At 29.9% G+C, this 133951-nt stretch overlaps 13 protein-coding genes and 2 non-coding genes across 24 annotated transcripts in view; 10 read left to right on the top strand and 5 right to left on the bottom strand.

Annotated features, from left to right (window-relative positions):
* The first annotated feature begins 17828 nt into the window (after positions 1–17828).
* On the top strand, positions 17829–27191 carry LOC114179052 (thiol protease aleurain-like). The gene is made up of 7 exons (XM_028065252.1): positions 17829–18162; positions 18273–18388; positions 19961–20034; positions 20123–20387; positions 20496–20627; positions 26219–26354; positions 26876–27191. Exons 1-7 carry the CDS (start codon positions 17868–17870, stop codon positions 26911–26913), a joined length of 1056 nt encoding a protein of 351 aa, XP_027921053.1. The 5' UTR covers positions 17829–17867; the 3' UTR covers positions 26914–27191.
* Positions 27192–38048: 10857 nt separating this feature from the next.
* On the top strand, positions 38049–40374 carry LOC114175560 (the record flags this gene model as incomplete). The annotated part of the gene is made up of 2 exons (XM_028060313.1): positions 38049–38419; positions 39773–40374. Coding segments are annotated over 2 exons (819 nt in total), but the record flags the coding sequence as incomplete, so codon positions are not given.
* A 5872-nt stretch (positions 40375–46246) lies between these two features.
* LOC114175826 lies at positions 46247–47246 on the top strand. The gene has a single exon (XM_028060643.1). The coding sequence runs from the start codon at positions 46313–46315 to the stop codon at positions 47228–47230; it is 918 nt and encodes a 305-aa protein (XP_027916444.1). The 5' UTR covers positions 46247–46312; the 3' UTR covers positions 47231–47246.
* Positions 47247–54133: 6887 nt separating this feature from the next.
* Positions 54134–57027, top strand: LOC114179413. Of its 2 annotated transcripts, none has more exons than XM_028065753.1 (6): positions 54134–54324; positions 54408–54563; positions 55480–55632; positions 55838–56013; positions 56220–56349; positions 56732–57027. In XM_028065753.1, exons 2-5 carry the CDS (start codon positions 54432–54434, stop codon positions 56320–56322), a joined length of 564 nt encoding a protein of 187 aa, XP_027921554.1. In that variant the 5' UTR covers positions 54134–54324; positions 54408–54431; the 3' UTR covers positions 56323–56349; positions 56732–57027. The 2 variants fall into 2 exon arrangements, with proteins under 2 accessions (XP_027921554.1, XP_027921553.1); XM_028065752.1 differs by having other exon boundaries at positions 56723–57027.
* Positions 57028–57506: 479 nt separating this feature from the next.
* On the top strand, positions 57507–58469 carry LOC114179412. Its single transcript, XM_028065751.1, has one exon. The coding sequence runs from the start codon at positions 57570–57572 to the stop codon at positions 58194–58196; it is 627 nt and encodes a 208-aa protein (XP_027921552.1). The 5' UTR covers positions 57507–57569; the 3' UTR covers positions 58197–58469.
* A 1901-nt stretch (positions 58470–60370) lies between these two features.
* On the bottom strand, positions 60371–64768 carry LOC114178997. Of its 2 annotated transcripts, XM_028065172.1 has the most exons (6): positions 63393–64767; positions 62701–63134; positions 62250–62411; positions 61626–61701; positions 60934–61089; positions 60371–60771 (listed from the first exon to the last, which is right to left on the bottom strand). In XM_028065172.1, the coding sequence occupies exons 1-6, from the start codon at positions 64536–64538 to the stop codon at positions 60619–60621; spliced, it is 2127 nt and encodes a 708-aa protein (XP_027920973.1). In that variant the 5' UTR covers positions 64539–64767; the 3' UTR covers positions 60371–60618. The 2 variants fall into 2 exon arrangements, 1 of the variants encoding a protein (XP_027920973.1); XR_003603418.1 differs by lacking the exon at positions 61626–61701 and having other exon boundaries at positions 63393–64768.
* Positions 64769–76523: 11755 nt separating this feature from the next.
* On the top strand, positions 76524–83216 carry LOC114177767 (O-fucosyltransferase 35). The gene is made up of 9 exons (XM_028063282.1): positions 76524–77001; positions 77899–78042; positions 78199–78271; positions 78369–78439; positions 78526–78614; positions 79227–79359; positions 79635–79867; positions 81896–82372; positions 82498–83216. Exons 1-9 carry the CDS (start codon positions 76567–76569, stop codon positions 82688–82690), a joined length of 1848 nt encoding a protein of 615 aa, XP_027919083.1. The 5' UTR covers positions 76524–76566; the 3' UTR covers positions 82691–83216.
* A 159-nt stretch (positions 83217–83375) lies between these two features.
* On the bottom strand, positions 83376–84334 carry LOC114177769 (auxin-binding protein ABP19a-like). The gene has a single exon (XM_028063283.1). It carries the CDS (start codon positions 84255–84257, stop codon positions 83631–83633), a length of 627 nt encoding a protein of 208 aa, XP_027919084.1. The 5' UTR covers positions 84258–84334; the 3' UTR covers positions 83376–83630.
* Positions 84335–87436: 3102 nt separating this feature from the next.
* TRNAS-GCU lies at positions 87437–87518 on the top strand. Its single transcript has one exon. It is a non-coding gene; the product is annotated as a tRNA-Ser (tRNA).
* A 3649-nt stretch (positions 87519–91167) lies between these two features.
* TRNAS-GCU lies at positions 91168–91249 on the top strand. The gene has a single exon. It is a non-coding gene; the product is annotated as a tRNA-Ser (tRNA).
* Positions 91250–91349: 100 nt separating this feature from the next.
* Positions 91350–93335, bottom strand: LOC114176568 (12-oxophytodienoate reductase 3-like). The gene is made up of 5 exons (XM_028061648.1): positions 93229–93335; positions 92995–93135; positions 92665–92795; positions 92219–92401; positions 91350–92096 (listed from the first exon to the last, which is right to left on the bottom strand). Exons 1-5 carry the CDS (start codon positions 93294–93296, stop codon positions 91462–91464), a joined length of 1158 nt encoding a protein of 385 aa, XP_027917449.1. The 5' UTR covers positions 93297–93335; the 3' UTR covers positions 91350–91461.
* A 10114-nt stretch (positions 93336–103449) lies between these two features.
* On the bottom strand, positions 103450–105824 carry LOC114177571. The gene is made up of 3 exons (XM_028062968.1): positions 104941–105824; positions 103928–104860; positions 103450–103850 (listed from the first exon to the last, which is right to left on the bottom strand). The coding sequence occupies exons 1-3, from the start codon at positions 105670–105672 to the stop codon at positions 103647–103649; spliced, it is 1869 nt and encodes a 622-aa protein (XP_027918769.1). The 5' UTR covers positions 105673–105824; the 3' UTR covers positions 103450–103646.
* Positions 105825–107655: 1831 nt separating this feature from the next.
* On the bottom strand, positions 107656–111535 carry LOC114178749 (12-oxophytodienoate reductase 3-like). The gene is made up of 5 exons (XM_028064818.1): positions 111135–111535; positions 110889–111029; positions 110032–110162; positions 109395–109577; positions 107656–108679 (listed from the first exon to the last, which is right to left on the bottom strand). Exons 1-5 carry the CDS (start codon positions 111194–111196, stop codon positions 108018–108020), a joined length of 1179 nt encoding a protein of 392 aa, XP_027920619.1. The 5' UTR covers positions 111197–111535; the 3' UTR covers positions 107656–108017.
* A 4761-nt stretch (positions 111536–116296) lies between these two features.
* LOC114178094 (pentatricopeptide repeat-containing protein At2g06000) lies at positions 116297–119720 on the top strand. 6 transcript variants are annotated; one of them, XM_028063805.1, is made up of 4 exons: positions 116297–116517; positions 116666–118189; positions 118860–119346; positions 119477–119720. In XM_028063805.1, exons 1-2 carry the CDS (start codon positions 116445–116447, stop codon positions 118012–118014), a joined length of 1422 nt encoding a protein of 473 aa, XP_027919606.1. In that variant the 5' UTR covers positions 116297–116444; the 3' UTR covers positions 118015–118189; positions 118860–119346; positions 119477–119720. The 6 variants fall into 6 exon arrangements, with proteins under 6 accessions (XP_027919606.1, XP_027919604.1, XP_027919603.1 ...); XM_028063803.1 differs by having other exon boundaries at positions 116297–118043; positions 118137–118185; XM_028063802.1 differs by having other exon boundaries at positions 116297–118043; positions 118137–118189.
* An 8690-nt stretch (positions 119721–128410) lies between these two features.
* The window catches only part of LOC114177775, a 14578-nt gene continuing 9037 nt past the window's right edge, over positions 128411–133951 (top strand). Inside the window, exons 1-7 of one of the 3 annotated variants that reach the window (XM_028063292.1) lie at positions 128411–128883; positions 129786–130073; positions 130390–130578; positions 130693–130776; positions 131307–131366; positions 132927–132971; positions 133806–133951. The exon at positions 133806–133951 is cut by the window's right edge and continues 54 nt beyond it. In XM_028063292.1, coding sequence (XP_027919093.1) covers positions 129786–130073; positions 130390–130578; positions 130693–130776; positions 131307–131366; positions 132927–132971; positions 133806–133951 — 812 coding nt within the window. In that variant the 5' untranslated portion in view covers positions 128411–128883. Of the gene's footprint in view, positions 128884–129779; positions 130074–130389; positions 130579–130692; positions 130777–131306; positions 131367–132926; positions 132972–133805 lie in introns of those variants that run through there. The other 2 variants (XM_028063293.1, XM_028063291.1) reach the window with 2 other exon arrangements.

Raw genomic sequence — 133951 nt, 5'->3', positions numbered from 1 at the left:
CTGTTTGACACATTTTTGCTTCAATGTTAACTTAAATACTATCATGAAATGCGCTTGAAACATCAGATAAACTTAACAAAATTTGATTAAAAGGACTAAATTCACACATTTTGAAAGATGAAGGACTAAATTGGTATAAAGTTTTGATGAGAAACTAATTCCAAAATTCACTGAAACTTGAGGGACCAAAAACATATTTAACCTATGGAAAATGCTAACCAATGTCTTAAGGGTATTAGCTAAAGAATAATTAATGTGTATTGGTATCATCACTTTTACATTAAAAGTTAAAATAATTAAGTATAATAACTAAAATAGTATAAATGCATATAATAGATTTTATAAAGACAAAAATACCATTTGAAATGTTTAAACAGTAACTTACTGATACAAAACAAGGACATTAAAAATTTTAAGGTCCATACTAAAAATAAAAATAAAAATCTCTTTGATACTTCAAGAGTCTCTCCCTGAAGACTTCAAATGTGAAGGCTTGAAATGTTTAAAAGGTATGTCTTTAAGTTTTGCAAAGGTATGCCTATACTACTCCTTCCATTTATTTATTTAAAAAAACATTTTTAGATCTTTAACATTTTTTTTTGTTGGTTTTTCTTTTAATTTAAATTTTCTTATGTTTAATTATATTTAATTTTTAGCAACATTTAAATATAGTTATTTTATCATTTAATTGTTTTTTAACTTTTATTTGTGAACATTAAATAAAATATTAAACACACTTGTACAACATTTATAGATATTTTGTCATTTAAATAAAATAAAATTACATCTAAACAATATATAATTTGTATGATTTAATATAATTAACACGCATTGAAATCTACAAAAGTTCATATTTAATTATAATATTAAATGACATCTGACCTAATTGATGCAGTTTTATTTTATTTAAAAGATAAGAATACCCATAAGTATTATACAATTGTTATAGTATTTTATTTAATGTTTACAAAAAATAATTAAATAAAAAAATAAATATATTTTAATGTTATTAAAAGTTAAAATATAATTAAACATAAAAAAAATTAAATTAACAAAAAAACCATCAAAAAGTAGTATTAAACATCTAAAAAATTTACAAAAATTAAAATAAAATTTAAAGTATCAATTTGAGATTTAATTGAGTTTCCAAAAAAGCTTATTTTTATTGTTTAAAGGATATTTGTATCTTTATAAAATTAGTTATATGCATTTATATTATTTAAATTAATAGAATTAATTATTCTAACCGTCACTGTAAAAATGATGAAATCAATATGCATTTATTATTCCGTGTCCTAAGAGCACATGTTAGCATTATTCTTATTTTATTATCAATTACAAATGTATAAAATTTATGAACATTGTTGTCTGTAAATTAAATATAATTCCATTGATAATTCTTGAAGTCATAATTCATTTAATGACATAGTTAACTATCAATTTTATGCTTATTAATCATGGAGAATGCTAACCAATGCCCTAAGTGCACTGGTTAAGGAATCATTAATGCGCATTGATATTATTATTTTTACATTAAAACCTGAAATAATTAAATACATTAATTAAAATAGTATAAATGCATATTACAAATTTTAAAAGACAAAAATACCCTTCTTATTTTTAGACAATAATTTTTTGATACAAAACAAAGACTTTGGAATTTTTAAAGTCTTTACTCAAATTGATACTTTAATTGTTTCTTTTTATATAATTTTAGATGTTCATCACTATTTTTTTTCTTGTTTTTTCTGTTAATTTAAACTTTCTTATGTTTAATTGTATTTAATTTTTAGCAACATTAAAATATATTTAATTTGTTTTTAATTTTTATTGATGACTATTAAATAAAATATTAAACACACATGTAAAACATTATGGCCATTTTTGTCCTTTAATTAAAATAAAATTGCATTAATAGTTTTTAAGTTAGATATTAGTTAATATCACACTTAACTATGTACTTTTGTAGGATTTCATGTATATTAAATATCTTTAACCAAGGTCCTTAGAGCACTAGTTAACAAGACCCATTAATTATACCTTAACCAAACCAGTGTGTAGGAGCATTGATTAACATTCTCCTTAAACAAAACACTAAGTGGAATGGTGAAACTAAATTTAAATGCATACATACATATAAATGAAAGAAGGTCTTCTAGAGCACTGGTTAAGGTAATTAATATGCATTGAATTCTATAAGAAATACGTAGATAAGTGTAATATTAAATTAAATCTACCTAATCACCATTAATGTAATTTTATTTTATTTAAAAGACAGAAGTGCCCATAATTGTTATACATGTATGTTTCATATTTTATTTAACTTCATCAATAAAAGTTAAAAAATAATTAAATAATTATATTATTTAATTATTTTTTAATTTTATTGATGAGTATTAAATAAAATATTAAACACACATGTAAAACATTATGGCCATTTTTGTCCTTTAATTAAAATTAAAATTGCATTAATAGTTGTTAAGTTAGATTTTAGTTAATATCACACTTAACTATGTATTTTTGTAGGATTCTGTGTATATTAAATATCTTTAACCAGTGTCCTTTAGGCACTGGTTAGCAAGACCCATTAATTATACCTTAACCAGTGCATAAAAGCATTGATTAACATTCTCCTTAAACAAAACACTAAGTGGAATGGTCAAACTAAATTTAAATGCATACATATAAATGAAAAAGGGTCTTGCTAACCAATGCCCCTGTGGCCCTGGGTAAGGTAATTAATACACATTGAATTCTATAAGAAATACATAGGTAAGTGTAATATTAAATTAAACCTACCTAATCACCATTAATGTTATTTTATTTTATTTAAAAGACAGAAGTGTCCATAATTGTTATACATGTGTGTTTCATATTTTATTTAACTTCATTAATAAAAGTTAAAAAATAATTAAATAATAAAATAACTATATTTTAATGTTGTTAAAAATTACATATAAAGAAGTTTAAATTAACAGTACAACCATAAAAAAATAGTGTTAAATATCTACAAAATTTATAAAAAAAAACAAAAATAAAATGTTTTAGTAGAAACCTTAAAAGTTTCAAAGTCATTATTCTGTATCAATAGGTTATTGTCTAAAACTTTAAAAGGATATTTTTATCTTTATAAAATTTGTTATATACATTTATACTATCTTAATTAATATATTTAATTATTTCAACTTTTAATATAAAAATGAAGGAACCAATGCAAATTAATTATCCTTAACCAGTGCCCTTAGGGCACTGGTTAGCATTCTCCAATGAAAAACACTCTTGTTTCATTTAAGGTAGATTAAAATATTTGTCATAGAAAATCACAAATTTCATAACCATAATATAATATGACACCACATGTAAATTTTAACCTATTATAAAAAAAAAGTTTCATTAAAATAAAGACCTAAAAAATTATGATTATCAATTACCTGGATTTGATAAAAAAACATAGTTGTTTTGGTATAGATCGATTGAGTACTACCAATTCATGGATTGTTTGTCCTGCGCCACTCCTATCTTTTGTCTGTTCAGTCTTCAAGGTCTCTCATTCGTCTAAGACTATTTGGGTGGTACCTTTTTGTTCGCCTAATTGTGTTCCAATCATACCTTAATCATCATTAGTTGGTTGGTTGATGGTTATCATTAACTAAAGTGTTAATCTAATATTTATTTTTCCATGATTTGTCTTGCCAAGGTGATTACAAGGGTATTAAATGTAGTGATGCACGTGAGTGAAGAATCATACCTTAAATTTTTATTTATAGTAATTATTATGGACTTTTATTTTTTTATTGACCTAATTGCAGTTCAATCATACCTTAATCAATAGTATTTTTTGACTGAATAATTTGATTAATCGTTTAAAAAATAATATTATAACACACTTAATCATTTAAATTATAAATTACAAAATTAACTTCTCCTTGTTGATTTTTCGTTATAAAAAGGAAAAATAATTAAGAAATTCATATTGATATCTCTCTTGTTTTAAACCATTGGTGTTTGGATAAATGTTTTTTGAAAAAAGTATTTGGAAAATAAAAACACTAAACACTAATTTTCTTATAACTTACCACTAGGCCCACTAGAAATTGAACTCGTAACATTGGTTCTAATACCAATTATTAGGATCAAGCACTTATGATTAGGTCAAAAGCTATAGCTCACCGTTAGAGCGCAACTCTTTTTACTTAAGAGTATCACAGTCCAAATGCCACGATTCTATTGTGACTCCGTGAATTTGGATTATCTGCTGGATTTTTTTTGTGATGTTCTTCTATTGTGTCTCTATAATACATTGATTACCACTAATTTTGACGTTTTAAAATATATTCAAAATATATTTAAAGTACCAATGTAGTGTATTTTTAATGCTCAACAGATGACAACATCCACAAAATCAATAAAAAATATTGGACTTGTTACTCGTTCTACTTGACTTCCATTACAGGACGATTGATGCCACTACAACCTAATGTGTATCCAAACTTCTTAGACAAAAAAGAAAAAAAAAAGAGGATACATTATCATATTCATCTACTATAAATATATAAAAAAAAATATCAGAAAATTTATCCTACTATTCATATTTATCATTCGAAATTATTACTTTACCTCACCCATATACATTTTGTTGTTACATGTTCCCAGAAAATTAATTTATTATTCTACTTATTTGTTTTGCTTTCAAAATGAGAATGATACAAAAATAAAAATATATTAATCTCTATATACTCTTTGAAAATGTAACTTTTTTTTTTTAATTTTTTGAATGACACTAAAAAAACATTATTACATACCAATAATTTAAATACAGTGAACAAGTTGTTATTGGAGACTGAAAAAGAATCTAATTTGATCGATAAAAATAACGTGCTGAAAAACATACCCATGGTTTCGTTTAGGTCGCTGTCACTTCACTTGAGGGTGGATGTACAAAAAGAATCGCAGGGACTTCCATTGCATCGTTGATCCGTTCTTGCGCGTGGTGACCTGTCTGTAACACACTAACCATCTCATTAATTGATTTGATCAAACCAAGGTAAACCAACTCGGTCTCGTCAACGTCCTCCATGCAGTGGGAACACCAATGCCGTTCCAGTTGTCTTTCTTGGACCACACAAACACAATTATCAAATACATTAATCCCAATTCCTATGACCAAATCGCCATTCAACGGAGTTACATATTTTAAATTATGCATAATAAGCTTTGCCTCTGGGTGTTATGAAACTTCAACACCACTATTTTTTTTATGAAGTCCTCTTCGCAAAATGGGATCCACCAACATCATGGTCAACCCAATCTTTGTTAACTCTAATTAATTGGATGTAAACCAAATATGTTCAAGTGTTGCTGCAAAACTTATAAGTGGACAAGGTTGACCACTTTCTCATAATAAGTAATTAATCTGGTTGATTAACATGTTAAGCATGTTGAAATGCATGGAGATCACAGACAGACCCCAACGAGGGTTTTCATGTCAGATAAAGATTGCCAGCAAAATTTCAACAATAATGGAGAAGTATGAAAGGTGTTACATTTTTTTAATACTCCCACCCTCATCGTTTCTTCTGATATTTTTCCTCAAGCACACAAGTCTTAAACCTCAACAATGTATGCAAACCCCTTTTCACTTAAGTCTCCGACCAATATATGTTGGTAAACACCTAACTTCCTTTAAAACGCATATTTTTTATCTGGTTTATTTTAGCTTGATGTTGTAGTAGTAGTTTCTGTCAACAAAGTGCATGAATTTATTGGTCTTAGAGAGACATAAATTATAGTTTTTGTCAATTTATTATCTCACTTGATTCATGCATTTTCTCCATCGTAAAATTGAACAGTACTGCATGCGTGTTTTTCTTTTACAAAGTATACGTGCAGTATTTGTCATCGTGATATCACCTTTGTAGGGCCCTGTGGTTGTTTGAAGGGAATGGAATTACTGCGGAACCTTAGCTACATACAGATGATTATTCATCTTATATATTTAATAAAACAAGCCATTTTGACCGGGTACATTTGTCACTAGATTTTCTCCTTCTTGATTGATGTTCTCTCTTATTGAACTTTCAAAATTAACTAATTTTAATGTTGTAAAATATATTAAAAATTTTATTAATATACCAAAATCTATATATTTAAAAAATACAATAAAAAGTCGGTACTACGAAGAAGGGTGATTTAGTTATGATCTTGTAAATATTATGATAAGTTTATGTTTGGATTGAAGAATGAATTTGAGAGAGTAAAAATGAGTGAATTTGAAGGAGAAGAGGTAAAATTAGAGGAAATTATCATGAAAGTTTATTAATGGTTTAATGAGTGAGGGATCTTAGAGTATGTATATCTGGGTTGTCAGGCCAGTTCAGGTGCTCGAGCCCGTTCAGGTTGTTAAGCCCGTCTGGGTTCGTTGGATCTGTCTAGGTCATCGGACTTATCCAGATCGTCAAGCTCGTCAGACTCGTCCGGGTTGTCGAGATCGTCCATGCCGTCGGATCGGTCCAAGTCACATGGGCTCGTCTAGGTTGTTAGGCCCGCTCGACCAATTCAGATCATCAGGTACATCTAAGTCGCTGAAAAATTTAATAATATATTTTAAAAAATAATATATTTTTTATGTTTAAGAAAAAAGTCCACAAGCTCAGCTTAACCCACAAGACTATTGTGGGATTTTGGCCCTATGGGCTTATTTGATGGAGACTATTTTTCAATGTGGACTTATTTGTCCCTAGCCCACATAGCTCAGGGCCAAGCTCTATGGGCTGAACCAAATTTATATTTCTAGTTCTAACCAAACGCAAGCTAAATGATATTTGCATTATACTAAATTTTAAAACAAATATTATTTTTTCTTAATTTTTTGTGAAATGATATTGACGTATTTTTTTTAACTTTGAAGAACATTTTTTTAATGGTTGTTTTCATATATTGGTGATAGAGTAATATTCAATTTCCTTATTTTATTTTGAAATATTATATAATGAATAAAATTTAAATAAAAATATAAAAATTAAATAATTTTTTCAAACCAATTAATATTTATAAATAAAATAAGGAGGATAAGTGTTATTTATAAAATAAAGAAACATACATTTATTTAATTTTTTTTTAAACGAAAGTTGTAAATGTCTATTTTGGAATTACAAGATATATAAGTGGTATTTAGTGTAATAAACAGATACAAGTACTTGGTTATAATAATCATAAATATAATGGAAATCCTTTCCCTTAATATAAAGAGCTTAAATAAAGTAAAAAAGTGCGGTTGGTTGGTTATAGATGTTAGACAAGACTCACTCTGATTAATATGAGATGTATTAGTGTTAATATAAGAAATGCAAGCACGCATGTTTACACATATCGTAGGTAGGTACTATAATTAATAAGATTCCATTCCAAAGTGTCCCCTATAGTCCCACATCTAATGGATTAAAAAGGCAACATGAGTTGCAAAAGGCAAAAGTGGTTTGACAGTGGGTAAAGGGTGTGATGAGCTTCTAGACAGGAGACGCGTCTTTTCTTCTGCTCTTTCCTCATTCTCTTCTCTCATAATTATGCAGAAATCTCGGACTGAATTACCAAATGTCAAATTCAGACAAAAAAAATTATATATATACACGAAAGCGACAGAGGTTTTGTCGAATCTTTGCAATTTACGTTTGAATTCTCATCTATTCTCGAATTATGTCAAACTTTTTGTTTCAGAGATTTCAGAATACTTAGCAGTGTACATATGCAGGAATGTCATTTTCTATGATTCATGAATATAGATCATTTGTAAAAATTCTTAAATTGTCTACAATAAACTCCATTTCCAGTCTCCCTCGATTCTGCAAGTAAAGACTGTTTCCAGCTTCTCAACGACCAACTAAAAATTTTAGTTTCAGCGTGAGTGTGAACATAATAAAACGGAGGAAACGAGTTTCTATATTCTAAAATATATTTGACTTAATTAAAATATGAAAAAAAAAATGAAAAATATATAAAGGAAGAATTTTCTTTGTCAAATAATTATTCACATTTTTTAAAATCTTACATCGACTAAATAAGATAATTTCATAATATATAAATGGAGTGCACATTTATAAAAATCGATTTTGTAAAATTGAGTTAAGTTTAAAATTAAAAAAAATATCTTTTTTATCTCTGGTCGAAACTTGATTACTCTTTGGTCCCTATACTTTCAAAATCATTATTTTTAGTCTCTATTTTTGAACGGCGTTAGAAATAATAAAGGGCATGCCACATATTATTTAATTTTTTTATAAAAAGAAAGCTAGCGTCCGCCTAGTCGACTTTTTGCAAAAACTGGAAAAAGTATGTTTTTGATCCCTGAAATTTGAACTTAATTTGAAAATGGTTCTTGATTTAAACTTGGTCACTATTTGGTTTCTACACATGCAAAATCATTATTAAAATATAATAATACTACTACTATTAATAATAATAACATTATATAATAAAAATATATTATTATTATATAATTGTTAATAATAATATTATCATATATTAATAATAATTAATAATATTAATATATCAATAATAATATTAATAATACTATTAATAATTATATATCAGTACTATAATTATATTTTTAATAATATTAATATTATTATTATTATATAATCTTATTAATTACTAATATATATAATATTAAAAATATTAATAATAAATAATAATAATATTAATAATATATAATAATTATTATTATATACTAATAATATTATTATTAATTATTATTAATATTATTATTGATATATTATTATTATTATGTAATATTATTGTTATTATTATTATAGTACTATTATTATATAATTATTATTTAATGTGTAGGGACTAAATCGTGACCAAGTTTCAACCATTTTTAAATTAAGTTTAAACTTCAGAGACCAAAAATATATTTTTTTCAGTTTTTGTGAAAAGCGTCGGCCTAGCCGACGCTACTTTTTTCTTATAAAAAAAATAAATAACATGTGGCATGCCGTTTGTTATTTTTAACGCCATCAAAAAATAGGGACTAAAAACAATGATTTTGAAAGTACAGGGACCAAACAGTTACCAAGTTTTGACCAGGGACTATTTTCAAATTTGGGTCAAACTTGAAGAACCAAAAACATATTTTTTCCTTTAAAATTTACTTTTCTTAACACACATAATATATACTATCATTACATTTCTGGATTTAATAGATTGATTTCCTTCTTTATAAAATATTAATTTTTCATTCTTATTTAATATGAAATTTAAACTTATGAAATTTAAACATGAGATTTGAATTCTTAACTATAGGTATGGAGTTGATTGAGTTATGAAATAATTTGATTGGAATGAAAAAAGGAAGAGATAGGATGAATGGATATGCAGTTGAATTTTGATTTATTGTAGGGTAAAGGAATCTATTTACTAAAAAAAGTATTAAAATTTCTGTAATAGTATAAATCATATAAATTAAATATATTAAAATAATTATATAAAATTTTCAATATGAATAAACTTAGGGGAAGCATGAATTGATAAATGACAGTCTAAAAGAGAAAAATACTAGTAAAAAGTATAAAATTTATTAGTAAAATTAGAATTTTATTTATGGTATCATACGTGACATCCTTTTATAATCTCTCTTTTACGCCTTCTCATTTTTGTGCTTTCACTCTTCTTAGTCTTCTTAGTCTACAGAATAAATTTATGACTAATAATGTAATAAAGGTCGGATGAAAGAAAATAGAAAATTAAAACAAATATAATATATATATATAATTATAATTATATAATAATTCCTTTTTTAAAAAAACACAAATTTTAATTATATAATAAAACTTGTATAATTATAACTTTTATATATTTTACATTTATCAAGTAATTTATTAAATATATGTAACCAAATACTTTAATAATGAATTCAAAATTTATAAGTTAAAAATTCACTACCTATCAATTTGTTTATCTTCTAGAAAATAATTTATCAATTAAAAATAATTTTGGTGAACATATTCTAAATACACGTCAGACAATTTATAATCGGCCGTGTTAATTCTCTTGATACTGCAGTGACTGGTTGAAAGGGGAAATGGCGTTTGGTAAACAAAATGGTTTTTGTCGTTTATTTTATAATTTACTCTAACTTTTTATTTCTAGATAGTTCCATTATTGTGATTAATTTTTAGTCTAAAGTGCCTCGGCAATGCCACTTTACATAAAAATACCTGTCTGTTGGACTGCTTTTCTTTTTCTGAGAGATTATTAACATATTTTAGTCAAAAAAGACAAATAAGATTGATATTTGTCCATAAAAAATATACTTAATTTAATAAAATAATACTATTTTTAATCATTTAATTTTATTCATTTCAAAAAGCACTGTGATATTTTAGAAATGTGTACTCTTATACAGATTATTTCGACCTAACCATCAAGCTGATATATTTTCAAAGCCTATTCATAACTTCTGCTATATGTAGACTAGGTGTATAATAAATTGGAGTTAGTTTAAATATTTTTTCTGTAAAGTCTACAAAGAATTATATAAACAAAAAATAGTTAAATAGTTTATTCATTTAATCTTTTTTTCCAAAATCCAGTTGTTTGTTTAATTCCTTCTTGGTGCATACAAATCCATAAATGTGTTAATTTATGATGAGATTAAGAATTAAATATTTATATTGGTAAAAGAAATACTCTCACTTACTAGGAATTAATATAAAAAGAGTGAAATGAAAAAAACACGTTACTAATATTTAATGTAAGAATAAAAAAATAACAGTTAAAGTAATTTTATAAATATGCTTAATTATTTTATTATTAAAAGGTCCAAGAGTAAAAGATAAATAAATAACTAATATTCTAACGTATTTGACTCTCTTTCAGATGCTGTGAGAATTGATCATATCATAGGAGTTAAGGATTTAGTTCCCAACGTATATGACTCTGTCTAAACGTAAGTAATATCATGAATGAAAAATCTTTAAATTTATTTACTACACCAATCTTCCAAAAATAAAATCAAATATATATGTTATTTATTTAAACCAATTAGACTATTAGTAAAATTGAATGATATGAGTTGTTATTTATAAACATTTGATGTTATGAATAAATATTTGTGATGATAAAAGATTTTTTGATGTTTTACAAACCACTTACTTATCCTTTCTCGTATGGTTTTAACTAATTTTTTTTAATAGCTCAAAAGGCTTAAGTACATTTTTAGAATAATGTTTTTATTAAGTCTTTCCGCAATTAACACTTTAGGTGGATGGATTGGTTTAATTGCAGATGATTATTAAATACATGATGGAGGGATTAGTTTATGGTCTATTTTAAAAAAAATATCTTTTAGATTTGGTTATATTATATTTGTATTATCAAAACATCATAAAAAAAAGTTGTATTATAAGCTATAAGGGTAAAAGTATTTAATGTACTTTATTTTAGGATGTGAAACAATAATAAAATTATCCATATAACAATAATTGTAATGTTATGAATTAAAGCGAATACCATAGATAATGACAACGGATAATAGAGAAGAGAAGAAACAAGAGAGAATAGAGAATGAGAGAATAAGGAGCAACTCATCTGTGTATTATTATTGATAGGAAAAGTCCTATTTATAGATATACTATGTAATCCATAAAGGAAACAAATCAACTTAGTTAATACAAATATTTACCATAAAGAATAATGAATCATATGAGTAAATGTATCAAATCAATGGACAATCATTAATTTATAACACTCCCCCTTGAGTGTCCATTGATAAAGAGTGTGCCTCGTTAAAACCTTACTAGGAAAAATCTTTTGGGATAAAAAAAAAACCTAAAAAAAACCTAGTGAAGGAAAAAGAGTACAACATTCTGTATTCTTTAATACAATATTGTTCATCACATATTCTATTTCTCCCCCTCATGTAAACTTACATCATTAAGGTGACAGAGTCCAAATTTGTGAGTCATTTGCTCAAAAGTTCTTCTTGGCAAAAACTTTCCAAATAGACTTGTCATATTTTCAGATGAATGAATTTTTGGATGTCTATATCATCTTTTCAATTGATATAGACATAGATAATGACGACGGATAATAGAGAAGAGAAGAAACAAGAGAGAATAGAGAATGAGAGAATAGGGAGCAACTCATCTGTGTATTATTATTGATAGGAAAAGTCCTATTTATAGATACAATATGTAATCCATCAAGGAAACAAATCAACTTAGTTAATACAAATATTTACCATAAAGAATAATGAATCATATGAGTAAATGTATCAAATTAATGGACAATCATTAATTTATAACATGTAATAAATTTTAAAAATATATTTAACAATCTAATTGGGATTGATTTAGATCTAATAAAAATAATTAAGGACAAGAGAAAACATTATAAATTCATATTTAATAAGAGCAAAGTTATCATTTTAAGTGGGTAGACGAATAAAAGACAATAAATAATCTTAATAATTAAATAAATATCTGGATCTTTTTAGTTCCTCATTAGAAAAATTTATATATTTACAAAATTATGACATAATCTTAATAATTAAATAAATATCTGGATTTTTTTTGTTCCTTATTAAAAAAATTTATACATTTACAAAATTATGACCTAAGAAAAAAACCTATTAGGTATATATAAAAACATTTTAATTTTAGCAGTTTAAGACTTAATAAGATATAATATTTTATTATAGTGTTCAAAACAAATCATCTAATTGTACAAAGTATATTAGTGGAGTCTTAAAAAAGATATGATTATAAAAATATATCATTTATATATTCTCAAGTTACAAAACTATATAAAAGTGTTATTAGCTTCCCTTCATTGTATCCTACTTAAACAGTTCTAAAAATATCGAAACACTTATGACTTCATAGGATGTTCTATCTACACATAGAAACATCACAAGAACGATCAAGACATAGTGTTATGATTACTAATCAGAAGTGAGTCATACTGATAATTAAAAAGGCACATGCAAGTGAAAGAACTCTCGTGTAACGATAAACATAAAGAGATCAAGAAAAATGGCTGAAACTCAACTTACACGAATGGAGAAACTGATCGGTCCAATCTGAAGAATTTGCTACAAATTTTACATTCTCAAATCTTCAATCAGGCGAACAGAGAACAAAAATTCTTAAAGAAGTTAAAAACTCTAAAACAATTGTTTTTAGAGAGAAAGAAATAAAATTCGTTTATAACAACTTTATTAATACTAAAACTTTTAATATTAAAATAATTGAATGTTATTATTTTTAAATCATTATCACTTTTAAAATGTCATTTATTTTATATAAGATCTTACATGTATAAGATAATAGCCTAACAAATACTAGTATTTATATAAAGTTTTCACTTATACTAATTTGATTGATTTCATAACATTGATCGAACATCATGATTTTAAATTATTTAAATTGACATGTTTTTAAAAAGTTAGTTTGCAGCATATTAATTCTTTTATGTTATAACATGGATTAATAACTACAATTTCAAATGGTAAATAAGAATATTTTAGGGTAAATATATTATTATTTTAATAATATTAAATTTATTTAAACATTGTGCAATAGCAGTAATATCTTAAGTTTAAAACGGAATGAGTTCATTCTTATGACCAAAGATACAAAAATATATTTGAAAGACAAAAGAATCCAAAAATCAAAAAGCCTAAGATACAAAAGTTCATTCTTATGACCTGAAGGTACAAAGTTAAAAATAAATTTGGGTCAAACCCACCACTTCATTAGACTGAGGCCCACTCAATGCACCACAAAAACCCAAAACACCTACAACCCGATTGACGGCTAATTCTTCTTGCCCCTCCTTTTCTTCTAACTGCACCATTATAACCCTAGTGAAATAACCATTTTATACCCTCCTCCTTCCCCTCTATACAGCCATGTTCGGCCTATGCAATTAACCATTGACGAATTCTACAATTCATGTGCATTACGAATTCTTCAATCAGGTAATTTTATATTATATATTGACTATTCAATTTTATATTATGGAGTGTACAATTCAAAATATAATTTTGTCTTATAGATTATAAAATTAAAAATATCTACAAATTACACAATCCAAAATTATAATTACAATAAAAATATAATTGGAGTTTTAAAAAATATGAGGTGAGGAAGAAAACATGAGAGTGTAAGAAGAAATTCCCTCGATAGACATCTTCAAAGGAAAAGTTGTATATTTTTAATCAAACTTTAGCATTTTATAAATAATAAAACTTCAGATAAAGAATCAATTGATTAGAAAGAAGAAATGACAGATAAAATAGAAAGAAAAAAAAAGCTTAGACATTAGTAAAATGGTTGATAGATAGCCATTTTCAAGAATAGAATGATGAAATAATAAAATAAAATAGAAAGAAGAAAATTTTTAAGTTTAGAGATTAGTGAGTGATAATATTATTTTCTACCTTTCATTGGTGTTAAGTTTCGTGAGTAAAATTAATTTTTTAATAGTTTTTATCTTGTTTAATTCACAAGTATATGTTATTCTTTCATTATTTTGTATTTTAGTTATTATATGTTTTTTTACTTCTAATCTCTACGAGTGTGTGAAATAAGTCAATAGGAAGCAATTTTGGTGAAGGAAAACAAACCGAAACTCAAGAAAATATGATTGCACAAGAAAGATTGATTTTTAGACAAATACTCATGTCGGGGGCACCAAAATCATGTCCAACATTGCAAACATGGAGAAAAAACTCACCTATAGGTATATACTCTTAGATAATCCCTCGAAGGCCAAAAAATCACCATTGAGCACCAAACTGACTCGTTGGGCGAGTTGGTGGCTCCCTGGGTGAAAATGACAGCACAAAACTATAATATTCAAGTCACTGGATGAAAATATGACTCATCTAGCGAGTTGCAAGTTAGAAAACATCAATTTTAGGCCTCGTTGGGTGAGAATGAAGTTGTTGGGCAAAAATGTCGACCTTGATATGTAAATATGGTTATTTAATCATGTTTCTACAAGAGATTTAGGGACATTCCTCGTTTTGCATGAATAGAAACATCTTGGATGTCTGAGAGAGGCTCTTGGAGACTACTAGGAGTGTTGGGAAACTCTCCCTTCTCCTTCTTGGGTCGCCTTCTTCATCCATGGAGATTTTACCCCTTTTGGGTTTGAGAGAATGATGGGCTATGAAATTGGAGGTAGAGATGCGAATAAAAGGCATACTTGGAGCATGAAATAGTTGTCAAGAACCTTGTGAGAGAGATTGCTTCTATGTTATGGTTCCAATTTTTTCTCTATTCTTCAATCTTGTAAAACCCTAGGTATATGTTGTTAAAATATATATGCTTTTTTAATTCAAGTTAGTGTTTGATTTCCATGCTTCATGCTTGATGTGGATTGTTTCTATACTTGATTTATGATTCTTGAGGTGTGGGGAAATATCTTTAGAATCTAGACTTGAAATTGAATACCTAATGGATGCTTGTATCAAGGAATATAACTTGGTTCATTAGTAATCTTAGAGTCTTGAGATTAATACATGATTTCACTTGTTGAGGATTCAATGGATTGAAACTTGATGAGTGATCATAGGTTCAAAGACTTTAGGTATTGGGTATCTAAGTATGAGTTTAAGTCTCACATTGAGTCAAAGTCTTTATGCAACCAGTGCACATGCTATGTTGATTTTTCACTAACAGTAAGATGGTTAGTATGGTTAGTTGATAAACATTCTCGAGAGGAAATATATATTTCTATTAATTTTTGGACAATTTATAAATATAATATTAAATTAGAAAACAAACATATTTAATATGTTTTAAATAAAGATATCTAAACTTTACTATTCAAATATTTAGAGGAGGACCTACGTTTAAAGATATATGTGTATGTCAACGAGTTAAGAGAAATGTCAAGTACAACAAAGTTTAAACATATATAATGATGTATTAACAAATAAAACATTCTATAAAAAATATGTTTTTATACGTAAAAGTTAAAAAACTTATTATCTTTATATTTTGGTATGCTAGGTAGATAAATATCACACAAACTACAAGTTGTTGCATAAATAAGATCTAAGTGAAGTACAGATCTTAACTCGTGATTGCATCAAAATTTAGTAGGAGTGTTTTTAACTTATCAGATGACTTTTACGTTGCTTAATTCATTAAATTAATTGTCAAAACAAAATTATAATTTAAAAATACTAAATATATAACTTGTAATTAAAAATATAATAATTTTGAGGGTTTAGGGTAAAGATATCAATACTGTTTTGAGTTTGTATATTATAAAAAAGAATTTAACTATTCATAAAATTATTATAAGTTTGTACATTATAAAAAATAATTTAGGGTAAAGATATCAAGATAACTTATGACGAAGAATATCAATATTATTATAAGTTTGTACATTATAAAAAAAAATTTAACTATTCATAAAATTATTTTTCATAATCTATAGATAATTTATATTTATAGATGAATATATTATGTGGGTAAATCACATGTATAAATCCTTCAATTCTAAAAAAAACATTTTTCACAGGATTACAAATTGGTAGGCAATGAGTAAATTCCTATAGGTTGTAGTATAACATTCTCCTCTAAATATAAATTTGGTGCAAAATTTAAATTAACTAAATGTGATTGAAAAAGATAAAACACTCTTCCTCGGGTACTTATTTCATTTTGAATGTTTTAACACTTTTATTGCACACAAGAAAAATATATATTTAAAAAAGCTCATGATTTACTTCCTCAAAATAATTGGGTACTTTAATCTTCATATACTAAAAAAAAAAAGGAAAATTCATCGAAACATTACAAATTTTATCATTAGTCAATCCTTTCACATTAACAGAAAAATAAAAATAAAAATTAACTTTTAAAAGTTTTTATTTTAAAAGATTTGGTATTCACTTTCTTTGGCCTAACCCTATGAGGTTTTCTTGTAATTTGAACAGGTTCATCATCCTCTCTCGTATTAGAATATTCTCCCTTATTAAACATATTAGTCAATTTTAGAAGTTATTTTCAATTCTTCTGCAAAACGAGCCTATTAGGTATCAAAAAAGTTTAAACTCTTGTTAAAGTACTATGAGTTGGATCTAATTATTGTAAACCTTGTAAATCATTGACAATGATAATGACATAATTCAAAAAAGGTATGTTAGTCAATAAATCAGATTCTACTGACACACTACCATAAATATTCTTAACAAAAACAAATATTCATAATACAAATATTATCATGATTAATCATTACTGACTGAATTACAAACTCCAACACAAGCTTAACTACTTAAGTTAAAGAACTCTTAGTCTGATTCTGTGCACAAACCACTTCAGAGACGATAATATTATATTTGTATGTCAACTCTTTTCTCTCCGCTACTTAGGTATCACTTATAGGATTGTCTCTTTACTTGCTTTTATGATTTTGGACTCAGATTTATAAAGACCATTATGCTACATTTTCCCATTTACTAATCGCATGACAAAGTTTGTTCTATACATTTGATATAAAATTATATATTGAATCATATCATTTAACTGAAAAACTACAAGTTCAATCAGTTATCCTCAGACTTTGTATATTATTTATCGAATTAATGACATCAATTATGAGAGAAAATTTGAGTACACATCTCCTCACAGTTTCTTCACATTTAAATATCAGTGAATCCATTTTAATAATTACGCATTCAACTCAACTACAATAAAAATATGTCACACGAAAAAGATGTAAAATAATTTAAAGTAAGTGAAGGACAATTTGGTCATTCGCATACCAGTTGTGTCCAATCCCTGGTTTCTTTAAAATCCAGTCAATAGCGACAGCTAAAAAGAACAGAAAAACCCATACTTTGTGGGATATAGATGGCGCGGTTGTTGCTACTGGTTTTCGCATTCTGCGCCGTTGTCATCGCCGCCGCAGGCTCCACCTTCGATGAGTCAAACCCTATCCGGCTGGCGTCGGACTTGGAGTCGCGCGTGCTCGACGTGATCGGACAGAGCCGCAGCGCTCTCTCCTTCGCGCGCTTCGCTCTCCGCCACGGCAAGAACTACCACTCCGCCGACGAGATCCGGCAGCGGTTTCGGATCTTCTCCGATAATGTCAGACTCATCAGATCCACTAACAAGAGGCCTCTCACTTACAAGCTCGGCGTAAATCGTATGTGCTCGCTAACTGATGATTCACTATTTCACTCTCTTATCTTTCTTCCTTTTCTCACTTCGATTACAAGTTGAAGTGATGAGATTGTAAAATATATGAACTCGCAGATTTCGCTGACTGGACTTGGGAGGAGTTCACTAGACACAGACTCGGCGCTGCTCAGAACTGCTCCGCCACGCTCAAAGGCAACTACAGGCTCACGGATGCTGCTCCTCCTGAAGAGGTAGTTTCGCCAACCCGTAAATGTTCTTGAGTTTAACTTCATTTCGTGAAATTAATGAACGAATTAATCATCATATGAAATTAATATAGTGCATACTAAATGATGCGAATATCTAATCATATAACTGAGTATACAGATTCTGTGTATATTGGAGAATGTGGCATAGTTTATCTGTTAGAAATTGTTGCCTTCATTGATGCTTTGTTTGGATTGGGAGGGTATGATGAAAAATTAGGAGAAGAGAAAAGAAGTGGGAAATATAAAAAAGAGAAAGTGATAACATATAATAAATTATATAATCTCATAATGAATTATATAACTTTTGTGAAATGATTTTGACTAATTACATAATCTCACAATCAATTATATAACTTCTGTGATTTTGACGTAATATATAATAAAAATAACATAGTTATATTATGGTATTTAGATTTTAACTAAATTCATTTTATATTTACATTAAAAATATATCACATCACATTTATTTTTTCAACTTTCCACTTCCTTCCATAAAAAAGTAACAAGTGACACCCTTTCACCAAGATTTATATACAAGTTTATTCCGAAAACAACTAAAAGGCTTCTATTATTTACATTAATTATTTTTTTAAGAAATATTCACGTTAATTATATTAGTAGCAAAAATTTCATTTTTTAATAAATCATTTTATTTCTTACAGATATAAATATCAATGTAATTTTTTAAAATAAGTTAAAAAATTCAAAACTTCATTGTATCATTATTTTGGGATAAAAAAAAAGGACTACCATCATTATGATAAGGGGAGAAGTATGATTAAAATACCACTTTCGCTATTTAAAATTTCACTTCACTCTTTTTCCTTTGATGAAGTTATTCATGGAGATCATCCTCGTTAGTTTGGTTCATTTGTGTAAACTTTTTTTTAAAGCATTTCTAAGATAAGTAAATAAATATAAAATAAATTGCTTTTTATAGAGTTTATTTATAACTTGTAAGAACATTTTATTTAGCTTCCAAAACTGTTATATTAATTTGTATAATAATTCATTTTAATTTATAAAAAAAAGTTAAACTTATTGTATATGTATACTTTTTTCTTGTAAGTATTTATGAAAAATTATCCGACATTAGTAAAAGAAATAAATATTGCAAATAAAAAAAAAGATTATTTGTTCAGAGATAAGGTATTAGTAAAGTTATTAAATATGAACTATAAGTTTAAAATTAATTTATATATCAATTAAAAATAAGAATTTAGAACATGTTTGAATCAACTTCTTGGTAAAGTTGTATAGAAAAGAATAACAAGAAAAAAAAATAATTTAACTTTTTCATAAACTAAATAGTTTATATACAAATTAAAAATAAAAAGTTAGATTAATTTATGAAGAAATTTATTTTATATTTATTTATTTTTGAAACGTTGGATAGATTCATCGAAAAAACATTATCAAAATAAACTATTAATTAGTATTAGGTATTAGAGTGAGTGAAAGTGTACATCTTGGTTCATGTCCTTGGTTTTATTTATTTATTTTTTTGGTAAAAACCTTGCGTTCTGATTCCGAAGAGCCTTTGTGTGCGTGCAGAAAGATTGGAGAAAAGAAGGTATAGTGAGCGAAGTTAAAGATCAAGGTCACTGCGGATCTTGCTGGACATTCAGGTTGCATTGTGATCCCAAGAAACTGTTTGGAATGAGTAAAATGTTGTAATTTATGACTCCTCTAACCGCAAAAACTTGTCATATGCAGCACAACTGGTTCCTTGGAGGCAGCTTACGCACAGGCCTTTGGGAAGAATATCAGTCTCTCTGAGCAGCAGCTAGTAGATTGTGCCGGCGCTTTCAACAACTTTGGCTGTGCAGGTGGATTGCCGTCCCAAGCATTTGAATACATTAAATACAATGGTGGCCTTGACACTGAGGAAGCATATCCCTACACCGGACAAGATGGTGTCTGCAAATTTACATCTGAAAACGTCGCTGTTCGAGTCATTGACTCTATTAATATCACTTTGGTAATTAAACGGAATGATAGGTTTCTGCTTCATGAGTCTGGATAATTCTTACTTCCAGTACTTTTTATACGTGATATTCAAATGGTTTTAGTTTTGTCTCTGATGTAGGGTGCTGAGGATGAATTGAAACATGCTGTTGCTTTCGCTCGGCCAGTTAGTGTGGCATATGAGGTGGTGGACGACTTCCGATTCTACAAAAAAGGAGTTTACACTAGTAACACTTGTGGCAGCACGCCCATGGTGAGTGTCAAATATGTAGTCAACAACTCTATTTTTGTGAAAAAACTTTATTGTTTTTCATTCATATAATTCACAGTACAACAATTTATAGATCAATTTTCTGTCCATTGTACTCACAACGGTTATAAACGGTTAGGACACTACAATGACTAGTACACTAACTACCCATAACGGTTAGTACATTAACTACCCATAACGGCTAATTTATTAATTACTATTAAGACTCCAACGACTAATACACTTAAGTTTATTCTAAACCCAACAAAACTTTCCCATAAACTTAAATGTTTCTCTTATCCTTCACACTATGCTTGTCCCTTTCATGAATAGCTAAGTTCTTCGCTTTCTTCATGGACGACTCATCTTTCACTATAATTTGCTTGTTCTCGACTCTCTCCGTACGCGACTTGATCTTTTCTTTGGCTGACTTGTTTCTCTTTTTGGCCAAATTGTTACTTATTGGGTTCCTTGTTATCTTAGTGTTGTAGTAGCTGATAGAATCACGAACAAAAAGACTTCCCGAGACGTGTAGATTCACTGTCTTTGAGGATTTATCCGTGGTGTATTGCACAAGCCTCCCAGAATACAACAAGAATTTCTCGAAATTTTCTAGGACCTCAGAACTACCAAGATAACTCTTAAAAAGAGTAAATAAATAAACCCAGGATAAAAGAAGAGATATAATAGATAAAGGAGGATGAGAGAACGAAAGAGAATGAATGAGAGTATGGAAGTGTGTGTTTGATGGAGAAGTATGGTGCTCTATTTATAGATGGTGGATGGGGGTAGAGATGGGCCAAAGTCCATGGTCTGCGAAAGAAAATCTAGAACAAACAAAGATTCATGTGGTGTGCGGAAGGGAAACAAACCCAACGTTTAAAAAAATGGTTGCAACGCCTGCACCACATTCGCATCCGAAAAAGAAGGGAGAAAATCTCGCGTGTGTACAATTTTGCAATACAAGCGGTATTTAAATAAGACTTAGTAGCCAGTTTGTTCTTAACGAGATTCTTGTCAATAGGTTGACCTCCTTTTGAGGGATCAGAAAATTTCCACATATTGTCACGCTCAATCGCATCAATCACCTCATCCATTGTCAGTCGCCACTCCTCATCTTGAACTCCAATGCAGCTCTCAAATCCATCTCTACTAGCAAGTGTTCTTGCAAACTGGAAACATCTTGTTCAAGTTCCAAACACCGCTTTTGCAATGTCTGCTTCCTACTCTCTAAGCTTGCTTCTAGAATTGAATTGTCTCTAACCTTCTTTTCAATTCTTTGTTGCAAATCTCTTTTTGCAATCTCTAACCTTTGAATTACAAGATTTTCTTCTTCAAATTTTGAGCTACTCGAGCTTTTCACATGCTTCATTGACCTATCTGAGTATTCCACTTGCTCCATTGGCTTAATTGAGCTATGTAAGCACCCCACCAAGCTAACCGAGCTGGCCTCATGCTCCACCACCCTGTCCGGACTATCTGCATGTCTCGACTATCTTGTTGAGTTACCAAAGATACTTACCCTTCTCGCTGAATTTTCCATGTTACTTGGTCTTCTTGTCGAGTTCTCCACTCGCTTATGCTCGGCCCCCGAGCTACGCGTCATCATCAACAACGTCACTTCTTCTTTAACTTCTTTTATGAGCTTTATGGTCTCTTCATTTCCACTCTTAGACCGACAATCTTTGGAAAAATCTTCGACCTTACCACAACTGAAATACTTGTCTAAGTAATAGTCCTTTGCATAATGGCCATATTTGCCACACTTAAAGCACTAAACATTTGAGTTTCTTGACTCACCTCCTCTCCATAGACCCTGTCCTCTTCCGTGCCAATTTTCTTGACTGGACTGTTCTTTCTCTTCTTGTCCTCGGCTTCTACCACCAGCACCTCTTCCTCTACCTCATCGTTATTTTTCTATGCCTTAAGTGTTCTAAGTCCCTCCCTTCATTTGGAGTAGTTGATCAAGTGGCTTTGCCGCCTTCTTTTTTTCGTTGCTCCTGTGCCTTAAGGAACCCAAAAGGTCTTCAACTGTAAGCGTTGATAGGTCCTTGGACTCCTCAATTGCACACACCACATTCTCAAAGTCATCTATTAATGACCTCAAGATCTTCTCCACAACCAATGTTGTGAAGATCGCGATCTAGATCGCAAACTCGTACGATCATGCGAGTTTTTGCCCTCCAAACAAGCTGACGCGGACGTCAGATCAGAGTAATCGTCCGAGTTTGGTCACCGAATCGGAGGATTGTTCCCGCATCGATCTTGTATCGATATTCCATGGACGACGTTTTATGATTCTGTTATGAGAGTTGTGATTGGGGCGGCTAGGTTAGGTTTGATGATTTTTCCTAATATTAAAAATGGGCTGCTCCATGACTTACTAAAGCTAACACCCAACCCAATTTAAAACCCAACACTTTCCCCCCCTTTTAGATAGGTTATTTTCGTACCTCGTGAGAAGACCCACGAAGACTCACGAACATCACTCACGTTGGCGCCAACTGCATTGTCTTGTCACTGACGCATGTTTCACCCTTCCTGACGCTGTCGCCACCCTTCCTAACGCTGTCGTCTTCTTCTCCACCCTCGTCGTTCTCTGTTCTACTCAATTATACTCAATGTTTCTACTCCGTTTTCCCCCCTCACGACACTTGCATTTATTTTCTATTTGAAGAAAAAAATGGCATCAAGTGGAAGAGGGAGTGGATTTGGGTTGAGGACAAATCCTGCATGGAGTCATTGTATTTCTACTGATGGAAAAGCAAGAAATCTGAAATGTAAATATTGTGAAAAGGTATTGACAGATGGAATTTATCGACTCAAGCATCATTTAGCAGAAACTTCAAAGGATGTTGGAGCATGTACCTGCAGTTCCGGAAGATGTTAAAAATCAATGTTATGTGTGGTTTCTCTGTTGCAGCAAAATTTGGTTTAAAAATCAATATTTAGAGAATTTGAAAGCGATGGTGGCATGGGTGAATCAGAATCTGCTAGAAAAAGACCAAGTGAAGAACAAACTGATGAGTCATCAAATATTTTTAAGAGCAGGAATATTCAAACTACTATCAATTCCATTTTTAAGAAAAGTGAGAGGGAGGATGCCTGTCAAGAAATTGCTTTATTTTTCTACAACATTGCAATTCCATTTAGTGTGGCACATAGTGAAGAGTTTAGGAGGATGCTTGAGTTAGTTGCAATGGGGCTAGATTTAAGCCACCATCCTACCATGAGATTAGGTGAAATATTTGAAGCAACAAGTTGAAAACACTAATCTATTTTTGGAAGAGCATAAACTATTTTAGAAGAAAATGGATGCACAATAATGACGAATGGATGGACTAATAGGAGGAGAAGGACTATACTTAATTTTTTGGTTAATAGCCCAATGGGGGACTGCCTTTTTGAAGTCTATTGATGCACCTGACATTTGCAAGACAACTGAAAAAATTTATAAGATGATGGATGATGTTGTTGAGGAGATTGGGGAAGACAGTGTGATCCAAATTGTAACTGACAATGCAACAAATTAGGAGGCAGCTGGAGACTCTTTAATGCAAAAGAGACAAAAGCTATATTGGACACCTTGTGCAGCCCATTGCATTGATTTGATGTTGGAAGATTTTGAGAAGAAAATTCCACTTTATCATGATACAATAGCTAATGGTAAGAAAATCACAACCTACATTTATTCAAGAACGAGTTTTATTTCCTTGTTGCACAAATTTACTAAGGGGATAAATTTGATAAGACCCGCAAATACTCGTTTTGTCACTTCTTATTTGACTTTGGGATGCTTGAATGAAAATAAAGGGTCATTGATGAGGATGTTCACATCAAATGAGTGGCAATCTAGTCAATTGGTAAAGACTAGAGATGGAAGACTTGTGGAAAATTTGATATTGCATAAGGGATTTTGAAAAAATATTTTGAATTGCTTGAGAGGTGCTTTTCCCCTAATTAAGGTGTTGCAAATGGTGGATTCAAATGAAAAACCAGCCATGAGATTTATCTATGAAGGATATTGCTAAAGAAAAGATGCAAAGTCTTTTCAATGGAGTTAGTAAGAGGTAATAATAATAACTAATTTCCTTACACTAATATTTAATTTTCTAATTTATTTGTTTTTGGAGATTAATTCATTTATTTTTATCTTACATAGCTACACCCCTCTTTGGGAAATCATCGATCATAGATGGGACATCGATGAAAATGAAGATGCTATGGAGAACAATGATGATTATCCTACTTTTTATATGAAAGAATTCCTTAGATAGTTTGTATTAAACATTGAATAATTTATTAGATGTTTTATGCTTGGCCATACTTATGAAACTGTTTTAATTTTTATGGACTCATTTTATGAATTATGTATGAGTTGTTTTTGTCATTTATATTATTTTAAATGATGCACCTATTTATGAATATAATTTTTTATCTACTCGTAACTCTTACGAGTCAAGTTACGATCCTTGAGTTACGAGTTTTCATTCCCTTTCCGATCCTCTTATGATCAGTTTAACAACATTGTCCAGAACTCGGCTAGCGGGTAACATTTCTCTGTTTTTAGCAAGTTGGTTTGCAATGGTTCTACTCGAGTAATGTACTCAGCTACTCCTTCAGTCTCATTCATCCTCATGCTCTCTAGCTCTCCCTGAGTGTATGAAGGTGGAGATGTTTCACTCGGTCATCCCTCTTATATGCCTTCTCCAAAATATCATATACTTCTTTTGAGATTTGGCATTTGCAATCTTCTCAAAACCGGACTCATCCACAGCTTGGTATAGGATGTACAAAGTTGCCTTGTCCTTCTTTCAAGGCTTTCAAGTAGGCATTTGACCAATTTGTGGTGTTGGTTGGTTCTTTAAAATCATCTTCAACCACCTTCCAATTTTCTTGGGAGCCAAGAAGAGCTTTCATTTTGAGACTCCAATGATCATAGTTGGGTCTACACTACTTGTAAGATTGACCATCTCACCTTTTTTTTCTCAAAGACTCAAACCCTTAAGCTGTCTAGCTCTCTTTTTTTTTCAAACACTCAAGCTCTTTAGCTCTCTCTTTTTCATTCAAACACTCAAGCTAACTGTCTTTGATATCACTTTGTAGATAACAACTCTCTATTCTTGAGAAAAAACTTCATTCAACTCGCTCTAATACCACTTTGTAGACAACAACTCTCTATTCTTGTGAAAAAAACTTTGTTCAACCCTTGTTGTTCATTCATATAATTCACAATACAATGACTATAGACGGCTAGTAGACTAACTACCTACAACGACTAGTACATTTATTATCCACAACAGCTAACTCATTAATAATCTACAACGACTAACTCATTAACTACTATTAAGACTCCAATGGATAATTCATTTAAATTTATTGTAAAAACAACAAAATCTAGTGTCTCATTCAATTTTCAGAACAAAATGTGTAGCTACAAGTTCAATGCATCGTTGTTTATGTCAAATTTATGGTATCTCGAAACACAGTTGTTATTCTGGATGCATGTTTATAACTGTCGGCATTTATGACACATCTTTATAACTAAGACGGTCATTCATTGGACATTAATGGAATATGAATTTTGGTGGCAGGATGTAAATCATGCCGTTCTTGCTGTTGGGTATGGAGTTGAAGATGGGGTTCCATATTGGATCATAAAAAATTCGTGGGGAAGCAACTGGGGTGACAATGGCTACTTCAAGATGGAGTTGGGAAAGAATATGTGCGGTAAGGTTCCACCGGATCCAAATTCTTAAACAATAGTTAAAAGCTCATTGGCTATTTTTCTGTGCATTTCTAATGTTTGAAGGACACTAGTCTTAAACAAGGGGTAGCAAACTTTTTTTTTAATCAGAAAATGCATCTTGTCCTTTTTTTGTGCTGAGTTTTTACTTTATCAAACCTTTTTTTGTTTATCAGCACTTATCAAACCTTATCCATTGCAACAGAACTCTACCATTTTCTGAAGTATCATTCTCTCTGTTCTTCATTTGTTTTCTGTATACCTGGGATTGTTGTTAGAAGAACGTGTTAAATCACGGGTTAATGAATCCAGAGGAGACGTGGACAACCAACATTTTTCCTATGTTCTTAAACAAAAGTGGACCCCTAAAGTCTTTTTCTGTCTATGTGAAAGGAGAGATGTGGCAAAGGCCTTGTTGAAATTAATGATATAATTCTGAATTTGTCAATCTGAGATTAGTCATTTTTTACTACTAATTTTTACACCCACTTTGATTTAATTTCAGGTGTTGCAACTTGTGCATCGTATCCTGTTGTGGCTTAAATTGTACGGGGAGAGGTACGGTGCCCAGATTGGCCAATGTAACTGTACCTTGCACCTCATGCTTCCTATTTTCCATCAAGGTGAACTGTGATGATAATTTGTATTATATGTTAAATAAGTTTGGAATTGGATTTCCCATTCTCATTTAGCTGAATCACGCAACAAAATGGTACTGTAAATCATAGAAATGGTACTCTACTGAAATTTAAGGATCGCATGCAGTGTGAAATCTTGGTTCACGAACTTATCATCTGTGTCAATGGACTAAACTTTGCTTAGTTTCTCCGTCTTGTTCTCAACCCAAGGCAACTGCTTCCTCACCTAATCAAATTTTGTTCTCCCACCCAGCTTCCAGAAAATGTTTTTCCTTAGAAGATGTTTGACTTCCAGAATAAAAATTCCAAAATTATTTATTGTGATCAGGAAAATAAATTCTGGAAATGAGGGGTGGAGGAAGTAATTGCCTCAACCCAAATAAAAACTGACTCTGGAATTGGATTTCATTTTATATGGACCACAACAGCTGAGAATGAGCAGATTTATGAGCAGAATATGGCAGACCATCCGATAGATACCAAAATTTATTGTGTGGCTTAAGTTAGTCATGGTTTCAACTAATAAAACTATGACATGTGGCATGTCATATATATATATATATAAAAGGATAAAAACATCATTCCTTTTCCATCTTAATCAATCAAGTTCAATTAAAAGTCAAGTAATTCATAATTTTTATATCTAGTTAAAGTTTCATTAATTTTTTATTCATTAAATAAAAATTTTATAATTTTAAATTGAGTCTTTACTATATATTTAGCTTTTGTTATTATAATTATATTCTGTTATTTTACTTTTTTTGTTTTTACTTATTAATAAATATTAAATTTCTGTGTTTAATATAAAATAATATTATGAAATTTTAAAATTTAATTAAAAAAATAACAATTAATATTTTTATATCTTTATATTTGTCATTTCAATTCACGATAATGTATTAAATTTTCCTTAAGTTCTACACTATATTTCTTTTTCCATTGAATAACTAATTGCAGCTATCATAAAGTTTTACTGAGTATATATAATTTTTTATAATTTAAAACTATATATATTAAAACAATATTTCTCTCTTAAACTTAAATATTAATATTTAATTTTTATAAATATTCCATTTATGAACTCATTTTTCTAAAATGTTTTCTATATATATATATATTACATAAATAGGTCTTTATTCATAAACTTATTTTAAGTATCAAAAGCTAAAGTCAAAATTTTAAAATTTAAAAGGTCTGACCAAATATAAAGTGTAATTTAGTTCAATTTTGTAGGTTTGATTTTTATTCAAACTTCACCTATCAAAATCATTTTAAAAGGTTAATTGTTTATTGGAATTTTAATGCTTTAAGATATTTGTCTCATGAGAAATGTATTTTAAAGATTATATATTAACTATAAATAAAATCAATTTATAATATATGAATAATGTAAATATTTTTTTATAAATCTAATATAAATTGTTTCTCACGTCTATTTCTTTTCTTTTCCTTAAAATTTGATTAAACTATACTTTAGTAACAATATACTAAAAATTATGATAATTTTGGGTTAAGAATTGATTTTAGTCATTATACTAAAAAGTTGATAAGTGGGTCAAAATTACATATAAAATCCTGGGTCGAATAAATGAAACTTAGACAATAAATCAATTTCTTTTTAGTCTCGTAAAATTTTTCCAGTCTCATTTATATCAAAATTTGAAAAGAAGCAAATAATTCAACACATGCTCTTCACCATGACAACAATTTTAGTTGAATCAAACTTGAAAATCAACATCTAATTAAAATTCGTAGTTTAAAGATCAAAACTTATATATTAATGAGAAGGTTTGGATAGGACTACCATTATGATCTATACAGTTCTGTCTTGTAAAAATGTAGAGGTACATAAATAAATGTTAATTTGTGAAAAAACATGATTCATTATACCTTAGTTACTTTTCTTTTCTGCAAAGTACTCGCTAAAAATATTTGCTACACTGCCTTTATAATTATAATATCTAATCAACTTTTTAAAAGCAAAATGAAAGATTAAGAGGAAGTACAATGAAAAGCTAAAGCTCATGAATGAAATCTCATTCAACTTGACAAATCTTATCTCATTGTCAACATTTGTGTTAGGTTTAGGGTTGTATATATATAGCATGACACCTGCCACTCCAGGTTATACGCATGGAACGTGTAACATGAGAAGTACCTAACTTTGGACCTACAAAAATAATTTGAATTCTACTTTCTTATTAACAAAAAAAAAAAATATTAAGGGAGGAGGGATACAGATACAAATAAATAAGGAACACAAAACATGCAATGCAGCATGATCTACCAGAGGCGCCCCTACAGAAGGCATTGGGCAGAACGCCACAATTTATGATTTATTCCAAGGATTTTCCAATGCAGAACTGTATGGCTCTTAATCCAATTCACCTGATCCTCTAATCAGATTCTCTTATTTAGTGCACAATGTGAAGAAATGTAACATTTAGACTAAATAAGTTTCTTGTTTGCACGCGGTGAACATGATAACAAGAGAAGTAACAAAGAAATGAGTTATGGAGAGATCTGTTTATTTTATTTCTATTAAAATACTTTCAAGGTATAACCAGAGAAAAGTTTCACCCAGTTAAAAAATATTTCTTCAAAAGTCTAAACTAAAATAATGTTGAAGAATTTTAAAAAACAGTCACCTCGTGTAGTAAGTATCTTACGATTCACGATATGATTCTACTGTATAAAACGATTTAAGTCTCTGATGATACGAATCTACTATTTTACTATACAAAACGATTCAAGCCTATGATAATATGAATCGTGAGTTGTATTGTTTTTAGTTTTGTATCGTACTCATATCGTAGATACATGCAAATCATGATTCGATTCACCATACGAATTTACCTCCAATTTGAAATCCTAATTCTTTTCCTTATAGATTAACCTCCACTTTAAACCCTAAATTTATCCCTAAATTGAAATCCTAATTTTTCTTCCTTTCTTTTTTCGCACATTGAAACTTACTAACAATACTTTATTTGAGAACACATCTTGCATTCCATAATAGAATATTTTTAATGTTGTTTAGAATACAAGGAGCAACAACACTTTTTTTTGGATGGCTATAATGCATAATTTGTTTAGTAGGATATAGCCATAGTTAAAGGAATCTTATGCATCAATCACATTGTTTGTTGAAGGTTGTGTTGTTGAAATTGTGAAAGTATGTGGTATACACACATAGATACAACCTCTCTATTTGACTATGAGATTGTTTTATTATTAATTATCTCTTTGCATATTTATATATCTCATATATTTAAGTATAAACTGCATTTTTTAATGTTTATAAATCGTACAATTCACGATACAATTCATTATTCAAAATTTAAGCTCTACGATACACGATACTATTCATGATTCAACTATACCATGATCACCTCTATCTAGTATGCTACCAACCTTCATTATTTTCTTATCTGTGATTTTATGTTGTCTAAGATATTAATGAATGCATTACTATAATATGGTGTGATTGATGGTATGGTGAGGTATTTCAAGAAGGAAATCCACTTGTTGTAATTAGTATTATGCATTGATGTAAGGAGTCAGTGCTAGAGGTTATCATGATACTCTAACGCTCATTCAAGAATCATATAGAGTGAAATTGGTGACGCGATGAGAGGGACATGAGGTCCTGTCATTAAGAACATGTCTCAGGATTCTTATGACAGTTAAAGGGACTAACCTTATAGGTAGTATTATGAAAACCATTAGCACTGACTCTACAGGTAATAGATGCCACCCAAGTGCAAAAACTTCTAAGAATCATATGTCAATGACTAAATCCAAATAATTGAGTTTAGAAAGGTTTTACGTGTTTTATGTTTGATAAATTACTTGATATTGTTTGGTTTGGTATATTAAGACAACTTGATTTGAAATTCTATTGAGTGATATATGTATGTATATATTTATATGTGTGAACATTCTTTTGAAATTAGCTTACCCTTTTATGTGTTTGTATTTTTTTTTTTACTATAATTACCATTATTTGGTGTAAGCAGATAAAAAAGTAGATATTGGTCCAGAAAGAGATAGTGATGATGTTCCAACCCTTTAAATCTTAGCATCTCATTACTTGTTTCCTGTATATGATTTCAACTTTGATTGCTATATTACCTTTCTAGAGACTTTAAATGAAGAAATTTATATATTCTTAGTTTGCATGGGTAACAAATATTATAATATTTTTAATTTTACACTTTTGTGTGTGTGTGTTACCTTTAGAAATATATATATATATATATATATATATATATATATATATATATATATATATGTTTTTTTTATGAGTAAGTAGAGAAAAGAAATAATTTAAGAAAATAGTAATAGTTTGAAAGGAATAAGTAGCAGGAAAAAAATATTGGCCAGATATACTTTAAAATATGTGTATTTTAAAATATTTATTTATTCACATATTTATTAATCTAAACACATATATTTCATTCATTTTTTTAATAATATATATTTTCACTATCATTAATTCAATTATATCACATACATTTCATTACTTTTTTTCCTTTTACAAAATATTTAATTTTTCACAATTTTTTTCTTTATAAATTTTGCTAATTTAAATTTCTTTAAGATATACGTATTTCTAAATATTTATTTATCTAGTTCTCATATCAAATTTTCTAGATATTTATTTATATATAATATTTTAAGAACAAAAACGTATTTACATTTATTTTTATTAATGTTATCATTATTATTAATATTATTTAATTTCTAAAAGAAAACCTTATCTCTAACATTGGGAAAATAACATCTTATAAACATTTAGAAGGATGATTATAGGAAAAAACAATTTTTGATATACTTACATTTAAGTTGGAATGTTCAGAATAATTTTCTGTAACATTAAATATTGTGTGTATTTATTTATATAAAAAGAAACTATTCAAAATCCAATTTTACTTTGATTTTTTTATATCAACTTAATTTACTTCTCTATCAGAAGAAAATCATACCATTCCTCTATTGTTTAGCATACCGTGATAATATAGTTACATCTTCCCTTCTCACATCATGTGATGTAATTTGATTTATATTAACAAATTATTAATTTCTAAAATTTTTAGATGTAATTATAATTGAACTAGGTATTAGATTAGTATTTTGTAAATTGGTTAAACTCTTCTATTTTTATAATATCCAACAGATTTTGGATAGGTTAAATAAAACTAGTATAATAGGAGAAGATCCTACAAAATTTTGGGATCGTGATCCTGTTACTTGTAAATTAAACATAATCAACCCTGATTTAATTATAAAGACTAAAGATATAGAGTTTAATAATTAGGAGCAGGAAGAATGTCGAATGCATATTGACCACCTTCTGAAACTAAAAGTAATATCTCCAAGTGAAAGTCTTCACAGGAGTCCTGCTTTCATAGTAAATAAATCTTCCGAACAAAAAAGAGGTAGATCTAGAATGGTTTACAATTATAAACGTTTAAACGATAATACAGTTGAAGACGGATATACAATTCCGTCTAAAGAAATTCTTATAAATCGTATTCAAAATGCAAAATGGTTTTCAAAATTTGATCTCAAAAGTGGATTCCATCAAGTAAAAATGGAACCAGAATCTATTAAATGGACAGCCTTCTCCTGTTCTGAAGGGTTATACGAATGGCATGTGATGCCTTTTGGTCTTAAAAATGCTCCTGCAATTTTTCAAAGAAAAATGGATAACATTTTCAATGACTGCAAAACTTTTACATGTGTCTATATAGACGACATACTAGTTTTTTCCAAAACAAAAGAAGATCATTACCTCCACCTAAAACAAGTATTATACAAACTTGAAAAATATGGCTTAATTATATCAAAAGGAAAAATGGTAAAAATTTCATAGAATTCCTTGGAACAGAAATAGGTAATGGAACCATAAAACTCCAACCTCACATTTCTAAGAAAATTCAAGACTTTCCTGATAAAATGGAAGACATAAAAACCCTAAGATCTTTTTTAGGACTTTTAAATTATGCCAGGAGTTTTATCCCAGATTTGGGAAAATACACTGCCCCTTTATATAATAAAACTTCTCTAAAAGGAGAAAGAAAGTTTAATTCTGAAGATATAAAATTGGTTCAAAATATAAAACAAAAGGTAAATAAATTACCTACCTTACAATTACCATTAGATTCAGATTATTTAGTACTTGAATGTGATGGATGTGAAACAAGATGGGGAGCTATCCTAAAAAGGAAGAAAAATAAATATCTGTCAAAAGATAATGAACAAATATGCAGATATGCTTCTGGAAAATATACTGTGAAACCACAAGTTTATCAGACCAGCACTGATTATGAGGTCAATGCAATTATACACGCCTTAGAAGCATTTAAATTATTTTTAATAAATAAACCAGAAATAACCATTAGAACTGATTGTGAAGCAATCGTTTCCTATGGGAAAAACCAAATAAATAATGACAAAAAACCTCACAAACGATGGTTACTTTTTAGAGATTACATAAATTCTGGAAAAATAATAAATTTTGAACATATCAAAGCATCTGACAATATGTTTGCTGATATCCTTTCCAGGTACATCATACAAAAGTAAGACTCAAAGAATTTTCTATACAATCATATACATGAATATGTTACACATCGAAGATCCTGAAATCCCTCCTGGATTCCAGGTCAGGATCAGAATACAACCATTACAGCCAAGAGGGATTAGTCCTGTCTTTAGTCCTAGTCCTGCCATCAAAATATCTAGACAAATAAAAAGGTTTAAAAGAAAGTTAGCCAAACTAAGGCAAAGAAGAAATGAACTATTCCCACACAATCCTTTCCAATATGCTTTTACACTTGCCTCGTACAAGGGCAACATCATGGTTTTAGAACAACACCTACAAAGGCTCAGACATTTTATTGCTTAACCCATTTGCTTCTATATTGCAGGTACAAATATTCCAAAATGGAATTTATACAAAGCACAAAGAAAGGATTTTTTAGGTCCTAAACCAGTCAAGTCCCCCTTTGTGGTGGAACAATACACAAAGTATGGCAAACAAGAATTGCCAATACTCACAAATACCTACCATTTTCCTGGTAGAGATAACACAAATGTCAAATTAAATGTTTTAATTGACAACATATGGAATATTCCAAAATACACAGTTCAAAATGAACACCAAGTCACTAAGGTGAAACAAAGCATCATTAGTGCACTATACAATTTCTGCAATGCAGATAACAAAGGAGTTCTGTTAACTTCACCAGCCTCTCCCTCTGGGAAAGGATTTACACATTATGCCCTAATTACAGGGCCAAACAAAGGAGTTTATACTTCTTTCAAAGACCTTTCTGAGGCAAAACAAGACCAATTTTGGTCTACTTACAAAGGCTTTAATTCTTTAGAAGAAGCCTAAATGACTTTAAAGCTGGGAACTATTGATGAAGAAAAAATAAAAATAGGGTTGACATTTGAACCAAGAACCCAAACACACACCTATGCTGCCTCTTGTAGCTTCGCACCACAAATGAACCTAAACATTTTCCTTGCAAAATTCGAAGTCATACAAGAGTTCTTGTTTGAAGTTCATTCAGAAACACAAAATTACAATGGATTATTTGTAAAACCCAGACTTATTTTGACACAAAAACACCATGCCAAGAGTCTTCAGACTATTGCAAAACAGTAACCACAAAATGCACATGCCAAATAAAATTCATTTTTAGAAAGGCTCAAATTGATTTAAAAACCTTTAAAAATCAATTATATAGAGACATAGTCATATGTCCTTCACTATTATTAGAGGCAGGATGTCTCCAAACACTTCTTATCCCACCTACCGAAAAATTCAACTCTCTAACCCAGGAGATAAACTCGGTAGTAAATGAAATACAGGCAGAATATATGACCAATATCTGTTTACAAATCACCTCTTCCCCAAAAAGCGCCACAACCCCTGATAGTGTGGCAACACATGTCATAAAATTATTCACAGAATCAAATCTAGAGGCCCATGTCCATCTAGAACACGATCTCTTGAAAGGTTTATCACTCAACAAAGAAAAGCTATACCAGTACCAACTGTGGAAAGCTTACGTAGAAGGGTCAAATTGGAATTTCTCCAGAAAGGATAATACCGAATATATCCTTTTAAAAGAAACTATAAACACCAAAATATACTGGAAAAAGTTTATGGGAAACAAATTTCATCCTTTCCCTATAGAAGCCAGTCCAGTACTGGTTAAAAGATTTGAAAAAGAAAGGATATATAGAGAAATTTATGAAGAAACAGGAAGCCACGAACAAGGAACTCCTGGATCTTCTTTCCCTTCTGACAATGAAGACACAGACCAAATACTTGAGGAAGATCCCGAAGACATGATTTCTACGGTAGTCTCCAAAAGAGGACAGTAAAGTGTTCTTACCTGTGACACAGTAATTTTACTCATAACTGGGTAATAGACTGAAGGGTAAAAACACACAACATTCAAACACAGACCACGTCACCAGATGACTTAGACTATAGGTAACCGGTCACTTGAAAACCGGTTCAACAAGTTACAGGTTTCAAAGTTTTTCTATAAAAGAGTCTTTAAGTCCCTTATGCTGGGCAAAAACTCTGAACCCCCCTCTCTCTCTTAAAACCTTCTCTCTCTCTACTCCTGCTTGTCTCTCATCACCTTTCCTCTCTTGTATACTCTGCTTTCAACCATAAATAAACGAGGAATTTCAGATATCTCTCTCCTCCCTCTAGAATCGAAGTAAATTTTTATGGAGTAGTTTCTCTCTAGACATCTACGGATGCCTTGAGTAATATTTATTAAAAGATGCGATAATCATTTAAAGGCTTAAGAACATTTTATGTACATAATTTAATCTTCCTATGCACAGAATTTTATCCTCCTGTTTATCTTTCTTTTTTTTATTTATTAGATGTAAACTTATGAGAGAATATCTAACCGGCTCTGCCAGATTTGTATTCTAAAAAATTTACATGTTTTATTTCTCTATACTTGTCTCCAACACTTCTCTTTTAAACTTCTTTCTTCTTTCAATGGTATCAGATTAGTATTTTGTAAATTGGTTAAACTCTTCTATTTTTGATTTTATTATTTTACTCATAAAAATATTTTTACTTTATGTTAAAAGTAAATACATTCAATTAATTGACCTATTACTGTAACAGGTGCAGCCCAAAAGCAAATCCATAAAAGACATGCAGAGGGACACAACACCCCCAAGTTGAGTACCTCAGTTTTTATCAATAAAATGACCCGACACGATTTAATTATATTATTATATAAAGATATTTTGTTTTTTTAGACCACATTTGTTTTTTATTTTATTATTTATATAATAATCTTTTTAAACTAAATTTATTATTTTTTAGTTTAATACTTTTTAAATTTAATCATTTTTTAAACAAAAATATTATAACAAAATTTTTAGGAAATAAACAAAATTTACTAACAATAAAAATATAAAATTATTTTCATAATTACAATAAAATAGTATTTTTTATTATCATAAAAAAAATAAACACGTAGACATAACACATATATTTTCACATTAAAAATATAAAATTCATATATATTCAGTTTTCTAAAATTTGTATATGTTTTATGAATATTTTCCTAATTATTTACTGTATTAGAAAACTAAAATTAAGATAAATTAAATGAAAAAATAAGAAGATAAAGTTACTATTTAATTTAAATAAATTAAGAATGAAAGTCTAATCTAATATATTTCAGTAACATTTAAATTGTTTAAATTAATTTCATGGAATCAATTATAATTGCATAACTTAATAACTGCACAAAAGAGAAAAAGAAAAAAAGTAGGTGAAATATGAAACACGCAAATTGTGCCGCCATAACACAGGATGGAGAGAGAAGAGAGGATGTCACACTAGTACCGTAGAATGAAGTAGTTGCAGGCCTTATCTAGATTGAGTTTCTGAGACACGTGGCCAAATCCCTCTTTCTACTATACACGTGGCATAATCTTTGTGTCTCTGCTCTAGGGACAAGTTCCCGCCGGCCACTCTCTGTCAGCAACGTGCCACCCTCCTCGTTGTTGATGTTTCTGTATCATACAAAATTTAAATCAATAAAATAAATAAATAATTTTATATTTATAATTTATTGTTTGGTATCAATTTAATAAATAATGACAAAAACTACATCACACTATTATTCAGGACCACAAAAAAAATAGACGCCTTTTGAATTTTAAAGAAACGAAAACTAAAATATATTTTTGTAAGCTCTTTCTATATTGTAGACTAACCCATTGTGTCATTGGTGGTGAGAATGTTAGTTACAGAATCCTTAGGGTTAATAGAAATAGAACTTTCATTTGAATATATATTAAAAAAAAAAGTAGTGGGATAAAGTTGGATGAGTTGACGGAGATTCTTGATTTCTTAACATTTAAATAAGTTAAAATTTGTTTGTTTTGTGGGAGAACCAATATTTATAATCAGTAAGAAAGGGGTAAATGGCTAAAGAGAATATATTCTATAATTACTCATTATTAATTAAATATTAAACAAAAGGTAAAGCAGAAAGGAAGGAATAAACACAAAATGGTGGGTGAGAGATGTGGGATCCACCTGATCCATTCTCAAGATTATATCCATTTGCTAATCAGACCTAATCAGACGGTTCACAGTCAACCATTTCTCTGTCCTCACCAGAAACATCCAATTAAAAACAAACCACAAAGAGAATAATAATGTATAAAGGTTATTATTTTTCAAAGGATAATTTTCTATCTTTTCTGCAGTAAAAATGATGACAACAAATTATAAATATTATTTTGTAATTTTATATTTGAAGGTGTGGTCTGAAGAGACTTGTTTTGTAGGGCATGTTATTATTGTTCAACCCAATGAGGATAAAATGTCACCGTCCTCTGTTAGTCTTATTTATTTTCTACGATAATTGATAATTCTTATCAATTAAATTGAAAACTTTAGATTAAAAAAATATTTATCAATCACTGTTCTCTTTTATGTGCCATCGACTATGGAAAAAAAAAATCTGATACCCATGTGCACACACCAGCCATTTATATATTTATACCTCACAACTCATCGCACGCCTCTCTCTGCTTTCATTTCATTTCATTTCACACCCAACCATTTCTCAAGTTTCTGTCAAAACGATGACGTTCGCTCTGCAAAATAACGGAGGAGTTAGCATCGGACTGTCCTCCTTAGCCCACTGCGTCGCGATCTACGATCAGGATTTTCCGGCTGAGGATTCTGACTCCAGCTCCGACTCCTCCATCGGGAGGAACAGCGTCTCGTCGGAAGATTCCTCTGACCACGAAGACGCCACCGAGGTTGAGGTTCAGAGCTCCTTGAAAGGCCCTTTGGATACCATGAACGATCTAGAGGAAGATTTACCAGTCAAGTAAGTTTTTTTATGTGTTTTTCTGAACTGGGTGTTCATCAAGCTTCAATATTTTCATGTGGGTAATAGAGCGTGCTGATTTGGGCTCTTGGGGTTAGGTTCTATTCTGTTTCTTAGTTTCTGTTAAGAGTAAAGAGCAGGGGAAGATTTGTTTTGTTTTATTTTTAGCAGATTTAGAAATTTACTGTTTTGACCTTGAGGGGTTTGGTTTGTTACCAGTGTTGGTGTTGAGTGATGGTGTGCTTATTTATCTCGAGTGACCTAACCACTATGGAAAGTAGCATCTTTAGAAAAATTCCATACAGTTGTATACTATTTTCTTTTAATCAGATAATCCATTAATTTATTCAGTGATCTGCTTTTGTGGTTGGGGTAAGTGGGTTACAGAATACATCTGGTTCCAGTCCTTTACTTAAAGGATTGTTGAAATTGATTGGCATAATGGATCTCCACCACCAAAACCAAAAGAAGATTGGTGAGTGGAGACATGGCATCTTTCTATGATGTCCCTGGGTTAAGGGAAAAAATGCCTAGTCCGTGTTTAGTATTACACAATTATAGGGTACAGGGTGAGCTTGTTCCTTATGAAAACAAATTATACAACATTGATGTCTTAATATGCAGAGTGGATCATGAAATTTACAGCATGATATATTGGCTTCTAAGTGATGGCAAGTAGATCGACTTGCATGAATTTTGGATTTAAAAACAATTCTTGGATAAAAATAGACCACTAATGCATTTAGAGTTCATTCCTAAAAAGGGAAATATTAATGCATGAATGAATGAACTTTTTCCCTTGTACTTTTAGACGAAGAAAATAAATAGTTAAAATCTACTTACGCTAGATAATTCAATTTATTTTATCTTTTTTTATTTTCTTCTCAGTGCTCAGTGCTCATATTAAGAGTTTTTCCAAACAACACCTAAACTATTTATCGCACTCACAACGCTAGACCCCTAAATCGATGCATGGAAAGTTTCCCTTGTCCAACGATATTCCATTCTTCTGCAATACACCCTCCCCTCGAATTTTGAAAAAACAAATGTTTCTATTTAAGTTGTCATTTTCAAAGTTTAAGAGATTCTCAAGATTGAAAACAACATTAATCACTATTTAATGAACAATGGTAAATCTGAAAATTTCTATTAAAATCAAGGTAATTTATTATATTTTTTGGATTCCTGTAAGAACCTTATACAGCACTTGAGAACTCTAAACAACACTAAAGAAGAAGTCTAGAGAGTGTATGCTTACGGACTCAAGAAGAAGCAATGATGCAAAATTTAAAAAATTGCAGACATAGAAAGACCTTTGTATTAACCTGTGTGATTCTGTTCTGTGTAATTCAGGAAAGGCATATCGAAGTTTTATAGTGGGAAATCAAAGTCATTCACAAGCTTAGCAGATGCTGCAGCTGCAAGTTGTATGGAAGAGATAGTGAAGCCAGAGGACCCTTATGCGAAGAAACGCAAGAATGTAATAGCTCGCAATGCATCGATTGAGAGGAGTCGCAGTTGTGCAAGTAACATTGGTGGAATATTAAAGCGAGCATCAAACATTGGTAGAGGAACATCGTGTCTGAATCTGCACAGTAGTGAAGAGGGTAGCAGCTCCTCATCCATATCTCCTCCATGCCCCCTTCCTCCTGTTCATCCACGTGCCAACAATAGGTCATCACTGCCTCAACCATCTTCTGTCACACGAAGTTCTCCTTGGAGGTCTTATTCTTGGTCTGATCTAAACGCTATCGCTGAGTCTCATGATATATCTGGTTTGGCTATTTGTAGTGGCAACTAAATTTTTGACACTAAAATGTAACCTTTTAGTTTAGTTCACATTCGAGTTTGTTTGTAATGCCACATTACTTTGTCTGTCGTCGTATGTATACCAAACTGACTAGAGTGTTGTATATTATATCTCAGTTTTTACTTATTATTCACTCCTGCCTCAACCCTACTTATCAGGTTTTGAATAATTTCAAATTTGTAGATAACATGCTTAGCAATCTCAGATAATCTCAAGATTCCATTGTTGGAGATGTGTTTTTCTTAGGTACATATAATTGGATTTGTCAGCAATCCACACTAGAAAACCAACAAGGATTTCGAAGATGGAAATGCACTGTGTGGATGAGTTGTTTTCTGGGTTGAAAGATATCTAATGTTTCATGAATGTTCACTAAACACTGGCTTATAAGGTTCAATCCTCAACATACGAAAATTTAAATGGAAATTACACATAATCATTATCCTAGAAGTGTAAGTGAATCTAATTATTTTTAAATTATTTATGTTTGGTTTGGTAATTAATTATTTATTCAATTTCGTTATTTAAGTTGATAAATGCATTTAAATTTTTACTTATGATTGATTATTTAAATAATTATTCAAATTTTAATTGGAATAAATAATTTTAAGCTTTTAATTATATTTGATTACTTAAATGATTTAATTCAGTTTTAAAAACTTCACATTAAACATATGAGCGTGTATATATATATAAAATATATAAAGGAAAAGATAAATTAGTTTATGTTTTATGGTATATTTATGAAGTTCATGTTCTATTAACTAATATTGAGTTGTATTTGTACAAAGTAATAATAATTTTTTAATACATGAATATTTTCTAAGAAAAAAGTTTATGCATATATTTTATTAGTATATAAATTAAAAAAAAATCAAATATATGAGTTAAAGTAGAATAATTAATTATTTTAGCAGTCAAATTCAAATTGAAGAATATATATATATATATATATATATATATATATATATATATATATATATATATATCTCGTAATACACCAAATTATTAAATAGTTATACAATTTTAATCTCAAGATATAAAGATATAATGCATGATAATGTAATTGGTATTATTAGTAAAATTTAGATATTTCATAATTATAGTATATTCATAGAAGATTGTTTTACCTTGTTGTTATTATTATGTCATATTATCCCATAATTCTCATCTCATTCAAAAATAAGTTGTTTGTTCATTACATTTTACAAATACTTATCACCAAATACAATCAATATTCCATGAAATAAGTGTTTAAAATATATAATACAACATGGACTAGGATTGAAACAAGTACAACACATGCTCTAATGAACAAAGAAATATTTTTTAAAATAAAATCTCATTGCTTAATTGATATTTTCTAATAAATCTACACTTATTTTTAATAATAAACTCTTTCAAACTATAAATAATTGCATAAGTGAGATATTCATTGTTGTGAAGCTTTAAAGATAAAATCTTACTATGAGAACTAAATATAGTTTGAAGACTATATACAAAACAAAAATTCAACCAACATATTACATTTGGAAAAACTAAAGGCTTTCATTTATAATTTTACCACATACACATTTAATTACCTCACAATCATAATCATATCTCAAATTCTTCAAAAAAAATACCATTAGGAAAAAGTATCACCAACTTTCGAACCATAATATTAAGAAATCCTTAAATAAAAGTCATAATGATTAAGTTGTTGTTTTTGAATAAGTCCTTAATAAAAGTATTACTTTGTCAAAGAAGATTATTTTATTATGCCAATACCTACACGCAAAGAATGATTTAGAATAGATAAATCTTAATAAGATATGAATATGTGTCTAAATATGTTGTGAATATTGGCCGTATATTTTTTAACAGGATCACGGTTTATAATTTTAAGAATAAGACAATTGCATCCAAATCTATACTTATATTTTATTGTTTGATTATATGACAATTTTCATCAAGCTAACCCTAAATCATTTGAAATACTAAAATTCAATTAAAATAAAATTTCAATTTAATATGTTATTGTCCACATATCTAGAAATCGAAAAATTATCAAGGAATGAACTTTTAGTCTAATTTAATCCTATAAAATCAGTGAAATTTGCACTCATTTATATATTATAAATTTATTTTTAATCGATATAAAATTTTCAACATCCTCTCTCTTCATGTACATATCAAACATGATATTAAATATTTGTGGATGATTCAATAACGAATAACATAATAGATCCAATAAATAATCAATTTTACTAAGTTAGGCTCTAAACAAATATGATAATATCATATTAAAAAGAATAATTTAAGTTTAATTCTACTCTATAAAATCAATTTATAAAATAAAATTTATATTTATTTATATACTATAAATTAGTTTTATATGGTTGAAGTGAAATCTACAACAAAATAGTCTATTCATTTCATATAATTTTTCAAATAGTTTAGAACATTAACCGTCTACTTTTATGTAAAAAAGAATCAACTTAATGCATCAACTGAATTTCAAATTTCAAGAATAAAACTAAATTAATATATCAATAATCTTACAAGTTCCAAAATTTAAAAATATTTGCATAGTAACTCAAAGTAACATTGAAAGTTAACTATTCTATAGTTGATATAAGGAATATAAAAGTTAAAGAAGATAGTTAGGTAAAATGTGACCAACAGTTCTTTAAATGAGTCGGCCTAAACCCTAACCCTTCATCATCACTAAAATAAGTTAGAAGTCACCAAAATTGTATTTCTCTTAACAATCCATATACATGCATGATTGAGTTAAAAGGATAAATGATAAATGAGAAATCCAAAATCATAACTCCAATATATGATGCTTTACAAAGGTTCTTGACTAACTTTATGGTTTGATTTCACAAAGAATTAGAAAGGAAAATTTAGAGTTATCTTTACGTAGAAGGAAGAGAAAAGCTTGAAGAAAACAAAGGAATGGAGTGCTAAAGTATTTTCTTTTGAGATAGATGAAATTTCTAACTCATATTTGTATAACTTATTTTGAAAGTATAACAGAAATAAAAGTAATTTTCATATCTTATCTCCTTTCTTGATAAAGTCCAATACAACAATCCATATTTTTTTTTATTTTCAAACACACCTCCCTTAATTACTTTTCTGACATCAAACCTAAGGATGACAATACATTTTGACCCGGCCTGTTTAGGCCTGGTCTGCACACTGTGGGTCGGATTGGCCTGCTTTGCATAGAAGTTACTAGTTTAAAAATGTGATCGGTCCTGCATACTTCTGGATCAGCTGCATATTTAGGCATCTTTATTTAAAAAGAAAAAATAAGTCTTAGACATCATAATTTTAATATTTAAAGTATCAAAACAATCCAATGAACTTGGAGGATGAAAAATGTCCAATTTAACAAATCAAAAACAATCCATACCTTCAAAACATTCAAATAAAACAAGTCCTAAAGCATTAAAATAAGTCCAATAAACAACATCATAACAGTCCAATAAAAAAAGTCTTAGACCATAAAAAAAGAAATATACAACATCAAAACATGAACTTGTTACTAAGTAGGGTGAGAGGTGTTAAGTTATGCAGGCTGCGATCCAACCTGTGTGGGCCGCGAGCAAGCCCATACAGATCACGACTTATACGGGTCAAACTTTGACATACTTGTGGGTTCAATCTCTCAATCCGCCTCACATATTTTGTACAGGCCGGAGGACCGGTCTGTTGAACCAAGTTCACATTGTTACCCTTAATCAAACCATACCTTAAACACATAATTAATTAAATATAATAAAGATTTAAATATTTTTGTTAATTTAATTATCACTTGTAAATTAATTCACTCATTTATATTAAGGCATAAAAAGAAATTCTAACAACTATATAAAGAAAGAGGGCCAGTTTACCTCCATTGATTATATCCGGAAAAAGAGTTATACAGTGAACAAGTAATAATTAGAAAAATTGTTATAATAAGCTATCTGTGACGTGTCAATTAATTGATTAGGCAAATACACATAATTATTTATTATTTTTTATTCATGTACATTATTGACCATTGTTTTAAAGTTGAAGGAAATTAAGTAAATTTTGGTCAATCATTGTTTTTAACAAAACTCAAGTAATATTCAATAATTTCTACTTTAAATTCGATACATTCACCTCTTATTTAAAGTTTACAGATATTAGAACGACACGACTTTTCAATGATTTCTATTTAAGTTCATTACATTCATCTCTTATCTCAAGAATTACAAATATCATAACAACATTACAGATATCGGAACAACGCAACTTTTCCTTCTCTGTTTATACTTTAAGGAAGAAATATAATTTTTTGTGTCTTACACAATTTTTAATATTTCTTGCCTTGCTTGATGTTACCAAACAAAAGAAATATAGTAATTACTAGTATCGTTCACTGTATTTTAATTTCTATATTTCTATCAGAAACACAAAATGTGGTATTCAATCAGAAAACCACCTTATCATTGTTTGGTTCTAAGTTAACAAGGTTTTTGAAGTTGTGCTTTTCAATTTAATTTAATCTTTTGATAAGGCTTCCTATCCCAATTGTGTTCAATGTTTAGGACAAACATAATCAGTCTATAATGTCATTTGGTAGGGAGGAAGAATATGAAAAAAATTATATAAAATGTAAATTTAATGAGATATTTGTTATTATAGAATTATTTTATTACTTAATAAATGATATATAAACTAAATGTTTAAATATATAAATGTTCAGCAATTTATATTATATTGTTAAGTTTCTTAAAATCATTAATTTTATCATCAAAAATATAAATTTTAGATTAATTTAACACTAAAATTAGAGACAATCTTATCTGATAATATCTAGAGTTGAATTTGTATTTTAAATCGAATTTTTCATTGTTTTTATAACTAAATTCATGTAACCTCTCTCTATATATTTTAGGCGATTATTTGGTGATTTGTTCTGTCATTGTCCTATTACAATTTGTAGATGTTACCACGAATTTCACTTAGAAGTACATCATTTGCAAAACACAAGTCTTTCAACTTATACTTTCTCATAATTAATGTTATTTTTTTTTCTGTTTCTGTTTAAGAAATTGTTTTATATTTGTTAATTATATTTTTTTATCAAGACCAATTGTTACTTATGTTAATAGTTGTTTACAAATATACGTTTAATTATCTTGTCTTTGAATAATAAATGTTTATATAAATTATTTCTTTCTCTCTTGGAAGATTAAAAAATTAAAGAGTTTATTTTTAAAAAGTTCAAACTTCATTAATGTTATTAACTCTTTGTCATTAATTAATTATTTAATATTACTTTTGGAAAAATGTTATAAATTTAATATTACCAACTAATAAGAGTGGATTAGTTATACACGTCTTGTATTTACATACAGAGAATACAACGGCCATTCTAGCTGTAGAAGCGCGTAGTTTTAAAAATAATCTCATTTTTCTACCATAATTTCCTTAATAGCTATTTCTGCAATTAATAATTCTATCTTTATCAATTTTAAAAAGTTAAAGAAATATGTTGTAGGATTTGCAGACTCAGAAAAAACTGGTATAGTTACCATGTTTAGAGTTAAAATGTTCTTATTCAGTGGATTGATCTAATAAACTAATGTAATAATCTGCTTTGTAACTTAACCTTGAAACTAATATGGAAGAAGTTTTGTAACTGATTATTTCCTGAGCATGCACTGGCATTAAAAGTTTAATTCATTGTTTAACACCAAAAAATTATCTTATCACCCTGTAAGCTCTATAATACCATCAGTTTTTGGTTCATGTTTCTTTGTTCTATCATACCTCACATTCTTCTCACTATCCATTGCAGAGAATCTGAGTTGGCCTATTTGCTCTTCTTGAAACTGATGACAGTAAATAGAAACGAGTTTTATTGTCGTAACTCTCAAACTCCCCCACCAAACATGCATGTCGACACGTCCTTTGCGTTCAATGGTTGTACCGTTTCATTTCAAGGGGCTTGATTTACATTCACAGTATTTATATTGGGGTTGGCCAACTTAGTGCTGAGAACTGAGACACTCAAACAATTGATTTACTTAGGAACATTATAGTATTTGTTTTTTATGGATTTGGATGGTTCTTCTTTCTTCGTCACCCAGGAGGAGTTCAATCTGTTCCACAGAATAGACAGAGAACTCTACAAGATCCTTGTGATGATTCTGTTCCGTGAACCAGCCGAATGCATGCAGGTCCATGCCTTGTGGCTGTGGCTGGAGAGGGTGGGGTTTCGCAACGTGGTGAAGAGGGTGTTGGCCTTACCCAACATCTTGATCAATGAAGTTGCAGACGAAACCGTTATGTGTCTGAACTGCATTAACAACAGTAGTTTCATAGCACCTCCTTCTTCTTTCGAGAACAGTGAAATCCCCCTTCTGCAGAGTCTAGTGGACAAGGAAATCTCGCTTCAATTCTTGTATGAAAATCGCGTGAGCGCACTCCAAGGTGTGGCAAAAGTGATGCAAGATGTGTGCGTGAGGGCTTTCACCGACATTATGCAGCAAGCCATCATAAGGAACTCTAATGATAGAGTGGTGGAAGCTCAAAAGGTGGTGATGAAACCGAGTTCAGAGAATCAGAATCAGAACCAAAGCAACCCTTTGTGGTTTGGCTCAATTGGACCATCGAATTCAAGGGTTGAAGTTCCGGCCGATGATAGAACTCTGTTTGTGACGTTCTCGAAAGGGTATCGCGTGGAGGAGTGGGAAGTCAGAGAGTTCTTTACCATAGCCTATGGAGATTGTATCGAAGCACTGTACATGCAGGAAGTGCAGTCAAATGAACAAGCACTATTTGCTCGTATTGTTTTTCGCATTGCTTCCACCATTGACATGATTCTGAGAGGAGCGATCAAAGCCAAATTCACCATCAATGGGAAGCATGTGTGGGCTCGAAAGTTCGTGCCCAAACGAATTGCTGCAAGGAGTATGCTGACAACAACGCTCGGCCACTTTTCCGGTGAAGCCTCCAACACAAGATCCTAGACAAAGTTGCTTTCATCATGCGGTAGTGATTGTTGTTTTCATTTTCCATGTTTTTTTCAGTTTTGTAAGTTATGTTGGAATGTTTTAATGAATTTTCTTCAAGGTTTTACATCAAATTATTTTTAAATTCGAGGTATACCTCAGGACGGAAACAACTGTGTCAAATAGTTATTAATAATTAATAATATATATTAATATGATAATATATATTAATATGTTAAGTTAAAAATAATTAATGAAAATATTAATACATTAATTATTAACTAGATAATATTTATGAAATGACAAAATATCATCATTATAATAATAATAAATCATTTATCATATAAGTTATCGTATTATATTATACTTTATTCATTAGGGTGCATTCATGTTCACATTCATAGAAACAAAAAATGCATAAATTAAAACTACATAGATAAAAATAATAATTTTAAAAGAGTGATATGACAAGATTTCACAAGGAAAAAAATAATTTTTTATTATTTATGTCCAAAATACATTTTTGTAGATCAGTTGTATCTTTTATGAATTTAATTCATGTATCTTTTCAAATAAAAGGTTGATACAAATGTTTCTAAGCTCTTAAACTTCTTAGAGATGAGGGAGGAGAACAAAATAAATTAGGCTAATTAAACCTAATATGTTTATAAAATTGAATTCTTTCAATTTTTATCTATAACCATTATTAATGAAATTAAATTTTTAATTTATTTTTCTCTACACTTTTTATCTCTTTTATTTTATATTTTATATAAAAAATTAACCGTAAAAATTGGAAATATTTTTATTATATAATTATAATAATAATTTATAATTAAAAATTAAAAATTTTTCTAACTATTTTTTATATATTTAATTATAATTATATTTTATATTTTGATGAAAATATATAAGTATTCATATATTATACAACTATAACATTATAAAAATTAATAAAATAATTATGATTATTATATATAATTTAAAATAAATCGTAGTAATGTTTCTCACTACATTTTTAATTTCACTTTTATTTTATAATCATAAAAATAGGCATTCTGTAAAATATAATTATATTCCATTTTAATTATTATTTGTATTAAATTGTTGTTGTAAATAATTGAAAATAATGTTTTCTCTCTCTCTAAAATATACTTATTTAATATCAGCAAATAAAAAAAATAATTTTTTCAGAAAATATAACGTGGTTCCACCAAAATATCAAAATGTACATTTCATGTTATCAGTGCAGAGAGTATTTGTTATTTTCTTCACAGCAATCATTTATTAAGTTTGTAAGGATAGAGAGGATAAAATTATAAAGTCAAGTCATACACGTCTCCTGAAGTCAGTTTTACGTTCTTTAATAAATAGGATTATGTGAGATAAAATGTTACTTATTTTTAAATAATGGATAAAATATTTATGTATTCTTAATGATATTATGAGAAATGTGAGTGGTGTTTTAATTTTTGATTGTTTTAGATGAGATCTACTTATTACCTTGAGATATATGTTTTGCTTATTGATACATTAGGCGTTGAAAAAAAAAAAATATATATATATATATATATATATATATATATATATATATAATATAATATCTTATTTTAGCAGTTTAAAATTAATAAAATAGAATATTTTATTATAATATTCAAAACAATTAATTCAGTATAGTTCAATGTATAAAGTATATTAATATAATTTTATAAAAAAATAGGATTATAAACATATATCATTTATACAAACCAACTAAACCAAGAAGTTCTATACATAAAATAACCAATATTAAAGTTCCTCAAAACCTTTACCTACTCTAATCGATAACATCTTATTTTAGCAGTTTAAAACTAATAAAATAGGTCACTTAATTATAATATTCGAAACAGGAACAGGTAATCCAATATATAAAGTATATGAATCTTGCAAAAGATAGAATATAAAAATATATCATTTATACAAACCAACTAAACCAACAAGTTCTATATATAAACTAACCATTATTAAAGCCCCTCAAAACCTTTACCTACTCTAAATGATAACTCTTCATCTTTCAGAGGTGCCTCTAAACCAACAACTTCATTTATTTCCACCAGAATAGTGATCATCGCAAAAGAAGAAAACAACACAAGATCAAAAAGTGCAAAGGTAAGCTAGCTATATAAGAAAATCATAACTCACAAACAACCGATTTTATTACAAATATCATAAACGATCAAGATCACACATATGTATTTTATCAAACTTTCTATAACTCAATTTATCCAGGTAAGTGAAACTTGAGTAGAACTAAGGACACTATGCACTTGTGGTGGTGGAACAACTCGCCTACTCGAGCGACCACACACAAGGTAAATCATTTTTACTGTCATAGAATCATGTGACTGTTCTCATGACAGGACCTTCTGTCATTCTCACTACCTAATCATTCTCATCTACATGCTTTACATGAGTATGAATGACTAGTAAAGTTTCAGGATTAGCTCTCCCAGTTCTATCCTCAGTTCACACCCTAAATATTTAAGCATTCAATGGAATTCCCTCCTTAGGAATACCCTCACATTATCACCAATTACAATTATGGTAACAAAAACTTCACAAGATCCTCATACCCACAATCATACATCAACATACCTTATCATATACATTCTTAATCTCATTTTCGTATTCACATATCAATAATTCCATCTCAATCAATTGCAATCTCAAACATATACATACACAAAGTACATCAAAATGGTGAAAATCATTTATCTAACCGCAGACTTCAAAACAAAGATTCCATCTGTAAAAAGGAATATTCACGTGTCTATAATCACTTGTCAAAATTTCAACTCAATCCAATGGTTAACGAAGCGAGAATCTTCATTTTACAAGAGGACCCAGACCAAACAAATAGGGTGACATTCGACACTGGAAAAGTGGCGCTTGTTGCCTAGCCCCTGGAACGCACTAACTTCTAGCGCCCTGTCGTCCAAAAATGGCGCCCGACAACACCAAGTCAGTGGCCTAGCGTCCAACGACACTGTAACAACGCCCAATAGTGTATTAGAAACAATAATTTGGGGGAAAGTTGATCATGAGTACTTGACTAATTGGGTACCTTACCTTTTAGTGTTTTTATTCCAAATGGTTTTAGAGAGTTCAAAACTGATACCCAATCACTCAAAACACAAATTCAAACCTTTCCCCAAATCAAAAACCAAACACATATAAAATATCAAACAGTTAGACATACAACTCATCAATTCAACAAATCACATCACAATTAACTATCAAGATGATCAATTCAACAAAAAACTAATTTCCCTTACCTAACAAAGCGGCTCGACAAACCTAAACAACTCTAAGAACACCAAACGCTTCTAACTTTGTAGGATGTTCTATCTACACATAGAAACATCATAAGAAGGACCGAGACATACCGTTATGATCACTGATCAGCAGAGATTCATATAAAAGATGAAAACCTCACATGCAAGCAGAACAAATCTCACATGCAACAAGAAAAAAAGAAGACCAAGAAGAATAGTTGGAACTCAACTTAAGCAGACGAAGAAACTGATCGTTCCAAATTGAAGAGTTCGTTGTGAGGAATATTCCTATAGTCTGAAATCTTCAAGTGATCATAGGAGTAGAACCCTTAGACCCTTAAACCCTTAAAGAGAAGTCAAAGAATTGTAGAGAAGTGATTTCTAGAGAGATAATGTGTTTTAATATACTAAAACTCATTTATAATAATTCTATTTATAATAAAACATTTAATATTAAAATAATTGAGTATTACTATTTTAAAACTATTATCACTTCTAAAACAATATTTTTTAGAATTTTACAAAATATATATATATATATATATATATATATATATATATATATATATATATATATATATATATATATATATATATATATAAGTATTGAGTTAAAAGAATATTAGTTAAGTGAAATAAGATAACATTAGAACATGTTAAAATTGATGAGTCAATATTTTACAATCAAGAGGATGTGAATTGGTTTTTCCAAAATTTGGTTTGTTCTTTAACTTTAAAACAATTTTTAAAAAATCTTTAATCAACTTATATGATGTATACACGAATGCCTAGTTTTGAACTTTTACAATTGACAAAATGCTAAAAGATGATGAAGGAAAAGCACAAGACACACCAAATTTTATACTTTAAAAGAATCTACTTCTAGTCTCTAACATTTGAAAAACAGTGAAGAAAAATGCAAATTTTCTCCAAGAACTAGTATTCTTTCTCTGATTTGTGGTTGCTAAAAAAAATGGTACTTTAAAACTAAGTTGAGGTCTAATTTGTAAACAAGATACGTTTCTAATTGATTAGGTTAATATCCTAACCAATTAATAATAACCTCTCTTCATACTTAATCTAATTGATTAGGTTAATAGTCTAATCAATTAATATGACAATTTTAACCCTTTTAGCACTCATTATATTTGAAAATAATCCAATTCATTTCATAATTGATTATATTGTGGTTATATTGATTCTAAAGATAATCTAGTTTGATTCACAACATATTTAGACAAATATTTATATCCTATTAAGACATACCTAAAACCATTATTTTTGCATGTGAACATCATAAAAAACATCTTAAACTTCTTTGACATAGTAACAGCATAACCAACGATATAATTTTTGATGGAATAGTCATCCACAATAATAGACAAACTTTACCTTCAATTCAGGTCAATGACATGGAGAATTTATGTATACAACAACAAAAAAATATTGGTATTATTATTTAGTCCCTCCTAATTCAAATTACAAGGACATTTTTTAAAACAAATTTATCTTTTTAATGATATCTAGAAATACTTCTGCTCACCAAGATTAAGTTTTATTTATATTTGTTGTTTATTTTTTTACTTTTTGTTTATATATATATATATATATATATATATATATGTATTGAAAAGTATTAATATTTCAACACACAATAAAAAATATTTTCAACAAATTTTAAAATTTATAATCATATTTCCCAAGATACTTCTAGCAATGTTAAGATTTTAATAGTTTTAGAAAGTACTTTTGAAACCTATCTTCAATAATACCGTTTTTTCTTTAAGTTGCTGTATATTTATTATGCATTAATATATATACTTTCTTTATTACATTTTTTAACAATGAAACCTAAAAAAATCCTTAAAGTAATTACAGAAATAATGTTTTGTTTTTTTAGCGAAAATAATTTGTTCAATTCTTTATAAAAAAAGTCTTGAAAAGGTGAGAAATTACTTAAATATTAATCTTTCTAATATGGTTTCCAATCTTAAAATCTTAATAAATTTTGTACTGTCATAACTCATTTTAAAACATTCATCCCAATAATATTCAATATATTACTAAATTCAAAAACAATTGAAAAGAAAAAAGAAGCGAGTTATAGTTTCTTTTCGGGAAGTGTGATTCAAAAAAAAAATTAAATGAATTTCATATTTATTATCTGATGAAATTTATTCATCATAAAAATCATTTTATGATATTTCATACTCACTGCAATTGTTACCGTAGAGATAGATTTATAATTAAATAAATGAATTAGTAGGTGAAAGATTTTTATGTTGTGATTGTTTTTAAGTTGTGAAGGTTGATATGAGAGAGTGAGAATGAATTTGAATGAAAGTAAGTCATAAATAAAGTTTCTGAAAATTTGTTTGAATTATTTGATTGAAGTGATGATGATAAGAGATAATTTTAATTAGAAAAACATAAGATTACTAAATTATTCTTCACGTTGAAAATAGTATAAAATTATATTTATATAAGTTAGATTTATTTTATAAAAAATATTCAAATATATTTTAATAATAAATATAAAAAAATATAATATATTTACTTTTTTAATTTTTTTTATAAATAATTTAGAAATTTGAAATATTAATTATTATTCTAAATATAATTTTAAAAGTCATAATTTTACATTATTATCAAAACATTAAAAATAAATTATCGTAAATTAAAAAAATAAAAAATGAATCGAAAGCATAAGGATAATTTTTCATAAATCATCTCACATGAGAAAAGGTGTGAGAAAATCTATCTCTTATTTTCTTTTCCTCTCTCTCAATTTTCTAGTGAAGATATGATTCATTATAAAAGTATAATTCTGCAATCTCTTTTAACATTAAACTCTTTCAAGTGAACATAACATTAGGTCTCAATTTTTTTGTTTGACTAGAGTTGATTTGTGCAGATGAATTTGAACAAATTATTAACAAATTTTTACAAATTTTATCTTAAAATTTATTTACTTCCGCCTCTCTATTCTTTCTTCGAAACAAATAACCTCGTTTTCTTTAATATATCTCCTTTTATTTATTCACTCACTCTCCCTCATTTTCATTTTTGAAATCAAACACAACATTAATAACTTTAGGAATCAATTATTACATTATTAAAAAAATTAAAGATAAAAGATTATAAAATTATTATAATTTATGTAGTTTATTAAAATGGCTGTTATTTAATTGTAAATTATTACATAAAATAAAATTGTTTTTAGAATAATTATTTTAAAGTCATATTTAAAATAATTTTTTAGTGTTTTTTTACTGAAATCATTTTTATATTATTATTCATTTACAATTTTCTTTTCACCAATAACTTTGTAAAAGGCATTGGTATTTCTGATTAAAAAAAATACATGATTATTATGGATTAACCATTATATATATATATATATATATATATATATATATATATATATATATATATCATTTTGACAAAAAATTGAGCAATAATTTATTACACTGTGGAAGAAAACTATTCAGAGAATTAACATTAAAAATAGGGAACAGGAGAATTACATATATTAAAATATACTATTTTTTTTTAATTTAACATTTAAATCAGTAATCACAGAATGTTTTAGCTAAAGTGTTTAGTATCAAAATTTAAGGATTGAGTTGAGCAGCAGAAGGGTTTTGGGTGCTGTTAGGGTGAGTGAGTGAGTGAGTGAAAATGGTAGAAACAATAACAAAGCCAATTACCAATACTTAAAGAAAATAGCAGTGGGAGTTTCAGAGTCCTTTGTGAAATTGCTTCTCTTCCATCTCCGTGCAGTGCAGGTTTTGGGGGGTAAACCGCTTTTTGATAATCAGAATTACAACATTATTATTGATTATCGATTATTGATGGATGACGTTATTTATACATTGAAGTGAGTTTTGCAAATTTCTCCAAAAATGGAATCGGTGCCAAACGCGGAGGAACCCACTTCGTGGGATGAGCTATACAACATCAATTTGATGCCTTCCGAGTTGTTCTTCAAGTTCCGAAAAGAACTCCAGGGCATTCGAGTTGGTCTCAATATGGAGGTTCTTTTCTGTTTACCTTATCGCTACTCATTTTTTCCATACCCAAATTCATTTATAGCTCTATTTCTATCATTTAACATTTTCTTCATATGTTTCATGTAAGTTAAGTTTTCGTTCCGACTAAACTGTCATTTTTGTGTTCCTAAGTTTGTGGGACTGTTATCTTAGTCTTTGAATAGAAGGAAATGAAAAAAAATTAAATTCCTTAGAAGTGTAGGTGGACAGTCAGTCGCATTAGTTCAAAGTTCACAAAACTTGTGACTAAGGTGATAATATTAAGATGTATTTAGATGAGAGTAATCAGTTAAATTTGGGGATTTATTTAACATCTAAGGGACTTATTTAACATACTAAGTTTTCCACTTTAGGGACTAAGGTTAGTCTTTACTTTTTCCATACATATAAGTAAAATGGAGAGATACATGCTGTGATGTTGTTTTATTAATCATTTTTCATGAAGGATAATTTGGACAGAAAAAAACTACAGGTGGTTATATATACTTATATGCAAAGGCTAGTAAAGAAAAGCTTAATTGATGTCACTTTTAAACCACAGGGAGAAAAACCTATTGTTATTTGTATGATTCCAAACCTTGTGGTTTGTTTTAGTAGCAGTTAGATGTTTTTTTTATCAAGATATTATTCTTTGTTGCTTAATTCTGCAGCTGTTGACTATTGCTTTTTATCCTGTATACGTGGTTAAAACCATCTGTTGCAAGCATGCAATAAGTGTCAAAAAGAACACTAAAATTTGTTGGGAGTAATGCTCTATGAAGTTTAACTGTCTATATACATATATATGATGACTACAAGCCAACTAGAAGGTTAATGTTGTGGAGTTTTTGTGTATCAATCAATTATTTACATATGATGACTAGTTCTACTTATTCAGGTGATCCTTTTTTCTTGAGTGCAGTTCTACAATGCCCCAGTCAATGAATATCAAGCCAAGCTGGTATTGAAGCCTTTAACACCTGAATGGAAGTGGAAGATAATTTATGAACCCCTTCATCATGACGTTCGAGTTCTCTCAAAAAAGATCCCCATCACCAAATTTCTTAATCTTCAGGTTTGGTGGTGTCTATTCTTCATGGAAAAACAATTTATTGTGATAGTTACTGAAAATGTTTGAAAATAGTATTAGTTTGCGACATTTTTCATGTGCTTGTGTTTGTATATGTTGACCCCATTGTTTTCCATGCCATGATAAGTTCTTGTCCCACTTCGTGTAAAATTTCATTTGAAAATTATTCAAACTGACATAAACAGTGCAGGTTGGTATAGGACACAATTTTCAAATGCATGCTACTGGTTGGAAATGGAAGCTTACCACATGTTTGGGTGGAGATGGTGTATCCCGGATCCGAAATAAGACATCAGTTGGCTTGTTTCCTGGTTTTGACTTACGGTTTGGATGGAGAGCGGATTATGTTCTTCCTGAAATTACTGGGCAAGTTTTTGTGATTTTGTCAGAATAATAGCTTTGAAACTAAAAAATACTTTTATCAGTGTTTAGAAAGTATACCACCCTGATAAATTATTTTGGGATGAGATGTGGTATTACATTTTTTTTTTTATTTCTTATTCATTTAGTTACTTGTTATCTATGTTTTGTTTCCTGAATAACTGATTAATTTATATTTTAAACCTTAACAGGGCTCTGGGTACTGATGAACCATTGTTTAACATGCACTCGGGACGACTACAAGCCTCACTAGATAGAGTTGAAGCCATCTTAACCCACAGTGATGATGCATGATTTGGTATAGAAGATAATGTTAATGAGGTATAGTATGATCGACCCCATTCCCTTTTGAAAGAAGTTCCAAGTAGTGGTTAAACGATGTTTTATGTGCATTTGCATAATTTATGCATTATTTTATACTCTGGACCTTGAATCTAAAGATTGTAGTTCAAAGGAAAAAAAGAAATACATATTGTTATTAAGAATCAGACCTCTTTTCCAAGATTCTGCAGATCATGCTGTTGCTGCACTCTTTTCTTTAGAACACATTAATATAAAATTGCACAGAACACTCCTTTTGTAATGAAAAATTGAATTGGTTGTTTTGATATAACCAAAATTTAGTAGCCTCATGATAATTAGCTCAACACTTAGTTGTTATGTGAGATTGACAGCTTTCCTGATCCGAGTACAGTTTCTGCAGTGTGCAAGTCCAATTTTGAAATATTGCCTACGTGCTCGTAATGCATACAAGTCTCAAAAGTGGAGTCAAGATGATGCTGAGAAAGTTTTTTGTAAATCGTGACATGGCCCCCATTTAAAAGTTATGGAGCGTCTGATACTCTGAGTAAAACTACTCATGTACTCAAAGGGGCTATTTTTGCCTTGTGCATACATTATTTTTACTTGCTGTGCCATTGCAATAATTTGTACATGTGCCTGTAATTTGTACCTGATTCGGACCCAAATTTAAGATGTTTCAAATTTCTTGATTGCTCCCCCAAATATCTATCCCTGTTCTACCAGAGAGAAGAAGAATGTGGAAATTTGAGTGTAGAATATTCTAACCTCAGTCGCCAAAGAACCTGGTTTAACAATATTGAAAATCTAATACTCGGGTACATGGAAAAGCGAATACTGTATAATAAGATCATCAGTATATTATCACGAGACCATCGATTTTACTGTTGTAAAGGGGTACTTTCCGTGATACTGATCCGCATCAGCGGGTATCTGCAATGTCTACGTTATTGTCACATTCATACGGTACTACTACACTATAGTTACTTTTTGTAACGTAGCTCCATCAATGATTCATAATCATAGGTTTTTCTAATTCAAGACAGGTTTGAATGCCTGTGGAGGGAATATAACACTGTCCAAGAACCAGTAAAAAAAAAGTGGGGTCTCCCTTGTGCTAGCCGTTATACCAATCCTTAACGGCACCTTTCACCCCCCTTATAAATTCAAATCCTCCTCCACCCTCTTCAAAAACCAAAGCAAACAAACAAGTCTCAAGAAATCAACCAACCAAAGCAAAAATGGGTTCCTCCAAGCTCAGAAAGACATGTTCCTTCACAAGCCTTCTCCTTAGCTTTTTGAATTTCTCTCTCTTTATCCTCTCAGCATCCTCATTTGCACCCACAATTCTCCTCAAGATGCCCCCAACCTCCTTTGGCCTGGCTCTTCTTATGGTCTCTGGCATCTCAGTTCTCTCATCTTTTGTGGGCTTCTACTCCCAGCTCACACACTTCTGTTTCCTCACCCACATTTCACTTCTACTAGCCTCCTTAATAGGACAAGTGCTGAGTATATTGGCATTGTTCACCAAAGAGAGAGCAAGCATGTCCCTGTTGAAGTCACCAAGGGACCCCAAAGAAGCCAAACTTTTGGTGAGGCTGGAATGTGGGGCCTTGATGGCAATGTGCATGTTGCAGTGTGTGGTTTTGATGCTGAGTTGTGCAGTGCATAATTGTTGGGTGAAGGATTATGAGGAACTGAACGCAGAGAAAGAGGCCTCGGCAAGGAAGAGGAGTAGAAGGATCGCTGAAGTGCAAGAGGAGTCCATGGCTAATGCAACCAAGATGGCAGAAATGAAAGCTAAAGAATTGGATGAGAAAATGAAACACAAGTATGGGAAATGGGTGAAGACTGATTTTGAACCCTGAGACTGAGGTTTTTCAACCTTTTGCTCTGTCTTCCTTCTACCTCGTACTAGTAGTGCAGATATTTGCATTATCGTTTGTTTTTTTTTTGTTGGTGTTGGTTGTTTAGGGTCACTATGAGGGTGGCCATTGAATTTGAATGTTGTGAGCATTCAAGGTAGGAGTAATCTTTTTTACTGAACTAGTGTATTTATGTGTGCCTCGCACTTTTTTTGTAGACAATGTAATGTTATATTTAGAACATGGTTAAATTATCATATTTTATATTAGAAGAGTGATAAAAAGTCTAAGTATAACTTAGAAGATAAAGAAAGAATTACGACGTAATTATATTAGCACAATTTGCTGAAGTGATGTAAAATCACAGTATTGATTCTGACATTCAAAGCGAAATTAAACGGATTTAGAGATTATTTGACGCAGTTATTTTAACAAAGGACCCCATATATTTCATTCTTAGTCAAGTGACGAAAAAAAATTCTTCAGCCCTCAATGACAATTTTTTATTTATGTTAATTTTATTTGAATTCTTTAAATAATAAATATAATTGAATACATATATTTATTAAAGAAAAAATGAAATTAATATGTAATTAACATTGAAGAGACTAATTATAGTATCTGTAACAACACATAGTATAGCAAAGGTTCTTCATATTTGGTGAGAACAGGTTGCAAAATATAGAAAAAGTGTTTCAAAATAAAACATCAGACCATTATAACATAGTAAAAGCGTGTATAATTGGGTTTAGGAAGAGAGGCCTTTATTAATGAAGAGTATTGGGTAAGTTATTTCTTTTTAACTTTTCTTTCTCTTCTTTTATTCTTTTTTGTTCTTGTTTTAGCAAGAACTTTGTCTCTGTTTACGAGTATTTAGTTTTTTGCTGGTACGAGATAGCAGGGTGGCTAAGGGCAGAGCATAACTGGGAGTTTGGTCTTTTTTTACTTTATCTACCATTATCAACGGTAATGTAGTAATAGAGATGTTCTTCATCGCCTTCACTTTTTTACAGCTACTTGAATTGTAAACCCCTTCATGTAAAGGACTAAAGATATTTTACAATTTTATATTTTCTTAAACACTTGCATCTCTATTCATCACAGTTTCAACAACAATTACCTTTCATTTAACGATCATAAAGATTAGAAGATTCAAACTGAGACTGTCATTTGTGATTAATATAAATACATATACATATAATATAAACTAGTACACACATGCGCGACAGCGCATGTATCGCGAGTGATATTATATTAGTAGGTGATCATATAATGTTATTAAAGTTATTAAATTAATATATATATATATATATATATATATATATATATATAATAAAATTATATTCATTAAAAATAAAGTGAAATATATATTAGAAAATATGAGAAAATAACTATTTATAAATAGAGGAAAAGAGAAGAATAGAGGTAGACGATTTTATAAAAATGTTTAAGTAACGGTCAATTTTCAAAAAATTAATAAATAATTATATTTTAAAGGGTAAAATTAGTATTTTGAAATGTGAACACAAAAGAAGAAATCATCTTTATATATTGTTATAGATGTATCTACACTATGTAACAAAACTTTCTAATTTTTATCATTTACTTCTTTACGAATCACCTATAATTTGTTTTTATTGTTAAATGTTGTTTACTATAATTTCAAAGTTTTGTTATTATATTTTTATTTAATTAAAAAAAGAAAAATTTATTATCTGATATTTAAATGTATAATACTTCAAAAATGCATATTAAATTAATAAATTAAATAAAATAGTATTATTATTTAATAAATTATATCTCAAGTTCATATTAAGGAACTTGTCACTTAATCCATAAATTTGAATTGGATTAAATTTAATTTAGTTGAAAAACACAGAACTCAATATATTTGAGTTGGATTGAGGTGGACATAGAAAAATAAATTAGAATTTTGTTTATCCTTAAAATTTTAATCTAAATTTGATATGGAAATTTAAAATCCAGATCTAAGATGATTTCAAGAATAAAAACAATTTTTCATTACACAACTATTTTTGCTAGTCATGATTCTTTCAAGTGTATGATTGCAAATTTAAAAAAAAAAACGAGGAAATTGTCACCTGACTGCAAAATTGTGATCCCGTACTGAAATCTAATTTATTTTTAATCTCTATTACGTAAAAAACATTGTAGTGTAGACAAACTGGGTTGAAATTTTCTTCCTTTCAGGAAAAAAAAAATATTATTACCTGTCGCAGTCAAATTTACATATCCACTGTACATAATGAATATGAATTGTCTGTATGTTTGGGATTGAATCCTTGCAACAACAATGGCATCAGTAAAACTAAATGTAATCGGGCAACATGTCTTCTTGCCTCCGGTTAGCACCAAAGTTATGTCTGCTTTTACTAGAAATAACAATATGTTCCATTTTTAATTGTCATTTATACATCAAATCTGCCGAGACTGATGAATAACGTAAAGGAGCTTCACAGGTATCAGGCATTCTGACATTTTGCAATAAAGGAGACATCTTCAATCCTAGGATCTGAATCTCTGGGTTTGAGTGCCCATTGAGAAAAACATCTGTTACCTACAAAAAATATGTAATTTTTTAAACCTTTTTCCTACAAAATAATCAAATTTCTTCATGTAAAGACTTCTGATACGATAATGTTATTGATATATATTTCTATGATCAGCAGAAATTCATCACAGAAATGCCTTTTAAGTTCAGTTAAATAAACATATTTACCAGTGAGCATCCAAAAAGTTTAAGCAACCTCAGTGAGAAGCAGCTATCTACTATCAAACCCAACTCATTGTCTGTCAAATTTCGGCACCAAGACAGATCTAGAGTATGCAAATTTTTTGAATGACTAGCAAGAGATAAGGCCGTATGGTGCCCAACCTGAAATAAACCAAATGTGTCAAACAGTCAGAAAATAAAACATTATAAATAAGGTTTTGTCGGTCATCACAGCCAATATGCTAATTGAAAATCAAATAGAATATTAGCAACGACCTTAATTCGTTAAGTAATATCCAAGAGTGAGTTGAATATACGTCGGGAGAGATTGTTTCATATGATTCCGTAAACCAGAAATATAATATGCCCGATCATTTCACGGCAAGGAACTTTCATATTTTGTTCATAATTGTCATGATTTGTTAGTTATAAAATTCAATTTTGATGAAAAAAAAAAATGAAGTACACATTACATGTTGAAGTGTCTGCTTGAGTAAAACTATGACCAGTCATAGAATAGATTGCACTCTGAACACATAATTGCCTAATTGTTTTAGGCTATACTGATAATAAATTAATTAATCATTTTACGGGCACAGAGAAGTTTTTATCAGGTTACTGATACAAGGGCCCCGGTGTTTTAAGCGTGTAAGATGAGTCAATCGAGGGAAAGTCAACAAGTAAATATACCAACGCACCTTCTTAATATTATTAAGTGAAAGTTCTGTTAAGGACCCTCCAGCAATCTCCAAAAATGCAGCAATTGCTTCATCACTAGTGTAGAAAAAAATGTGTTAAATTTCTTCATAGACAAGAATTTATGAGATATCTTGATCACCATCCCAGTTACACACCAATTGTATCATGCATAAATGGTGATATTATCAGATGCATACAAGAATTTTCTCAAATCTCTCTTGATGACAAGGAACGTGTCAATTAGACCCATAAAAGAAAATACTCCTGAATTCCAAATGCTACAATCATTACCAATACATGTGATTAAAGTGCTTAAATTAAACACTTTTGAAATCAACCGTTTGAAATATAACTCAGGTCTCGAAAGCCATCAAAGCAATATCCAAAAACAAATTGGAAATTATAGTTATTAATTAACCACTCCTACATAGAATTCATATTACCGCAGGAACAAAGATAATCATCTTATTTAAAAGCTGTAACCTCCTCTGAAAGAGTCTATCTTGCAAAAGACCAGACAGATTACAGTACACTTATAATGAGACAGAAAATATCAGAAACTAGCAAAAGCAATGTACAAATGTATAAAGAGAAAGAGAAAATAGCAGAAAACAAAAAAGCACCTGAATGGATTACGGCAGAGCTTCAATGTATGGAGTACTCGACAGTTATTCGTAAGATATCCCATGGATAAATCCGTCAAGTTGTCCAAATACATAAGATCGAGTGCACACAACCCGGGACAGTGCTCGGCAATGACTTTTATTGATGCATTGGTTAATTTTCTGCACATTAAGAAACATAAATAAACAAGAGTGAAAAATAATATTTTGCAAAAAAAAATAGCAAGGAGATCACAATTTGAGATTTCCTAGCAAACCTAATTCCCAGTTAGAAAGAACTAAAAATTTTTTGAAGAATGACGTTCTCAAAGAGTGACTAACACTTAACCAAAAGTCAGAAATTGTGATTAGTCAATGACAATGTTCAAAAAGTGGTGAATGGTTAATCAAACTTCAACTGATTCAAGTACAAATCTCAGCATATTCAGTAAAGAGTTCACGCAGCACTTACCTACAGTCCTTTAAAACAAGCTCCTTCATGTTCTGACCACGTGCGGTGATGTAATCCCCGATAAATTCATCAGAGACAGTTTGAATTCCAGCCAATGATAACACTTCTAAATGTTCGAGTTTCTTCAATGCTGGCACAATTTGTGCAGCATCAATGGTTAGGCAATCATCAAGATATAACTCTTTCAGTAGGGATCCCAACGATTGCGCCAAAATATTGACACTGACAGATGAGAGAAGGGAGCACTGGCTTAAATTAATTGATCTTAGTGATGGAGCAGAAGAAACTAGCACATGCAACCCCTTGTCTGAAAGACGGCATGCACCACTGAGGGACAGATTAACTAATCTCGGCAACCACCATGGTGACGGTCTCAGAGGACCAAATAATGCATAATCAGGTATACACCTTCCACACTGGTCAAGTTGCAGCACCTACGCAACAAGTAGATGTATAAACAGAATTCAGATCTACCATGGAAGAAGTTGCGCGTCAAATACATAGAAAACAAGTAGAGCATGCAAATAAAAACTCAAACAAGGACCAACAGAATGTAAAAATATACACACATAAAAATTAATACACAAAAATATAAACCATCCTGTTAAAAAAACTAACATGCTAAACACAACTCAACATTCTATGTTAAAATTGACATATGCCTATCAAAATGATCTGAACAACATACACACCTCCAATCTTCCAGTGTCACACGAATGAAAACATTCGGCAAACTGTTCCACCGTCAACCACGAGCAATCTCTCAGGCGAATCTCCGTGGGAGAGCCGCTGAGAAGAAGTTCAAGAAAGTGACTATTCATCTTTCTCGAGTCACAGAGCAGTTTGCAAAGCTTGTGCCTCAACTCATCCGGTACACCCTCAAGGGAAACCATGGCATCAGCATTGTCCGCGAGAGTTCTGAGACACAGTTCTTGCAATGAGGGAACACAGACCCTCTTCTCCCTCTTTTGACTCTTCGCAACCCACGTCTCACGCCCCTTCTTTTTCGTCGCTCCCTCTTTGATAGCCTTCATCGAGATCGAAAACGGAGATGTGGAATCGTCAATTCCCTGAGGCGCAGCAGAAGACGACGGCCTTTCATCTGCGCTGTCCTCTGACGTGAACCGAGCATAGTGAGTCGCGCTTTCCTTGGCTATCTGTCGGAAACGCTCCATGTTCCGAATCCTCCTATAATCACTCAGCGATACATAAGGTGCACTAAAATCTGCAGGTTCCACGTCAAAGTTATCGTCGTTATCGTCTGAATTCTGCGGAAAGACGGATTCAGCTTCAGCTTCACGGAGAGCCCTGGACAGGAAATCGGAGTCAAAAACCGGACGCTTCCCCTGCCCTTCCACAGCTTGAGTGTCTCCATTGGTAGCAGCGGCATGCGACAGGGACTGGGAGAGAGGAAGAGGAGAAGGAATAGGGTTTTGAATTTGAATGACGGCATGGAGATCGGCGCGGTGGAAGAAGACATTGTCAATACGACCGCGTTTGAGGGGAATTGGTGCCTGGGAAGAATCATCCCCGGTGTCTAATCCTCTCTTGAGAGATGATTCCTTGGCGTCGGAGGTGGATCCTTGGAGGTGATCGAGAGAGGGGAATTGGGGATTAGGTTCGAAGAAAGCATTGATGAGAGCGTCAATATCAGAATCGGAATCCCCTTCGAGGTTTGGAGGATTAGAGTCTAGAATTGGATTGGTGTTGGTCATGGTTTGAGCAGTGGAAGAAGAAGAGGAAGGTGGTGGTGGTGACGGTGGTTGGTGGTGGTGGTTGGGTGAGGGAGTGGGATTGAGGGGTTTAGGAGTTAGGGTAGTTTGGTTGAATGGTAGCATTGCGCACTTTGGTGAATGGAGAGAAAGAGGGTGGGGAATATAAAGGGTTGGTTGGTGGGCCTTTCCTTTGCATCAAATTGTGCAAAAAGAAAGAGAAGAGAGAGATTGAGAGATTAATAATATTGTATCCATTGTTATGTCGGGGAAGGAGAGAGAATAGAAACTTCTCTCGTACTTCTCCATGCTTTCTTCATTTCTTTCCCGCCACACTTCACCTCGTTTTTTCTTCGCTTCCACACACTCAGCTCACCTTCTCCATCTCCTGTGCAAAATTCACACTCTCCTGTCCTCATTTCTCAGCAATCATAATCTTACTTATCCAACTCTAAAATAATTGAATTCCATAAATATAATCAATTAAGATAATAGAAATAATTTCCTATTAACATGTATCACCGATATTAAATTGATCATCTTAAATAGTTTAATTATACAGAGGTGACAGAGAACAAACTCCAATCAAGTTATCAATTACTATGTTTTTAATTTAACACAAGTTTTTTTTTATAATCCACTTTTTTACTATAATTTAAAAAATTATGGTTAAATATAAACTATATATATATATATAGAAGAGTCATATTTTATTAATTTTATAATATTTATACTTGTTAATTAAAATAAAGTTAAGGTGAGTGTTAGATTGATAAAATTATTACATATACGAGTACAAATGTAAACAAAAAAATATGCACATAAAAGAATCTAGAAAACACAATACTATGAATTTTTGTGTACATAGAAAGGACACACGACATACAAATTACAATATACACATACACATATCTCTTATGGATAATTATATATAATGAGAATTACTTCATTTTGAATTGTTATTTTATTTTTAGTTATATCTTTCAATTAAAATTTTATATAAATTTTGCATGTAATATTATTGCATACATATTAATAAGAAACTATACTACTATAATACTCTCTTAATAATATAATACATTTCGGATCAGTCGCTATTATTTATCCTTTAGTAGACCAGTACTCTTTTCTCTTAAAATATAAGATACGAAATACCTCTTTTTTGTAAATATAATTTTTATACAAATTTAATAAACTTTATTCATATTTTATGATTTATATTAAAATAATATTGTATCGGCAAAGATTCCTTTTTTAAATTTCATTGAAAGTAATTTTGATATCACGTATAAAATATATTAAAATATTATTAGTATGACCTAAAAATTATTATGATAAATTTCTGGAGAACCATATATAATTAAAAGTACAACCAGAAAAATCACTCAATAAATACAAAGTTTAGTAGTAAAAATTTTCATTAAATCTTTTATACATGTAATTTTCATGAAGTGAGTTAGTGGATAATAATGGATAAGCTTAGCAAGCAATAGCATTTCTATCTGCACCTTTTTTCTTCCTGCACCCTTGATTTTTGAAATTCCAAGATTGAAATTCCAAGTTTGAAATTTCCAATGTTTCTTTGCCCCAGCCATCTTGTGAAGTCACTCCACCCCATCAACTTGCATCCATTTCTGCAGTTGTGGCCTTCGTTGCACTTATATCTTTCTGTTGTTGTGGAGTGCTGAAAAAGATTGAAGGAGTAGGAAGACGATGAACCACTTATGTCGTTTTCGTTTAGTGAAGAAGAATAGGTACATCGAATAATGGTTGGAAGTTATATTTTTCTTGTTTTTAAGGAGAAAATGGCCGTCAATGACAAGAATGAAAGAAGAAAAAATGCAATGAAAACTGAACTTTCTAATTCGTTATTCACTACCAGATTAGTCAATCCGGTTTGCAATGCATTTTTTATTTCTTTGGGTTTGTTGATTTTAAAGTTTAGGGTTGAGTGTTTTAGTTTTAAGTTGTTTTAGGTATATGAGAAAGCTAGTTCTTTTATGTTATAATTATTTTGGTTTGTTGTTATAATTGTTTTTCATGTGTTGTTTTTTATATGATTATTTCCATTTAGTGAAATGACAGGGATAAGAAGTGTTGGTTTTACTCACATTGGAATTAGCAGAGATAGTACAAGACAAAGACTTACAAAATCTGTTTATAGGAGGAATCGTGGTAAACCTTTAGATGTTAACCTGCTTGTTGCAGCTCAAATGGTTGGTAATGGTGAAGAGCATGAAAAAGACTTTCTTGGAAGCCGATCAGACACATATTTGCTAATAAACTATGTTGATCACGTGATTTTCAAATTTGGGTGAGGTAAGTAAACAAGATTTAGGTTGTTTTTAATTTGTCTATGAATTGGTAATTTATATAATGTGATAACAATATTGAATGTGTAGGACCAAGAAGAGTTGTTGCAAATCAGATTTGTATTTTCTATATTTACCACTCATTTCATATTTTAACAAAACATATGTCTTTTTTCCAGATTGTTCATTAGTTTTGTTAGATATGAGAGTAACAACCACACAATCGAAACCAAAAGCAATTCATCGCACCCATTCAAGTAGATCATCACGCATAGCAAATATATCATTTGTCGTAAAATGTCCACTATTATCTCCTCTTCCAACATCATCTTTACTCATGAACATATCAAATTCCTCCATGCACAAACTTTTGTCAACTTTTTTTGATACTTTACTAAAAAGAACCATTCATGTCTCAAACACGTTAAACACCTTAAAAAAGAACAAACATATTAGATAAACGAAAAACTATACATTGATTTTAAGTATATTGCATAATTATGCAGAAAGCATCCAACATACAATGCTAGATTTGAGACATCATACTTGATTACTCAATCCGGTTTACAAAAATGTGTACTAAATTAGAATTACGTAATCTAGTATGCATTTCCAGATCGATCAGTGTATATCGAATTGGCCAATCCTATTAGTGAAACAATTTATTTGATTAGGTAATTGAGTATGCATAATCAGATATAGAAAAACACACCAAATTACGTAATCCGATACATATTTATGCAAATCAGATTAAGTAATTTGATATAATCTCCCGGATGTAAATATGCATACTAGATTGTCTAATATGGTATTTTACCAACTTCACACTTTTGACTTTTGTAATCTGATTCGTATTCCAATTTCTAGTAATTAATATTGAACTACCTAATGAGGAAAAATAAAAAATAAGTCAGCTATCACACACCACACCCTTGTGGCACCCCTACCATTACCGGAGAAACTACTAAAGTTATTAAAAGACGCATACCTCTTTTTGTTGTTAAGATGAACAACGTCTTGGTTCATTAGGACTTGTTACATGCGCAAAGGAGGAAACACGGAAGGAAAACCAAGAACTTGTGACGAGATGTAGTGGAGAAGAAGAAGATGGCACCGCGGGAAGAAAATTATAATAACATTTAAGAAGCGCATATGTGGGCTTTCAAGATTTAAAGGGTGCAGGAAGAAAAAACGGGGTGCAATAAATGTTCAGCAAGTCCACCAGTAGGTAAATTCGGCCCAACATAATCTCTGTTTCTAAAGCCGAATTGATATGAGCCGCTTTGTGGGTTTGTTTAAATTGTATTTTAGTATATATCTTTTGAAAAAAGGTGGAGCATGCATTGTAAAATGGAATGCTTTTAAACCCACTAGTATAGTAAACAATACAAAAGAGTTATCCAAGCAAGCAAATACAATTTTTTTAAAACTTATTTACAATTGATATAATATTTTGATATCACCAACTACTTCTTCAGACATTACGCAACTTTTTCTCATTTCTTGGGTATTCAAACTACCACCAACAGCATGTTCTTCAATCTTCACATTGCCACCAAGCTCTTCTTCATTCTTCACATGCTTCCAAAGGTTTTCTTCAATCACTACAGTGCTTGCAGAACCCCCTTCTCCCATCCTGTACTGATCAAACCAATTGAAGTAATTGCACCCACCACACTCTTCACTTCCACTCTGATGCAAATATACCCTTAACGTCAGATTTTATCACAAAACACAAAAAATAAGACAAAAACAAAACACAAAATACAAACAACATTACCTTGAAGTTTGGACAGCCCCAAAACCTTTTTCCTTTGTTCTTGGCTGTTCTCGCGGTTCTCAACACAGCCTTAGCACCACAATAACAACTGGGCGTCACATTGGAGCTTCTACACCCACCTTCATTGCAATTGACGCTGCTCTTCTGCTTTCCTCCAACATCTGAACTTGAACAAGACCCACAAGACACACAACTGGCTAGATTCATCACAGAAGAAGGGAGAAGATGACAACAAAATTAGGGATTCTACATTGCAATGCTGGTGGCTTAAATAAATAAACATTTCCACACCAACACACATGTATTTGACACGTTTCAGTAATAGAAAGCCACATCAGCAACCACAAACGCCATTTGTCCAGACTTGACGGAAAGGACAAAAGTGAGACTTTTAAAGTTAAAAGGGGACCATTTTGAGATTTCCAAAAATACAAGTACCAATTTGAGATTTCGAGTCCAAAATGGAGACCAAAAGCATAATTAAACCTAAAAAGAAAATGTCATGCTGCTACAAATCGAAACAAAGATTTATCTATTGTTGTCTCTAATGCTACAAAGTTTGGAGTTCATGATATTTTGAGAGGTAATTATCAAATATCATTTATGACCTCTATTAATTACTCTTTCCCTATTTTATTACAAATCAAAATTAACAATTAAATATTCATTTTGTAACATCAGTGAAATCAAATTCATCCTGTGTGTTCCAAATTACTTTAATTCTCTCCCTCATTCTCTATAAGCCTTTAATTTTTCCTGGTAATTTCACCATTAAAGTGAAATTATTTTTTCTCTTTTAGTTTTACTGTGAAACATTAAAACATTATAATAAAAAAAAATTGATGTATATTATTAAGAAAATATTACTCTTTTCATAACAACGAGAAAATAAGTAGGAAAAAAAAAGTTTTGATACGGAATTCGTGGTTGGTGTCTTGTGTGTCATATTCTTGCACCACTTTCTCCACCTCCATTGGAAGGCTTCGCTGGAACACCATTGTTATGTCACTCACCTACCTTCTCTCCTTGCACCCCGTTCCATTATTCTTTACAAGTTAATATAGTTTTTTCTCTTTTAATATATATTCAAATTTGATACTGAATCTTGTTAAAGACTTTCCCCAAACCATTAATTATAAAATATTTTCTACACCAATTCAAATTGACATATTAAATGTTCTGTAATCATATATTGCTTACACAATGATAATAGATGTATATATTTGTTATAACTCTGAGAATAAAACATATCATTAATGCACTGTATTAGATTAAGATTTCACAATTTTTTTTTTAAAGTCTATATTATTTAATGATATAAACAAGTCTCCTATATTCAATTGAAATGATATTTGTAAGGAGCACAAAAAACAATTGTACTGGTAATTTACATATTTAATAACTTATAACAAGTTTATTGGTATTGAAAGAATATATTACTTTTTATTTTGATGAATTGCTTCTTTAAGGTGAATTTCCCACCCCCTATCAGTAGAATGTAATCATGTTCATCAAACAATTCTAATCGGGCCTTTCATATTTTCTTAAATTCTTTCATTTAAATTTAATTCTAAAAGGGATTTTTTAAATTTTCTTAAATGAATTTACATATGGTAATGTACAGCAAACATAAAAAGAAACATTTTTACATTTTATTTCGACATGTCATATATAAAAAGATGTAAATTTATGTATGACATACACAAATTAAATATAAAAAAAAAATATGTTTGGTGTGCGCAAATTATATGTAAGTATAATTCAATTAATACTAATTTTACGTCAGATATAAATTTGACGACGTGAAAGATAGTTTTTGTGTAAATGTATAAAATTTTGATGGTAACATAGACATGTAAACAACGTGATTAGTTTATTCATACAAAATATAAAAAACTTAATCGTTGATAAAAAGCATATCATTGCTAAAAATTAGAATTAATTATAAAAAAGAAAAAGATTTTTCAAATTGATATAGAATTTATTAGTGTAAGAGTTAATTAGTAATTTGAATTAGTTATACTTTGTTATCATATATTATTGTATTATTTTTTATTATATAAAATTTGTTAAAATCATAATCATGTATTAATGTAAAAGTTAGTTATTTGAATTAGTTATATTTTCTTAACATATATTACTGTAATATATTTTATTGTATAACATTTGTTAAAAATCAAAGAATTAAGTTCGTTTAAACCTTTTTAATGCATCTCCATAAATTTATTATACTTGTTAAAAATTTAACCGATAAAAATAGTGAATTAAAAAAAAAATTAGAAAGTTACTGCCATTGGTTCATTCATAAAATTTATAACCTGAAAAGTATGATATTGACTTTTAATTTATCTCGAAATCCAAACAAGTTGAAATTACACATGTTTTTAAATATTAATAAGGTCTTAAAATTCATTCCAAACCAACTAAACAGAAATAAAATTAAGAATAACATTTATTATTATTGTCATCCAGAGTTAACATTAATAAATGTGAAAAACAGTAGGACTACACTTTATTAGCCCATTTTTTATATACTGTAGTTTTCTATTTTTTTTTGTTATTTAATTTATCTACTCAATCTTTACAAATAACTATAAGACATTTTTATGATACAAAATATGATCGGTGATATAGATATATTCTTGTTCATGGACATAATACACTGGGTCTAGGATGCTTGATCCCCTGGATTCTATTTTGAAATAAGATAATGATATATTTTCACAAGCAGATTTAAATGTATATCTATACTTATATATAAAAAAATATTTTATATATTTTCTTTTCTTCTAATTATATTCTTTAAGTATACGTCATTTATTTTAAATTTATTATATTTTTATTTTACTCTTTCAACGATGGTAAATTCCTAATTTAATTATTTTATAAATGCTGTGACTAAAAACAAAATGCAAGGTCGAACAATTACGATAGTTTAAATATAGTAGTTATTAATAAAATCGTAAAACTAACTAGAGTAACTATAGATAATCCACAGCTGTTTGAATCACATTTTTAACACCTCCACTTGATTCAAAAGTTTACAAACGAAAATCAACAACATTCTAAGACTTTTTCAGCTCCTTAAATCTTTCAATCTTCAAAGCTTTAGTCATAATATCATCCAATTGCACTTTTATTTTGCAATATCTTAGTTGGATCCTACCTTTGCTGACTTGATCGCTGAGAAAATGAAACTTTGTGTCTATGTGCTTACTTCTACCACGAGACACTAGATTCTTTGTTAAGTTTATGGTTGATTTACTCGTCCACCAATAAGTCTATAGTATTATTAGCATATATCTTCAATTCACTAAGTAGTGAGCACAATCAAGATGCTTGACAAGCAGCTGAATAGGTTGCAAAATATTATGCTTCACACATTGACAGTGCCACCATTGTTTGCTTCTTTGAGCTCCAAGATATAGGGGACCCAAACAGTTGAAAAACTTGTCCCATTGTGCTTTTCTTATAAATCAAGTCACCACACCAACCAAAATCAGAATAGGCTACAAGATGTAGATGATTATCTTCTTTGGCCTAATGAGAGAAAATAATTCTATATGACAATGTCCCTTTCAGATATATCATGATTCTCTTTGCAGCTCTAAGATGTGATTGTCTATGATCACTCATGAATCTACTCACAAGTTCAAAGCTGAATGCAATTTCTGGTCTGCTGTGACAAATAAATCTCAAATTGCCAACAATTTGTCTGAACAAAGTTCCATTAACTAAACCTTCATTCTCACTCTTGCCAAGTTTCACATTTACCTCAGTTCAAGTTTCTGCAGGATTACACTCCAACATATTAAATTTATTTAGTACCTCTGAAATATACTTCTTTTGGTGCATAAAAATTCTCTTTATAGGTAAACTCAAATCCTTAAAAATATGATAGGATTCCTAAATTTGTCATTTCAAATTCCTTCTTTAAACTTTGCTTAAGTAATTCAATGTTGACGACTGGATTGCTACTTGTAATAAGTAAATCATCCATATATAAGCAAATAACAATAACTTAAGTGACATTTACAATATGAAAATACACTTCATGTTCAAGTGAAGATTTCTAAAATCCAACACTTTGGAGAACAATATCAATCCTTTTGTGCTAAACCCTTAGTGCCTGTTTGAGGCCATAAAGAGTCTTCTTTAATTTTAAAACTTTTTGTTCATTACCTTTACTTATGAACCCAAGGGTTGTGTAATGAAGACCTTTTCGTAGTTCTCCATTGATTAAGGAAAATTTAATATCAAACTACCATAACATCCAGTTCTTCCAACTAGCCAAAGCAACAATCAACCTTACAGTTTTCAAATCTAGCCATTGGGGTAAAAACCTTTGAGTAATCTAACCCATCCTTTTGCATGAACCCTCTAGCCACCAATCTAGCTTTATGCTTAGCCACATACCCATCTGGTTTGAGTTTTAACTTTGAAAATCTATTTGACACTAATAGGAACTTTATTTTGAGGTAATTCTACCATTTGCCTGGTTTTGTTCTTCTCAAGGCTCCTCAATTCCTCTTTTATACTCAATTTCCATACTTTGCTAGAGAGTGCTTCTTTAAAACTAGCGGGTTCTACATCCGTCAAGAGCGCTAAGTGCTGTACCAGATGACCATCATCTAAAATTACATTATCAAAATTAACAAACCAATCATGACAACCTGTCATATGGTTTAAGCACCCAGGGTCTAAATACTAACTTTCATTGTTGCGTAAATCTAGGTTGGTGACCATCATCAACAACAAAGGTTCTTTAAGATTGTTGTTATCAACCTTTTCTTCTTTAACCATGTGTGCTTCGTGTGATGGACTTCCCTTATGATCTGTATGACTTGGTGCAACCATGCATTTTTGTAGAGAAATGACCAATGCAATTATAGTTAAAGCATTTATTTCTCTTTCTACCAACCACCTTCTTTCCACAGTGCCAATTATTGGAACTCCCTTTCTTATTTATACTTTCAAATTGATCTATATCAATCTTTTCTTGGTCTCGACTATTTCTGCCATAGTCACCTCTTGATTGTCTACCACGACCTCTAAAATTGCCTCTGTAGGCTCCTTTTCCTGAAAATTGTGCCTATAGTGTTTGATGATTACTAGGCTTCTCTCATCCTCTTTCAAATAGTCTTTCTTCATATGCCTCAAGAAAACCTTTAAGTTCTTCTACCTTTAAATCTTTGAGGAGCCTCTTAGATTATTCAATTGCTACAATAATTCATCAAACTTGGGAATGAGAGTTCTCAGGATCTTTTTACAATGGTTTGATTTGAAATCTTCTCTCCACAATTTTTCATAACATTAGTGTGTGTAATGATTCTTTTGAAGAATTCAACGACCTTCTCATTATCCTCCATTTGCATCAATTCATATTGACGTCTCATTGTTTGTAACTCCACTTTCTTTAATTGTTCAACACCTCTCATTGCATTTTTCCAATATTTTTCACGCCTCTTGTGATGTTGCAGCCCCTACAATATTTTCAAAATGCACCTCATCAACACATTGATGAATTAAGAAGGTTGTTTTGGAATCTTTCTTCTTATGTTCTTTGTAAAGTGCTTTCTGTATGTGAAATCTTTCTTGAACTTTGGATACCCTTCTTCGACAATTTCTGCAATATGCTGGTAACCAAAGTTTGTACTTTTATCTGTACACGTTACCGATCGCAATTCTTTCCATTAAGAACATGAAGATTACCGATGGAAAAATTTGCACCAATTGACCCATAAAACCTTGCTTTGGATACCAATTTGTTAAAACTTAAAAAAGAAAAAAAGAGAATGCAAGAGAGGTTGAATATAAGAAAGAAACTTGTTTGTTTGATGTACAACAATGCTTGCATCACATAGCAGTTACAATATTTTAAATAAATAGTAGTTATTAGTAAAATTGTAATATTAACTAGAGTAACTATACATGACACACAACCCTTTGAATCACATTTTTAACGATAAATAAATTAAAATAATTATTTAAAATAAAAAATTATACAAACTATTTATTTTTATAATCATTTTTAATAACAATTATTTTATAATTTAATAATTTTTTACTACAATAAATTAGTGTATATATATATATATATTACTACTAAAAATATTTTTTTAAATAAATTTTGTTACAATGCATCACTCTCATTTTACAAACCCTAAACCCTAAAATCACAAAATCAAAATTATTTTACAAGTTATAAGCGACTTAACTCAATGAGTATGTACAATTAATATACCATATATTATTAGATAAACTGGCTCATCACATGTAATAGTTAAATGAGTACGCTAAATGGTAGGACACTTATGATTTGTCCAATGTGAATGTGAATGGGAATGATGGATGCTGTTCACTGACAAGGTTTGACAAAACTAAGAAGGACTTTGAGAAAAGTGAGCATGTTTTTTTTTTTTTTACTACTGAATATGAAAGTGATAAGGTGGTTCAATATTTAAATAATGCATACCAAAATTCCTTTTAGAATCTTGGTCATCGCACGTTTACACTGTTGTTTTGTGGTGGAATGAGAAAGTAAAATAAAATAAAAATGGAGCACACTGTAAGTGTAAAAATTGGGTGCGAAATTTGAATTGGATGACCTAATTAAGTGAATATTTGTTGTTAGTCAAAAAACATGTTCAATGTCTATTATCCAGCTTGCGTGTGTGAAAGGTTTATCCAGCTAACACATAATTTCGCAATCAAATTAACAAATGCATTAATGGTTGTCAATTACAGGCTGCAATTATATGCTGTTAGTTTCACTTAATCTTTTATTTTATATTCTTCAATATTCATTTTCTCACCGACACTATTAAATGTCCATTTTCTAAAAGCACACCAAAAATTATTAAAAAATGTAGGATTTAACAAGCTCCATTAAACATATGATATAGTATATAATAAATATGTCGTTCAATATTACTAGTTTCAAACTTTAAACATGATTAAATTCATCACTGTATGTATTTCGAGTTTTTATTTTTCATATTATTAATCTCAGTTCTGCGAACATTTTACTGTAAGTTTACTTGTAATATATTTTTAAGAAAATTATAGACAGTTGACTTTGAAGTTCATCGTGATTGAGACAAATTTTACAAATTTAAATAATACTTTCAGAATACTTTTTTTGTTTCTATACAAATTTTTTTAAGGGGTATTTTGTCCTCTTTTTATTACTTTTTTAAATTATACAGTGCACTACTTATCTTTTCCCACAATATCATTATTACTTAGTCACAGTTTTATATAAAAGTAACACATATTATATAATTAATGATAAAACATAATTTTCTCTTGTTATATTAATTAATTATGAGACATAAACAAATAAATAATGATTAATTTTTAACTATTTTTTCCACGTTAAAATTAGTTGAAAGGGATCAAAGAGGGAGTAGCTTTTTTTTTTCTTTTATCGAGTATAGGAAATAGTCACATATCTGTAACTATTTAGAAGTTTAATTTTGTTACAAATTAGAATAAGTCAAATTATTATTAGCTCATTCTGAATTAATTACAACTAAAAACAAACACAGAACAGAACACAGAACCAATACCTTTCCTTAAATATAGAAGCAGTCGTATCAATGATTAGGAACAGGAATCATTACCCTCCATAAATTAAGATTTTTTTATTTTATTTTCTTTCCCAAGAAGAAGAGAAAAGACTAAGAACAACCTTTGAAGCAGTGCATATGTCCCGAGTTCAGGACGCGTAATAAAGGAGAGAGAGAAAAAAAATGAATCATTATTAAGAAAAATCAACTATTTGTTACGTGTGGAATAAATTTTAAATATTATAATTTTAATGGATCTGAGTTAGTTAGTTAAGGAAAGATTAATAAATCTGAGTTAGTTTATAATTTTAATAAATTTTAAATATTGTAATTTTATGATAAAATATTTATTAATTTATTACTGAATTGGTCTTTGAAATGATATTTTAATAATAAAAAATAACCAAATTAACTAATCATCATCATTATTATTAGAAGTATAGCACTACAAGTACAAATACAAGCGCAGAAAAAGCTTCGGTGTAACTCTAATGGCGATATTCTCCGAATCGAATCACCATCACAACGCTTCCGATGGGGTGTCCCAGCGAGTCAACAGCCCGCGTTTCTCCGGCCCAATGACTCGCCGCGCCCACTCCTTCAAGCGCAACACTGACAGTGCCAACTCCAACGGCGGCTCCGGTGAGGTTGAGCTCCAAATCAACTCGCCCAGATCGGAAGAGGGGTCGGAGGGTGTTCCAGTGGGGAGGCACAGTCACAATCACGTGACCCAGAGAGTGCACGTGAGGGGGCTGCTGAAGAAGCCCCTTGCTTCCATCGTTGAGGATTTGGGGTTTAGGGAAAAGAAGAAAATTGGGCACTTGATGTTCTTGGTGTTCTGTGGGGTGTGCATCTTCATTGGTGTTCTCAAGATATGTGCCACTGGCTGGCTTGGATCTGCCATTGAAAGAGCTCAATCAGATAAGGTAGTGTTAGTTGGCATCATATTTTGCTCTGCTACTGCCTCCCGTCAATTGACATTCTTTGATCATGTTATTTTAAATTTCTTACTGTGATGAAAGTTCTTCAAGTTTTAGGAAGACTGGTGTCAAAATTTAACTTTGGAAAGGAGCTGAGTTTTATAGTTTTTATTAGTTTGTCTTTGAGTGGAGACTTTGTTTATTTATTATGCTTATTCCGGATCTATTTTGTTGCTGCAGAAGGTTCGAGTTAATTACTTAAATTAGATTTTCTTTCATCCGATCTAGAACTGAGGTTGATATTTTTGAATTTGAAATTTTGGTGTGATTAATACGAAATCTTGTGTTTCAGGTGCAAAAAAGTATAATTTCCTTTAATTTCTGGGATTTGTTATTCAACCTTTCCATTTGCAACTTGTTCTGAAACTGGGCAATTGTGCTTTTTTCTTTGCGTCCTTTTGTGGGTACTAGTAATTTACTTTTGTGTTTGGAACTATCTGATTTTATGTGAGCTACTGGGTTGTTTGGAATAGCAGCGGGAGCCCCACTTTCTTAAGTGTTACATAATATTTTATCATCTTAACACTAAAAGTGAAGTGGAAAACCCAATTGAATTTAGTTTTGGTTTTTTATGCGCTGCACTTTATCCACTTTGTGGGAGCTTCGTCTTGTTCTCTGGGTTGTGAATTTATGGCTGTTAACCAAAGACAGCTAATCTTATTGTACCCCATTGTGAAAATAATCTATGTAGAGAATAAGAAGTAGGTAGATATATCATGATCCGATTTCCGACTAGGTGCTTTTATCCTTTTGTGTTACTATATTATTATTTGTGGGGTGTGGGGTGGGGTGGTGTTTGCATTTCTTATCTTACATAGTACATTATTTTACCATTTTTATCAGGAACTGCCTGACTCCATTGCTAGTCTAAATCTAATGGACAAAAGCTCCCTTGGTTATGCATATAGGGGAGGAGCAAGTGATGTTGAACGAACATTAAAAACATTAGCAACTGGAGTAGGTGGCAGCCATTCTGCCATGGCTGAAGTAAGTCTCAAATCTGTATCTCAACTTTATTGACTGAATTTTGTTTGGTTCTCAAATAATCCAAGGAAGTACATGAAATGAAAAAAAGGGTAATTTATAGGCCTATTCAAACATGTCTTTGCCTTTTCGTGTATAAAAGTCTGCTTTTTTATTTAGGATTCAGGGATCTGGTCTAAGCCCAACAGTGACAATTTCACCCAATGCATAGATCTTCCAAGTAATCGAAAAAGTATGAAGTTACATTATCAAGTATACTTCTTTCTCTTGTCATGCAATATGTTATTCCAAGATTTTTCTCTTCTCACTTTGACATTTTCTTTTGCCAGAACTTGATGCAAAGATCAATGGCTACATTCTAGTAAATGCAAATGGTGGTCTGAATCAGATGAGATTTGGGGTCTGGCTTTGTTGATTTCTGATGGTACATGATAGAAAGTTTGGCTGCAATAACCTGATTTCTTCTCAATATACATTTGATTGCAGATATGTGATATGGTTGCTGTTGCTAAGATTATGAAGGCCACGCTTGTTCTTCCTTCTCTTGATCACACCTCCTATTGGGCTGATAATAGGTTTTTTTCTTTCCCTTTCCTACTATGCAGTTAGATATGTCATTGTTTCTTGCAAGCCTAAAGCAATATTCAGTTTAAATCAATGCTAATTATATGTATGAATTGATATATGATTCAGATTACGTGTGTAAGCAAATTACTCACAAACCCACCCAACCCAACCCCAATTACATTTTTGTGTATTAGTTGAGTATTTTCTAGTGCAACCAATTAGAATTGGTTTGGATTATGGGTCCATGACCGAACCCAACTACTTGGAGTCTTATTTTTGTTCAAATCATGCAGCTGCTTGGAACTGCAGATGATTAATTATGTCCAAGAGATGTGGGAATACAGCTTTATTCCTTTAGTACTTTGGCAACACTTTTTTAGAAGTATGCAATTCATTGCTGTAATACAATCAGCATCTTTTGTAGACAATTATCACAAGTTTGTCTTTAATAGAAAGGGTGTTTTTGGCAGAAAGATCTAACTGGTTTTCCTAATCTCTCCTTCATGTATTCTCCCTTTCGCAATAATTTTTCAAATTATCACTGTTATTAAGTGATGAGTTTCCATTCTCCTGTTAAATACTTTCTGGTCTTCATCTTAATTTGTTTAATATATTTGCAGTGGCTTCAAGGATTTGTTTGATTGGAAGTATTTTATTCATATGCTGAAGGATGATGTACACGTAGTTGAGAAATTACCTCCTGCTTATGCTGGAATTGAGCCTTTCCCGAAAACTCCCATATCTTGGTCCAAGGTCCACAAAACTTTTCAACTCAAATTACTTCTTTTTCAAATCTGGAATAGAATGTCTGATTAATTGATTCTTGCTTTCTTATTGAAGTTGGTCATCCGTCCACATGGTCTTTTTGGTAGCCAGTTCAGTTTTTAAGAACATGAAAATATCACTATGAACTCTCATTATGAATGGCATTCATAACGTTTGAATTTTATTCACACAATACCATTGTGTTCCTTTTTCATTACATTCTAATAACCATCGTTAAATATATACATAATGTTTATGTACAGGTTTCTTACTATAAGACTGAGGTTCTTCCCCTCCTAAAACAGCACAAAGTGATCTATTTCACTCATACCGATTCCAGACTCGCTAATAATGACATTCCACATTCCATACAGAAACTAAGATGCCGTGTAAATTACAGAGCACTGAAATATTCAGCTCCAGTTGAGGAATTTGGAAACACGCTGGTATCTAGAATGCAACAGAATGGAAGTTCGTATCTTGCCCTTCATTTGAGGCAAGTCACAATTTAATATTCTGATACAAATGTATGCTGGATCTTTTTTCTTCTTCTCTCTTCTACTTTTTGTTGTTATGCATTCATATGAAGGGTTGGGGTGGGAATCAAATGTATCACATCAATCAAATCACTCATTCACTTTCACACACTTTACTTCTAAATCCATTCACTCTCACCTCCAAATCTCTTCAAAAGAACAACACAAACTTCACTTTCTAATCCACTCAAATTCATGATCTCCCTCTCTCCCAAATCAATCTTCACAAATAAACACATTCTTAGTTTCAAAATGATGGTTGAAATTAGAGGTTAAACCGTTAAGTCTAGCCATGTCGAACCCTTGAAGCTTGGGTTTGACTTGTAAAAATAAAAATTAGATGCGGTTCATTTATTTAAACGAGCCTAATTGAAAGCTTGAACTTGTGAAAGAAACACAGTTTGAGCTTAGCTTGTTTAGTTCATTTATATTTAATTAATATGATTTTATGAAGATTTTTATTGAGTTATTTTTAACTTTATTAATATAATATTTAATAGCTATATTAACACTAGATAACTATCTATTAATAGGAAAATGGGTTTGACATATGATATGTGAAATTAGGTTTTAGACTATTACATTTTCATAATTTTTTAAATAAAAAAGGGTAAAGTGTGTTTTTGCATTTCAAATGTATTAAATATGTTTTCCAAAAACTTTTGGTATTATTTTTATCCCTTGTCCATCAAAATTTATACATACTACTATATAGGTATTTGTTTTTGTTAGTAATAGTAATGATACCAAAAAATTATCGTGAACACGATATTGACCTTTTAATTTTACAATTAAAAGTATTTTTTCTTAAATTTATAATAAACACCATATATAATTTCTGAGAAACTTATGGAATATGTTTAAATTTTAGAGGGAGGAAATTAATATGAATATTTTAAAGATGTATTTAATATTTTAAGAACTTTTCCGGCATACAAAATGTATTTTGTCCTAAAAAAATTATAACTTATTTCATAAGCAATATATAAATAACAAAGATCAATAAAATATATCAAACTTTTTTGTTGGAAAATAATGTTTAATACTAAGTAGCACTCAATATATATATATATATATATATATATATATATATATATATATATATATATATATATATATATATATATATATATATATATATATAAGATCATGTTTAAAGAGCTATTTCTTATCCTAACCTTTTATTTCCTTCTAATCTAACTTTATGTGATTAAGGAGCTTTAGAAAGTTTAATCTCAATCTTGAGTTTGTTTGTTTGACTAAATAAATGAGTTTGAAGTAATTAACTAGTTGATTTCGTTAACTCATTAGTAGTGCAACTCAATTATACCCAAGTCCATATAGCAATGTTTGCCTAGGAATAGTGATAAGGTTAGTGGCATGATATCAGGATCCTATTGTGCAGTTTACTAGGCCTGGGCTTTCAGATTTGCCAAGGCTGGCTTCTGTTGTGTGATTTTCCCTAGGTTGTTTTAGCGACAAGAACATATAATATTATTTCCTTGGAAACTGATCTCTCATTTGAACCTACAAGGATTTATAACAAGATCAATGTAAAATAGCATGCTTCTTGGTGAAGGACCCATTGACATGAAAGTTTTCCTCGGCCATTTTGATCTGGAAATTTTGGACTCAGCCAGATTTTTGTGCAAGTTTAGAGTTGCTTCCGTATTGAATTTCTCTTTTAATGAAGTCAAAGATTTGGACTCTACAGTTGTTGGCTGTATAATTAAATTGTCATCAATGTCCATTTCAAATTGAGTCAGATGTTAAACCTGCTTCCATATTTTTGGAAAAAAAAGCTTAGAGTTTAATTAACTGGTACACTGAATCAGAGTCCTTAAGTTGTCTCACGGAATAAGGATCCGAAGCATTACCCTAGTTTTGGACTCCTTTGATGATCTCAACTGAGAAGATGCTTGTATTTTTGTCAAGAAGTTTAAATAAATATCATGCTTCTGACCTTACACTATTGCAATTTGTTATAGATATGAGAAGGATATGCTTGCATTTACAGGATGCAGTCATAATTTGACTGCAGAAGAAGACGAAGAACTGAGACAGATGCGATATGAAGTAAGTCACTGGAAAGAGAAGGAGATTAATGGGACCGAGAGGAGATTGCTAGGAGGTTGTCCATTAACTCCAAGGGAAACTTCCCTATTACTTAAAGCATTGGGTTTTCCATCACACACCAGGATTTATCTGGTAGCTGGAGAAGCATTTGGAAGAGGGAGTATGAAATATCTCAAGGATGATTACCCCAACATTTTCTCTCATTCCTCTCTGTCCTCTGAAGAAGAGTTGAATCCTTTCAAGAATCATCAGAACATGTTGGCCGGTATAGACTATGTTGTCGCCCTAAAGAGCGATGTTTTTCTTTACACTTATGATGGAAATATGGCAAAGGCGGTACAAGGTCATAGGCGCTTTGAAAACTTCAAGAAGACCATCAATCCAGACAAGTAATATATTCCTAACCTGTTTCTTCTTTATTATTTGGAACATGATGATTTGGTGATATGCATTTTAGATCTGTGTTAACTGATTCTTCTTCATTCTCACTAGTTTATTTCAATGGTTGATGCAGGATGAATTTTGTTAATCTTGTTGATCAATTGGATGAAGGAAAAATTTCATGGAAAAAGTTTAGCTCCAAGGTCAGAAAACTGCATGAAGACCGAATTGGTGCTCCATACCCAAGGGAACCTGGAGAATTTCCAAAGCTGGAGGAAAGTTTTTATGCAAACCCTCTGCCAGGATGCATTTGTGAAAGAAGATAGCAGTAGAGACGCCCTTCAAGGTTTGTCTGTCTTATGATGTCATGGCAGAGCTGCAATCAAAAGACACAGACTGTCTTGATATTTGAGGAAATAGCAATGTGCTGGGCTGTCTGGTAAGGTGCTATTGATTTCCTGGCTGTTGGGATAAGATTATTAATAGCCAAAGTGGGGGATAAGAAACTGAGATTCCTAGCAGCAGTATTAAATTTAAGGATCAAGCACGGGCAGGCCAGAGTATACACTGTCAATACACGCAATAGAAATTAAACACCATACCTTTTTAAGCAGACCTCATCTCTAACCACACTTATTGAATGCTTTTTCTTTCTTTCTAGATTATATTTTATTCATTGCTTGTACTAATAGCAGGAGAAGGGGGTGGGACTGAATAAGTTGTATTCTTGTTGTACAATAAGATTAATAGAAATCTAGTTTCATCGATTTTTTAAACTGTTTCTTTAGAAAAGTAATACTACGAATGTACTCTTCTAATATATTTCTTCTAATAAATTGTTTATTATTGTGAGAAACTCATGGAGTCCACTAAATGAAGCTGAAGTCTTTATGTGAAAGTTTTGGCTTAGAGTACTTTGAAAAAGCTAAGTTTAAATTTTTATATTGTTGGATTGCAAGTGCAAGTCAAAGTTTTACCCTCATTATTCATAAAAATACACACGACAAAAGGTCACATATTAAACTCATAGCTCAGTTTTCTCAAATACGAAATCATCTGCCTTCAACTGAAACTTGATAACAATAAAAATCACAACAACAACCAAATCGTCTCAAGTTTTATTCCAACTACAAAGCTTGCTGAAAGAAGAGTCCTACCTACACACGCATACTAAAAATCCAAATGTAGACCAAGGCAATAAACAAACTCAAACATGAGATACAACGTGATTGAGTTCAGTCTCTTTCATGGATAACTACCCATGGTTTAGCCTGAACCTCCAAGAACAGCCTTAAGCTTCTTCACCAGAGCAGCATCAAGGAAGGTGGTTTCCACTATCAGTGGTGTGGGGAAATTACTTTTGAACAAAGCAAAGTCCAGAATTTGCAGACCAGGGTTGGAGCTACTGAAGGTAACAATAGCCAGGGCTGAAGAACCACCTGCATTGATTTGGAAGTGCAGCAAGCCTTGAGGGAATACCATAACATCTCCCTTATTAAGTTTTTTTATGTAGACAGTGTTGGAAGATGAAATGAATCCTGCCAAGATGCTTCCTTGTATTACAACAAGTAATTCTGAAGCTCCGGGATGAGTATGAAGTGGTATAACTCCACCTCCTGCCAAGTCCAAGCGGGCTGCGGATATGCCAAGGCCATTGAGACCAGGAAACTGAGCATCAAATGCAGGTGTCACTGCAGCTTTGATAATGTTTGAGGTGTTACCAGCAATGCCAAGGCCACTGTAAGCAAAATCATCTGCTGTGACCTTTGAAGGCTTCTTGCAGGAGTATCCTGCAGGGCCAATAGGACCTGCAAGATCTCCCACGCAGAAATCTAGAACAGAAGCATGGGAGAAGGAGAAAAGAGAAAGAACGAAGGAGATAATGAGAATCATCGCTTATTGTAGGTTGGAATGCTCTCACCTTAACTCTGATGAAGTATTAGTAACGTGTTTGGTTGGTTACACTATATATAATTTGAGGGGAGGGTACGGGCCTCTTTTTACCATGGCCATTGAATTGTTTCAATATGGTTTGATATGGATAGATTTTTCTCACCGATGGCCTTAAACGACATAGTTTGAGCATGGATTGGTGCATGTGAATTTCAAACTTTTTCGTAGATAACAAGGACCTACTTTTTGTTTGAATGTAAAGGAACACAGGCATCTTTCGAGTATCTTCTTTTACTCTGCAAGATATTATTTCAAGTGCTCTATTTTGCATTCGTGATTATTGGCAATGACCTAAACTAAGATCACTTTCTGGTGATGCTGTTCTTTATAGTTCTGCTTCAATCTGTCTTAAGTGAACATTGAACAACCATGCTCATGGTGGTATTGATATTATGCAGAATTTAGTAATGAAGGAACAGGGATGACGGTAAAAGAAAGCACTGGGGTTTAAGGTAAAATGATGATGTCAAGAAATTGTAAATATTGTTCCTACTCATATGCATGAAGATTCTTTTATGTTTCTTTTTTTCTTGTAACCCTTCAAATGGTGGATATGGATTCAAGGCATCAAAGTGTAGAATTTGTCAAGGACTAAACAAATAGTGTCTATCAAAATTATCATTTAGACACTTTAATTCTTGAATTTAGTGTTTGCTTTAGGATTTTGGGTGAACTCGTTCACTTTATCTTACTATTTAAAACAACCAGCGTACTTGCCACAATTAGCTTCTACTATCTAAATTTGGAGTCTGAACAACATTTTCTCTTCTAGCATATTCTCAGCATGATCTGCAAGAGTGAAGCTGTTTCTGTACACTTACTATAATGTTATCCAAATAGACATACATTTTTTTACTTTTCTACTTATAGAAATTCAGAGTGTAAATCTAACGTTCATTCCCAGAAACAATAAGAAAATCTGAAACTGAAAAACATGTGGTCCTCCACCATAGCAAAAGGAAGAAATGAAGGGCATAACAAGACATTTTGACAGCTACCCTTTCTGCAAGTCTTGTTTGTGCGTTAGTGTGGACATTAAGCAAGCACATGTATATGAATGAGGTTGCCTTACATTCCCCATCTTCTAGGGAACCTGGAAAAAAGTCAACTTGGTGTTTCCCTGACAAGCAATGCAACTAAGAATGAATAATGAAGATCTTCATTCAATTTAATCATCTTAGCAATTACCATTCTTTCGGTCAGTGGTACCTACTCTAACATATTACAAATCTTCTACAGAGATGCCATGTTTGTTGGATGCTCAAAGTACTGATAAGGATAAGCATGTCATTGAGAAATCAACAGTGGTCATTCACTTCTTACCAAATTCAAGAAAAGGGTGGCATTGGTATCACTTTCACAGTCATATTTGAATGTCCTTATTGTTAGGTTTTTGAGAGATAATCATAGAGAGATATAACACCGATAAGACATGAGTTTAATCTATATATAAGAGATTGATACTATTCTCAATCCAAAATCTTTGAGGTTATAAATTTATACATCTTCATCTTTATGGTGTTCAAATTTTTCATTTTTACTCGATATAAAACTTAAACCGAGACTTAAATTCTATACTTATTGTATCTATTGTGTCTGTGAGATGTTGCCAAGAGAACCGTTGCAGCACACTGCCATACTTTCAGAGATATTTGAACCCGAAATAGACGTTTGAACAAAAAGGTGAACGTTTCTCATATCTGTACAAATTACTGATGAGCTGCCATGCACGTACCTTACCCATGTCTTCCAATTTTTTCAAATTGTGTTGAGTTCATTTTTTTTAATGATTCTAGGTTTTTCCAGAATGTTAAAATCATTTATACATGAATCAGTTTATAAAAATTCATGCTTTATCTAAATTTTTATGTTTTTGAAATAAAATACTTTTAATATTTATGAAAAATTTTACTTCGCTTTGTTTTTTAAGAAAAATGTTTATTAAGAAAATTCCTTAAATTAATTTATATGTAAATTTGTTTGTATTAATAAACCGAACTCGTTTTAGAATTTAGAAAAAAGGAATTGAAGAATTGTAAATGAAAAAAATAATATATATATATATATATATATATATATATATATATATATATATATATGATAGAAAAAAGGCCAAAAAAAAGTGTTGGGATTAGTCACGAGTGTTTTTTAAACATTAGTGGACAAACCGAGGGTCACATGCTAGTGTAGCTATGGTCCTTGCTATAAAATCAAGAATTTTTTATCTTCCTTCTTGGGAAAACCCTAAAATAATTCATATACTATTACAGTAACAATTAGGCATTTATTGATAGATAGATAGGTTACTAAAATCTGTATGACACATTATATGATCTAAATATTAAATAATTTTTAATATTAATTCAATTATGATTAAACTATTAAATTTTGAACCACCGATGATTTAATGATCAGTATAGTCTTAAAAATATTGAGTTTTATGATTCTTTTGTATTTCAAAATGAAATAAAAGAAAACATTAAATATTTTTGTTATATCTTTAATAATTTATTAGAGGTAATTTTTTTTTAAATATAAATAAGAAAAATATGATTAAAGAAAAGATAGTCAATATGTTTTAGAATTAGAAAAATATTTTATGTCATATATAAAATATTAATTATATATAATAAGCCGGTACAATATGTATAATTTTTAATTTTTTTTAAATATTTATAAAAATATTAGACACCTCTATCTAAAAGAGGATAAATGCGTGAGGTTACTTACACTTTCAACCAGAAAAATAATAACTAATACTTTTCCCAACATGATTTTATGAGAAAAATGTTTTACACTGTTGCAATTTGCAAATATTCTTTGTATTCTATCTTTTATCGTAATCAACAACCCAAGTTTTTTTTTTTTCTTCCATCTCTTTAAATATAATTTGAATTTTCTACAAGTTGCGAACAAAAAAGTAAACCATATACACTATTGATTATTCAAGTAAGCTCACTGATAAATAATAGTCTAAATGCTTGCAAAATATTACAAAGTTTACACAGAACGTTATATATAAATTCTGAAGCATTCTGTTTCATTGTTTTGAACCTTTTTTACTTGCAAAAGAAACACTTATATTATATATACCATGTATAGCTTTTAGCTTTCAAGAAGTCGCTTTGGCCGAGTGGTTAAGGCGTGTGCCTGCTAAGTACATGGGGTTTCCCCGCGAGAGTTCGAATCTCTCAGGCGACGTTTCTATTTTATTTTATTTTTGGATTATTCTTTTAAAAACATATTGTTTCTGAAGTCTTCACTAAACACTCTTCTATAAATATTGTTCCACAATACGATAGTAAAAAAATCATTTTTTATGTCACTATTTCAAAATCAAACAAATTCAGTACTGCAGATTAGGGAATTTTGAGCATTTTATAAGATCAGAAAGTAACATTAGTAAAAAAATATTATTTAAGTACGATGATTAGTATAAAATACTAATTATTATTTAAAATAATATAACTTTCGCCATTAGAATTTATAATTTATGAGATTTTCGTTTTTCTCACTTTATGATTTTGTAAAAAAGTTTTTTTTTTTTTTAAGTACAGTTCACATACCATTTATGTAATTATGTACATTTCTATGAACTATTTCAAAATAGTTATCTTTATCGTTAAATTAAATTAAATTTTAAATTATTAATTTTCATAAAAATAGACTAAATCAAGTTTTAAATCCCTCACTTCTCAATTGAAACATATCATTTTTTTTTTAATTAACATGGTTATTTTTTTTATCGTCTTCTTTAATTTATTTTGAATGTTAAAAAATGTCAGATTTTATGATTAATATAAAATAAATATGTAGTTAATGTAAAACAAGGAGTGTTGAACAATGAGATCTTAATGTTTTCCGATAGTTTCCATGTCATCATTTACAGTGACCAAAGATGCAAGCGACCATGCTGGATGATTAATTTCCACCTTATCACCTACAAAGATCAAGAAATTATCATCATTGCCATGTTAGTGATAATGTCCGAAAACTTTCATGTCATCGTCTATAACAACTAAGGAATTATTGTTATTATCACTATTAATAATAGTGATATTTATTTGGTTTAAATATTTTATTAGTTTCAAATTTTGTAAGTTTGTTTCGTTTGATTCTTGTCTTTTCAAAATATTTAAAATGATTTTAATTTTTGTAAATTATGGTAAATTTAGTCCTTTTTACATACGTCGTCTAAATCGTTAATGGAAGGTGAACACTAATTGTCACGTGTCACTTCGTGGGTTCCCTAATTATAATGAATAGTGAAGTACATTTATAAAATAAATAAATTGATTGTTAAAATTATATTAGTTGACCACTCAATTCATATCATAGAAACAAAAGTATACTTTAGGTCTCCGAAAAAATAAGACCTACAAACAAAATTAGTAGTAATATTTCTTTTTGTTTAAGAAAAAAAAACTCAAAATTATTTTCAATACTAATATACCTCTATTAATTAATTATAGAATTATGTTTAAGATAAAAAAAAAACTTAACAAATTTTGATACTAAATATATCTCTATTAAATTAATTATAAGTTTATGTTTCAGAATAAAATTTAATTAAATTATTATTAGTGTCTTTTAATTTTTATTTGCATTGAAAATGATATTTAATGAATTAAAATATTTTTTCAATAAATTATAATTTTGTTTAGGAAAAGAATAATTATTTTTATTCTCACTTTATTTCTTCTTTTATGTCTATGAGACTTCAATTTGATTCAATTTTTTCTTTATCTCCATGTGACTTTAATCTTGATTTTATTTTTTTTATTTCTATGTGACTTTTGATTCTTTTCTTTTTTATCTTTATGTGACTTAATTTTTTATATTTTCTTCTTTTTTATCTCTTTGTGACTTCAATTTTGATTTTATTTTATTCTTTTATCTTCTTGTGACTTCTCATATGCAAATTTCACTCCTTACATTTTCTTGCTTTCTTCTATTATAAAGTTATTCTTTTAAGAGTTTTGACGAATTTCATTCCTTGAATATTATATTGCTTGTGTGTACCAATTTTTTTATTTTCATTTCTGGTTCGTATGTTTTTCTTTCTATTTGGATTGATGTTGTTTTTATTCTATATATTGAATTTGTATTAGGATTATAAATGTGTTTCTTTGACGTTGTTTAGGAATTAGGGTTATAGTTTGAGAAAAACAATAATTTTTTAATTATTTTTATTAATGATTAATCTCAAAATAAACATTGCAAGTTTATGAAAAACTTGAGACTTGAGAAAAATATTTGAAACTTTAAGATACTACAAATTTACAATTGAGTTTACTTCCTTGACAACCAAAATGAGATTCTAGTTTTTTAACTCATCTTTTTATATACTTAATTTTAGTATTGTTTTATATATTATAATTTTTTATTTCATATAAAAATATAGATATGTCAACTAGAAAATTAAAATTATGTTATTAAAAAATCCAGAAAAAAAAAAAAGACGAGGCTTTAATTGCATCACAAAAAGGGGCTATGAATAAATTTATAAAAATAGATAAGAAATTGAAATAGAAAATAATGGGTGCTTTTTGAATGAACGATTAACAACATATATATTAGTGAGAACAACAAGAAGCAGAAAGAAGTAATTAGTTATTAGGATTACCACTAGGCCAAAAATTATAGTCATTAATCAGGGTGCAACTTTACTCTTTTTACTTAAGAGTGTAACACCCCAAGTGTCACGATTCGATTGTAACCTAGTCCACTTGGTCTCCACCTCATCAATATCGAACGCTTATCACTAGGCCAAAAGCTAGAATCATTAGTCAGGATACAACTCTTTTTACTTAAGAGTGTAATAGCCCAAGCGTCACCATTCGATTGTGACCAGACCCACTTGACCTTCGTCACAGGACAATTGATGTCACATACAACATTAGTAATGAGGATAAGTCTCTATTGCAAACTCATGATAACGTTTAAAAACAAATTAACTTTAGTCTCTATTAAAAAAATATTAAATAAAATTAATTTTGATATTAATATATAATTTTTCTTAAAAAATAACTCGATAAATAAATTTTAAATAGAATACCTCATTTTTAAATTTGTTTTAAGTTTGCAAAATATTCAACCATCTCTACATCATCTATAGTGACGACAGGACTATTGTCACAAATATTAATGCAAGTGGCCTTGCTCGTGATTAATTTCCACACCATCACTTAAAATGACTACAAATCATCATAACCATGCAGGTGATGAGGTTCGATAACTTTTATTTCATCACCTATAATATCTAAGGAACTATTATCATTAACACCATTGATAATGTGATAACAATGATTTATTTAATATTATTTTCAATGAAAACAATTAACTTGTCATTTTATATTAATAATAATATGGTATTAATCACAGTATCTTATATTTCTTAACAGAATATCAATCATGTCACTTAATTAGTTAAAAAAGTAAATAATAAATTATTAAGTCTAAAAAAATGTTATATTACAATTTGAAGTCTTTAATATAAATTTAAAATGTAACGATAACAATTTTATTTAACATTAAATCATCAATTTAATATTTAAAAACGAGTCTTTGAATGATAAAATAAAAATATCCTAAAATTACCCATCATCAATTACTTTTTCCCGTAAAATTATAATGAATAGTGAAATAGATCTGTAAAATAAATAAATTGATTGTTAAAATTATAATAGTTATTAAACTGATAATAGTTTACCGATCAATTAATGATCATAAAAACAAAAGTACCCTTAAAAAGTCTTTATAATTGGGTGCTTGAATAGCAATAAGACTGTGCCTGTGCGAATATAAAGGTTTGAGTGTTGTTAGAGCTACAGTTCTGACCTAACACCTAGTCGCTTTGGCCGAGTGGTTAAGGCGTGTGCCTGCTAAGTACATGGGGTTTCCCCGCGAGAGTTCGAATCTCTCAGGCGACGCTTCCTTTTTTGTTTGCTCATCATAACTTTGAAAGAAAAATGCAGTTTTGCAGAAGAAATAAAGTATGCAGTTAAAAACTATATGAAAGAAAAATGAATGTAGAATGTAAAGGACATATAATTCATTAAAACATTTTTTTTTTCAAATTACAGAAAATAAAGGAGATTGACTCTAATCTAGAAACTAAAAGCAATCATATCCTTAGGTATACTCAATTCATATGAGTTTGTTTGTGCAGGAAAGGATAATCTGTGTAACCTATGACAGGATCGGAAGTGTAAAAGGTGTTCCTGTTGTAGTTGGTGAGAGGTGCATTAAGCTTCAGCTTTGAAACCAAGTCTGGATTAGAGATGAAAAGACGACCAAAGGAAACCAAGTCAGCAAGGCCTTGAGCCACAGCTTTCATCCCTGAGTCCCTAGTAAAGCCACCACTGCACATCAATGTTCCCTCATAACCCTTTCTCCACTTCTGCATCAGATCAACACTATCCTCTTCCCTATCTTGAACGGTTCTCTCAAGAAGTGTGAATCGGGGTTGAGTAACATGAAGGTAAGCCAGTTTTGTGCCCTTTTCTTTCTGCAATTTGTTCAGTCTCTCAATCACTGCTAAGCCTAACCCAAGTGGGTCAGAGTCAAAGGCATCCATGTGATCAATTGCTGGTGAAATTCGGACAGCAACTCTTTCTGCCCCAATGGCAGAAACAACAGCTTCAACCACCTGCATCAGGAACCTGCACCGGTTTTCTAGTGATCCACCATATTCATCTGTTCGATCGTTGATTGCGTCCTTCAAGAATTGATCGATGAGATACCCATGTGCCCCATGAATCTCGATTCCATCAAAACCTGTGCTAGTGTATATAAAGTATGTCAAATTTCATCATCATCATATAACTTAGATATATCCGAATTTGAAAAGGTAGATGTTATACTATGTTAGCGAAGTAATAAAGTACAATTTAATTAACCTGCTCGAATTGCATTAATTGCTGATTGACGATAATGCTCCACTACTTCAGATATTTCAGCAGTGGTAAGTGCATGAGGCACTGAGAACACGCCACGGGACCCATCTGGCATGAAAACCTTCCACTTCTCTGATATGGGTTTGCTGGTGGACGATATAGGTGCAGCCCCACCAGGCTGATACACTGTTTCACATCAGCTCAAGGTGCTAAATGAGTGGACAATTCAACAAAATAGACAGTAATTGAAAAGTCATATAAAAAAGACATAATTAAGGATGGAATGGAATTAATCATGATGCTGTGTGAAGAGTTAAGAGTTATTCTTTCAAACATGTATGCTTCAATGCAAAATATGAGAAATTTGTGTTGTTATAAGCTGTTAAAATCGATGAATTAATTAAGTCAAAGGATAGAACATGAACAGTAAAGGAGCATATGCATGTTACCTGGGTTTGATGCACGGCCAACATGCCAAAGTTGACAGAAGATGATGCTGCCTTTGGCGTGCACGGCATCCACAACACTTCTCCATGCTTCCACTTGTTCATCAGTGTAGATTCCAGGCACGTGAGGAAACCTGCATCAACATCACCACTTACAAATATATTAGTTTCATGATGGTTTCATGAATTGATCTAATTCAATCCTCAAGTACCCCTAAACATCATTTTGATCACAAACAAAAAGATTAAAGGATAATTGTTTGGCTGTTTATCCCTAAATTAAACAACAGTATAAAGAGATAATAATAGTGAGAATAGACAAGTAGAATGTACCCAGAAGAAGTGGGAGAGATGGAAGTGCCTTCAGTGATGAGAAATCCAGCTGGAGTTGATCTCTGAGCGTAGTACTCTGTATGCGCTGCGTTAGGAATCCCATTCAACGCTCTGCATCTTGTCATGGGAGCCAACACCACCCTGCACAAAACTTAAGTCAAACAGTTAGTGTTCAATTCATAGATTTTGTGGGAATAGATTCATGAAGAAGGCAATGAGAAGTGGGTGAGTGACCTGTGAGAGAGGTTGAATTTTCCCATATTGTAAGGAGAAAAAAGGGTGGAGATTTCTGAATCTGCCATTGTTGAGAGAAGAGGAAGTGATGAAGGTGGCAATAATCAGACAATGTTGAATGTTGCAAAGCCAGTGGTTGATTTTATAAGGTGCGGAGAGGGGTCACGGCCCCACCCCTATTTATTTTTAATTATATATATATTTAAAAGTTTTTAAATTTTTAAATTTTTTTAAATTATTGAGAATATATAATTTAAGGACTAAATTAAAACATAAAAAACTTAACATTTTTAATTTTTTATAAAATAACACTCATTTCTCACTTTCATATTTAAAAATAATAATAATATATTCATTATTTACAAATGATAATAAAATAGATATGAGTTAAAATAAAAATAAAATATTTTTTTTAAAATATATTAATGATTCAATTAATAATTTAATTATTCGATAAAAAAAATTATTTTTAAAATACTGTATTAATGATCAATCCAATTTAATAATAAAAAATTATATTATTTTAACCTCTCAAAATATTTGTTCATGGCAAAACGAATTTGGGTACTATATATTAAATCTCTGTTCTGCTGCATATGTTTCACACGGTTTGACTTCCACGTGATTTATATTCTCTTTGTGGTCGGTACCACATGTTCAAACAACTTGAAAAATCGAATATGAATACCTTTTATTTTCTTCAAAAGTGATAAAAATAAATAAAGTTTTTGTATTTTTTTTTATTTCGGCTGCACTGGCCCTGCCATTTCTTCACCATGAAGAATGTAGAATTTTATTCATAGACTTTGACTGTGAAACGACACACATATAATTTTTCTTTTTTACAGATAGATAACATCTTCAAATTCTGATAAATTCTATTCATACAATAAGTTAGCATCTACTTTTTCTTTTCTTACAGTTACACAAATATACTTTTTGTGATTGTATTACTTTTACAAATATATAGTTAAAAAATTATTTTTTTATAAAAAGAAAAAAGGTATTTTGATAACGACCTGTATAGAATATCAGATAAAACTCCTTTTAATAATAAAACATTAAATTAAGATATTTAATAAATAATAATAGTTTTAATTGGTTATATAAAATTATATGGTTTTCAATTTATCATTATTCTTTATTCAAATATAAAAAACATAATTATTCTTGTTTTATTTAAATTATATAAAATGGTTTTTCGATATCTTTTATTCTGAAAAAAAAAAGGTATTATAGTGTTTCGTTAACTTTTATGTTCATATAAAAGAGCAGGAATGTGTAATGTTTATTTTGCAGCTTACCCTATTTTATTTTTAATTATTTAAAATTTAAAATGTATTCTTAAAGACATTGAAAGCTAACAAAACACATTTTTAGATATATTATCAAAGAATAACATTTCTAATAATTGTAATATTATTAAAAAGTTTTTGAAAATGTAACATATCGTAAAATAAAATTTATTTAAAACTTTATTTATAAGGGATTTATTATCTCTACTCAAACTAATTCCTTGTTGGTTATGTAAAAATAAAATAAAATTAAGAAGAAAATTGAAAAAAAAAAGATTGCGTAACTTCATATGTAATATATATATATATATATATATATATATATATATATATATATATATATATATATTACCTTCAGGGTTGGTCAAAGATGGGAACTCATGTCAAATGTTTGGAACACTTTTTATAAAAAGAAAATAATTTTTATTTGAATCAAGAAATTGACTTCTTTGTAATATTTTTTTTTCCTCGGATGTACAATTCTTACAACTTAATATAGATATTATACTCTATGATTAAACATTTTTACGTAATCATGATTAAACATTATTATTGAATATATTAATTATTGATTATAACTTATAATTGATTTATACGATTTATTTCTATTTTTTATTAATTAATCAATTAATTCTATTAATTATTTTTTATTTTTTAATTATGAGTGATTTTTTCCTTTATTGTATATGTTTTGAAATCTTTTAAATTTGTATATAACAGCATATAATGTAACAAGATTTTATCATTTATACTAATACTAAATTTAGTAATTGATCGTGCTCATATGTAAATCTTTTATACAATCAAATTGATTTATACAATCAATCATGATTATTTTTTAAATCTTTTCATTTGACTAATTAATTCGTTTAATTGTTTTTAATTTTTAATTATGAGTGAATTTTTTTTTTCCATACGTTTGGAAATTTTTTAAATTTATACATTTATAATTAATAATTGCACGATTAATTTCTAAAAAGTTATTATCAATTAGTTTATTTTATTAATAATTTCAAATTTGTTTAATTGTGAACGAAGTTATAATCGGTAATTAATAATACTATTATAATTACTATTGTTTTTGTTATTATTATTTGAATCAATAAATATATTTTATTTTAAATTATTTCTTTAATTATTACTCAAAAATCTTAATCAATATTTATTAAATATATATATTACATTTCACCATTTTCATTTACAATGTTAGTTTTAGTATTACTTTATTTTTATAAATACCGTATAGATAAACTATTTTAATCATAGTTATTAGTTGATTATGGAAAAAAAATTCAAGAATCAATTCACGTCGTCTTTCTTAATTTATAATCTATTTATTAATAATTATTATTCATTTTAATACTTTTTCTCAATTATTAATGTTACTTTTACTATTATTTTTTGTTATTATAAATATAATCAATTGTTATATTTTATTTTAATTTATTTCTTTATTTGTCAATTTATTAATGTTATAATTTTAACCCTCAATGAAGATTGAATTTATATTTATTGAAAATTAATAAATTTATTACACTTTATTATTTTCATATTTACAATGTTAGTAGAAAAAAAAACTATTTTCAATGATTGGACTTGGTTGAGTGCACAATTACATGATTAACCTTAAATTTGATTGAACAGGTGCTAAATAAATATATCATTAAGTCCATGTTTTATCTCTATTGTAATTATGTGACATTAAACACAATAAAACTTTATATTTAAAATCTTTGTAACAAATATTTATCCATTACATTTATTTAAAGAAATTAATATTCAAATATTATTATTATTTTTTAATTAATTTGTCACTAAATAATAAATACCCATAATTAATGTTTTAGGTTTTTTATCATCAAACTCTCTTTTAAAATATTATTTTATAACTATATATAATTATAAACTTAAATATAAATTAAAAAGAAAAAACAAAAGAAACATCGACCCCCATGCACATCTAACTTTTTTTTTTTAAATTTCATTTGGCTAATTGTTTTTAATTATTGTTATAAACTCAATTTAAACCTTTTGTTGTATTTATTTTGTATCTGATATGTAATGTATAATATTTCTACATTTTATTTTAATAATGATCGTGAATATATATTTCATTTTAATATAATATATAGTATATAACTAAAATTTTAATCATACAACAATGTTATTTTACTATACATAATTAGTAATATATTAATATTATTAGTGTTAAAGTGATTAGTATTTAATGAATATTTAACAATATTACTATTATTCTACTATTACTATTGCTATTATTATTATTTTGTACGAGATATATAATTCCAGACTATTCTATTATTATTATTATTATTTTAATTAATATTATTAGTATTAATAATATTTAATATTGTTATTTTGTATTATTATTATTATTATTTTGTACGGATCTATAATACATCATATATATATATATATATATATTTATATATATATATATATATATATATTTATATATATATATATATTACTTTTTATTATAATAATTTATATTTAGCTTCACAATTTTTATAATTTCATATCACCAATTCACTTTAAATATTAGTCTAAGTTTATGTTTTTTTTAACAAATTTTAACATCAATTTTATTTTTATATTTATTTTATACAGGATATATAATGCAAAATGTACCTACATTTTATGCATTTCATATTATTGTTATTACATCTCACACAATATTAAACTTATTTAATTTAGAAAACAAATATATATTAAGCAACTATAATATTATTATTTATAAAGCATGAATTGTTCCATCTATAGTTTTTGTTCTTAATAATAATAAATTCTAAAACTTATATTTTAGTTTGCTAAATATATAAATAATTATTAAATTTATTGTATTATAACCTCTTTTTTATTTATATTTTAATTAGTTAAAACTACACATAATTATTAAATTAATTATATTATAACCAAAATAGGGATGACAACGGGACGGGACGGGGACGGGTTTCACTATCCCATATCCATCCCCGTAAAAAAAGTTCATCCCCATCCCCATACCCAAATCCAACGGGTATCAAACTTCTATCCCATCCCCATCCCCACCGGGTAACGGGTATAATCTTGTACCCATACCCGTACCCGTTTTCTTACTACTTTAATATTAATTTTAATTAATTTTTATAAAATAATAAAAAATTACGATAAAGGAAACATAATATTATCAAATATTCAATATTAGGAGTATGGTTATTTTTTCGATATCAAATACTTTGAAATAAATTATAATTGTTTACATTTTTATATTAGAATACCAAATAAAATTTAATGAGAACCAAAACATTTATTAAATTTGCAAACATTAATGAAACCTAGTTGATAAATTTTAAAAATATTTTTTAAAAAATATAAAAGGAAAAAAAATTCTTAAAAAAATATAAAAGGAAAAAAATATTTAAATTAAAATATATTTTAAATGTTTGTTTACTTCAGTTTTTTAAATTATAATGAATCTATTTCTTATACACTAATAAAAGTTATGATACAACACTTGATTAAAATAACGAAAAGAACAAATAATAAATATAATAATAAAATTTTAACATAAATCTTGTATCTTTTAAACCACAATATATGTTGGATGGTGGTAAAAAAATATTCATGACAATTAAATTAAATTTTTATATTTTAGTAAATAAAAATTATTTATACAATTATAGTGAAAAAATTAAAGTATGATTGTAATGAGTTAGAAAATAAAAAATAATTAGATAAAATTTATCGAAATAGTATTCTACATGATGAAAATAAACAAAAAATAAAAATATAAAAAAATTAACAAATGTGTGTCTTATAAACAATTTGAAGACTATTGGAAGGAATCACACAAATGAAAACAAATATATAATTAAAGGTATGATAAGATGAAAAACATCTTAGAGATCTAAGAAAACTTTTCAAATATCAACATATATACTCAATGTTTGATAAAAAAATGACGCAAAGAACAAATAATAAACATAATAAAATTTTATCATAGATTTGGTATTTTTTAAACTCCAATATATGTTGGATGGTGATAAAAAAATATTCATGACAATTACATTAAATTTTTATATTGTAGTAAATAAAAATTATTTATACAATTATATTGAAAATATTAAAGTATGATTGTAATGAGTTAGAAAATAAAAAATAATTAGATAAAATTTATCGAAATAATATTCTATATGATGAAAATAAACAAAAACAAAAATAAACAAAAATAAAAATATTAAAAAATTAACAAATGTGTGTCTTATAAATAATTTGAAGATTATCGGAAGGAATTGCACAAAGAAAAACAAATGTATAATTAAGGGTATGATAAGACGAAAAACATCTCAGAGATCTAAGAAAACTTTTCAAATATCAACATATATACTCAATGGTTGAGAAATAACAAAAATTGTTTTAGCGAAACAAAAGAGTTCTTCAAATGAAACAAAAATTAATAATAATAAGTAAAGATTTTTTTTTATATTACCTAGTAAATGAAATGTTTATGCTATTAAACACTTAAATTGAGAGTATTAAATATTCTCATGTGAAAGGAAAATATACAATAAAAAAAATATTAAAAAATAATAGAAATATTCAAATGTTAGACATAATTTTTTTTTTAATTGACATACATCATTTTAACATAATTACATAAAGGTTGTGATAAAATAAAAAATATATTGGAGATGCGAAATGAGTTTCATGACAAACCAAATATTTATATATTATAGGGTTACTTAATTAATTGTAAATATTTTAATAATTTAAATGAGGATGAGGATATGGCGGGGACGAGTATTATGGCGGGGATATATTCATCCACATCCCCATCCCCATACCCAATTGAAAAAATCGGGGATTCTCCATACCCATACCCATACCCAGTTAATACGGGGATTCCCCGTCAAACCGAGGACGGGTTCGGATAATACCCACGGGGACGGGTTTATTTGCCATCTCTAAACCAAAACCTTATTTTAAATATATTGTTATTGTAAAACATACTATAACCCTAAACATTCTTTCGTGATACTAAGATATTAAATTTGTTTTTTTAGAATAAATAAATTTGCTTTTTATCCTTTCTGATAAATTATAATATTGAAATGTGAATTCAATGCATATCAATGTCTAATCTCTCAGAAATTGTGAAATATAGTACAATAACATTTTTTATAATTAAAAAAATACTTACAATAATAACAATATTATCAATAATATATATATATATATATTAATATTTTCATGCAGCTAGCTCCATCTTTTTTAGGTTTATGCATTGTCCTTGATATATACTTTTTAGATCACTCATCACCTTTGATTTTTCAGACTAATATTCAAATTTCTAATTTATAAAATATAATAACAACCAAAGTATCGTTAGTTAATTGACCAGAGAAATTTTCTTATGACCATTTGCACATACTTTAGATACAAAGGAGTTAACTTTAATTTATCTAATCTAATCATAAAATATTATATAGATCATATAAATATACTTTTAAAAATAATTTCATAAGTTCAGACATATAATTAAATTACAAATTATATACGTGTAAGTGTGCGTACAACTAACATTAATTCTTTGATTATATATTAGTAAAAAAAATATCATATTATTTATAATTATATTAATTTTCTTAATATAATTTAAAAAAAAAAAATAACCCTAAACACATGCGTATGTTTCAATACCAGCCACTACTTTTTATTATTATTTGTATTACATTAGTATTATTATTAAAAAAATTATTATTATTCTGAAATAAATATTATTTATTACTAAGAATACCAATGATTAGTTATTTAATTATTTTTATACGGATATTCTTTTTCACAAAATCCATAATATTATTATTATTTAAATTATTTGAATTATTATTATTAGTATTTTTAATATCAGTGTTAATATTAGTATTACTAAATATTCAGTATTATTATTACTTTTATTATTAATATTAATGTTATTAATAATAATACTATTATTTTGTATTAGTATTATAATAATTATCATTATTGTGATGGTTATTCTTCTCATTATTATTTTGTTCGGGATTTTTAAAATATCTTATGTTTATATTTTATATTGAAAAGTGTAAACTCCACTTCAACCTTTTATATGGTTTAATTACACATCATTAATCAATTTTATAATTTAAAGCAAATAAATGTACATTTAAATATTATCAAATTATTTATTTAGATATTATATATAATTATACATCATTATAACACTTAAATATAATTTTTCTATTTAAATATAACAATAATTATATAAATATTGAATTAACGGTCATCTTTCTATCCAATGCATTTTTATATTATATACAAACAAACTTATTTTTTCAGGATGAAAACAAGGTAACAAATTTTGGAATTATTTAGTGCACAATCTTCTTATACATTCATGAAACCTAAGGTTAAACTTTTTATTTGAAAGCAAACAAATCCACCAAACAGTTTTTTTCCCTCTTAAAACATCATTTTCCATCTATCACTTTCAATGTTTGTAATTTTGTATTCCAATATATTAAAGAAAACAATTCCTCACTTTTTGCAACTATATTAAAACTTTTAATTAATATATCCCTCTAAAGATTATAATAACCAATAATCATGTGACATTTTAATACATAAATATCACAATAATAATAATAACCATAATATTATTTGTAACCAATTTATTTATTAGTAAGCAATTAAAAAACATAATATTTTATTATTCCATCTAACAAAATATCTCTGATTATTTGTAAGTAATTTTAGAGTAATCTATTAAAAATATAATATATTTTTATTCCAAATAATTAACAAAATATCTAAAATGATTTGTAATCAATTTTAAATTACTTCATTAAAAATTATAACGATCAAAATTAAAGTAACATTTATCCATCCTAATTCTAATAATATATAACTCTAATATTCATTATTATTATTTGTGTAAACAACAATATTGTATAATAACATATATAAAATAATTATTTACTGTAAATATAACTAATATTTTTTTATTTTACAAATACAAAATTAAAAAAAAAAAAACACAGCACCCGTGCGTACGCACGGATATAGCACTAGTAAATTATTGAAAACATGATTTTATATCTTAAAAAATCGTGTCCATTAATATAAAGATTGTTAATAAATAATTCATTCTGTCCATATTATAATATTTACATTATTAGAATTATTTATTGATTTGTTATTTAACTATAATGTCTATGCATTAAATATTTTTTATTAATTTTTTAATTATAAGTCTTCTTCTTTCTAAATCCTAGAAAATGGTAGATGACACGTTCATTTTATATTTTTTGTAGGTCTAACTTTATGCTGTCCAAAAAGTATTTAGAATTAGGTATCAAGGGTTATTCGCAAGAAAAATTACTCACCACCAGACCCATTTTATTTTAGTCTGTTAAGCTGATTCTGCATACTTCATAATGTGTATGGATTACAGCGTTGACCCATCTCAAAATATTTTAGAGTTAATTATGTTTTTAGTCTCTCTACTATTATCGTTTTTTGGAATTGGTCCCTCTCTCAAAAGTTAAACCATTTTGGTCCTCATGATTTTGGAACTACTGACTTTAGTCCCTAATTTGTGAACGGCGTTAAGTCTGTGACTGCATGGCAAACGGCGTTCCACCTAGACTGGTCATCTGATGACACGTGTCTACTCAGATGCTGACACGTGTTAAATTAATATTTATAATTCATAAATTAAATTTTTTTTCTTCATTTTGAGCACGTGCAGTTGGCCTTTTAAAGTGTGGAACCGTTAGGTTTGTGGAGGTCTGTGAATCCATCGAAAGCCATTACCACGCCATCGAAGAGAAAGAGTTTGGAAGAAAGATGTGGATGTTGAAATCTGAAGGAACGGAAATAGAAAGCCACCACGCCATCATAGAATATTGAAGTGCTCAAGATTTGTGGGTCAACATAAAGGTATGTTGATTTGATTAATTGGGAATTTTTTGTGTTTTAGGGTTTGTAAATGAAGAGGAGTGTTGGGTCGAAGGGTTGTCCATTGTCTTCGTCTTCTTCTGCGCAAGTGGGATCTTCTTATTTTGGAAGAAAAAGTTTGTGGTTGTGGCGACCAATTACTGCTTCTGAAAGCAACTACTACAAAGAATAATGGCAGATTTTTCTTCAGGTGTCGAAATTGGGCTGTACGTATGTGTTGTTATGGTGTGTGTTTTGGTGAATTTGTTTGTGGGCATGTCTCAGTTTTCTAAAATTTCTTACTTTGTTTTGTAGACTGAATCACATTGTAACTATTTTCGATGGGCTGATGCGGTGGAAGGTGAAGTCGAACGAAAGCCTGAATGTGACGAACGAAAGCCTGAATGTGAAGAAGGAGAGAATGAAAATTTAAGTGGCAGTGATACAGTGATACTTCAGTTGTTGCAGAAGAATGCCAAACTAAAGAAGAAATTATCGGTGGAGAGAAAAATGAGAGAAATAAAGTTATTTTTGTTCATTTTATCTTGGGGTTTTACTGTCATACTTTGTGTTCTGTTTCTGTTAAAGACGAATTGTAAGGAATAAGGTTGAATTTAAGTGCAGATTCTGGAATGGAATGTTGAATTTAAGTTTGTTAAAGCTGGTTATTTAGATTAGATTCTGGAATGGAATGTTGAATTTAAGGTTGTTAAAAAATTTTATTGATTTGGATTAATATTGGGAGCAGTAATGACATGAATGGTTGGGAGCAGTAAGTGCAAGAATTTTTCGCATTGCTTCCCTGATTTGTAATTGGCACCATTAACCCAGATTTGTACACATGCTTTTGTTCACTTTAATAACCCAATTGGCACCATTAACGACCATTTATATTTGGCACCATTAACCCAAATTTGTACACTTTAATAATCCAATTTAGAAAATGGAGCATCAATTTAGAACCTGCCCATGATTGATAAAGGACGAAGCAAAAAATAAATGTTAACAGTGCATGACATATACTATTGAAAACAATAATCCAAGTGGTCCTAGATGTCTGCTAAAGCTAAAACAACAACAGCTGGAACTCTGCATCACAGCTAACAAAAAATACATTTACTTCAAAATATCCATGTGACCATCACTACAAAACACAACTCCCAATATTGTTCACATGGGTTGTCCGCTAGGTGGGTTGCTTGAACTTGCTTGTGAACCTAAAGTTGGTGCGCCGCTTGGGAGCTTCCATGACCTTCCTCCCTTCCTATTAAATTTCCTGCTTGTGGTGATAGCAGATCTTAAAGTGGTGTTCCTCCCGGATGCCTTGCCAGTAGCAGCTGCAGTTTTTGCAGACTTCTTCCTTTTCTGTTTTCCCTGCAAAGACCGCACAGTCATTAGTTTCAACTTCATAATTACATCGTACTTCATTTGATTATGATAGACAGATTTACCTTGTTAGTTTTTCCCTGCTTGCAGCTTCTGATGTTGTGATCAAACTGGCCACAGTTACTGCACTTCATTCTAAGATGCTTCTTCCCCAACCTAGAGTGGCTGACATCTTCATCAGGTTCTCTTCTTCTTAATTTTCGTGCCCTCCCAGGAGGAGTCTTAAATATTGGGGGTAGGATTTGTGGTCCATTACTTTTAGGCCACAGTTGTTGGCCATTAATGGGTGAAATTGGTGACCCATAACAAGCTTCATAAGCCTCCCTTTTGTAATAAGCATGCACATAATCAGAGGGCTGTTCTACCCTGTAATTGATTGCAGCCACGACATGTCTACATGGTATGCCAACTAAGTCCCAAAAATAACATGTGCAGCTGTGGTTTGTGAGGTCAACTATGAATTTATCCATGGTGAATCCTTGTGTAACTTCAAACTTACCATCTCCAGTCCAAACAGCAAACCAGTTTCCACTTTTCTCTATTTCCCTATCTAGCCTTTTGTTAGGTTTAGGCATTACAACACCAGTAAATGCAGTTAATTTTTCCCGCAAATGTGCAAACCTACTCATCAAGTATGTCCTAATCCACTCCATCATTGTTATAATTGGTTTATCCCTAGCTAACAATATAGTGCTATTAAATGACTCTGATAAGTTGTTCATGAGGACATCACACCTAGAATATGCACTAAATGCATGTTTACACCAAGACTTACGTGGAATTGCATATAACCATTCAGCAGCTTCTTGATTGACCTTCTTGAGCTCTTCCATACTTGCTTCCCAGCCTTGGTAGTATGTGGCTTTAGCAGCAGCCATCATGAGATTCCTAATCACTATACCACCACCAAATCTCTTCTTGTAGTTGCTGTACAGATGCCTTAGACAAAATCGATGCTCCACTCCATGCAATAGTTCATCAAATACTTGCATCAGTCCCTGTAAAATGTACATATACAATAAGTCAATCATACATATAATTTAATTGGTGACACTTAAGTACATGAATTTGAATTTACCTCCTGCTGGTCCGAAATAAATACCCATCGATTACTTTGAACGTCTCCAATGTCCTCTAACAATAATGTTAGGAACCACCTCCAAGTCTCCTTGCACTCATTCTCTACAACAGCAAATGCCAGTGGAAAGTACTGGTCATTTAGATCCCTTGCCACAGCAACTAAAAGTTGGCCTCCATAGGTAGTCTTCAAATGACATCCATCAACACCTATGAATGGTCTACAGCCATTCACGAACCCTTTCTTGCACCCATCTAGACACAAATAGAAAGAACCAAACCGTGGCTGCAATGTGGGCTGAGGTTGATTAATTTTTATCTTAACTGTTGTTTCAATAGACACTCTCCTTAGCTCTGCAGCATAATCATATAGCATATTGTATTGCTTTTGCCCATCTCCTTCAAGAATGTCCATTGCAATCTCTTTTGCTCTACAAGCCCTCCAGGGGGTTATTGCAACACTGTACGACCTTCGGACATCATCAATTATTTCATTGGCTGTCATTCTCCCAACATTTCTAAACTTATCAACTACAATTTTGGAAACCCATTCCTTGTTTGCATTCTTGTTAACAAAAACTCTGCCACAATTATGACCATCAATCAAGGTCTTCACCCTAAAAGTTTGACTTCCTCCAACTTTGCTGCATAAAATCAAAAATCCACACTTCCTTTTGCAAATAGCCCTCACTCGGACATCATCATTCTTCACAAATTTAACTTTCTCTGCCATTCAACACAGAATGCTCTATCAAAGCTTGCTTGAATTGTTTCAAGGAAGAAAACTCCATCCCAAGTTTGAATTTGAATTCCTTGCACATGTCTTCGCCCCTGAATATTGGGTATTTCCTCCCACCATCCCCATAAGCAATGTCAACATCACTATCTAGCTCATCAGTGCTGTAATGCGCATCTATTTCATGATCAGCAGTACTCTGTTGTGTGGTAAAAGTACCCACACCTTCACTTTGGTTTCCTTCAGCTGTAGGTATAGCAGTTGTTCTTGACCTCTTCCTATTTTTCCACTCTTGTTTGAATTTTTTCCACCTGTCTAAAACTTGAGAAAAATGCCTGCGTGGAATATCTTCCAACCCAAAACAGTCATCATCATCTCTATGTCTTTCTTCCTCACTCTCATCCAATTCATCACCTTGATCATCACCTGAAACAACACCAGATTCATCACCAGATTCAGCACCAGCGTTTGATTCTTCTTCATTTGGCCCAGCAGCAGCAACGTTTGCCTCTTTTTCATTCACCTCACCACCATTATGAACAGCGTTTGATTCTTCTTCATTTGGCCCAGCAGCAGCAGCGTTTGCCTCTTCTTCATTCACCTCACCACCATTATGAACAGCAGTTGATTCTTCTTCATTTGGCCCAGCAGCAGCAGCGTTTACCTCTTCTTCATTCACCTCACCACCATTATGATCAACAGTTTCTTCTTCTTCATTTGGCCCAGCAGCAGCACCCTGTTCTTCAAGTATCACACCAACATTAACAGCAGCAACAACCTCCTCATTTGTCCCAACAGCAGCCCCTTCAATAAGTTCAACAACTTGAGCAGAACTAACCACATGCTCCACATAAATCTCAACCTCCTCGTTTTTATTTTCTGCATATTCGGCCAACTCCAAAGCATGTCTATCGTCACATAATGGCCTTAGATCTCTATCCATTCTCCCCTTCTTCGGCTTCCACCACATATAAAGTTCTCCATCATACTTGAAATCCTTCTTCAGAATACCCAATGCTTCGAAGTACGACCACATATCTGGATCCAGTTCACAAACTACATGCTCCTCTCCACCTTCGTAACGCAGCATCCTTCCCCTAAATCTTTCAAACTTCTCCATGTGCCGGAAAACCACTGAAAAAACCATTTGTATAACAACCAAAACACAACCCTAAACCCATCAAACCCAACCACAAATCGAACCCACACTAACACAGCCGCTGCAAATTGGACCTCCAAATGCGTAATAGATTTCCCTCCAAATGAAAACCACTGAAACCCTAAATCAGAGTGACAAAGGAAAGAACTTACCTCTGCTTCCAACCAATGCTCTGCTCTTGCAACCTCGTCGAGAAAGCCAGTCACCAGCTACGCCAACAACTTCAAACAACCTCGCCCAGAACGGAATCTCGACGTTTGGTTTTCCACTCTCACCGGCACAGCAAATGAGCTTTCGCGGAGAAAATCTTTCTCCCTAACTTAGGAACCACAGAATGACGCTGCTAATTCATAATGCCAAGCACGTGCTCAAATTCACGGTTTTAAAATTTGTATTATAAAATAATTATTAAACGACTTAATGAAGAAAAAAAATTTAATTTATGAATTATAAATATTAATTTAACACGTGTCAGCATCTGAGTAGACACGTGTCATCAGATGACCAGCCTAGGTGGAACGCCGTTTGCCACGCAGTCACAGACTTAACGCCGTTCACAAATTAGGGACTAAAGTCAGTAGTTCCAAAATCACGAGGACCAAAATGGTTTAACTTTTGGGAGAGTGACCAATTCCAAAAAACGATAATAGTAGAGGGACTAAAAACATAATTAACCCAATATTTTAATAGTTCATGATGTGTTTCACTTGTGTACTTAATTAATTAGTTTGTTATTAATTAATTTTTCATCAATTTTAAGTTTTGTTTGACAATTTACTTATTTGAAATTATTATTGTTATATACATATGCTAGGATCCACTGCATTGTAATCCCTATTTAATATTATACAAAGTAATTCAGTAATAAATACAGAGATGCAACTTTCAGGCAATATAGATGGCCATACAGGCCAAAGAAATTGTGTCAGCCAAATTTTCAGAACAAAGACATTCACTTGAGATTCAGAGATTCCAATAATAAATATGACTTATCTAACGGCTATTATATTTTTTGATAATTTTCTTTTACAATTTTATGTCATCTTTTAAAAGGTTTTTAATTTTTTTTTCATTCTCAATATTTCAAAACCAGTTAAAAGATGACACATCGTGTTGTAAGAAAAAATTGTCAAAATTTAATAGTCAAAATATCATTATCTTATAAAAGCCAAAAACATTACAGTTAAAGGCGTGCCCTTGGATCCTTCACCTCACTTTCTTTGCTCATGAAAGGATAATCTGTGTATCCTATAACAGGATCCTGAGTGTAAAACGTCTTCCTGTTATACCTGGTTAGAGGTGCATTAAGCTTCAGCCTTAAAACCAAGTCTGGATTGGAAATGAAAAGACGACCATAGGATACTAAGTCAGCATGTCCTTCAGCCACAGCTTCCATTCCTAACTTCCTAGTAAAACCACCACTGCACATGAATGTTCCCTCATAAGCCTTTCTCAAGTTCTGCATCAAATGAGCTTCTTCCTCTTCACTGCCAGGTCTACCTGACTCAGTTTGGCCATAAGCTGTGTATCGAGGCTGAGTAACATGAAGATAAGTGAGTTTTCTGCCCAGCTCTTTCTGGAAACTGTTCAGTTTCTCAACCACTGCTAAACCTAGCCCAAGTGGGTCAGAGTCAATGGCATCAAGGTGATCAATTGCAGGTGAAATTCTGACAGCAACTCTTTCTGCCCCAATGCCAGAAACAACAGCTTCAACCACCTGCAGTAGGAACCTGCACCGGTTTGCTAGTGATCCTCCATATTCATCGGTTCGATCATTGATTCCATCCTTTAAGAATTGATCAATGAGATATCCATGTGCACCGTGAATCTCAATTCCATCAAAACCTGCACACATGTCACATTTCATCATATACCTTGATAACCGTGTCCTATATAACAAACCCACATGCAAAAACTAAAAATGTAAAGAATTCAAAGCAACAGATCAAGAGTAATTAATCTCCATCCAGCTGCATTGAAACTGACGTAGAAATTTAAAGAAAACATTATCTTACTAGAAACAGTGGGCATTATTTCACACTATCCACACAACTTATTACAAGGGCCAAACCCCTCTAAGAAGTATCAAAAAAGCTGATCAACACCTCAGTTTTCTGGCGTAGAAATCTGCAATCTTGTAGGTTTTGAAGTGTGGTACAGTTATTTCTCCTTATTGCTAAGCTCGTTAAAACAGTGTGTAACATTTTCTACCTGTAACATAACATTGAGACGCATCCACAGGCTAACTTTAACCCATTAGAGTCAACTTTACTTTTCATTAACTTGGAATTGAAATCTATTATTGAAAATTGAATTAAAATGCAGCATATCATCCCCACCATTATCTCTTCTTTTTTTTTTCTTCAGAGTTACAAGAAAAATAGATCAGATAAGGGAAACAGATGGTGTGTATACATGTACACAATGTCGTCATTAATGACAGCTAAATACTGCAGAGACACTTCACTTGAACACATACATTAGCATACTGAATATCTTAATTGAGATGACTACATTTAGTATCAAAAACCATTATTTTTGCTGATTTTAAGAAACCAACCTGCTCGAATTGCATTAATTGCTGCTTGGCGATAATGCTGCACGATTTCAGGTATCTCAGAAGTATTAAGTGCACGAGGCTCTGGGTAAACGCCATAGGACCCATCGGGAAGGAGAATCCTCCACCTGGCCGATAGGGGCTTGGAGGTGGACGAAATGGGTGGAGCCCCACCAGGCTGATACACTGTTTCACAGACACAAAATGAGTGAACAACTCAACAAACAGATAACTGAAGAGTAAATGTAACAGGAGAAAATAACAAATCATAACTTTCCCTGCACTTCAGTAGAATCAGTTAAGTCAAAATCTGAAAATATTAACTATTTGTCATGCATGGAGCGAGTTAAGTACATAACAAAATTGTATGCATTACATTAAAAATAAACTCAGATGATCCAAGCAAAACTCTAATCACAGTTCACACCAAAAACTTCTAAAAAACTCGCTTAAGTTTTGTCTTTAGATAAGAGTAGTGACCATAAACGTTGAGTCTAGGATATATGCAATACAAATTATTGTAATCTCATTATCAGAGGGAACCTAATGAATAATTTAAAGGCCAATCGATGTCCCTAAAGAATTAGGACCCAAAATGAGAACTAATTAAATTGGTGGATGAGAATGAGGTTCACTTTACCTGGATGAGACGCACGGCCAACATGCCAGAGTTGACAGAAGATAATGCTGCCTTTGTCATGCACAGCATCCACTACATTTCTCCATGCCTCCACTTGTTCATCTGAATATATCCCAGGCACATGGGGAAACCTGCATCAACACCACCACTTACATATTACTACTACTAGTAAGTTAAAGAAAAACAAGACAATTAATTACACAGATATACGTAATGCAGAAGCACAAATTTCCCCTTTTTTTACGGTTTTATTGATAATTTTTTATTGAATGACGATGAAAAAGTAAAACATTTTTTATTGAAAATATAAAATTTAATATTCTCAATATTTTTCTGAATTATAAAAAAAAATACTAAGTAAAAATATTTATAAATGTTTTTTTAATAACAAACAAAAAATTGTCAGAAAGAAAAGATTAAAAACAGCCCCCATTATTCACACGAGTCCTCTGACCACCAATCAAACAGCACCAACATGTGACTCGTTGTTTGACAGTTCAACTATTGAGGGTCCATATTTGAATGGAACAAAAATTAGTACAAAACCAAAAAGTTTTGTGTTGAAACAAGGAATAAATGTTTTATCTATTGACTGGAGTTACACAGTCTTATAATCACTAATATCTTCGACATACAAGTTAAAATTAGTTATATATTATTTGACATTATTATAATACAAATTCTCAACTAATTTATTTTCAAAAGTTTTCTATGTAAAAAAAACTAATTAAAATTGAAGGAAAAAAAAAACGATTTCCACTAAGAATGAATAAGGAAGAATATATTTTGACATGAAAAGGAGGAATTTATGAATAGGATGAAGAGAAATGAAAGAATGGGAATAGGAAAGGAAGTACCCAGGAGCAGTGGGGGAGATCAAGGTGCCTTCGCTGATGAGAAATCCACCCGGTGTTGATCTTTGAGCGTAATACTCAGCAAGTGCTGCGTTTGGAATCCCCTTCAACGCTCTGCATCTGGTCATGGGAGCCAATACTACCCTGCGCAAACCCCAACTCAGATGATCAGATCCACCATGTTTTGTTGATGAAAAATGAACAGATTTAACAAAACTAATGAAGTAAAGAAAAGTTTGTGTGAGTGACCTGTGAGAGAGGTTGAATTTGCCCATGCTGTAAGGAGAAAAGAGGGTGGAATTTTCCGCCATAGTTGGAAGCAGTGGCGATGATGATCTTGCTTCACTTGACTTTGGTAGAATATAAAAGAAGTGAAGAAGAGGTGTTAAGGTTGTTCAATTATTGAAGGATGAATTGGTGCGAGTGTTGCACGTGATTAATAGTGTCTGCGGTGCGTTTTGCACGTGCTTAATCTCTGATTGATTATTAGCGACGTTGATCTAAGATAATATTTTAGGGTAGAGTTTTGGACGGTGATGCAGAACCAAAAACACAGTAGTGGGTGGAGTTGAAGTTGAGAATGATGATGAAAATGATTTTGGCGTAGGTGTGGTTTCTCTCCACTGGTGAAAAGAATGGAAGATTGGTGCCCATTTTCTCTCCCCTCACTTTCTTCGGTCCAACAACATCACTCTCACTCTATTTATTGCTCGCTTTACTCTATTTGGGTCTTACTTGTCCCAAGTTTAGGGGTAAACACAATCACGGTTCCACTCGTAAAGATACTTGCCATTTAGAGATGACATTGTTTTATTATATTTTTTACTAATAGGAGGAAATAAAAAATTGGTTAGTATTTACTGATATATTTATATATATATATATATATATATATATATATATATATTTATTCATATCATTCTATTTTTGTTTATTGTTGTATCTTTTTATATAATAAGTCTCTTTCACACAATTGTAGTTTGAATCGTCATATACGAATAGTATATATTGATACATTTATTTGAAAAATAATAAAATATGAGAATAGTATACATTCATACATTTATTTGAAAAATAATAAAATAGATATGTATATTGAAAATTGTATAATAATTTTTAAAAATATAATAAATATAATAGATATGTATATTGAAAATTGTATAATAATTTTTAAAAATATAATAAATATATTGCTATTGTTATTGTGTGAATCCAAATTAAAATTATATATATTAAAGTTGTCAACATAAAAATTATAAATTAGTGGAATCATGAAAGTAGTATTACTTTGTAGATTAAATAGTTCATTAATAAATATCGATAAAGTATCGGATACAGATGTTACAAATGGTTAGGATCGAGCACTTACCATTAGGTCAAAAGTTATAGTCATTAATCTGAACGTACCTCTTTTTACTTAAGAACGTAATAACTCAAGCGCGTCATGATTCGATTGTGATCCGGCTCACTTGGCCTCTACCACTAGATAATTTATGTCACCTGCAACAATAGATACATGTCAAACATGAATACGTAACCCAACTTGAAATGTGGGTGCATCATAAGTCTCCATCCAATGAGAAAAACAAGTTTTGTTTTGTGCCTAAAATAAGAGAGTCCAGAGAATAAATAAAGTTGTATTATAGGTTATATTTTATTTTCTTTAAAATTATTAGTTTAAGTGTGAGTCTAAGTCTCACATTAAATAAATGAGAAAGTTGAGCACTTGATAAGGTAGAAGACACATAAATGTATTGTCTTAAAGTTTTATGTTGGAGTTGGTGTTTGGACTCGTGTCTCATTTGATGTTATGTCTTCGCAATGAATCTCTCGAAATACTCATAAGTGTTATATAAAAAAGATACTCTTGATTTGAAGTACGTCAATATGGTAAGGAATCACCCTTAAAAACGACATTGTTCGAAATATAAGTATGACTCTAATTGGGAATGAGTATAAGTTTAAGTCCTATGTTATATAGAGATGAAAAAATTGAGTATCTTAAAAAGTAAAACACTCATATAAGCATCATTGTCTTGAGATTTTTTATTGAAGTGATGTTGATCCCTTACGAAGATTGAACTTACATCTCATTTAGTGTTTTAAATTAAATATAACGTCAATCTCTTATGAAGATTGAACTTATATATCATTTGATGTTGTATTTCACCTATAAATTTAATAAGATTCATAAAAATATATTTTATTTGTAGGTATAATTAGTGATTTGGTCCCCTAATTTGTTTGGTTTGGTTCAATTTGATTCCATATTTTTTGTTGGTTCAATTTAGTACCATGATTATTTAAAAGGGTTCAATTTGGTCCTCTTCGTTAAGTTGTTAAGTTGGAGTTAACACTGTGTCCGTACAGAAAACGTGTCAAAAAGTGAAATTTTTTAATTTTGGTTTTAATTTTTTTTATAAAAATTTATAATCTACCACGTATCAGGTTACTATCGTGCCACATGGCAGTGATAAAACTTGTTTTCGATTTAGTCTTCTATTAAAAATTTTTGTTCAATTTAATACCATAATTCTTTAAAACAATCTAATTTTGTCCTTTTAAATTTGAGACCAAATTAGTAAAAATTAGTAAATAAGTTTAATTGTAACTTATATATACATATTAAAATAATTGTTTTGAATTTATACATCAAATCACTACACCTAAATATTCAAATTATTTTAGCTTTTACAAGTGTAAGAAATTATAAAGGTAAAAGTGTAAAAAATAAAATAATTTGAGTATTTAGATGAAGTGGTTTGATGTATATATTAAAAAAATATATTTTAACATGTATATATAAGTTGTAATTAAGTTTACTAATTTGGTCTTAAATTAGAAAGGACAAAATTGGATCGTTCTAAAAGATATGAGTACTAATTTGAATAAAAAATTTAAAATAAAAGACTAAGTTGAAAACAAGTTTTATTACTGTCACATGTCATGGCTGTAAACTACCATGTGACAGATTATAAATTTAAAAAAAAAATTATAAAAAATAAAAAATAAATAAAAGATTTCACGGCTTGACACGTGTCCTGTACGGACACGATGTTAACTCCAACTTAACAACAGAGATGACCAATTGAACCCTTTTAAATTATATGGGTACTAAATTAAACCAACAAATAATAGAGGAACCAAATTGAACTAAATAAAAAAATTAGAGGACCAAATCAATAATTATACCTATATATATAAGTATGTTAGTTTTATTGATCATAAGATGATTGAATGGATAAAAGATATTAGACTACTCTGTATTTGCTTATAATAGAAAATCAAATGAATGTAAATGAGTTGAAACAAATAGTTTGAAAGAATTTAATCAAATGATTCAATTTTAATTTTAAACTAAAGTAAATTATAAATTAATTATGTCAATAATTTGATCCAAATTGTTATTCTTACCTTTTTATTTTTTGCTAAACTATATTTGCCACAAGTTCAAGAACCACAGACAAACTATTATTAGTTAAAGGGCATAAACAGAACTAAATTACAATTAAGCCTAAATCCTAATTATAACCTTTTCATTCATCTTGTATGCAAATTACTCCTTCACACGCTTGAATTTCATCAAGGCTTATAATTTTTATGGTGGACGGTGGAGATTAGGAATAAGATCTGCAATATGATTTACTCTTTCGAAAATTGGTGAGGTAATTAGTTCAAATAAACAACAAAATTAATTTAAAGAAAAATGGATAGGAAAAAATTACAGTCGGTCAAAAATGAATAACTCACCAAAACTAGTTCAAAACAATTCGATTAAGATTATTAATAGTAATATTTTTATTATTTTCTCCAAAAAAAAAAATACAAATCAACCTAAAACTTTTGTATTTTTTATTGGGTTAAATGATGATTTGGTCCTGGTTTTCGTTCAGATTTTTCAATTTGGTCCTTTTTCTAACACCGTTAAAATAGTTAACGGATTGTGAACAATAACTGTCACATGTCATTGTGATTTTTTTTAAAATTTTTTAAAATATTATTATTATTATTTAAAAAAATGTATACGTGTCAAGCTCATATCATGTCATGTGTCATTTGATAATTTTTAAATTTTTTTTAAATAAAAAAATTATTTAAAAAAAAATCATGTGTCAAGTTAATATTATGTCACATGTTAGGATTAATTTTTTATATTCAATTTGGTCTTAATATTTGTTATTATTTTTCAATTTGGTCCTTTTTTTTTTAAATTTAACATTTTTGTTCTTCTCTAAATTGAAACAAAATTTAATTTGTATATAAATGTTATATGAATATTCTTATTAAAATATATATTTTTATGAAATATTTTTAATTTAGGATTAGAGTTGGTTTAAAATTAAAACAAAAAATTTTAAAGTAGACAATAACACTATCAATTTAAATTTTTAAGCCTCTTAAAATTTTAAAAGTAGGGAATAACACCATTAATTTAAGTATTTTAAAGCTCTTAAAATTTAAAATTAATGGTGTTATTGTTTACTTTGAAATTTTTCGTTTTAATTTTAAAGCAACTCTCACTATAAATTAAAAATATTTAATAAAAATATCCATATAACATTTATATACAAATTAAATTTATCTCAATTTAGAGAAGAACAAACATGTTAAATTTAAAAATAAAGATTAAGACCAAATTGAAAAAAATAACGAATATTATGACCAAATTGAATATAAAAAACTAATGACATGATATTGGCTTGACACGTGAATATATATTTTTTAAATACAAAAAAATTTAAATTTAAAAAAATAAAAAAAATCATAAAATGACACCTGACATGATATAAGGTTGACACGTGGACATTTTTTTTAAATAAAAAAGTAATTTAAAAAAATCATAAAATGACACGTGACAATTACTGTTAACAACCGTTAACTATTTTAACAGTGTTAGCGAAAATGACTAAATTGAATAAAATTAATCAATATTAAAACTAAAATGAAAAAAAAAATTAAAAGTATAACCAAATTAAAAAAAAATCGAAACCAAATCATTATTTAAGTATTTTTTTATTCTACATATAAAATTATTCTGTAGCAATTTATAATAATAATTTTTTAAAATTACAATTAGGTATATTTATGTATATAACCACTAATTTTTCTGCAATCACTCCACCCAACTTTTATTTTGTTAACATTGAAAAAAATAGATAAGATAAATTAAAACATACTTTAAAGAATTGTTTTTTATAATTTTTTAATTATAATATTTAATGAAAACATAAATTATTTAAAAATTTCCAAAAATAGGATAGACGTGTTCCTGTGTTTTCGTCAATACTAATAATACATGTAGATGTATATTATCAAAATTTTACTTTGAATATAATAACATATTTTAATCTTACTTCTTATAAAGATTCAAACATTCAAATCTTATAAATTTATATTTTATTATAGTTTTTATCATCATTGCGTTTTTTTTCTCCCTCGAACCATATCAGACCCGTGGTTAAGAATCCCGACGCCAAATGTTCCACAAAATTTGCCGACCCGGCTACTTCTGATTTTCAACAACAGTCAAATTCTCCTTCATGCCTTGAATATGTGCACATGGCATACAAAGTTCATGGCTTTCTCGTTTGTCACTGCTTTTCGAGCCTCCCATTATCGTACTCTTACTCAGGTACCACTCTCTGAGAAAGGGTTAATCATAACAAAACCTGATTCTTGGTTTGTCAAGATAGTTTCTACCCTTTTTCTATGTTCTACCTCTTTTGATGATAGGTTTTTGGATTATTTCCGTAAGCACTTAACTCCTTCTCATGTCTCAGAGATTGTTAAAAGGCTTAACAATCCCAACTTAGGTTTCAAGTTCTATCAGTTCACTAGGGAAAAGTTGAGTATGTCTCATTCATTTTGGACTTACAATATGCTTTTGAGGTCCCTTTGTCAAGTAAATCTCCACAGTTCAGCAAAATTGTTATATGATTCTATGAGGTCTGATGGGCAATTCCCTGATTCTGGGCTTTTGGGATTTTTGGTTTCCTCTTTTGCACTGGCTGACAGGTTTGATGTTTCAAAGGAATTACTTGCTGAAGCTCTGCGCAATGGGATTCAAATAAAGGTGATTGTTAATAACTTTTTGAACATGTTGATAAAACACAATAAGTTAGATGATGCCATTTGTTTATTCAGGGAGCTTATGAGAACACGTTCTTGTCTAGAAACCTTCACATTCAACATTTTAATGCGGGGTTTATGCATAGCTGGAGAAGTTGACGAAGCTCTTAAGCTTCTCAGTGATATGAGAAGTTTTGGTTGTTCCCCTGATATAGTTACATATAACACTCTTTTACACGGTTTATGTAGAATCGATCAAGTTCATAGAGCATGCGGTTTACTGAAAGAAGTTTGTCTAACATGTGAGTTTGCCCCTAATGTTGTTAGCTATACGACATTGATATCGGGTTATTGCAGATTGAGTAAGATGAAAGAAGCCTCCTCTCTTTTTGATGAAATGATTCGATCCGGAATCAAGCCTAATGTCTTTACCTTCACTGCTCTCATTGACGGCTTTGTTAAGGCAGGTGACATGGTTTCTGCATTAGGTATGCACAAGAAGATGCTTTTACATGGCTGTCCTCCCAACGTTGTTACTTTAACATCCTTAATTAATGGCTATTGCCGGATTGGATGGGTTAATCATGGCCTGGACTTGTTACATGAAATGAAAGCACGACATGTTCCTGCAAATTTGTATACTTTCTCGGTTCTTATCAGTGCTCTGTGCAAGAGCAATAGACTGCAAGAAGCACATAATCTTTTGAGACTATTGAAGCAGAGTGACATTGTTCCACAGTCTTTTGTCTATAATCCTGTCATTGATGGATATTGCAAATCTGGGAACATTGATGAGGCTAATGCAATTGTGGCAGAGATGGAAGAGAAGTGCAAGCCTGATAAGTTGACATTTACCATTCTTATTATTGGGCATTGTATGAAAGGAAGAACACCTGAAGCAATTGGTATCTTCTACAAGATGCTGGAAGCTGGTTGTACTCCAGATGACATCACAATTAGAACGTTAAGTTCCTGTCTGTTGAAGGCTGGGATGCCTTGTGAGGCTTCCCGCATTAAGGAAACTATATTTGAGAAGCAGAGCACATTACTGAAAGTATGAATTCGATAAGTCAATTATTGTTCATTAAGGTAAACCGCTAAAGCAGTGCTTAAGTTTTTCACCGTTTTGGTTTTGGGGATACATTCATAGATAGTCACCATCGGATATTATGAATTTAATAGAATTTGAATTCTCCATCTTCCCGAGGTTCTGCCGATCTTTTTGGAACACGTAGGTATGCCTTTCCTCTTGTAATTCTTTTCTGTTAGTTTTTTTTTTTTTTTCTACTAGAGTTTAATCTGTGACATCAAGAGATATTGTATGTCTTGACGTGAAATCCCTAATACAAGTAGATATTGTTGCACACAGCTATGAAGGAAATAGTTATAGAAAATTGATGCATACCAATAATTTCACCGGTTAAAACTGACACTATTTTTGAGGTTTTATTGTGACTGTGCACTGTTATGATTATCTATAGCCAAACACCAATAGCAGTGGGCCATAGGGTGTAGAGTATAAAGCAAAGAAGCTGAATGACTTTACCAGTCTTTAGGCACATTGCTGTTGTCATCACTCCAGACTGAAGTTGTTGTAATAACATCCTGGCAACAGGACAGTCGTTAACACAACACCTCATCATGTGCCATAATGCATTTATATTCCCTCAAGTGTTTATAAGTTTTTATCAAAGGTTTAGTAATTGGAAGCATTGAAACTGAAGCAGAGGTAGAGTAAAAAAGACATAGGGAGATGTAAGTAACAACCATATTTTGAGTTTTGCACTGATCCCGGATCTGGTGAGGGATTTCACAAATATGGAAACAGATCACGAACAATTTTGCGCTCCTGAGCACCCATGTGCAATTGATGCATTTTATTTTTTTTCTTCCTGTTTGGTACAGGCCTGCAGTTAAAGGTGGTGACATGTTCTACCCCAGTACATACTACACATGGTCATTTCAAAGTCAAAGTTAATGCTTTCTCTCTGAATTACTAATTACTAATGGCTACTAATCGGTGTACCAAATGAAAAGACATTTCCTGTGGTTTCTGTGGTTTCTGTCAGTGCAGGTGCATTTGCAACTGCAGCAGAAGGGCAAGATGGACAAGTTGGACACCCAAAATTGCAACTATATGTGGGAGAGTACAGCAATTTCCAAAACCACAACTCTCTTTAGAGATACATGATTTGGGGGAAGAGCAGCAACAACTCCACTTTGGTAAAGAGCAGCATTTGATGGATGGAAGACAACTGCGACTGCAATTGCATGCTTGGCAGTCACATCAGCAGCGTGTCAATTTTAGTGGTAAAGATAATCCTTCACAGTAGCAATAGCAGCAGCAGATCCAAGAAAGGTTAAAAGAGGGCATGCCACTGCACATAAAAAGGTTACTTGTGTTATTCATGAATTGTGATAGTTATCAAATGAGGCTTACTATGAAAGAATGTGCTGCTTCAATAAATGAAATTCAGCCAGCTTATCAATCATTTTCTGATGGCAACTCCGGTATATCTCAGTTCAGGTACACACTACCATTAGCAGAATGCATGATTCAGCCACATTCAAACATGCGTTTGATGCAGAGAATACAAAGAAGACAACATAACATGACAGAATTTTAAGGCTAAACCAGTCTTCACAGAAAGGGTGCATGAGATAGATATCAAGAAATGCAGAAATCCTACTTATCATTTAGTATAAAAAGGCAGTTAGTTATTGTGCTTATATAGTTATTATATTATATAAAACTTGTTTTTAATATATTTGCACTGCAACCAAAGCCTTCTATTGGTAAGGTTGTTATCCACATCAAGTAAGGCATAACAAAGTGGTACCAGAGCCACTTCCAGAAGTGGCAAGACCGGTTGTTCTTCTTGGTTTTGCTTGAAAGAAAAGAAGGCATAAGAATCATAATCTCTTTGAAACAGTAACAAATTATGAATGATGAGAACAGTTCTTTGCCATCACATACTCAGCAAACCTGCAATATTTGTGACATTCAATCAACTCCACAAACAAACATACTCTTTGCAGCATCTTGAAGCTGGTTGAAGGCCTTCAACAAATTTCAATTACTTTAATTCATTACTTTATTTTATTAATTATTTACAAGGTTCCATTTGCACTCTTCCATTCTTTGCTTTTACTTGTAATGACTCCAACTTCTATAAATACTTATTGTCTAACTTCTCCCAAAATTATCGCAACTAATTTTAACAAAAAAATTTTATGTTGTTAAATTATTATAAAAAAAGTTTCATTGTGATACAAAAGTGTAATTGTTTCAATCATTTTAAAAAGTGTTAGAATTTAATTTAGAAATAATATAAAATGATAGATTAAGAGATATATAATATTATTCCTACAAAAATGTTCATTAGTTTTTTCTCTCTAAAAACTCACATTTTATAATAACTCTCAAAACTACTTGCGTTCAAAATAGTTATCATAATCTACAATGAACAAAAATTCGAAGTGAATACATTATCTATCATAAACCGTGATTATTTTGTTAGCTTAACTTTGAACCACTATCAATAATTTGTATATCATTAACCAAATACGTATATTCTTATATAACTTTCGAAAAACTCCATAATTTGTAATGATACCATGATTCAAGGTTTATTGAACAATCCACCCATTTTCTTTTCCCTTTCAAAGTTTTTCCTTCTTCTGTTTTATTTTTTGTTGATTTATTTGATTTTCTACATGTGTTTTTGTTTTTTATCTCTATCAAATATTTATCCTCTAACGTTACTCTTAATTTTCATTCAAATTTGCATCCATTTCACAAACATATCATACCAGGTAGAAATAACAAGATTATGGATACTTCTATTTAACCGAATTTTAGTTTAGAGCAAGTTTATTTTTACTGTATATTCTCTTTATTTTTTATATTGTGATTCTATTTATAATCAATTTAATCTTGTTGTTTTGGTTAATTGTGAATTTTTAGTATTTCAACTAGTTCCCATATCTTCTTTCTAGCAGAATTTTGGTTGTTTTGATTTGGTGACTAGTTTTAACAGTTTTTTTTTTTCACTTTAATCTTTTGTTTGGAATTAAGTATATTTCACTAAGATAAGTTATTTTGGATTACTCTTAAAATAATGAATTTATTATTATTATTATTATTATTATTATTATTATTATTATAAATTTGTGTTAATGGTAGGATATTTTGTTAAGTTTAAGTAATGATTATTTAAACATAAAAATATTAGATTTATTTGTTAATATAAATATTGTATAGTGAAAAAAAATTTGGAATGCCATATATACGTGTTAAATTTTGAAACATATATGAGATGAGTTTGAAAATTTAGAAGAAGGGTTTTCAAGTGGCTTTTAGGCTTTACATTTAAAAGTAAGTTTGAAAAGTTCAAATTGGAAAATATCGGTTATTATATGTGAATTATATTGTGTTTTATATAAGTTGTTCAATATAATTTTTACTTATTAGGGTGCACATTTTGAATTGTTTGAAAGTAAAACAAATTTTAGAGATAAATAATGAAAAAATGTAACTTTTGCATAATCTTTTTCTCTTAACACACCATTCTTCCCAATAACCTACTTTGGTCTAGGACCCAATTTTTATATTAAAATAAAAATGAAAAATAGTTGGAATGATTAACTTTTTTTTATTGTATTATTTTAAAATTTTAAATATTTAATAATAATATAATTTAAATTATTAATACTTAAGAGTGAAGTTACAAAGTAACTTAAAGTGTAAAGATTATAGTTCTTTTAGTTCATTCAATTAAACACACTAATTAACCAAATAAATATTAAGAAAATAATTATGTGTGTATAAATCACGAGACTAAAATTTTCACCCATTCAATCATTTCTCTCATCCTATTTTATATGAGGAAATAATGAGTTAGATTAGCCTATTTTGATACCTATTTATCAAATTTACCAAATTTTAACATGATTAGGAAAAATAACAATCTAAATTTGCTCCATAAATTTTATGACATCAAATTTACTCGTTTACGTTTACATGACTGATTTGTATGATTTTATATTGATTAGAAATGATTATGATGTGTTATGCATAAGTATAATAATTATGCTTGAAATTATGTATTAATATATTGATTTAAATAATTTGGGATAACATATTAATTAAATCTATATAGCGATACAATCATTTATTTGAAGTACTAAACACATAACTTAATAATTATCAGCAAAATGATATATTTATGCTTCAATGATAGCTAGATCATATAAATTAAGTCACTTTGAGAAATTAATAAAAAACTCTTCTAGTATGGAAACATGCTATGATGTACAATTCTATTGGATAAACTTACCATAATGTGTCCAAGCGATATTTGTGAATCTAAAGTTGATTTCTAACAGATTGTATATGAATATTCAATAATACAATCCAAAATTATTTTTCATTTTGTATTCGTTTACAATCGACAAGAAAATAATTTATTAAATCTTATCATAATATGAGTACACTAGTGCAGTACAGAGTTATGACTAAGATTAATTTCAATATTAAACTACGACTAATAAACTGTAGTATATTGAGACTTAGTAAAAAAATGGGTTAGAGGTTATGCTTGAAAATCATACTCCATCGTGTGTATAAACTACGGTTAACCTATAGGCTTAAAAATTATTACAAAAAAATCATAATAGATTGCACTTTGATGAAAAACCTCATAGTATATAATCACGAATAGGCTATGATTTTTTCATCCAACCGTAGCCTATTATGAGTTTGTTTTTATAATTATTTTAGTAACTCCTACACTTTATTAAATAATCTAAAATATCAAACCAAGATTTAACATTAAATAACTTTGTTGAATCAGAACTAAGAAACATAGTTAGAAATTCATGACTATGAATCTCTTTGAAAAAGTCACTAAAAAAAGGTAGAAAATGATTTTTAATTAAAGTATTTGTGTGCTAACTTCTATTTTTGTGTATTTATTTGACCATGTACATTGTATATATTTGTAACATGTTTTGTTTTGGTAAGATTTGTTCTAGAAAAAACTTTGAAATGATCATAATTTTTGTTATGGATCTCGAATAAAAAAGTGTTGAATGGTAAAGTTATTGAAAATTGTGTTCCTCTCCAAAAGGAGATTGCTTCACAAAATTTTATTTACTGTCTTTTTTACTATATTTTAAGTATTCCCCCCTCCCTTTTTTTTTTTACATTTCATAGACTTATTTAGTTAACTTATACTATTAAAAAAGTTCTATTTCTTTTAACATTAAATAACAATTTTCCATGCTTTTATATTTATGCTTGTCATACTTTTATGTACACAACATTTAGGATTTAGGTTTATCATCGTCTAAGACAAAAAATAATAAAGAATCATTATATATATAATTTTTAGGGTTTAAGATGAAGAGAGGAATGCAAACCTAGAAATATAGTACTTTGACACGTAGTACTTGAACTATAACTAAGTCCAACAATAATGGTGGTCAATGTAAAAAAATACTCAAACAATATATTCTCACAACAAATGGTGAACAGAGAACGACAAAGACAAAGAAAAAACTTATGAACGAAGAAAACAAAATAAAAATTCTTTAAATGAATCAAATAACAAGAAAGATTTTTAAGTATGACCATGGTGAACATACAAACGAAGATGAACATGACAAAGAGAAAAAAAAAAGTAAAAAGAACGAGATAGAATAAAAAAAATAAAAAAGAAAACTTTATAAGACAACAATGTAATATGTGTAGACAAATAAAAAAGTGATGAAATACAAAAATTTATTTTATTATAAAATTAGATTAATATTTGAGACTGCATCTTATTGTCTAGTAATTTATTTAGTAATCTTACTTTAGTTTATATGTAAATATTTGATTGTTAATGCATTTAAATTTCTATGCATGGAGGACATGATAAGGGCGTTACATATTCTTTTTTACATATTTTAGTTACTTTTTTATTTTTTGTTATTGAAAATTTAAGATGGCGGTACAAGTTTTTAGGAGTTTCCTAGATATTTCACTTATAAAAATGTGAATTTGTTTTCATTTAAGAAAAAGTCACTCTCCTTTTTCTTTAAATATTTTTAGAAAACCATGTTTCTTTTTTGTTGGTTGATTTTGGAAAACCATAAATAATACATAATAAATTGATGTAAATTTTAAGTAATCTTTGCAATATTTGTACGGACGGGGTCGTTTGCGGCTTTGTTCCATGATGACGAGGTTAAACTAAAATGATGTTCCAATTATTTTAATTCATTTTCACTTTTCATTTGGTTAAAACAGCAGCTTCTGATATCAACCTTTGCTACATTCATGTCACTAATGCTTTAATTAAACATAATTTCGCTGTTAATCAAAATCTAAACTTGCTTTTCTCTTAAGTTGTTATGATTTGCATAAACAGTGTAGTTTGCACACTCAGGAACTAGCACAGTGGTCAAAATCCATCTCGAGTAGTGTAACTAACTTAGTTTACAAAAGTGCTTTCTCCTTTTCCAACTCACTTCTCTTACTCTATAAGTATCTACATTATTAATCAATTAATATTTCAATATAATAAAAGAAAAGTGTTCAATGTACCCCTAAAATAGGGTCAAAGACACATAACACAAGAATTAAAGGGATAAAGTGAAACTGGTAACGTGGAAAATAAAATAACTAGAAAAAAAAAGATGTAAATAAATGAAGGTGAAAGTGGAAGTTAAATAATAACTAATTATGATAAAATACATTTTTGTAGAACTCCTTTGTTAGGGTGTGTTCTTATGAGTGAAAAGATTTGAGGGAAAGGAAAAATATTATTTGAGTAGTTTTGAGAGTGAAATTTGTGTTATTTTTTTAAGAGATTTGGAGGTAATAATAGAGTAGATTTGAGAGTAAATTTTGTGAAAAGTTGTATAGAATTTGAGTGATGTGACTAATAGAAAATAAAATTTAATTTATGAAAAAGTTATATTACTAAATTACTCTTGTGTTAAATATAATATAAAATGATAATTAGATAAGTTGTAATTAATTTTGAATTTTTTTCTATATAACTTAAAATATTAAAGATATTTATTAATTAAAAAAAATTATAATGTATTTGAACCGAAAAATAAAATATTAAATTTTTTTTATTACAAAACAAAAATATGAATAATTTTTAATCACACCATTACTAAAAAGTCAACTTCAAATGCACAACATAAAAAAAAAAAAGAGGTTGGAATTGGATATAAGCAATATGTATCTGAATACAAAATCAAAGCACTTGGAACCAAATACGCAAACAATGGAATCAAGTAAGTGGAGAAAAGAAAATATGTTGGAATCAAATACAAGTACAACATATCTGTTCCATTACTTCTTCATATCTCCATGTATGAAAATTCTGCAAAGCTTGGATGTGGTATGAAAAATCAATCAGAGCAACATATAAGGAAAGGGATAGAGTGGTAAATTGACATAATTATTCCGCAAATCTCTTCGAAGCAAGAGATCAACAATATCCTGTAACTTCACAAATCATCACTTATCAGTCGCTTCCTTTCTTTGATAACGAATAACATTTTTTCTACTAATTCATCGCTTTCCATTCTTTAATTACTGTAAATTGGTTCATAAGAACACGTCCTTAGAATCAAAAGTGTATTTGTATACGCATGATCACCTAAGTTTATTATAATTGTATTACATACAGTAATAGTCTTCTAAATTAAGATGATTATTTTTTTCATTAGAATAAAGAACTTGTTACATAAACTCATGACACTTCTCCACCATGTTAATATATATATATATATATATATATATATATATATATATATATATAAAACTTAAATATTAAATTACTAATTACATCTTAATTTTTTTTATAAAGATATACTTATCCTGAAAAGTAATGGATTTTAATAAATTCAATCTACTACCGCATACTACTTTTAACATGGAAGATGATAAAACTAAATTTTAACTTTTTTTTTTCTTTACCTCCTAGTCAGCTTTATATATATATGTTCATACTACTACCGCATACTACCGTATATTTTGTTTTTTAACACGAGAATTTAGTTTGATTTTTTCACATTTTTTAGTTTATTACCTTTTTTTGTTTTTTAATAAATTTGTATATGATAAAAATGATAACTATTTTTTAGAATATTAACATATTAAGATATCAAAATATGTATTTATTAAATTTCTTTTTCTCAATTTCAGAATAAAAAAAAGCATCCTTTCACCTCTAACCTTTACTTTGTCTTCTTCGACCAGATCGTATAAAACTCTTTTCCTTTTTACTTTCTTTTATTTCAACCAAACACATGAAGAGGTTTCAGAAGACACAGTAGAAGTACAAAGGAAAGAGAAGGTTTTGTTTTCCTCACATTTGTCTGTCAGATAATGCAATTATGTTTGCCATCATCCATGGAAGAAGGTAACCCCCATGGGCCCCACCACCAACCTCACCACTGCAAACAAAAGTCCAACATAGTTTGGTCACTTTCATCATCTTCTACTCATTCATCTTTTTTATTCACTAATCCTAACTAAATTGGACTTTCTTTTTCATCCATTAAGATTACAACAACAATTTGCAAGCTTGCAATCAAGAACTGGGAAGAAATTTTTTTTTCCTCCTTCTTAATTTATCATAATGAATTTCAGAAACATCTCACGAGAAAACAAAGAAAATCAAACATTTATTTGGTCACTTTTGACCACAACATTGTCTTGTTGGGGGAGAACAACCAAAGTCTTCGCATTCACTAACATTAACCACTGAACTGTAACTACTTTTGTTTTTAGGGTTTTCTAGGTTTCACAATTATGATTAAATAAATACAAGTCTTTTCAATTCAATGGAAACACCATTATCATATTCCTCCACCTTCCCTACAGTGCCTGCATCATCAATGTTGTTCTTTTTGCATATTTTTCTAATAGAGATTTTATAGAAAAAAAAACAATTTTTTTTTTCTGGTAACTATTCTGAAAAAGCACTTTTATTTTAGAAACTGATTATTTTCAGAAGCTAAGTGGTCGGAAAGAATTATTTTTTTTTAATCTTAAAACAAACACATCACACGTTATTGGGTCCACTTTTTGTCACATGAAACTCTGGTCAAGATGCAGTTGCGTAATTTCTTCGTAGTACTTTTTATATTGAAAGATTGCTTCAGTTGAAAAAGTGTTTATATTTACCAGTTTCAAAGTTTTGATTTTTCCCCTTAAAATCAAACTAAACTTAAAATATGACCTAATGGTATTAATGACATTAATTAAATATATCAACAGTACAATCTAGTTAACTGCCAGGTTAATACTAATTAAGTATTTTTAGAATACCAATTAATGAAACCTAAATGTTTATTATAATAAAATAATTATTTATAGTTGATTATATATTTGTTATCTAATTTGGAACTGTTATTCTCTACTTTGTAACTTTAGAAGATCAAATAAATATTTTAACTAAAATGTTTAAAAGTTATGGTAAGTTGTTTAAATTTTTAATTAATTTATAACGTTTTCGTAGTAATACGAGACGTTTTAATTAATTATATTTTAAATGTATTTGTTTTAAACAATATTTAAGAATGATTCTGAAACTTCTTTTGATATGTCTGTATACTTGTTTAATTGGTAAGGAAGAAATTATGTTGCATAGAGGTATTAAATTTTATTAGATTTGATTTACTTCAATATCCTTTATTGTGTAATTTTGACTAAAAGAAAGCCAATTACACCAATGTTTAAGTTTTGTCTATTATATTGTTTGTAAAGACTACATAGGAACACAATTTTGCTTGAGACAACAATATTTTTTCCTTAAAGTAGAAGTGTTTCGGTGTTTGATAATTATAAATTTTTTTTATTAAAAATAATTAGAAATGTATTAAAACATCATAAAAAAAATGCAAATTTTACGCGTTTTTAAATAAAAAGGATATGCGATTAATTTGGTCTACGAAAATAATGTAAACAGATAACAATGTGATTGACGAAAAATAAAAAGTTTGGTTTAGTGTAATAATGTTTTACAGTATATTTCATAAAACCAAATTGTAACTTCAAAGATCAATTTAACATTAAATTATATTTTTAATGATAAATTTGTTATCAAACTCAAAACTTCAGAAACTAATTAGTCCTTTCTGTTAAACCAATTTTTTTAAATTATTTTAACAGTTAAATTATCACAATTTCAACATTCAATGAAAAACTGATTATTTGTCTAAAAGGAAATCAATTTCTTAGGATAACAATAGCTGGTATCTTCCATTGTTTTTTGTATCTTTCAGAGTAGATTTTCCTTACAAAACATCATCAAAAGTTGTGGGAAAAGATAGAGTGTTATTTATGAGTGAGTAAAGAGGTAAAAGTAATTAAATAGTATAAATAAAATGAAACAGTTATGATATTTGTCTAGAAAAAAAAAAAAAAAGGAAAAGGAAAGGAAAGTGAAGAAGATGCATTGATTAGATGGGGTTGTTACCAACCAAAGAGAATCTTGTATGTATGCAAGTGTTGCAGAGTCAAGGGTGGCAGTAACACAAGAAGAAGAAGAAGCAGCAACAGCAGAAGCAGCGGCTATGGCTATTGCTGATTGCTAATACGGAACAGAGGCGTGCAAATTAAGAAACTGACCTTCTCCTAATCTCTTCTTCCTCTTTGCCATCACTTTCACAACTTGTTTGTCCCTTCGTTTCACCCTTTTATCATTTCTCAATTTTCCCCTTTTATTTTATTCCCTTTTTCTTCTTCACTATGTTCCACCCATCACCTCCAAATCCCGTATAAATTTTTAAAAATATATACTTTTCTCCCTGCAACCCATCACCACCTCGACAACTACTTCATCAATTCATTACCTTCGATAACGGCCGCCCCAGTTCTTCTACGTTTCATCTTCGTCTTTTCCTCTGCTATTTCGAGGTCAATTTTCCTTTTTTTTTTCTTTGCCAATTTTATTTCTTCGTACTTTTTTTTTCTTGCTTTCTTCTGTTTTGTGGTTGGGGTATTGTGTTACTGAGTTGTACGGCGAGCTTTAATTAGATTGGGTATTTTTTTTTCTTTAATCTTTTTGGCTGTGTTTTGTTTTGTTCTGTTTTGTTCGATTGGCGAGTCCTGATTTCTCTCTAATTATTTTGTTTCTTGGTTAGTGGGATCGTCTGAACAGAACGTGAAAATTGAAACATAGAGCTATGGGTAATTGAGTGGGTTATTGGGTAGTATTAGTATGTGTTGATCTTCCTTGGGCTTCTCTGTTCTGCGGAAGCTTGCGTTTGTATGGGAGACATGGGAAAAATGGGACTTGACACGATTTGTTGTGGACCCGGTATAGGTTTCTTTGTTGTTTGTTTGCTCTCGTATGTTCAGTTGGTATAGTTACTAGCAATAAAATAGGTTGCTAACATCACTTTTTAATCAGTTAAGTTAGCTTTTTAAGAGTTGTTGGCTTTTATTTGGTGAGTGTCCCCCCCCATTAGTATTTGATTGACTTCACGTCCCAACCTATGACACCTAGTGGCGAAGTCTTCATCGGTTGATCCAACAAGAGTAGCAGTTGATATGAATAGCAAGTATCATTGAAGTTTTACTTTTGTCACCTAATGTCTTGTGAGTTAGCATATTACAGGCGGTGCTCAAGAATTTCAGCTTTTGGTGGCTTGATTGTCAGTATAATTGTTCTTAGTTGTAATCTTGCTCCACTATTTTCATCATTCAGAATGCATTTAGATTTAATGTAGGTCTAGCTTTGAAAGGTACTTTTCGTGTTGCTTGCATGAAATTCTTGTTTATTTGTGTCATTGAATGTCATGTTCATGAAGGCACAGATGACTGGAATGTCCAAGGAAGAAGGGTCAGCTAGTCCTAGTTGGGGTGCTTCATTTTTTATGCAGACAAGAGAGGATGTGGCTAGAGCTGTTGCTGCTGCTGTTAACTCTCCGATGTCATCAAAAGATGATAATAGTGGTAGTCAACTTCAAAGGCTTCAGTATCAAGTTGCTCGAATGTTAAAAGGCTTTTCACACACTCCTGATGTTGAAAACACAAATTATAATCCTGAAATCCTGACTAGTCTGAAGCGTCAGTGGGCTGCAAACTTTCAGTTGCAGTATATGGTAATATACAATGTTTGACTTCAATGTACCATATTTACGTGTTCCTTCAGTCCTCCGTCTATAAACTACGAAGAAAGTTGCTTGTTGTTGTATCATCACGAAACGCTTGGTATAGAATGCTCTTTTTCATTGGAAGTTCAGCCTTTGCATCCATTGCTTATTTGAACTTTCAGCACCTCACTCTGCATGCCATTCACACTTTAGGATCTACATGTTTTCTTCTTGCCTTAGGGCATATCTCATGAACTATACTGTATGCTTATAAAAAAAAATGAGCTATACTGTCCCTTATACACTTCATCTTATGAGATCACAGGACCATAAGACTTGGAAGGAGCCCTCACGACTATTTGAGAGCATGGTGGTTGTTGGACTTCATCCTAATTGTGATGTTCAGGCACTGCAAAGGCAATATCTTGATAGGAAGTTTGAAGGCTCTGCTAAATTAAGAAGTGCTCTTGGTTATCAGAGTGAATCTTGTGTAGAACCCAATATTGAACCTCAGGTTGTGATCAGCAGATACTGATGCATTACCATTTAAGTTTTACTACAGTTCATTGTTTACTGTCTGTAGTATTTATTTTGTTTTCAAATCAGGAACATTATTCAATTTTTTCAGGTCTTATTTGTCTACCCTCCAGAAAAACAGCTGCCTCTTAAATGCAAAGATCTTCTTTCTTTCTGCTTCCCGGGAGGCTTAGAGGTAGGTGTATACTTAATGAACTTCAATCTTTTCTGCCTTCATTTTCTATATCAACATGTTATCTTTGTTATTAATTAGAAAGCTCTATGTAGATGAAAACAGAAATGACCTGAAGTATTGAAGTATTTCCCCTGTAATTGAGAAAAAAAAAGAGATATGTCAGTGAGCTTGTTGTAGCTTCATTGGCACTGGTCCCATCTGTAAGACTGCAGTGTGATAACAATATTGGAGATTCCATCTTTTACTTGCTTGGGAATCTAGCATAACACATAAGTTGCAATGGGTAGGGTGGGGCTAGGGTGAATAAGGGAACATCATTTGGGTTTGTGTAATGTATTGATAAAGCATAGCAACTGAAAAATTGAAGTGATCAATGGTGTCAATATTTCTTGTATTTAAATTCTTTGCATAGTGAATCATCTGCGGTCAGGCATCTATTTGTCTGTGTTTCAATTTATTTATTTTCATGTACGTGAACAAGGTCTGTGGAGCTTTTAGTCAGGTTCTAATTTTGTTGGATGTAATTTCAGGTCCGTGCGGTTGAGAGAACCCCTTCCATGAGTGAGTTGAACGAAATTCTTTTTGGGCAGGTATTTTTTTTTTTTTTTGCAATGTTAAAGGTTTGATTAATATTTATTTATGAAAATTAGTTTCGAAATTTAATATTCGATTAATATGTGATTTTATCTTCCTTCCGTCCTTCAGTAATTAACTAATTATTAACTGAATCCAATGTGTCAGAGTATTTTTAGGGAAACAGGTCATTATTGTTAAACCCACTAATACATTCATTTACTCTTGGACAAGGGATTGCCCGCAAATTCTATTATTGTATGAAACCCATACTCAAGAGAAAATTTAAACCCCAAACACAAAGGTACTGGCCAAGAAAATTACAAGTCCCAGAATACGTATGCGTCAGACCAAAAGAATGTCCCCCCTAAAAAAGAAGGGAAAAAATGAAAATAGACTGAGGCTTCTAAAGTTCAGGAACAGTAGCATAAACTTAGATAATAAATGAGAGCAAGACCTTTTATCGTTTTGAGGCCCAAGCTTGAGTTATAAAGCCAGGGCTGAAAAAGACAAATAAGCATGGGGCCATGTCAATTTTACTTTTAGGGGGAAGTGTTGGAAAACAAGTCCCACATACATTGGTGGGTTAGAATCAACTTAAAAGGGTATAGACTTAAGACGGCCATGAGTTGAAAGTACTGAAGCAGTTCTGGAAATATAGGCTGCGCAAGCTTTAGCCCACTGATACACACACTCCCTCACAACACAACTAGTACACAAATTCGTATAGTAACATTCTACCCAAATTGGCTTACCCATCTTTGTAAATCGGTTGTCTCGTACATGCAACTTCAATTTTCATAGATATGATAAATAAATATACAGTGATGGAATCTTGGACACTATTGGGCATTTGTTGTAGCATAATGTTTCGTTCTGGAAGATGTTTCACGTTTGCATGAAGTTGTCATATTGTTTCCGGATATACTTTTTCTGATTTTTTTTTTTTTTTTTTGTATTTTCTTTGTTTGCTGATACGTGTTTCAGATTCAGGTTTTTGAGTCATTTATGCTTTCATTCAGTAAAGGCTGTCTTCTGCAGTCCTTTAACTTTCCATGTCAAGCAAATTTTTCTTTACTCCGAAGTGTTGTCAACCTTATTTGACACATATGAGTATATATAGATAGATCATGTATTTATACCAGGATTAAAGAGAAATGTGTACTTGAAAGAGAATTACTGTGATAGAAACAATATGAATAACAAATAGAATAGAAAAAATTTGAAATAACTCGGAGAAGCCAGAATGCTACTCTACCCTTAGACAAAAAGCCTTCAAACATTCCCTACTTATTTGATGCCTTATATTGTCCCATTGCATCCCTCATATCGTTTCATTCAGCTTGCTTCCCACACTCCCTTCACCATTAATCTTCTGCCACCTGTCCATTCTTGTTATTAGGAGGATCCTCTCATGCAGAGTCCTCCACCACCTCAATTCTCGTCCTGCTCTTGTTATTTCTGCCCCATTTATTTGGTGCACCTGAACTGGGGGTCCATCAGGACCAACAATGGGGTGCTAATGAATATGCAAGTTGTTAAATATTGATAACTATGGTCTGTTTTGTGTATTGCAGGAACACCTTAAACAAAGGGATTTGTCATTTGTATTCAGGTTACAGGTACCTAAAGCAATCTTATTGTTACTTTGTTACATATTCTTCTCTTAGACCTTAGGACAGATTTTTCCATTCTTGATGAAAAAGTATTCCAGGGATGGTATATTGGATGCATTCAACTTTTTAAAATTATATTCTAAAACTACTTGAGGGAATGTACTTTTTGCATATATTTTCATTTTTTTTTTGTTCTGGATGGACCTTTCCTTATTACTTTATTATATTGCTGGAGCATGTTCAGCCTGGATACTTCAGAAGTAGTTTTGGACATAATCCCTTTGATCTTCATTCAAGTAATGGTGATGATGTCTACCTCATTATATGATGCAAAAAACAGCTTCACCTTTGCCAGTGCTAACTGTGTTTTCAGTAGGTCATGCAATATAGAAGTTTATATTCCCTTGTGCAAGAATACAATTTTCTTGCTGCTGGTTAACCTATGTATTGATTTTCTTTCATATGAGAACCAATGTGTCTGAATATTTACAACAATGCATGCACTGTTTAGTGGAGTGGATTTGGAAAGAAAGGAAAGGATATGATTGATGTGTTTGGACTAGAGCCTTTTTTCTTGATGCGAATTTGAGGCCTAAGACCTAGTTTAGGAAGGTATGCCAAAGTGCATGCCAGAAAGTAATCCAGGATAATTCCTTAGGAGGCTAGGATGAAGGCACTTGTTGTCAATTAGCTAGGCTGTACTTTATGTGCATCATTTGCTTTGTTTTCTTTCCAAATCTACCATAACAAACATTGCCTTGATTATTTTTTTATGTTGAAATTGCATCAGTTACCTCACAGTGTTACTTTGTTTCTTTGTTTGTTACTTTAACTTCGAAGGGTGCTGACAACTCAACACTTTATGGGTGTTGTGTCTTAGTTGAAGAACTAGTGGAAAAGCCTTCTGGATTGGTTTCTCTGATTTCTGATAAGCAGCCTTCTTCCTCGTCTTTGAGACGACATATACTAACCACTCAGAGATGTTA

Source organism: Vigna unguiculata, chromosome 3 (assembly GCF_004118075.2).
Source record: "Vigna unguiculata cultivar IT97K-499-35 chromosome 3, ASM411807v1, whole genome shotgun sequence".
NCBI lineage: Eukaryota > Viridiplantae > Streptophyta > Magnoliopsida > Fabales > Fabaceae > Vigna > Vigna unguiculata.
Note: the sequence above shows the minus strand (reverse complement) of the source record. Positions and strands in the feature narration are given on the sequence as shown.

Excerpts from the sequence above, each read along its gene's own strand:
- LOC114179052 (XM_028065252.1), top strand. The coding sequence starts at position 17,868 with ATGGCGCGGTTGTTGCTACTGGTTTTCGCATTCTGCGCCGTTGTCATC. Across the intron at positions 18,163-18,272 it reads TTACAAGCTCGGCGTAAATC|ATTTCGCTGACTGGACTTGG; the intron begins GTATGTGCTCGC and ends ATGAACTCGCAG. Across the intron at positions 20,388-20,495 it reads ACTCTATTAATATCACTTTG|GGTGCTGAGGATGAATTGAA; the intron begins GTAATTAAACGG and ends TCTCTGATGTAG.
- LOC114175826 (XM_028060643.1), top strand. The coding sequence starts at position 46,313 with ATGGATTTGGATGGTTCTTCTTTCTTCGTCACCCAGGAGGAGTTCAAT.
- LOC114179413 (XM_028065753.1), top strand. The coding sequence starts at position 54,432 with ATGGAATCGGTGCCAAACGCGGAGGAACCCACTTCGTGGGATGAGCTA. Across the intron at positions 55,633-55,837 it reads CCAAATTTCTTAATCTTCAG|GTTGGTATAGGACACAATTT; the intron begins GTTTGGTGGTGT and ends TAAACAGTGCAG. Across the intron at positions 56,014-56,219 it reads GTTCTTCCTGAAATTACTGG|GGCTCTGGGTACTGATGAAC; the intron begins GCAAGTTTTTGT and ends AAACCTTAACAG.
- LOC114179412 (XM_028065751.1), top strand. The coding sequence starts at position 57,570 with ATGGGTTCCTCCAAGCTCAGAAAGACATGTTCCTTCACAAGCCTTCTC.
- LOC114178997 (XM_028065172.1), bottom strand. The coding sequence starts at position 64,538 with ATGCTACCATTCAACCAAACTACCCTAACTCCTAAACCCCTCAATCCC. Across the intron at positions 61,090-61,625 it reads CACTTAATAATATTAAGAAG|GTTGGGCACCATACGGCCTT; the intron begins GTGCGTTGGTAT and ends GGTTTATTTCAG. Across the intron at positions 60,772-60,933 it reads AACTTTTTGGATGCTCACTG|GTAACAGATGTTTTTCTCAA; the intron begins GTAAATATGTTT and ends TATTTTTTGTAG.
- LOC114177767 (XM_028063282.1), top strand. The coding sequence starts at position 76,567 with ATGGCGATATTCTCCGAATCGAATCACCATCACAACGCTTCCGATGGG. Across the intron at positions 78,272-78,368 it reads TCTTCCAAGTAATCGAAAAA|AACTTGATGCAAAGATCAAT; the intron begins GTATGAAGTTAC and ends TTCTTTTGCCAG. Across the intron at positions 82,373-82,497 it reads AAGACCATCAATCCAGACAA|GATGAATTTTGTTAATCTTG; the intron begins GTAATATATTCC and ends TGGTTGATGCAG.
- LOC114177769 (XM_028063283.1), bottom strand. The coding sequence starts at position 84,257 with ATGATTCTCATTATCTCCTTCGTTCTTTCTCTTTTCTCCTTCTCCCAT.
- LOC114176568 (XM_028061648.1), bottom strand. The coding sequence starts at position 93,296 with ATGGCAGATTCAGAAATCTCCACCCTTTTTTCTCCTTACAATATGGGA. Across the intron at positions 93,136-93,228 it reads AAATTCAACCTCTCTCACAG|GGTGGTGTTGGCTCCCATGA; the intron begins GTCACTCACCCA and ends AGTTTTGTGCAG. Across the intron at positions 92,796-92,994 it reads ATCTCTCCCACTTCTTCTGG|GTTTCCTCACGTGCCTGGAA; the intron begins GTACATTCTACT and ends ATGTTGATGCAG.
- LOC114177571 (XM_028062968.1), bottom strand. The coding sequence starts at position 105,672 with ATGGCAGAGAAAGTTAAATTTGTGAAGAATGATGATGTCCGAGTGAGG. Across the intron at positions 104,861-104,940 it reads TTATTTCGGACCAGCAGGAG|GGACTGATGCAAGTATTTGA; the intron begins GTAAATTCAAAT and ends TACATTTTACAG. Across the intron at positions 103,851-103,927 it reads AGCAGGGAAAAACTAACAAG|GGAAAACAGAAAAGGAAGAA; the intron begins GTAAATCTGTCT and ends CGGTCTTTGCAG.
- LOC114178749 (XM_028064818.1), bottom strand. The coding sequence starts at position 111,196 with ATGGCGGAAAATTCCACCCTCTTTTCTCCTTACAGCATGGGCAAATTC. Across the intron at positions 111,030-111,134 it reads AAATTCAACCTCTCTCACAG|GGTAGTATTGGCTCCCATGA; the intron begins GTCACTCACACA and ends GGGTTTGCGCAG. Across the intron at positions 108,680-109,394 it reads AATTAATGCAATTCGAGCAG|GTTTTGATGGAATTGAGATT; the intron begins GTTGGTTTCTTA and ends ACATGTGTGCAG.
- LOC114178094 (XM_028063803.1), top strand. The coding sequence starts at position 116,437 with ATGTGCACATGGCATACAAAGTTCATGGCTTTCTCGTTTGTCACTGCT.